Source organism: Pan paniscus, chromosome X, assembly GCF_029289425.2.
Source record: "Pan paniscus chromosome X, NHGRI_mPanPan1-v2.0_pri, whole genome shotgun sequence".
In the NCBI taxonomy this organism is placed as follows: Eukaryota; Metazoa; Chordata; class Mammalia; order Primates; family Hominidae; genus Pan; species Pan paniscus.
Window position 1 is genome coordinate 30,109,219 of NC_073272.2, and position 144,179 is coordinate 30,253,397.

Genomic DNA, 144,179 nt, shown 5'->3' on the forward strand with positions numbered 1-144,179 from the left:
CTAAAGGAGACATCCAGAAATCATGAGGCCCCTTGAGGAATACAAAAAAAGGTACCACTAACTCCCTTTTTACTGGGGGTCATCTGCCTTCCTCACAGAATCCTGAAAGTGGTAGCCAGGTTCTCCTCAGGCCTAAAGCTTTGCTCTCTTTTGCATTGAATTCCTTGAACTCTTTGGCTTTTAGATGCATACATGTATACACATATGTGTTGCATGTTGTGTGTACATGTATGTATATGTCTATGTGTTTGTATGTTTTCTACATGGCACCATATTGACTTAAAAATAAGCAGTCATAAATAACTAGCCCAAATACTTTTCTAGTTCATGTGACTTTAATAAATCTTTGGTAAGTAAAGCTAGTTTTAAAATTGTTAGTAAAATAAAAAATGCCTTCAAAATTTAATTTAGACATTTTTGCTTGGGTCTACTGTTCAGAGAGATTTATGATTTCTCTGCTAGATGTTTTCAGGTCATAAAACTATTGCTTCTGTGATATTTTTGATACTGCTTGATTTGTCTTTGAGCAAAAGCTGTGACAGCTGGCTGTTGGGCTCCCCCAAAGCCTTGCAGACATCTTGTTGCTAGTTTGTCTTTGATTTTGAGCTTCTGAATTCTGTCTGGATAGGTGGCCATAGTGAGGTCTGGGAGCATATGTGTGTCTGTGGCTCCTGGGACACCAGCTGTAAGGCAGAGCCAGGTCCAGTGTGGCCCTGATGTCCCTGGTCTAGCTCTGCCTCCTGGCCGTTCTGGAAGGGGTTGCATCCTTGAGGCATTGTCTTCACAGCTCTGCCATCTGTCCTGGAATTCGTATCTGAGATGTAAATTTAGGACCCAGACAGGCCCTTCCCTTCATAGCTGCTCTTAGTGACATGTGAGTACTTGAGACCCAGGATGACAGTGGAGAAGGGGGTGCATTAGAGAAAGTACCTATTTCTGGTATCTCAAAGGCCTTGGTTAAGATGGGATTGACTAATGCAGAGTTAACATAATTTTGCTTTTCTCAAAAGGGGAAAAAACCAACGTAAGTGGCTAGCTTAATTTTCCATGAGCAATCCAAATATAATTGTTAAGAATGATTACATTTGCTAAATCTAAATGGGATAAACATTTATAAATAAACTTGTCATAGTTTCAAAAGTCTTTCTAGTAATTTAAAGACTTAAAGTCAAATTTTGTTAAGTAATAATCATGAAATGTCTGAGTCATTTCTAGGAAAAATAAAATACAAATATATTAATTGCTAAACATATGTTCAAGTTTATTTACTTTTAGTTTCTTAAAATTTATGAAAAAAGGGAAGGGCTTCAAGATGGCTGACTAGAGGCAGCTGGCACTTGCCTCCTCCACAATGAAGAACCAAAATAGCAAGTAGATAATCAAACTTCAAATAGATCATATAAGAGATAAAACTGGAATTCTACAAAGTAGTGTCAGAAAACACTTAAACCAAGGAAGGAGAGGGAAGCAGGACCACCTGCTCAGCTGGAATTAGCTGGGAGCCTGAAGAGGTTCCCCCGGTAAGAGGAAAGGGTAAGTGAGTGACCCACAGCAGTCCACATTTCCACCATGATGCTTGCATCCTAGCCACGGAAAAGTCCCTAGACCCTCATAGCCCCATGACTAACATCGGGAGCTGCCTGGAGACTGTGCGGAAGCATTGCTCCAAAGAGAGGGTTCATGGAGGATGTCACAAACTCCCTGAGTTCTAACAAGCTACAGCAAAGGGCGATATTGAGAACTCAGTCCCTACCAGATTGCATCCAGACCAGGGGCCCAACAGCTCCTACATCTCCACATCTCTAAGCCCCATTGACATTCCCTGCCCACAGCAACTACTGCAGCTGTCTACTGCCTCCAGGGCTGAAGCACAAGTCACTGGCAAAGACCACACTATCTCCAGCAGCAAAGCCTCCACAAATTTTCACACATCCTGAAGACAAACTTTCTCATCCATAGCAGCCACTGCTACAGGATGCCAGAGCTGTGGCCAAAGCACAGCTAAAGTGCATGCTTCCCAGCTGCCTGCATGTGGCAGCTGCCACTGAAAGCAGCCTCGCCCTCCCCAGTAGCAAGGCTACAGTACAGCCACTGTTGCCCTCATTCAAGCATTCTACCTTGGGCCTGGGAATTATCCCGCTCCTGCATACCACAACCAGTGCCTGCATGCATCACTGGAGGCCTGAGGACATGTCTGCCTGGCCCAGCTCCACCCACCCAACCCCAGGTCCCAAGCCCACTCACCAGGGTCCTGGGGACCAGCCCACTACAGCCAACTCCAGCACAGACCACTAGGGACTCAGAGGATAATCCCACTATTGGAACTGACCTCACCCATGCCATGCCCATTGCCCAGGGACCCAAGAGCCCAGCCACCTGTCCACCTCACTGCTGCCACTACCAGCACCCAAGCAAGTCACCTGGAGACCCAGGAATTAGTTCACCTATACCTACTAACAGTGGTGCCAGCATATGCCACCCTGGAGCTGAAGATCAGGCATGCTCAGTCCAATGCTGCCACCACTGGGACTTGAGGACAGGCCCACCAGATGTCCCAGTCCCCAGCTAATCATCATCACAGTTTCCACTAACAACTGCACCATAAGTCATTGAGGAAATCATAGATACCACTGATGCTGTTCACAGCTGAAGAAATCATATGGAGACTACATTACTGCACACACTCAGAATCAAAACCAAAGTGCCCTACCCAACCAACAAAATAGATGTATCTTCAAGAAAATGACCTCCCCTACAGAAGCAAATTCAGAAAATTGAAAGAAGCAACTGTTACAGGAGATATACAGATATCAATATAAGGACACAAGAAACGTGAAAAAGCAAGAAAATACGGCAAATCTAAAGAAACACAATAATTCTCCAGCAACAGATGCCAATCAAAAAGAAATTTATGAAATCTTGGATAAAGAATTCCAAATAAAATAATAAACATCTCAGTGAAATACAGAGGAATACTTAAAATTAATACAATAAAATCAGAAAAAATTCGGAATACGAGGCTGAGCGCAGTGGCTCACGCCTATAATCCCAGCACTTTGGGAGGCCAAGGCGGGTGGGTCACTTGAGGTCAGGAGTTCGAGACCAGCCTGGCCAACATGGTGAAACCCTGTCTCTACTAAAAATACAAAAATTAGCTGGGCGTGGTGGCATGTGTCTGTAATCCCAGCTATTTAGGAGGCTGAGGCAGGAGTATCGCTTGAACCTGGGAGGCAGAGGTTGCAGTGAGCCAATATCTGACCACTGCACTCCAGCTTGGGCGACACAGTGTGACTGCATCTCAAAAAATAATAAAAAAAAATTCAGAACATGAATGAGAAATCACCAAAAAGAAAGATATCAAAAACCAAACAAAAATTCTGAAACTGAAGAATTTTAAATCTCAGAACATGCACAATGGTCTTTTGAAATAACCTAGTCGGTCAAAAATAAAGAAAAAATTAAAAAAGATTTAGAAAAGCCCTCATGACACATGAGACACCATAAATCAGTTCAGTATATGCAAATCAATATATACAAATCAGCATATGCAAATCAACAAATGCGACACAACACATGAATCTCTGGGATGAATAAAAATACAAAAACATCAACAGAATGAAGGACAAAAACCATATGACTATCTCAGTAGGTGCAGAAAAAACATTTAATAAAATTCAACATCCTTTCATGACAAAAACTCTCAACAAACTAGGCATAGAAGGAGCATACCTTAACATAATGAAGGCCATGTATGATAAACCCATGGCTGTCATCATATGAATGGGGAAAAGCTAAAAGCCTTTCCTCTAAGAATGGAACAAGTGTGCCTACTTTCACCCCTCTTATTTGATATAGTACTTGAGTTTCTAGCCAGAGCAATTAGGCAATAGAAAAAAATTTTATCAAAATTGAAAAATAACTCAAATGTACCTTTTTGCCAATGACATGATCTTATATCTAGAAATACCTAAAGACACCACCAAAAACCTCTCAGATCTGATAAATAAATTCAGTAAAGTTTCAGAATACAAAATCAATATACAAAAATTAGTAGTGTTTCTATACACCGTTAATGAACTGCTTGAGAAAGAAATCAAGAAGGCAATTCCATTAACAATAGCTATAAAAAGTTAGAAATAAATTTAACCAAGTAGGTAAAAGATCTGTACAAGGAAAACTAAAAAATGCTGATGAAAAGAATCGAAGAGGACACAAACGAATGGAAAGACATTCCATGCCCATGGATCAGAATAATTAATGTCATTAAAATGCCCATACTTCACAAAACGATCTACAGTTTCAATGCAATCCCTATCAAAATACCAATGCCATTTTTTACAAAATTAGAAAAAACCATCTTAACACTTGTATAGAATAAAAAATGAGCCCAAATAGTCAATGCAATCCTGAGCAACACTAACAAGGCTGGAGGCGTCATGCTACCTGACTTCAAAGTATATTATAAGGCTATAGTAACCAAAACAGCATGGTTTTGTTGTAAAAACAAACATAAGCAAATGAAAGAAAATAAAGAACCCAGAAATAAATTCACATATTTACAGCCAACTGATTTCAACAAAGGTGCCAAAAACATTCAGTGGGAAAAGGACACACTCTTCAGTAAATGGTGCTGGGAAAAATGGATATCCATATACATTAGAAGAAAACTGGACCTCTGTCTCTCATCATATACAAAAATCAACTCAAGATGGATTAAAGGCTTAAATGTAAGACCTGAAACCATAAAACTATTAGAAGAAAATATACAGAAGACATTTCAGGATATTGAGCTAGGCAAAGATTCTATTGCTACGACCTCAAAAGCACAGACAACAAAATCAAAAATAGATAAATGGTACGATATTAAACTAAAAAGCTTCTGCACAGCAAAAGAAACAACAGAGTGAAGAGACAAACTATTGAATGGGAGAAAATATTTACGAACCATTCATCCAACAAGGGACTAATATCCAGAATATATAAGGAGCTCAAATAAGAGGAAAAAAAATAATGCTATTAAAAGGCAGGTAAAAGACATGAATAGACATTTCTCAGAAGAAAACATACAAATGGCCAACAAGTATATGAGAAAATGCTCAACATCACTAATCATCAGGGAAATGCAAATCAAAACCACAATGAGATATCACCTCAACCCAGTTTGAATGGCTATTACTAAAAAGACAAAAAACAACAGATGCTGGTGAAGATGCAGAGAAAAGGGAACTCTTATAAACTAAGTTGGAATGTAAAGTAGTACAGTCATTATGGATAACAGTATGGAGATTTCTCAAAAAATTAAAAATAGAACTACAATATGATCCAGCAATCCCACTACTGGGCATTTCTCCAAAGAAAAAGAAATCAGTATATCAAAGGGATACCTGCACACCCATGTTTATTGAAGCACTATTCACAATGGCAAAGATATGGAATCAACCCAAGTGTCCATCCGTGGATGAATGGATAAGTAAAATGTGATATATAGATATATAGACATATAGATATATAGATATACACACACACGATGGAATACTCTTTGGCCATAAAAAAGAATGAAATCATGTCATTTGCAGCAACGTGGATGGAACTGGAGGTCATCGTGTTAAGTGAAATAAGCCAGGCATAAAAAGACAAATATCTCATGTTCATGCTCATATGTGGTAGCTAGAGAAATTCATTTCATGGTGGTAGAGAATAGAATGATATAAACCAGAGGCTGGGAAGGGTTTGGAGGAGAAGGATAAACAGAGGTTGGTTGGTGGGTACAAACATACAGTTAGATGGAAGGAATAAGTTCTAATGTTTGAGAGCAGAGTAGATTGACTATAGATAACAACAATGCATTTTATATTTCAAAATAGCTAAAAGAGAGGACTTGAAATATTCGCAACACATAGAAATGATAAATACTCGAGGTGATGGACATCCCACTACCTCAATTTTATTATACAGTCTATGCATGTAACAAAGTATCACATGTGCCCCATAAATATGTACAATTTGTACCAATAAAAATTCATGAAAAGACCAAATATATTCAGGTTTGCTAGTAAATATATCCTTTTCCATAAAAACTGATAAATCATATTTTCCTAAAAATTATAAAATACGTATTTATAAAATGTTTTGGTACATAAAAATGAAAGTTGCTTGCTTCATATGTCTCTGACTGAAAATTAGGGTTCCTAGAAGTTACAATTTTAATTAATATATCTAATTGGAACTACTAGACATAAAAGAAACAGTTCTGTATACAGCATACACACAAAAATAGAGCTGATTTTTGGTGATGAAAGTTATAAGAAAGACATGAGGATGTGTTTTTTGTCCTTTTGTAACAGGACACAATTGGATATACTGGTTATTTTACCAAGGTTTTGACTGGAATGTTACATTTTCAGATGTGACCAGACTACTTTGTGATATTGAGGTCGACTCCTTGGGAAGCAAAAAAATAAAAAAATTTAAAAAATTAAATCCCCTGGAAAAACTGGCCTGATACCTTAAATATGCAGTTCACCTGGTTGCCTTTATAGGAGGGCAAAGAATGTCATTTTCTAGAAGGCCCAAGAACTTGAGAATATTTTGGGGACCTCAAAAAGAGAAGTATTCACCCAATTTGTACAAGTATTACAGAATCATTCTGATGGCAATCCTTAGCTTGACTCTTTACCCTCAAGAGACTTTTTAAAAAAGTTTAATCCAAGATTTCTTATGAATAGTTTCAGCTAAGCCAATCTACAAAAAGCCTGTATGAACAATAACTGTCTTTGCTGTACTTTATTCAAATAATCAGGTGAAGTATAATATGACTAGAGCTTATTTTGCAAATAAATTGGTCTTTCTTTGATTTGTCTTTGGTAGAAATGAGGTACTGGAGAAAAAAAATTATGTTTTAGAAGAAAAGTACACCTATTATTAGATTTAAGCTCATTGCTTTTTTTTTTTTTTGGTTTTTTTTTTTTGAGACGGAGTATCGCTCTGTTGCCCAGGCTGGAGTGCAGTGGCACAATCTGGGCTCACTGCAAGCTCCACCTCCCGGGTTCACGCCATTCTCCCGCCTCAGCCTCCCGAGTAGCTGGGACTACAGGTATATGCCACCATGCCCGGCTAATTTTTTTTGGTTTTTTTTGTATTTTTTGTAGAGATGGGATTTTACCATGTTGGTCAGGCTGATCTCGAACTCCTGACCTCGTGATCTGCCCACCTTGGCCTCCCAAAGTGCTGGGATTACAGGTGTGAGCCGCCGCTCCCGGCAGCTCATTGTTTTTGAGATTTTGTTACCTGCAACTTGAACTGGATCTGAATTTCTTATACTTTCCTCCAATACCTGGCTGAGTCTTTAATGTTTTCCATTTTTTTCTCCCACACTTCTGACTGGGAATTGCTAAAAATTAAAACTGCCTTTTTCCTGAGGCTGAAACTAGTCAACTTGGCTTTGAAGAAAAATCCCCACAACAGCTTATATGAGAACAAACTTTGTACACACAAACTGCAAACCAGAAAAATCTGTCAGATTGCCACTAATCTTCTCAACTGAATGCCCTCCAGACTCTAAAGAAACTAGCTTACAGACTACTCCAGACATTAACCTTTGTTTTTCTTCTGTTTCCATAGAAATGTCTCTTATTAACGATCTGTTTGCTGGCATCATATATAAAGGCCTAGCTTTGAGAGCCCATCTACAGCACCATCTCCTGAAATGAGATGTAGCATTTTAATTGGACTGGCCTATTCCCAAAAATGAAAGACTGGTTTAATGGGATCTTTTGCCACTCAGCTCCTGACACATTTTTTTTCTCCACAGCCGTGAACTCAACTTTTAATGTATGAGTCTTCTAGGGAAGTTTCAGCCTGTGTAATGTTAGAGTGTGTGAGCCTTGAATATCTGAGATGGGTCTCAGTTAATTTAGAAAGTTTATATTGCCAAGGTTGAGGACATGCACCCATGACACAGCCTCAGGAAGTTCTGATGACATGTGCCCAAGGTGGTCAGAGCACAGCTTGGTTTTATACATTTTAGGGAGACATGAGGCATCAATCAACATACGTAAGATGAACATTGGTTCGATCCAGAAAGATGGAACAACTTGAAGCAAAGGCGGGACAACTCAAAGCAGGGGAGGGGGCTTTCCAGGTCAAGGTAGATAAAAGACAAATGGTTGCATTCTTTTGAGTTTCTGATTAGCCTCTCCAAAGGAGGTAATCAGATATGCATTTATCTCAGGGAGCAGAGGGGTGACTTTGAATAGAATGGGAGACAGGTTGGCCCTAAGCAGTTCCCAGTGAGAGACAGGACTAGCTGGATTTCCTAGGCTGACTAAGAATTCCTAAACCTAGCTGTGGAAGGTGACCGCACCCACCTTTAAACATGGGCTTGTAACTCAGCTCACACCTGACCAATCAGGTAGTAAAGAGGCTTCACCAAAATACAAATTAGGCTAAAGCAGGAGGTAAAGAAATAGTCAAATCATTTATCGCCTGAGAGCATAGGGGGAGGGACAGTGATCGGGATATAAACCCAGGCATTCGAGCAGGGAGTGGACAACCCCCTTTGGGTCCCCTCCCATTGTATGGGAGCTCTGTTTTCACTCTATTAGATCTTGCAACTGCACACTCTTCTGGTGCGTGTTTGTTACGGCTTGAGCTGAGCTTTCGCTTGCCGTCCACCACTGCTGTTCGCCGCCGTCCCAGACCCGCCGTTGACTTCCACCCCTCCTCCGAATCCGGCAGGATGTCCACTGCACTCCTGATCCAGCGAGGCGTCCATTGCCTCTCCCGATAGGGCTAAAGACTCACCATTGTTCCTGCACGGCTAAGTGCTCAGGTTCGTCCTAATTGAGCTGAACACTAGTCACTGGGTTCCATGGTTCTCTTCCGTGACCCGCGGCTTCTAATAGAGCTATAACACTCACCGTATGGCCCAAGGTTAAATTCCTTGGAATCTGTGAGGCCAAGAACCCGAGGTCAGAGAACAAAAGGCTTGCCGCCATCTTGGGAGCGACCCACCGCATCTTGGGAGCTCTAAGAACAAAGACCATCCCGTAACACCAGCTTGACTTTTCCCTTTAACTTAGTGATTTGGGGGTCCCAATATTTATTTTTCCCTTCACAGGTGCAAAAACATATCCCCAAATATGGCCCTTTGATAAGCTGAACTAAAGAAGCAGTCTCAGAGTCTCTCTGACATCATCCCGGGGTCCCAACTCTCAACATTCTGTCGCTCCCAATGCACAGGAGGAGGTTATTTTCTGAAGTTCCCTTCTCTACCTTGAATCTAGACCCACCAAGGAGGAACACAATTACCTTCAACTCCTTCCCTGAAATTTTATTAACTAGAGAAGAATAAAATACATATCACAGAGGAAAGGACTGAAAATTAACCACCACACTTAGAGCCCAGAAGAACTTTGTTTCAAACCATTGTTTTTCTCTGGTCCCATTCAGTTTCCAAAGAGAATCATCTACAAGACAATGTCTGCCTCCTGGGTCCATTCATTCCCGTCTAAAATACATTTACTCCCCACCCCCATCTCCCCTTCCTCTATGAAGAAAAGTATATAAACCTCTGGATTTATTTGGGTTATTGGAGACTCATTCTGTGATTACCACACACTATGCACGTTTAGTCAATCTGTATGCCATTTCTTCTATTAATCTATTTTCAGTGAACCTTCAGAGGGTAAGGAAAGCTTTCCCTTGGCCTCTATATCTGCAATCTCCATTATCATCTTATATTATCTCATCTTTGAGCTCTAGTTGTATTGAATGCATACATTGTTTCATAATGCAAAGCACAGGTTGGGAATTACCTTCTCCTTGGGCTATATTTTATTCTAAACTGGTATAATTTGTGTTTTACATCACCCTCCCTTCTCCTGCTTTTCGCCCTTCCTTTTTTATAGTTATCCTGTTTCTTTTCATCTTGCTGAAGCTTAGGCTCCACTCTCTAGCTATGTTTTTTTCTGATGTTTTGTAGATAACATTTTAACTCCTTTCCCACCATTCCAGAGAAATGTTTGTTTCATTCTGAGCTGCAGTTTGAAGACAACTTATAGACCTACTTCACCTCATCCCTCACCCCGCTTACATCCGCCTGCCTGCTTCCATAACTTGAGATCATATAATGGGAGAGAAAGTTCAGTTCAGGCAATGATTTATGTTTGTTAAAAATTTCTTAGGCTCAGCACATTCTTCTAAGAGTTTGTTAAATGTCTCATTAGCGTTTACCCCTCCTACTTGAAAAGTAGTGTATACCATTGCCGCAGAGGTATAAATCTGCCAAAGATAAACAAAGCTGGACATTATAGTGGTAAAAACATATTTTATTCAGTGACTGCTGACAGTCAGTGAAAGAGCTGAGTTGCATTTCTATATACACAGAGGTAACTAGGTGTTTTAAAAGGAAAATGAAGGAATATAGGGAAGGAAAAGGAGGGGAGGTGCTCAAGTGGATTCAAGGAAGTCAAAAATTACAAAGAGTTGGTCAGTGTCAATGCGACTGGGCTAGCTGTGTCTGCTAGCTGGCAATTACGGAAGTTAGGATTCTATCCACCTATAGAGACCGGGAGACAGAGGCCCTATCTATCTAAATGATTGCATTTCAAAGGAATGACTCTCATCCTTCAGAAAAACACTTCCGAGTTGTAGGAGATGCATATACATCTCAAAGTGACAGAGGAATGATTCACCATTGTAAGCCCTGTCTAGTAAATGCTCTAAGAAAGGGAGGTCCGGGGCCTATTTTCAGGTGTTGGCTAGAAGAGTCAGTTCTTCTGAAAAACCTGAGCTTTTCCAGAGAGGAACTTAAAAGGGGGCTGTGTCCCAGGGACATGACCTTAGGCTGCTAGAAGCCCTGCAAATGTTGGGCAGGTCTCTTAGCACAGGTGTTTGGATGGTGTGTTCTTACTGACAGGTTTCGCAGTTCTTAAACCTCGGAATTCTAATTGCTTTCAATTGGGTGAGGCCTATAATCATCATTTCCATTAGAAAGGGTCAGCTCTCCCATTCTTCTCCCCAGTGGCTCTTTAACCTAAATCCACAGACAGAAGAGGGAAAAGATAAATATTCAGTTTTCTTATTTCCAAATTTGGGAGTTTGGTGACAACTCCCAGAATATTTTTTAACTTACCAGGAGTTCCTTGGGTCTGGGATTGGGGAATGGAGTAGCAGTTGTGCTCCTCAGAGATGACCCAGAATATTCTTTTTTCCTTCTTTGGCCTCCACTTTTGGATTATTTGCCTGACAATGTTGAACTTTACCTGATCTATGTGCTCCTGGAAAATAATGACTAAGGAGGCTCCCAAACCCTTTGTGTTCCCAGAAGTGGCTACCCGCAAAGGACCAAACTGCTCTTGCATTTGCCAGCATAAGACCCACCTCCACCTTTCTTCAATAACTCCCTTGTTTTATAAAACACCAAGCTTTCTTCTACTTTTTTGAAAAAAAATCCTACCTAATAAATGTTCTCCCTATTGAAATTGCCTGAATAAATAATTTCCTTAGTGCATTTTGTGTCTCATATCCCTTTCATATTCTTTACCTTAGTATGTGATCCTACTCATTACTTGTTTTTAATTTTTTGTTTCTTTGTTTTATTTCCTTGGATATTGGCAGTGAGATTATGTGATAAGGTACTCGTCTACCAACCTAAACTAGAAATCCAGCTGTAGCTTTTAAATATTTATATTCTACTTTGGGAAAACAGCATTTAAAGATGACACGCAAACAAGATAGGGAACACAAACTGTTTTCCTAGACCATCTGTGTGCTACTGACTTTCACTTGAGCCTTGTAAATGATGAGCCACTCAGACATTGAATTGTTCAAGATAAAAATACAATGATTTAATGCAGTAAATCTCAAAAATGGAAGGTGTCTTAGTCCGTTTTCTATTGCTTATAACAGAATACCTGAAACTGGGTAATTTATTTTTAAAATGTATTTATTTCTTACAATTATGAAGGCTCAAAAGTTCCAGATCACAGGGCTACATCTGGTGAGAGCCTTCTTGCTGGTGGAGACTCTGTAGTTTCATGGCAGTACAGGGTGTCACATGGTGAAGGGGTTGAGCATGCTCACGTCTCTCTTATAAAGCCCCCAGTTCCAATCTCATAGTAATTCATTAATCCATTAAATCATGAATGGACTTTGCCTTCATGACCCAATCACCTCGTAAAACCCGACCTTTCAATACTGCCACATTGAGGATTAAATGTGTTTTGGAAGGGACAAATATTAAACCATAGTGTTGAAGAAAAGAGTCAAACTCTGTAAAATATTTGAAGAGATCTATTCTGAGCCAAATATGAGTGACCATGGCCTGTGACCCAGACCTCAGGAGGTCCTGAGAACATGTACCCAAGGTGTTCGGGGTACAGCTTGGTTTTATATATTTTAGGGAGGCATGACACATCAAATATGTTTAAGAAATACGTTGGTTTGGCTCAGAAAGATGAGACCTGGGGGGTTGGGGGGGCGGGGCTTCCAGGCTATAGGTATCTGGTTGACAATTGGTTGAGTTTGTCTAAAGACCTGGGATCCATAGAAAAGAAATGTTCAGGTTAAAATAAAAGATTGTGGAGACCAAGGTTCTTTGGAAGTCTTATGGTGGCTGCCCTTAGAGACAGTATTTGACCAATGTTTCCTATTCAGATCTTTAAAAGGTGCTAGACTTTTAGTTAATCTCTTCAGGATTGCAAGGGGCTGGAAGAAAAAGATCTAGCTATGTTAATAGAGATTCTTTACATATGCAGATTTTCTCCCACAAAGGACAGCTTTGCAGGGCCATTTCAAGATATGGCAGAGAAACATGTTTTGGGCTAAAATATTATTTTCTTCCTTGTCTTGTAATGTTATGCCAGAATCATATTGGAAAGTAAGTCATGATGTATAGGGTTAAATAAAACTCATCTGATAAGAATTCATGGTTTGTAGGGCATGACTCCCCAGACCCCTTAGACAGGAATTTGGGCAAGATAAAAAAAATCAGAGTTTAGTCCTCAATAGCAAAGGGGCAGGAAGACTTGGTGAGAAAGTAATGAATATCACAAAAAATTTTTTTTCATCTATTAGGGAAAACGTGATTCATATTCATCTGCTGCTTTTTCTCCCAGGCTATCTTGCCCCTCCTACAATGGCCCGCTTGTAGTTTCTAAAATATCACAAATACATTCCCACCTCAGAGAGTTTGCACTTGTTGTTCCCTCTCTCAGAATTTTCTTCTTCTATATATTGTCAAATAAAAGACAAATCTAGACTTAGAATCACTTCTCGGCCTTCTGGCTAAGATCAAATGTAGACTTAGTTAAGGGAAGACTTTACTCAGAAGGGTTACTACATGAAGAAGAGGGATGCTAATACAATAGTGAAGGTGCTTCTATCATGAGATCCGCAAGTATCTTCAGGTTTAGAAAAGGGCTTCTTTTTTAACAGGGAGGAGTAAACCAAACTAGAAAGAAACAGGTGGGGGTAAAGGAGTAAGGAAATATGTTTTCTTCCTCCATCACTAGGTTGATAGCTTAGGCCTCTACGACAAAAGATAGATTAACAAGAGAAAATTATACGAATGTATGTAATGTAAATTTTACATGACACAGGAGCCTTACCCCCAAAATAGGTAAACTTGTGTATTTTTATGCTTAGGCTTGGTGAAAAGTGGACAGTCATGGTGAAATATTATTGGAGGACAAAAGGGTATGATCTAATGGTAATAAACTGAGGGGAACTTAGCAAGACATGTTTGTTTACTCTTTGTGCATCTGTGTCTACAGAGATAAGGATGTTCCTTTCCTCCAGATACAGGGAAGGCACCTCGCAAATCAGGCTCTTATGACCTTCATCTGGGGGAGAAGGGCAGGGGAAAAGTGAGAGGACCTTTCTGCTTCTGCTGTTTTCTCAAATGGAAGGTGCCATATTTTGTGGTATCGTATCTGGAGTCCTACTGGGGAAAGGGAGGCAAGCGAGGGTGGTGTGATCATATCAGATAATGTTTTACCCTGAAGTAAGCTTACTCTTAAAAGGGGTTGTTAAGGAGAGGTTGTATTCCGGCTCAGACTGAGGGTGGGTCAAATTTTAGGGGTCTGGGAGGACAGAAACAACCAAATTTTGGTTAACAAGTATTTTGTTCCAATTGATCAGCTCAGCCAAAACATTTCACCTGGTCATTTATGAGATGAAGCCGTAAACTGGGTAGGGAAGGTCTGTATCTGACCCTGTCACAGGTAAACAGTAGGGGGTGGGTATCTGTGAATTTTATCTAAGTTTTATGTTTCTTTTTCATGATCCACTTCCCAGGATACAATGCATGGGGGCGGGGATTCTTAATCACTGCTATTTTCCAGTAGCAAGGGCTCAGGTAAAAGAAATGAATATAACAAAAGAATTTGTTGTTGCTGTTGTTTTACATATGAGGGAAAACACGTGATTCATATTCCTCCTCTCCTTCCAGCTCATCTTTCCCTTACTACGTGAACTGCTCGTGATAAACATCACAAGTTCATGCCCATTTCAGAGACTTTATGTTTACTATTCCCATTCCTTGAATGCTTTTTCCTAAGAGATCTACACAGCTTGCTCTATCTTTTAATTTCTATGCCCAAATGTTATCACTTTAAAAAGACATTTCCTTCCACCATATATAAAATAGTGACATCTCCCCACCATTAAAATCTCTTTCTCACATACCTTGCCTTATGAATTAATACATAATAGGTACACAACATAAATGTTTGTTGAGTGGATAAATACATCTTTTGCACTTACTACCTGTCTTTTCAACTTTAATAAATCTTCTGTGAGGCAAAGAGAGGTTATTTGGATGATTATGCATTTGAATGGGAGTAGTAATCCAATTAAATGACAATATTTCCTTGTGATTCATTAACACAAGCAACCTATCTTTTATGGAGATGTAACCACCCAATGGGTTCACCTTGCCGCTGCCTAGACAGAGCCAATTTATCAAGACAGGGGAATTGCAATGGTGAAAGAGAATTCACGCAGAGCTGGCTGTGTGGGAGACCAGAGTTTTATTATTACTCAAATCAGTCTTCTGGAGCATTTGGGGTTCAGAGTTTTTAAGGATAATTTGGAGGGTATGGGCTTGGAAAGTGGGGAGTGCTGATTGGTCGGTTTGGAGATGAAATCATAGTGGGTCGAAGTGAGCTTTTCTTGCTGACTTCTGTTCCTGGGTGGGATTGCAGAAGTGGCTGAGCCAGATTAACGGTCTGGATGTTGTCATCTGCTGCATCGGAATACAGGGTCTGCAAAATATCTCAAGCACTGATCTTAGGTTTTGCAACAGTGATGTTAGTCCCAGGAGCAATTTGGGGAGGTTCAGACTCTTGCACCCAGAGGCTGCATGGCCCCTCCACCATAATTTCTAATCTTGTAGCTAATTTGTTAGTCCTACAAAGGCAGACTGGTCCCTAGGCAAGAAGGGGTTTTTCAGGAAAGGACTATTATCAATTTTGTTTTAGAGTTTAAACTATAAACTAAATTCCTTCCCCCGTAGTTTGGCTTATGTCCAGGAATGAGCAAAGACAGCTTAGAAGTTAGAAGCAAGATGGGGTCGGTTAAGTCTGATCTCTTTCACTGTCATAGTTTCCTCAGTTATGATTTTTGCAAAGGCTTTTTCAGAGATGGACTACATGGATGTATATCGTACTTCTAAAAGTAAAACTGTAGAATCTAAAAATAATTCATAGTGAAGATCTATCTTAATGATTATTTAAAGCTTATAACGAAACACTATTTTTAACCTTAAACAACTTTTATAAACAACAAAAAAATCTGTGTTTTTAGGAGAGTATCCAGATAGCCAAAAAAGTGATAGAGAATTCCATGCAGTCTGGCTTTCTCTATTCAACATACGCATTTTTTTCTTCTGAAATTATTGATATTTTAAGACATTTTTCTAAAGCTGAAAAAATCATGATTAAAAAACTTCTTTTTTACAGAGAAGAGAAAGTAGGTGACATATTTTTCTTTCTTCACTTTCTTTCAAAGGTGAAAGACATGGCCACTTTTATTAAGCTTAATGCATTTCTAATTACAGCTTTCCTTGAAGTAGAATACTCTTCATCTGCATATTTGAAGTCAATTTTTCACTTCATATTTAATTTTACATATTTCATTGGTAGTATAAATGCATCATTTAAAAATTTTTACAAATACAACTTATTCTTGTAATGTCTATGTTGAAATGAACATAACCTCAATTCCTGAAATCTAAGAAGCAACCAAGATTTTGAAATAACTGTGTGTCTGTTCTTAAGGACATACTTTTATTTTCTCTGAACAAGCCTGTTGTAGGAATTAATGAGGGCATTTGTAATGCAATTTGTTCTTTCTCAGAGAAGGCATTATCTCTGAAAAGAGCAAGAATAAGATGTAACTCTATTCATTAGTTCCAATTCACACAAAAGTTGTGAGAACTCTCCAGACAAGGGTTTACAGAAAAAACATTAAATGGATAAAATATTTTATATCCCAGAGTAATTGAGGATATAATACAGGGCTATGATTATCATCCCTTAATAGGACTTGCCACTCAGGAATATAAATTCTGTACAAATATGAACTAACTAAAACCTTCAAACTAACTTGATGAAATCCTCAACTGCTCTGGCCTTTGTTTAAAGCTGTGCAAACTAATGGGCTTAAGGTAACAGAAAAATATCCATGGCCACTTAATCTACAACTGCCGATAATTGTCTTCATTGTTTCAAATATCTTTATTGAGGTATAATTATATACTATAAAATTCACTCATGTAATGTGTACAATGCAATGGTATTAGTAAATTAACAATGTTATGCAACCATCTACACATTCCAATAGAACATTGCCGCAGTTCCAAAAATTTCCACCATTCCCATCTACAGTCAATCCCCATTCCCAGCTGCAGCCTTACATAGTCACAGATCTGCTTTCTGCCTCTATACATTTGCCTCTTCCAAACATTTCATATAAATGGAATCATACAGTATATAGTCTTTTGCATCTGCCTTTTTTAACTCAGTAGGTTGTGTTTGAAGTTCATTCATATTGTACATGTATCAGTAGTTTATTCCTTTTGATTGCTGAATAGTATTCCATTATATGAACATACTGCATTTTGTTTATCCATTTGCCAATCAAGGGACATTTGGATTATTTCCAGTTTTTTGCTATTATGAATAATGCTGTTAGGGGCATCCACTTACATGTCTTTCTGTGGACATATGTTTTCACTTCATTTTGGTAGAGTCTTAGGAGTGCAATTGCTGGTATGTATGGTAAATTTATGTTTAACTTTTTTATTTTTATTTTTATTTCAGTCGTTTTTGGGGTACATGTGGTTTTTGGTTACATGGATAAGTTCTTTAGTGGCGATTTCTGAGATTTTGCTGCACCTATTAGCCTAGCAGTAAATTATCTTTTGTATTTCTGTGGTATCAGTTGTAATATCTCCAGTTTCATTTCTAATCGAGCTTACTTGTATCTTCTTGGTTAATCTCACTAATGGTCTATCACTTTTGTTTATCTTTTCAAAGAACTGGATTTTTGTTTCATTTATCTTTTGCATTTTTTTTTTTGGTTTCATTTAGTTCTGCTCTGTTCTTTGTTATTTCTTCTCTTCTCCTGGGTTTGGGTTTAGTTTGTTCTTGTTTCTCTAGTTCCTTGAGGTGTGACATTAGGTTGTCTGTTTGTGCTCTTTCAGACTTTTGATGTTAACTTTTTAAGAAACTGCTGAACTGCTTTCCAAAGAATAAAAACCAGAAATATGTGAAGGTTCCACTTCCCCTATGCTTTTGCAAACACTTAGTACTTTTTTTGTTTTCAATGCAGTCATTCTAGTAGGCATGCAGTGGTATCTTTTTGTGGTTTTAATCTTTATTTCCCTAATAAGTGGTGATGATAAGCATATTTATCTTCACCACTATTAACTATTCATGTATCTTCTTTGGTGAAATGTCTATATGAATTTTTTGCCCATTTTTAATTGAGTTGTTTTTCTTATTATTAAATTGTAAGAATAGATATCTGAATACAATGCCTTTATTAGGTGTATGATTTGCAAATATGTTGTCCCCAGCCTATAACTTGTCTTTTCATTTTCTCATTGATGTCTTTTGCAGCACAAAAGTTTTTAGTTTTATAAAGCCCAATTTATCAAATTTTTCTTTTATGGCTCATGCTTTTGTGTTGTATCAAAGAACTCTGCCGAATTCAGGGTGATGATTATTTTCTTCTATGTTTTCTTGTAGAAGTTTAATAGTTTTAGCTCTTAAAGTCTATGTTTCATGTTTCATGAATTAAATTATAGGCATGGTATGAGGTAAGGGTCTAAGTTCATTTTTTTTTGCACATGAATGTTCAATTGTATCAACATCATTTGTTGAAAAGATTTCCTTTCTTCCATGAATTGTTTGTCAAAAATCAGTTGGTCATATATTTAAGGGTTTTTGCTTCTGGACTCTCAACTCTATTCCCATGGTCTATATGTTTATCCTTATACCAGTACAGCATAGTCTTGATTATTGTGTTTTGAAATCAGGAAGTGTGAGTCCTCCAACTTTCTTCCTTTTCAATATTGCTTTGGCTATTCAGAGTTCTCTGCATTTGCATATAAATCCTAGGATCAGCTTGCCAATTTATACAAGAATTCCTGCTGGATTATTGATAAGGATTGCATTGAATTTATAGATCAATTTATGGGGAATTTCCATCTTTACAATAATGAATATTCCCATCCCTAAACATGACTGTCTCTCAGTTAATTTATTTAGTTATTCTTTAATAATTTAGCAATGTTTTGTAGTTTTCAGTATACAAATCTTATTTGTTCAAATTTAGAACCTCCAGTATAATGTTGAATGGAAACAGTGAGACCAGATTTTCTTACATCCTTGTCTTGTATCTGATCTTCAGGTGAGGTAATTCAGTCTTTCACAATTAGTATGATGTTAACTGTGGGTTTTTCATAGATGTCCTTTATCTCTATTATTATTTGAAGCTGCCATAACACATAAACTATATGTTCTTATTTGGGCTTACTTTTCTCTCCTATTCTTAAAATCATTTGCCAGTATCAACTTAGGTAGTCATCATGGAATTTTTTAAAAAATGGGTAGGAATTTGATGATGGGGAAAAAGAATACTGCAAGGCTAATGGAACAATATTACTAAAACACAACAGCATCCAATATATTTGGGTATATATAACTGTCTTAATTTGGTCCATGGGAAAATTTGAGTGATTTTGTAAAGATCCTGAGAGTTTTTAGAGCACTGTTGATAACTCTGGATATAGTTATATACCCCAACTCTTTACCGAACGTTCATAAGTTAGATTTATTTAGTCTTTTCAATATTTATAGTTATGCATATTATTAAAATATACAATACACATATTTGTTATTTTCTAAAGTTGGAAAATGAGGCATATGTACAAAGATGACTTTATTTACTTTTATTAAACTAGGACCTTGATACACACACACACACACACACACACACACACACAGAATAACTACAGTAATATTTCATGTTGCTATTTGTATCTATGCTTAAAATATAATTGGCTTTAAATGACATCACACTTAAAAAATCAAACAGTATATAAATGTATGCTATGAAAAATAACTAGACAAACAATGCTAGTTTCTTATATAACACCTGCCCTCACAATTTTATGAAGATAAACTTTTTTGTTCAGCATACCTATGTGCCCCTTTAAGAATGCATACTTCTACAGGTTCCTTTGCAGTTAAAAGGTGGCTTTGTGCCTTACCTTGGGCCATCAAGACAGAAGCAGAAGTTCCTAGGCGGGGGTTCCATATAATTATTTTCCTGATAAAAAAGAAGAGTCTCAGGTAGCATGCAAATTTACCTTTCACCTTTCCTCATGTTCTTGCTGCCTGGAATGTAGACTAAATTCTTAGAGGTTGAGCCACCATCATTGCAATACTAACCACTAAAAACTGCACATCTGATTACCAGGAGCTGGGGCTGGAGAATGGGAAGATGTTGGCCTAGGATACAAAATTTCAGTCAGATAGCAGAAATAAGTTCTGGAGATCTGTTGATAGCATGGCGACTATAGTTAATAATAATGTATTGTATATTTCAAAATAGCCAAGAGTAGATCCTAAATGTTCTCATCACAGAAAAATGATAAGTATGTAAGGTGATAGATATGTTAATTTGCTTGATTTATTCGTTTCACAACATGTGTGTATAAACATCACATTTTATACTATAAATATATATAATTTTATTTATCAATTAAACCTTAATAAAGCCAAAAACAGGAATGTAAGGCAGGGAGGAAAACACCATCTCAATTTCTTGAACAGTTGCATTGACTCTTGCTTGCCCATTCATTGATCTCCTGTTTTGTGAAAATCAATAAACTCAAAATTTGGTTACGACACCATGGTCAACTTCTGCTACATGCTGTTGAATACTATCCTAAAATAAAACACCTTCCCACAACCAAACTTCATTGCTCCAGTCTCCCTTCCCAGAGGTACCTGTAACCACCCATTACTGTTGTACTCTTCCAAATAAATTTTATGCATTTTATTTCACTTTAAATACATGATTTCTAGGTAAGAATTTCATCAATTTCTTAAAATTTATGATGCATTTTGAAGACACTAGAATACCTCCTGGAAATGTTTAATGTAATATAAATCTTATTTACATTCTATATATAAATTTAAAATAAAAGCATTTCTAGCAATTAAATCTTGATTTTGAATATGATGAATTCATTTTTTGGTATTTTTTCATCTAAAAGGAAAGCTTAGAGAACAATTGAGAAAACAGTTGACAATCTTGGAAACTTTTTTCAAGACCACAATCTTTGAGGGGGCAGGAGCGGAATCTGGTACTAAGGATTTGAGAAATTATAATAGTTGTGTAATAATATGACTTTAAAACACCCCAGTGGCAGGGATTTCTGTTACTGACTATGAAAAAAGTCGCCTGTATCAGACTAAGCCTCCTACAGAGACAAACTATACAGTCTAAATAAAATATACAAAATAATTTTATGAAGGCGTCAAAGAGCAACCATAACAGACAGAACAAGAGGGACCAAGATCTAGAAAGAGGGGGCATGAAATGAGCCTGGAGATGCATGTGGTGACATGTTTCCTCTAAACGCATTTGCTTATCTTCATTAGATCTAGAGGCCCAACCAAAAGTAGTAGTCTAGAATATGCAACAGTCTCATGAGGATGGAGAGGCAAACATTGGAGCTCAGAGCTACAAAGATAGCCTATACTTCAGGTGCCAAAACCTTAGAATTTGAGAAAATTAAAGAACCCAACACCTGCACTCAATTTTCCCTTGAAAAATGAATGAAGTGAAAGGCCAAGAAACCCAGAAAAAAATCAGCTGCTAAGAGGCTATAATGCCAAGTAGATATTTAGGCAGTCTCATCGTGCTAGAGAGAGAAACACTGGAATCCAGTTCCTGCCAAGGTGGAAGCCCCTGAATTAGTATGCTCTAGCAATAAGGAAAACAAATATAAATCAAATTTTCCAAAGCCTAAACTACAGCCTTGAATCTTGTTAATATAGGATGAAATTGAGGTGAAATAGACAAGCTTGTAATAACAGTAGAATATTTTAACACATCTCTCTCTGTAATCAATAGAATAGGCAAAAAAATAATCAGTAGGGAATATTACAAATTTCTTAATTGACATATATAGAACACAACACTCTAAAACTATAAAACGTTCTTTTATATCTTAACTTTTTTACCCTTATAAACTAATAATCAGACTGAAAGACATTAAGCAATTCCAAAATCACACAAGATTATCCTCTGAAAGACTTCAGTTTCAAACCTGAATTTCACTCCAAAATCCATGCCCTTTTCTCTAAGCCGTAATACTGTGGTAGATTTGAAGTGATATTGCAGTGTTTTTCATGACACCAGACTTTCCTGATATGTTATACTTTTGAGCAATTTGTACATGAAGAGATGCTTTGGGGGGAAAAGCACACACATAAAAAGCATATTTAAAAAAAGAGTTTCATGGCCCATTAAAATGGGTCCCAATGAAATGTGACTGTGTCCTTACAAAAAGGGATAAGTTTGGAGAAAGACATGCATACAAGGACTATGCCATGTGAGGTTAAAGGCAGAGTTGGGGTGATGCGTCTACAAGCCAAAGAACAGTAAATATTTCCAGCAAACCACCAGAAGCTAGAAGAGAGACATGGAAAAGATTCTTGATAGTCTCCAGAAGAAGCCAATCCTGGTGACATCTTGATCTTATACTTCTAGCCTCCAGACTGTGAAACAATAAATTTCTGTTGCTTAAAAAAAAAAGAAAAAGAAAAAGAGTGGTTTACCCCTCTACTGGCACTTCTCAATGTAATTTAGCACTTAAAAATTCAATTGTCATGAAGTCTCCTCAATTTTTTTAATCTAGTGTTTCCTAAACTTGTTTTATCTCATATTCAGCCTCACTCAAACATACTTTTTTGCATAAAGTCTATTAAGTAAATACCATATCATGAAAATTATAGGGTTTTTAAAAAGTATATCTGGAGACCTTTCTCAATAATAACCTCTCTCCAGTGTAAATTTGTTGCTTTGCTTCAGAGAATCTCCGAACTTTTCCAGTGAAGAAACATTTTATTTTCCCAGATATTATAATCTCTTGGGGTAGAGTAGAATGAATGGGGAGGAAGAAATAAGATAATATTAACTGTAAAAGCTGCTGGAGCAGGGTCCAGTGCCTTTAGGACTCTCTCCACTGAGTCTTGATGGCTAGTAAGGAAAAACAGTGGAGATTAAAAGGGTCCAGTGTCAGACGAGACAAGTGGATTGTAGTTAACTTGATGGTCATGCCTTTGTCAGTCTTCAGAGTGCCTGTTACAACTCTCTTGTCTATATTTCTATCTCACTCCAATCTTCTCTTGTGATTTTGCACAGTTTTTACCTCTTCTGGAAGAACACACTTGAATAATAGACATGATCAGGAGATGGTTTTTGTATTTGTACTACCTCGCTACACAAACATACACCCAGCCTTGGGACCCCCTTTTAACTGATTTGTTTCACAGAAGACTTTATTATAAAATTCTGATCATATGTAAGAATTTTTAAAGTTTTGGTAGTTAATGTTATTGCTTAAAGGAAAGCTTACAGTTTCCAAATTCAAGTAACACAAGACAATCAAAAACTTCAAATGAGTCATAAAAGAGAAAATACAGTATTGCCAAAATAAATCTACAATAGATATAAATGCAGCTTTGAAAGATCTAAATAAAAACTTTTCTACAAAAGTGAAAAAAGTTCATATCCAAAGTTAGGAAAGGCAGTCTTCCTTCAAATGCATTTTCTAAATGTATCAGCCTGAAAATAATTAATTCCAGAAAATGGCTTCAAATGCATTGTCATTCACAGGAAAATCATCATTAGAATCATTCAGATTCACTCCTACCTTTCAACTCATAAGACAAAATTAGACACAATGGCCTACTTAAGGAATACACACACACACTAGCGGTATTATAGCTTTGAATTTTTGATTCACCATTGATAGCACAGTGAGGAGCATAATATAGGGCGAATGTTTTGAGAATTCAACAAACCATGTCAAGTATTTTGTAATGAAATTCTTCTGAAATTCATTTTTAATTACAAAATGTGTACGTTCTCAATAAATGATAGTTTATATAAGTCTAGGAAACAAGTGTTTCTCAACAAAATTATGGGGATTCTTTACTGGACTTTTTTATGCCTGTATTAAATCAAACCCATTCCATAAATATTTATCAACAGCTATGTGCCAAGACTCATGCTACCTGTTGGGGGATATAGAGTCACAATCTATTGAAATCTGGTGAGTTCATCTTAATTAGAATTGAGGTCACACTGCAGAGAAAATGTTTCAAGAGTGTTTTAAAGTATAAAAGGAAACCTTCATGTTTGGTAATCTTCCGGGTTTCATGAACATTGTGTCATGATTTTTTTCAAAGTTATTCATGGGCTTTCAAACTATGAGTTGGTACAGGTATTTAGTATCTTTTTATATTTGGTTCTTACTCTCCCCCACTCCAATCTATCATGTTAAAAGGCATTTGAAGGTGAATGACTTGCATCATGAATAAACTCAATTGTTCAGCAGACAGCTCTTTAATTATAAATCTTTAAATGTTTGGGAGGACAGCATTTTACTTAAATTCCCTTCATACAATGACAAATTATGAAAATACTACTTTTGTATTCTATAATTAAGAGAAGATACTGCTAAAAAAGGCCGAAAGACATATTCTTTTTTAAAGTGTATATAATGGTACATGTTTACCTGCCGTCTTTTCCGTAACATTTAAAGTCATTTATGCAGTGAATATGGCAAAGTGTCTTGCTATTAAAAAATATATTCTTTCTGCAGTACAGAACACTTTAACAAAGTAATGCTGGATATGTTTCAAGTCAGTAACTCTAATGGCATTCTTCAATTTCTCATATTACTAACCCCTCAGAACAAAAGTGCCACTATTAATAGGGTTCAGATATTCTCACTAACTCATTTTGATTTCCTTGAAACCTTTTCTTCATATTACGTGGACTTTCTAAAAAGTCTTCAAGCTTTTTAAATATTGAATGTGAAGACTAAAGCCAGAAGCTATTTATTTGGGAAATGAATTATCCTAATCTCTTGCAGCCATTTCTATACTATAAAAACGAAGGAAAGAAATGAAGAATAACAACAGGAGGGACAAATGAGCAATGACAAAACTGAAGCCTGGTTTGAACGAGATAGTTTTTGATTTCCAAATGAGAATTTAATGGTAAAATTCAGGAGTATTCAAAACTAGGTGTCTAGTTTATAGTTGCTAAAATGTAATGAACTTGCCTTGTTAAATTGGCTTAGGAATTTATAGTATCAGTTTTCACAATTCAAACCTATATAGAGAAGACACATTTTAAATCAACTAATCAAATGCATTCTTTAAATCCCTCAGTATATCCTAATGTACCCAGCAACGTGTTAGGCCAGTGGTTCTCAAACTTTTCCTTACTTGAGTCTGCGGGTAGGCTTGTTACCACACAGATGAGCTTTAATGCCACAGCTTCTGATTCAGTAGGTCTGGGGTGGGACCCAACACTTTGCATTCTAACATATTTTCAGGTGTTATTAGGCTGGCATTACAAAACACCACAGTCTTGGGTGGCTTAAACAACAGAAATTTATTTCTGACAATTCTGGAGACTGGTAAGTCTAAGATCAAGATGCTGGCAGGGTGGATTTTATTCTAAGACCTCCTCTCTTGGCTTATAGCAGGCTGCCACCTCCATGTGTGCTCAAGTGACCTATTCTTTGTGCATGGAGAGAGAGAGTGAGAGAGAGAGAGACAGAGAGAGAGAGAGAGAGATCTATGGTGTCTATTCTTCATCTTATAAGGACACCAGCCCTGTCCCTATCAGATTAGGGCCTCACTCTTTTGACCTCATTTAACCTTAAATACCTCCTTAAAGGTCCAATCTCCAAATACAGTCACATTGGGGGTTAGGGCTTCAATATATGGATTTCTGGAGAACACAATTCAATCCATAACACCTGGTGATGCTGCTGCCATGGTTCCAGAAACCACACTTTTGAGAACTAGTATATTAGATACTGTGATTAATACAAAAGTATATTTGCAAAGGCTACTGTCTTCAATAAGCTTCTGTTATTTTCAAGAGAAAGATCTAAGAAATATAAAATATGTAGAGGGCAAACTAAAGATACAAATGCTTAATTTTATGCATATGTCAAAATATAAAGTATATACATGAATTAAAAATTTGGACATGAGGTTCTTATGAACACCTTGTTGGTAAGATATCAGATAGCACTACTAAAATTGGTAAGATTTTGAAAGTTTACATGAAAAAAATATGGATACGAGGAAACAACAAGGCAATGATGTGGAGTTTGGAATGAGTGGAGTATATTTGAATGGAAAAAGTAAGACGATCTTGTCTGAAGAAAAACTTATGTGGATTATAATGGGAGATAAGGCTGATAAATTGGATTAAACTATGAAGAGTAAGAATTATAGGGTCTGTAAGTTCCCAAGAAAAAGAAAACATGATGAAATTGGAACAATGAACACTGAACAAGAATGAGATCTAGGTGGTTCAGGGAAGTATCTACATTTTACATGCTCTCTACTTTCTCTTTGTTTGCTGTGTTTCTGGAATTTGTAAATTGCAAAATATTGATGACTGTTGAGAGAGCTTATTTCTTTGAACCATAATGCATGAAAATCATCTATAACTCTTGGCTTGCAAAAAGGAATCCACAATCTTTCTCCATATTACAAATTATATAATGTCAAGTAAGAAAGTGCAAAATAATTATGAACAGAATTTTGTCTCTTTACATTCATTCAACATCACCACCAAGAAATTACTTGTCTAGAATTTGGCTGACACTTTGGAAATGTACATAACTTATTTATATTAAAGAGTTTAACTGTATTTCTAGTGTATATAAATATGCTCTTATGATGCATTATTTTGTTTGGTTTCCATTCTCAGTAGAAAGAATAGATATTATTTTCCCTATGGTTTTATTCTCAATGGAATGAATTATACTTATGATTTTATAGTTATGCCATATATATTTGAAATCAATGTTTTTAAGGTAAACCTGGAGAATAAAAATTAACAAATATACTAATGTACCTCAAGGACTGTATTATTAAAATTTATTTTGCAACCTTTGTTTATTTGGATTAATTAAAAGTAGAGATGTCTTAGTTATACCACTTTATAATTAAAAAAAATCTAGCCCCAAAATGAAACTCAAGCCTTTCATGGTGCAAAAGAGAGGACAATCTCATTGTCAATCTGTGTGCTCAGAAAAACTCATTTTAATGGAGACAAAATTATAATGCGTGAAGAAAGCCTGTGCTTCTTGGAATTCCTCTTGTAATGTATTTCCAAGAGAAGTTACTTTCTACAAACAGAAGTTTCTAGTGAATATAATGTCATAAATATAGTGTTGGTGAAGCGCACCACAATTGTGTTGAAAATGGATAGATGTTTATTCAACACAAGAATACAATTTATAAAATTATTGCTGGGAAAAAGCATAGGGACTAACATGTTTGCCACCAGTGCTGACTCAATTTGTTCACTGGGAAGGCATATCACGATATAGTATTAAGTGTATGAAACAAATTAGGAAGCATCTCTCTTTTCTGCTATAAGACTGTTAGAATGCCACTGGAATTATGTATTTCTTAAAGGTTGGGAAGAAATCACCCATAGATTCCACTCACGCACTTTTCTATGGGGGTCATTCATTGACATCTCATTGAATTTCTTCTATAATTATTGTTCTATTCTGGATTTAGGACTCTTCTTTAGTTGGTTTTGTTCATTTATATTTTCCTAGAAAAACTTCCTTTTTGGGAAGAGAAATTAATATTTATGGCTATATAATTGCTTTTTATGTTTTCTTATAATTTTTAAACTCCTCTGTATATATGGTGCTATGGTTTGAATGTATGTATCCCTCTAAAATTCATGTTGGAATTTAACCCCCAAGGTAATGGTATTAAGGGTTCTGCCCTCTTGAATGTGATTGGTGTCCTTATAAAAGGGATTGAGAAAGCAAATTTGTCCCTTTTGCCCTTCCACCTTCCCTCATGTGAGAACAAGGCAACAAGGTACCACCTTGGAAGAAGAGAGCAAGCCTTCACCAGACACCGAATCTGCTGATGCCTTGATCTTGGACTTTTCAGCCTCCAGAACTGCGAGCAATAAATCTTTGTTATTTATAAATTACCCAGTCTAAGGTATTTTGCCATAGCAGCCTGAATGATCTAAGACATGTGGTTATATACATATTTTTTACTCATAATTTCACATACTTCATCTTTAATTCTTTATTCTAGATCAGTATTAGCAGTTTTACATAATTTATTGTTCTTTAAATACTCTGTTATACTAATTTCCTCTTTCCAAAGTATTTATTTTAACTATATCATGTCTTCTGCTTTAAAAAAAATCTGTATTAGGCTTCTCAGTAATTTATATTTTAACCTATTTTTCATATTTTTGTAATGAGTAACTTTTTGCATGGACCAAAGCCTAAAATTTATACATAAGCCTAAAATTTATATAAAAATATATGTCATACAGTGAAAAAAGCTTCTTATTTCACATCTTGTTCACAACCTTCCTTCTTCCTAACCACTTTTCATAATTCTCATGTATCCTTTCAAAGATTTATAAGCAAATACTTGCAAATATGAAGATATATGATTCTCCCTCTTCTAACAAAACAACTTCAATATAATGTTTTTCAGTTTGCTTTTACTTATTATTTCTTGTAGATGTTTCTTTTTTTTTTTTTTTTTTTTTTGAGACGGAGTCTTGCTCTGTCACCCAGGCTGGAGTGCAGTGGTGCGATCTCAGCTCGTTGCAACCTCCGCCTCCTAGGTTCAAGTGATTCTCCTGCCTCAGCCTCCCAAGTAGCTGGGATTACAGGTGTATGCCATCACGACTGACTAATTGTTTTGTATTTTTAGTAGAGACGGGGTTTCACCATGTTGGCCTGGCTGGTTTCAAACTCCTGACTTCAAGTGATCTGCCCACCTTGGCCTCCCAAAGTGCTGGGATTATAGGCGTGAGCCACCACGCCTGGCCTTGATGTTTCTTTTTTAATTTAATTTTTGTGGGTACATAGTAGGTGTATATATTTATGTAGTACATGAGATGTTTTGATACAGACATGCAATGTGAAATAATCACAGCATGGAGAATAGGGTATCCATCACCTCAAGCACTTATCCTTTGTGTTACAAACAATCCAATTATACTTTTAGTTATTTAAAAATGTACAATTAAGTTATTACTAACCATAGTTACCCTGTTGTGCTATCCAATGGTAGGTTTTATGCATTCTTTTAAAATTTTTTTTGTATCCATTAACCATACCCACCTACCTCCAACCCCACACTACCATTCCTAGGCTCTGGTAACCATCCTTCTACTGTCTATGTCCATGAGTTCAATTGTTTCGATTTTTAGATCCAACAAAATATGGGAGAACATGAGACATTAGTCTTTCTGTGCCTGGCTTATTCACTTAACATAATGATCTCCAGTTCCATCCATGTTGTTGTAATGACAGGATCTCATTCTTTATGACTAGTACTCCGTTGTGTATATGTACATTTTCTTTATCCATTTATCCTTGTCTATTGTGAACAGTGCTGCAACAAACACGGGAGTGCAGTTATCTCTTCAATATGCTGATTTCCTTTCTTTCGAGCGTATACCCAGCAGTGGGATTACTGGATCATATGGTAGCTCTATTTTTAGTTTTTTGAGGAACCTTCAAACTGTTCTCCATAGTGGTTGTACTAATTTACATTCCCCTCTAACAGTATATGAGGGTTCTCTTTTTTTCGACTTCCTTACCAGCATTTGTTATTGCCTGTCTTTTGGATATAAGCCATTTTAACTGGGGTGAGATGATATCTCATGGTACAGCTGCACCCCATCTCTTTTTAGCATTTATTATAAACAATGAATAAAGACTTTATGTATCATTTTTTTACATAGTGAGCACACCTGTAGGATAAATTCCAGGAAGTGTAATCGCTGGATGAAAAGGTATACATTAAGTTTAATAGATATTGCCAAATTGTCTTCTAACAAAGGAAACATTGTTAGATGCTTTTCCTGTAGAGTTGGGATATAGCTACTTATATCTTCTGGTTATTAATCCCTTGTCAGGTGGGTAGTTTGCAAATATTTTCTCCCATTCTCTGTGTTGTCTCTTTACTCTGTTGATTGTTTCCTTTGCTGTACAGCAGCTTTTTAACTTGATGTGATCCCCTTTGTCCATTTTTGCTTTGGTTGCCTGTGCTTTTGGGGTATCTTGTAGATGTTTCTTTTTCTTTTTTCTTTTCTGAGATGGAAGCTTGCTCTGTCCCCCAGGCTGGAGGGCAGTAACATGATCTCAGCTCACTGCAACCTCTGCCTCCCGGGTTCAAGCAATCCTTCCACCTCAGCCTCCCAAGTAGCTGGGATTACAAGTGTGTACCACCACACCCAGCTAGTTTTTTTTTTTTTAATTTTTAGTAGAGACAGCGTTTCAACATGTTGGCCAGGCTGGTCTCAAACTCCTGACCTCAGGTGATCTGCCCAGCTCGGCCTCCCAAAGTGCTGAGATTACAAGTGTGAGCCACCGCACCTGGCCAGATGTTTCTATATCAATACTTAAGGTTTCTCCAGGTTTATTTTACTTATATACTTTTCTCCAGGTTTATTTTACTTATATACTTACTGTAATTAGTTTCACCAGTGTTCTTTTGGCAGCTATTCAGGGGTTTTTTTCTTTCCTTTTAGCATTAAGAAATATTTCTTGAGACAGGGTCTCACTCTGTTACCCAGGCTGGAGTACAGTAATGTGATGATAGCTTACTGCAGCCTTGAATTCCTGGGCTCAAGCGATCCTCCCACCTTAGCCTCACTAGTAGCTGGGATTACAGGTATGCAACACCACACTCTAATTTTTAAATTATTTGTAGAGGTGGGGTCTTGAAATGTTCCCCAAGCTGGTCTTAAACCCCTGGCCTCAAGTGATCCTCCCACCTCAGCCTCCCAAAGTGTTGGGATTACAGGCATGATCCACTGCACCCCAGCTCTTTTTAGCATGTATTATAAACAATGAATAAAGACTTTATGTGTCACTTTTTACATAGTGAATATATCTGTAGGATAAATTCCAGGAAGTGTAATCGCTGGATCAAAAGGTATACAGTAAGTTTGATAGATATTGCCAAATTGTCTTCCAAGAGGTTGTATAAATTATAATTCTTACTAAAAAGAATGGGACTGCGTATTTCCCTATAGCCTTGCCAACACTGTGTATTGTCAAACTTTTTTAAAAGCTTCCGAACCAGTGGGTAAAAAATATCATCTCAGTACATTTTAATTTGCATCTCCTTTTAGCAGTAAAATAGAGTATGCTTCTTTATATTTAAGAGTCATTTGTATTTTATTTTCCATGAGCCATCTCTTTATGTCCATTAATCATTTGGGTGGGGGAGTGGTTAGTATTCAGATATTATGGAACATATTTTTATTTGTAATGTGAGTTACAAATCTTTTTTTCACAACCTATTATTTATCTTTTGACTTTGCTTATGTTTTTTTATGCAGATTTTTTAATGTTACATAATTGAATTATCAGTGCTTTACATGTGGTTTCTGAAGTTTGACCAAAGTAGAAAGATCTCTTCCTATTTATTCCTAGTTGTGAAAGAATTTTCCCGTGTTTGTCAAGTTAGTTTTGGTTTTGGGTTGCACTTTGTATGTTTAAATCTGTTGTCCTTTGGAAATTGTTGTGCACCATGAGGTAGAGAGTAATTTTTTTATTCACAAAAGTACCCAGTTATTAAAACATTATTTTTGCCACTTTTATTGTATACCAACATCCCTGCTAGAATTTTCATTATCCTACCCGATTTCCAGACTGTGTCTGGCTCCTCTGGTAATAAGAGGGATGGGAGCAGAAGTAGTAAAGGGTCCAGAAAGGCCTCATTTGATTGGCACCCATGTGCCATTGATTTCCTCTGGTTGTGGCAAACACTTAAGTCTGACTCTTTATCAGGAAGGTACTTCTTGTCGTTTGCCACTAAGAAAGTTACTTACCAACAACTTCTTCAAAGTTGGTGAATGGCTGTCCACATTTGTCAATTTAGTCTCCTTCCCATCCTCACGTACCATATTTTGCTGAGGTTTTCTTGCCTGCTCAGAAAGTTTCTTAAAGTACATTCAGAAAATCTTTCCCTCTTGTGTTGTCCACATTTGTTCCTCTGATAAAGTACATGGGGGCAAAGGTAGAACATCAACAACTTGCTTTTAAAAAAATTCCTCTCGAGTGTTCAAAATTTCCTTTTACTAACTACATGTGGGTGAGAGGCTACAAGGAGTAAAATTCATTATTTATTTGTTTTCTTTATCTTTGTTCCTTCTAAATCCTGTATGGTCATTTTGTAACTCACCTTGGGCATAACTGGAACTGAGATTTAATAGTGTTCATTTAACATCCTGTTGTATAAGCTATTTACCATGTTATCTATTTCCTTATTACTTGATCTTTGAAAACTTATTGATATGTTTTACATAGTCTACCATAATTATGGTTTTCTCAATTTTGTCTTCTATTTCTGTACTAGTTTTCTATTGTGAATGTGACAAATCACCACAAACTTATTGGCTCAAAACAAAAAAATATTATCTTAAGTAAGGGCTCAATAAACTGTAGCTATTAATATTTATTTTTTCCTGTTCTCGGAAAGCCTATTCCATTTGATGTTCAGATCTTATGCTCATGGAACTTTTTTACTTTTTGTTTTTCTTTAGTTTGCTCTCTCTTTATAGAGTTCTTATTATACATATTGAATTTCCTGGATTTGTCCTCTAGGTCCCTTATCCTTTCACTTATCAACTTCATTTCATTAACCATTTCCTCTGACTTCTGAGAAAATGTCTCAGATCAATCTTTTAAATTAATTACATGGATTTCTGCAGCATTAAGTTTGTTGTTTACTGTCTCTTGAATTTTTTAATTTGATCAGTATGTCTACTGATTTGTAAAGGCTGAAAGAGGTATGCAAAATCTCTCACTATGATTGTGGTTTTGTTCATTGCTTGAAAATAACTATTTTGAACTTCTGATTGATTTCATTTCATAGAATAATAATGTAGTTCATTTTAAGGTTTAAAACTAGATATTTAATAACTGTTTTCTTCTGCTCTTTCATAGGAGAATATTAACTTGGACTCACCAATATGGTGGAATGTTTACCCTTTTCATTTATCTTTTTCTCCCTGCTCATTCTTCAAATCAAGAGACAAACTTTACAAGAAAACACGTCTATACTCATCTGTTGTAGTAATAGACAAAGGAAAAAGATGAATGTTCTTTTGTTTTTGATAAAGTGTGACTTTGTCTCATGTAATGAATTGTATTACTTTGCTGTGCAGTTAATTTTCAGCACTTCATATGTAGGCACCATTGGATGAGGAGGAAAGGAAGGAAGAGGAGGAGAAACAGAAGAAGGAAAAAGGGAGAGGAGGAGAAAAGGAAAGAAAAAGAGGGAGGGAGGAAGGAAGGAATCACTTATGCCCCTTCTTTTACTTAAAAATCATATTTTGCTATTTCAATGATTGAGTATATTTACAGTGTGTTTTGATATTGCTGATAAATTCTGTTTTTCAGCCCTATTGAGGTATAATTGACAAACAAAAATTATATATTTAAGATGTACAACATGATGATTTGATATACATATATATTGCAAAATGATCACCAAAATCAAACTAATTAAGACACCCATCACATCACATAATTACCAATTTTTTGTGGTGAGAACACTTAGGACCTACTCTCTTAACAAATTTCAAGTACATTCATGCACCCCATAATGTTTCAATCAATGGTGGATTGTATATATGATGGTGGTCTCGTAAGATTATAGTATAGTACTATATTTTTACAGTATCTTTTCTTTTCTATGATTAGGGACACGAATACTTACCATTGTGTTACTATTTCCTTATGCTATCTAGTCCACTCAGCCCAGGAGCAATAGGCCATACCATATGGCCTAGGTGTGTAATAGGCTATGCCATCTAGGTTTGTGTAAGTACGCTCTAAGATGTTTACACAATGACAAAATTGCCTGATGATGCATCTCTCAGAACGTATCCCCATCATTAAGCAACACATGACTATATACAATACAGTTGTGTTAACTATAGTCACCATGAGGTACATTACATCCCCAGAACTTATGCATCTTGCAGCTGAAAATATGTGCCCTTTGACCAGTATCTGCCTATTTCCCCTCCCTCCTTCCGCATCTGGTGACCACGATTCTTCTTTTAAATTTAATGTAATAGTAGATTCAGGAAGTACATGTGCAGGTTTGTTATGTGGGTATATTGCATAATGCTGAGGTTTGGGCTTCTAGCGAACCCATATAAATAGAGAACATTGTACCCAATAAATAATTTTTTCCTTCACCACCCTCCAACCCTCCCCGTTTTGAATTCACCAGTGTCTATTATTTCCATCATTATACCCATGTGTACGCATTATTTAGCTCCCACTTATAAGTGAGAAAATGTGGTATTTGATTTTCTGTTTCTGAGATATTTCACTTAGGATAATGGCCTCCATCTCCATCCATGTTGCTGTGAAGAACATGACTGCATTCTTTTTTATGACTGCATAATCTGATCTCTGACAAAGCTAACAAAAATAAACAATACAGAAAGGACAGTGTATTCAATAAACAGTGCTGGAAAAACTGGCTAGCCATATGCAGAAGAATGACACTGGACCCCTATCTCTCACCATATAGAAAAATTAACACAGTTCTAATCTCTGCTTCTATGAGTTCAACTTTTAAAGATTATATATATAGATGAGATTATGTCGTATTTATCTTTCTATGTCTGGTTTATTTCACTTAGTATAATGTCCTCCAGCTTCATCCATGTTGTCATAAATGGCAGGATTTCTCTATTTTTTATGGCAGAGTAATATTTTATATATATACCACATGGTTTTTATCCATTCATCCATTGATAAACACTTAGGTTGATTCCATATCTTGGCTATTAATGCTACAGTGAGTAAGAGAGTGCAGACATATTTTCAAGATACTAATTTTATTTCCTAGGGAAATATACCTAGAAGTAGAATTTCTGGATCATATGCTAGTTATATTTTTAATTTTTGAGGAATCTCCATACTGTTCTCCATAATGACCATATCAATTTATATGCCTAGCAACAGTGAGCAATGGTTTACTTTTCTCCATACCATCACCAACACTTGTTATCTCTTATATTTTTGTTAGTAGCCATTCTATCAGGTATGAGATGATATCTCATTGTAATTTTGATTTGCATTTCCTTTATTATTAGCAGTGGGAACACTTTTTCATATGCCTGTTAGTCATTTGTATGTCTTATTTGGAAAAATGTCTGTTCCATTCCTTTGCCCATTTTTAGTTGGGTTACTTGTTTGTTTTTGTTTTTGAGTTGTAAGAGTTTCTTGTATATTTTGGATATTATCCCCTTATCAGATACAGTCATGTGTGGGTTGCCTGGTTCAGCTTTGAATGACTTCCCTCTTGTCTGAAAACTGCCTAGTTGTATAAAAACTTACCCCTATTTTGTGACTCCAGCCTTTTAATTATACCTACATGATCTTGGGGTGGAATCAGGACTAAAACTGGGCCAATCAGATACTTTTGCCCTGGAAATGTCAAGAGGGAAACAAGTTAGGGATTGGTTAGTTGAGTTAGGCTAATAGAAATGCTCATATCGATTAGGTATCTTAATTCTTTCTGCAGAGATCCACTTGGCTTCTTGTTTTAATTATAAACTCTTCCTCTATCCTTCTAATGAATTATCTTTTATTATGCTTCTAGCCAAAGTTACCTTCTGTTACTTTCAACCAAAACTTCAGAATTTGACCCATTTTATATCTTTTTTATTTTTAATTTTTATGGATACATAGTAGGTATATATATTTATGGAGTCATTTTATATCATTGATGCTAAGAACATTTTGCAGCAAAATTGTTGAATGTGTATAATTTCAAGCCACAAAATAATAAAGGTACCAAATGGTAAGATTTGATTGAAAGGAATGTATAAACTCCAGCACATATTACTAAATCTTTAGCATTTCTGAAAATCAAATATGTTTTGCTTTGGTTCTCAGGGGAAGTTCAGCATCTACATGTAAAAGAACTCAGTGATTGCTGGGAAGCCAATGAACATTTATTTCAAATATACTATAATCAGGTTTTTTAAAGAGAAAATTCATCCGTTTTTTACTATTAGGACATCACAATACACTTTTATGTTACTTTATATTTTCAAAACCCTTAATCATAACTTATGAGTTAATCCTGACCATGTTAGTTAATGTAGTCTCAAATAAGTAATTTCATACAAGGAAACTCAAGCACAGAGAAGCATCTTTAACCCAGGTTTTTAATCAAGATTGTTGCTGAGCCAAGAGAACTCCCCAGCATGTAACTTCTATGCCTGTGAAATTGAATCTAAATTATAACAGCTTCTTTAGAACTTGTCAAATACCCTCAGTAAAAATTCAAGGGCATGTAATACCATGGGAGTTACTTGTCCAAATGTATTTTAACATGACCCAGCATGCAAGTTACTCTCTAAAGATCCATGGGGGTTGTGAGTCAAGAGCAGATGTGGTGTGTAAGAATTGTAGGCACTGCTGTGTCTCCAGCACTGATGTGTTCTCACATTGAGAAAGACACTCACAGACTGTCTACCAACAGCCACCATCATACTGGGAAAATTATCATAGAGATCTTTAAAAGAGTTTATTCCTTCATTATTTGATTTTATGAGCTTTAAAAACATAAAGATGATAGATAAATAGATATACAGAGGTATGTCGATATATAGATATTTTATTAATCACTTGGATATAGCCACACAAATAGCAATGTCAGTGTCCCATCTTTTACCATATATAACTACTTTCTTTCACTTTTCTCGGCCTCTGAAGAAAATATCACTTATGGGAAAAGTCCAAGCTCTGACTATAACCATCTTATGTAATTGTTTGACTGTGGGAATTCCAGGGTCATCCATAAACTGGCACCTCTCAATTTCCTTGTATGCCACAGAAGCTTTTGCTATAATAATTCTACTGTAATACTTTTACCATAGTAATAAACAATCCCGAAATGTCAATGGTTCATGAAAAATATTTATTTCCTCATCATGGAACTCTGGGTTAGCTGCAATATCTCTCTTCCAGGTAGTATTCAGGTTCAAGTGACTTCTCCGCCCTAAAGAACACCTCTTATCCATAATGGAGTATTCTCATGTAGATGTGAGAGCAGAAGAGGGATGACAGAAACTTACAGCGTCTCTTAAAGCTTCCCTTCAGAACTGCCTCTACTTAGAACTGGCACATTGTCACTTTTCCCCACATTCCATTAATCTATTGGCCAAAGTAAGTAACATGGTGAACCCAACATTGATGGGATGAAGAAATATTGTACTCTTATGATCGGGACAGGTAGAGAAGTAAAGATGTTCTAAACAATAAAGCAATCTATTACATATTTTCTGTCCAAGACACTCCTGAAAACTTAATATCCTGCTAAATTTTCAGGTGAGGGCTGGGAACCACAGACAATTGGCAGATTTGAAGTGATAACTTTTCAACAAAGAAAAATAATAAAAGGACGTTGAAAGCCGTGTGTTAGTGAGATTATGAAATGTTGAAAGTTTAAGTAATCAGCATACCATAAATGACTAAAATCTAGTTTCAGTCCAGTATCTTGATCTATTATCTCTACTCAATTTAATGTTTTCTTCAGCTTATATCAGTCGTGTATATCTAACATACCCTAACAAATACCCCAAATATAATAGTTTTGAAGTTGAAGTTTAAATAAAAATAAGTGATACGTGTTCAGTACTTTATCATGCTTCTTCTCTGAATGACAAAATTAACACTGGAATTTATTTTCTCATACAGAAATGTTCGTGTCCCAGGCATCTTTCTCAGAAGTGTGTGAGTTGATAAAACATGCATACAAAGCTGAAGCTTAGGATGCAGTTTATTGCCTTTTTATTTTTCCCTGCTTTAATTAAATCTTTCACTGATGTTGAAATTATTAGTCCTGGAATGATCCTTGACAATGTCTGGAAAAGAACACTTAAACTCATTGTTATGTAGTGCTTTTGAACTAACTATCAAGAAAAGAATAGCTATTACATGCATTGCATATGACAACTAAATTTTTATTTGGTAACTGCCTCACGGAGGTTAACTCAGAAGATACTAAAATGTCTAGAGTTCTTGTCTGCTGACAATTTAGCTTTTTTTTTTTAAAAAAGAAATGAGTACTACTACATCCATCACTTCATAATATTTTTACATATATGGAAAAGAAACAATACCACACATTATCTCTATTTGTGTGTTAAATAACTAAAATATTAACATTTACTTTTTGTCATCATGCAGTGTGTTCGTTTTCAATAACAGATGTTTTTTGTTTATTAGTTTTGCTGGTTGGTGTTTTTGGATGTTGCTATGGCCACTCCAAGTAAGCGTGCTAATTTCTCCTTTGGTAAGCTTAAAAGATATTTCTTGGCTCAGATTTAAATTCAAGACTGCATCCATCCACCAATTCCAAGTATATCATTATTAAATAGTTCAGTAATTTTTTTCTAAATTTTACATATTGTCTCTTGAGAATGGAACATTCAAAGCTAACTTAGAGTTTGCTATTAGATTTATAGTAAAGCAAGGCAGAATGACTGTGGTTTTAAAAGATACATGGAATACCACCAAATTAAAAGTGTGAAGCTGCCAACCTCCTGCTCTCCTCTTCAAAAGCATGTGCAGCAGGATTAGATAATCTACCGTCACCTGAGCTGAGCGGTTTTCGCTAATTAAGGAGGAAGCCCCGCAGTCCACAAATGCCCATATTTGTTAGGAAAACAGGATCAGACAAGCTCCATTATATCCTCAGAATACTGTCTTCTTTGTGTTCCACTAAATTTATTTGGAACCCCAGTTTTGGAGCTCGGCATGGCCAGTTAACTTGCCTGACAAACCCACCACCAGCTCAGAATGCCTTGGCTGGTTTCCCTAACATATCTTTAGTCAAAAAGAAACTCAAGAATGTAAAGTATAAAGTAAGGGGTTTGGGCTCAGATCCTGACATTTCTGCTTTACATATCCCTTTTTAGCAAACAAGTTGGGGCATGGCTCACAGCTGTAGATTCCAAATGTCTGCCTCGAACGGCTGTTTAATATATGGGGTATAGAAAACAGATTCTAACTTTGACTCTTCACTCTGCCAATGTGTGATCTCAATCATATTACTTATCTGTGCCTCAGAGTCCATGTTAATAGAAGCAGTGTATTAATAGTATTCACTTTTTGGAAGTGTGATGAGGATTCAATGAAATAATATATAGAGAAAACACTTTGCACAGTGTTTGAGCCATAGTAGGCGGTCAATAAATGATAACTTCGATTTTTAAGTGAAATTATAACCTACCCAGGAAGAAAAAACAAAACACTATAAAAAAACAAAAATGTTTGTCTCGAAGCCATATATTTCTCTTAATGAGAATCAAGTTGGTCTGGGTAAATGGAGACAAACTTAATAAACAATATTCTTTGTTGTCCATCTTTTCTCCTTTTAGTGTTCTGTGCATGACAACATGAGTGAGATATTTGGAAGTAGTTGCAGCTTTTAGGTACTTCTGAGAAACAGTGGAAGGACTAGTGCAATACTAATAGTGAATAGGTAACTTTAAATATTTAAAAAATATTTTTTAAATAGCCACATTAAAAAAATAAAAAGAAATGGGTGAAGTTAATTTCAATAATATATTTTATTCAAGATAATATATCCAAAATATTATGCTTTCAACATGTCACATGTAAAAATGGTTAGTAAAATATTTTTACATTTTTGCCTTCTTTGAAATAGAATATGTATTTTCCACTTGTAGCACATGTAAATTCTGACCAGCCACATTGTAAGTGCTCAATAGCCACATATGGCTAATTGTTCCCATATTGGACAGTGCAGGAATGGAAGATGAGATGAGATAAGATGAGTGAGATAAGATGAGAAAGAAGAGTTGGGGTAGGAAATGGGATTAGAGGCTATGCAGTGGTATTCATGTAAATTTTGTGACTAAATATTTTCAGGCTGAATGGTATCAGAGAATCATTTTCAAGGCTGTTATAAGCCACGTTAACCTGTAGTATATCTTCTAAGAAAATTTGACCCTCTTACTAAGACATTGATATTAGGCAGTGTAGGGGATGTCTTTTGTTGCCTACTTATTAAAATTGTAAGGGGTATAACAGCTCTACACTGCTCATTTTTACCATGAAGGGTCTAATAAAAAGAGAAGACAGTACCTTTTACATGGTTTATTAAAACTTCATTGTAACCTCTTCTAGCCTTATCTTAGCATTTTATTCGAAACGTACCACTAAGGATGGCTCTGTAACTGAGTCTCTGTGCACTGTGCTGCATATAGGAATATTGAACAGTTTTATCTTTGTCTCTTAAGAATTTCACATTTTATTGTACTAATGCTTCTTACAGTAACTATTGTATTAAGTCAGAACTTTAACATTATGATTCATAAATAGCATAAAACTTGGTTCCCATAAATCATGGCACTAAATTGGAAATTTAAAGTTAAGATTTATAAACTAATACACTAAATCACAACTTTAAAATTTAGGATTCATTAATAAGAACTTTTATATGCGTGATGTATAAATCAAAGTACTGTACCTGATTCTTGGAAGTTAATGCATGTAAATCAGAATTCTGAAAGTTAATATTAATAAATCAAGGAAATGCATTTTACATGGTAAATTTCTTTTTTAATGGAATAGTTCCTATATTAAATAATGGACACTATCTTATGAAAAATATGAACCTCAAAACTTCCTGTGATAGCCATTTCCAGAACATCTTTTTAGTTTTATTTAAGCCAATTTCTCTTATGTGAGCATGGAAATATCAGATATACATCTTCTTCATATAATCTCTCTTATTCTTGAAACAGCAATTAAGTTACACTACAGGTTTTCCATTTCTAGGCTAAAAATACCCACAAAACTTAGCTTTCTTCCATAGGATTTATTTTCTGCACTTTTGAACATTTTTAACAAGTGTCTCTGGTCCTTTTGAAGGTGATGCAAGCAAACCTGGACAAAGTGCTCTTACTTGGGTCCTATTAACTCAGAGTGTGGTGGATGAATTACTTCTGAACCCTCATATGTCATACCTGTTTGTAATAGTCCGTTTATATCTCCGACAAAACAACAGGAGCAGTTTGAGTTTCCCATTGTAATGCGTTACTACTTAGGCAGGAGAATTGCTTCATTCTCTTCATGCTTAGATTTTCTGGGCTCCTAAGTGACCTACAGCAAACTGGATTCTGCCTTTTCTGCTCCATTTAAACTGCTCTTGGCCGGGCATGTGGCTCACTCCTGTAATCCCAGCACTTTGGGAGGCCAAGGCGGGTGGATCACTTGAGGTCAGGAGTTCAAGATCAGCCTGGCCAACACGATAAAACCTCGTCCCTACTAAAAATACAAAAATTAGCCAGGCATTGTGGCAGGCACCTGTAATCCCAGCTACTCGGGAGGCTGAGGTAGGAGAATCACTTGAACCCAGGAAGTGGAGGTTGCAGTGAGACCGTGCCACTGCACTCCAGCCTGGGTGACAGAGTGAGACTCTGAAAAAAACAAAACAAAACAAAAACCACAAAAAACTGCTCTTAATTCAGTTACCAAAGACCTTCATGACACCAATGGCCAAAAACTCCATTGAATCCTTATCTTATGTGAATATTCATCAACAGTTGGTACAGTTGTTCCCTCTTTCATCAGTATCTGTGACACCTCTTGATTTTTCTCCTACCTCTCCAGCAGCTCCTTCTAGTTTCTTTTGTGGAACTTCCTATTCTAACGTCTCTTAACTTAAATGTTAGTGTTTCACATGGTTCTCTACTTAAGCATCTTATTTTCTCACCATGTCTTCTCATTTTTGCCTACAGAGTCTACATGTAAGTGTTGATCATTTACAGAGCTCTTTTCTGAGATCTAGAAATATTTAGTAGGTATTTCTTCCTTGAGGTACTACTGGCACCTCTGAATCAACATACTCAAATGGTAAACCTTCTTTCTTTTGCTAAAGCGACTTTTCTTTTTCAAACTCACTCCAAACCCCATATCTAATCAGCCAAGACTTTTCCTCACATTTCTTCCATCCATTGCATTCCTGCAGCCATAGTTTTAGTTCAAATCCCTATTAATTCATCCTTGAGCTGTTCTCATCATTTCCTAACTGCTCCTCAGCCTTGCAGAATGGAAATTTGATTATATAACTTCCTTATTTGGACTTTTCATTTCCATTCCCCACTCCTTAAATAGATGGTCCTTAAAGACTCATCTGCTTCTATCTTCTCAAACTTTATCTCTGCCTCCCAGCATACTCTATACTTTAAATGAATGGTTCTGAACCTGGGAATTTGGCCCCACAGGGAATATTGGCAATGTCTGAGGACATTTTGTGTTGTCCCAACTGGTGATGGTAGTGCTAATGGTATCTAGTGGGTAGAGGCCAGGGATGTTGCTAAACAATCAACAATGAATACAACAGCCTCCCACAACAAAGAACTATCCAGTCTCAAATATCAGTAGTGCAGAGGTCCAGAAACCCTGCTACAGACAAATGAAGTATGCATATTTTACCAAGAGAACGGAACTGCTGTGTGGATCTGAAACTTTGAATACATTTATAAGTACCATGTCCTTTGCCTGAAATATCCTTTCCTCATGTACACTCACCTTCATCCTGCAAGCCTCAGTTCAATGTATCCTCCTCTGTAAAGGGGTTTACTCATCCTCCCAAACATTGGTGACCTATCTTCATGGTTTTATGGAAACAATAGGCATGTGATTCAGAGTCAGAATGACATTGGTTTGAAATATGACTCCACCTTACAACTGGTGTGTACTTGAGCAAAGTAAACTTTTTGAACCCCAATTTCTTCTTCTGAGATTTGTGAGTACAAAATACCAAGCCAACAAGTTTATCATTAGGATCTAATCAGATATTGATGCAAGGGAAATCCAGCTTCACATTTATTACTCCACTGACCGCTAATATTAACTTGGCTGTTTTTGCAGGTTATCACTTACATAGTATGTGAAAAGGATGGATCTTCTCACATAAAGAATGCATATTCTTCAGTAAAAGGAATACAAATGATTAGGCTCCCCAACTAGAGCTTCCTAAGATGCTTTCAAGGTTGATTTGCAGGTGAATTTAAAACAAGAAAACTAACTGTAAAATGTGTCTAATATCTGTCATGAGCTACACTTGGATAATTGGGTTGTTCCAGCTAGGAAACTGTATTACACCTGATGCATCTATTAATACTTTTGGAAATATGTTAGCTTATGCAGATTATATAATGAAACTAGAATTTGCAGTTTAGTTGGGAACATAGGACTAGAATTCTAAAATAAGCAGAAACAGAACACTATAGCTTATAATCAACTAGTACAATTTTGGTACAGAAAAGTGCTATATACTTTTCTATACACAATTTTTAAGTAGTGAAAAGGTAGTACTTATGACTAATATATGAAATGGAAGCTAGCTTATCCATCATTGTGTTTGTGCATGCATGTGTATTTCCACTTTCTCTCTTCTTTCCACTCCAACAAAACTTTTTTTCGATCAGGTGATTTTGTAGCATGGAAATGCAATATGAGCACTCTAGACCACTTATTTAACAGGGTCACAAATATCAAATAATCAGAGTGATGTAAAACTATAAGGAAAACATGTACAAATGTATTTGAAATAACTTTCAATTTAATCATGATTATTCCACTGAAGCTTCTACAACAAATGTTTACTTGAGAATTTTTTGAAGCTGCTTTTTTTTTAAAACTTGTGATGAATTCAGCATTACAGTAAGCAGAGCCATTCTGTCTGCAGTAATGTTCTTGCATCATCTAAGCTATTCCCAGAGGAAATAATGGATAAAGGAAAACCAAGTAAAAAATAACTTTTATCAGATCTACTGTAAAAGCCTTTTCTGACATCAAGGGCATATGCAGATTTTCTTGATAGCCTGACTCCATGTGATTTAGTTTACTAATTATCTTACTTCCCATCACCTATTTACTCTAAGTAACTTGACATCTGAATATATACTTGCATGCATAAAACTATATATATTATGAGAAAATATAGCATTGATACCACTTTGAGCATATCCTAAAGCATGCCTTAAGTTTAATAACATATATTTGTGATTCTAAGAGAATCATGTGTTATACAATTTGAAACAGGATTAGTTCTCCTATTTAGCTACTTTTTATTATCGATTAATTTAAGTGATAAAACTTTGAAACATTTATAACATTACTAGGTGAAACTGTCTACAATTATCTGATTTCTGACATTAAATGTCATTTCTTATTACCAAATGAGAAAAAATTAAAATACTCTTTCGCCTTGAGATTTATGTCACTTATAGTCCAGAAAGAATCTCAAAATATAAAGTGACAAAATATATAACTTATGGCATGTAGTCCAGAAAGAATCTCAAAATATAAAGCAATGTCCTTCAATATAAGTTTATAAAAAACCTGTATGCCAGCCAGGCACTGTGTTTCACACCTGTAATCCCAACACTTTGGGAGGCTGAGGTGGGCGGATCACAAGGTCAGGAGTTTGAGACCAGCCTGGCCAATATGGTGAAACCCCATCTCTACTACTACTCTAATACAAAAATTAGCCAGGTGTGGTGATGCACACCTGTAGTCCTAGCTACTCAGGAGGCTGAGGCAGAAGAATTGCTTGAACGCGGGAGGCAGAGGTTGCAGTGAGCCAAGATTGCACCACTGCACTCTAGCCTGGGAGACAGAGCAATACTCCGTCTCAAAAAAACAAAAAACAAAAACAAAAACAAAAAACCTGTATGCCATAAACAGTATTTTAAAATGGGAGGTGAATTAAAACCTATGAGAAAAAAAAATACAACAGACAAATAACTATTATTACTAGTTTAATACATAAAAGTTCTCACAAATGAAAATGGAAAAATTACACTAATAGAAATATTATAAGGAAATGTGTATAGGTTATTTTAAAATAAGCAAAATACAGATGGCCTAGAATATAGAAATGGACAAGGTTACCTGTTATCAAATACATTGAAATTGAAGAAGCAAGATTATTAATTTACCTGCCATATGGTTCATTTTCTAATGCAATGTTGCTACTCAGTATTTTTTGGCATATGAATAAAAGGAAATGATTTTATATATTTCTGGTAATCATATAAATTAGTATAACTTTCTAGGGAGAAATTTGTCTTCCAAATAGCAGTATCTTTTGACATAGAACGTTCCTGGAGATTTATCCAGAGGAAATAACATAGCCATAATATATATTCATTGCAGCATGGTTTACGATCTACAAACAATCAGAAATAACCAAAATATACAAGAAAAGGGCATGATTTGAATAAATTATATTATACTCATGAGAAGGACTATGCAGCCATGAAAAAGATATTCTAGAAACATATTTACTGCCATAAGATTTCATAACTTATGATTATCTGAAAAAACATAGCTTCCAAAAATGCATATCATGATTCTATGATAGAATCTTTCAGTCATAATAATTGCTTAAATTTACATAGGTAATAAAATTCTATTATAATGTGTGCCCAGCAAAGGGAGGAGCCACTGTGAACCCTTGTGAACAGCTTTCCATTCAGGACTCATGGAAAACCATGACAATAGCCCTTCACGACTCAGAACAGGAAAGTAGCTTTAAGGAATCAGTTATCACATCATCCCCCAAGAAATAGGCTCCTATTGTCCTCTTGTGATTCTGCCTTTCTCACCTTCTGTCTTTTTTCCTCATTATATAATTTATTTATTATTTGTTTCTTCTTCTATGCCCTCTACCTCTACTATTATTACTGCTTCTCTTTCTGTGTGTTTGACTGTGTTTACTTGTGATTCTCAAAAAATAATCCCTGAGAGAGAATCCCATTGAGTCTGGTAGTTAGATCCAATATGGCATGCCCAAACTGGACAGAGTTCTTAATGGTAGGTTACCTCTTTAACTCCTGATCTAGCCTCTATCTGGTTATCTTTGGTTTCAGCATTAATTCATGATCAAATCTGTGTTATCTGGGACAGTAGAGTCACACGACACAAAGCAAGAAGCAGCCACCCTTTCTTGCTTTTCTCAAAAGGGAGTTCTAGAAATGTAGAGGACACTAAGAGTTGCCTTTCTGTGGTGAAATTATAGAAGTTATAATATAGAATCTATATCACAGATCTTTTTTTCTTATTAATGGTTCATTTCAATGACCATTATCATTATCTGCCTATAAAGAAAAAATTAGTAAGAATAAGTTTTGCTTTTCATTTCAAATCACTTGGTCTAGTCTCCTACCTACAAGGTATTCTATCCCTGCCTGTGACTACTTGTAAACATACGTGTCTTCAAAAGCATTCATTCTATCTCATCCATCATTCTGTTGACTATTCTTGCTTCACTTTCCATTTTGATTCCTGTAAGAACCTTTTAATTGATGTTTAGTAATGTCAGAGGCTTCTAAACCCTAAAACACCCTCTTCATCCATTTACATCATGTTTTATTTCACCTTTCTCTAAAAAAGTATTGGGATATGGCAGCTAAGTAATTACTTAGATTGTATGCAGATTCTTGTAGTACTCAGTTTTGAGGTCATCGGACCCAGGAATACTTTGCCTTTTCAAAATTTAGTGGTTCTTTTCTATCTTAAACTGTTTCTTCATTTTCAGAACCTTGGTTTTTTCCCACTTGCTTATTTCCTGACTTCAGAAATAATCCTCTAAAAATTTGCTTATCTATAGGGATATTATTCAATGTCCTACTTGGTGTCACCCCAGTCTATGTATTTCCACTTCGTAAGCCTGCTGTTATGATCCATTTTCTTCCTGCTCTAGCACACAATGAGTAGTGGTGGGTTTTCCTCCCCCTTATTTGACCTTTTTATTCTATCATGAATTTGATCCTGCTCTTTATAGACTTTCCATAATTCAAGTCATGTTTTTTAGTATCTACTCTGTGGAAGATGCTGTACTGCTCACTATGAGGCCAGCCCTTGCCCTTTAGTGAAGAAAAGGAATGAATGTATGTAATTTTAACAGGGGGAGGAAGAAAAAGAAGAGGACAGATAGCTAAAGACTGTACAAGAAATGTCAGGAGAAAGTGGGAGAATTAGTGAAGGGAAGAGGAATCTGAAGAGTACCGAAAACACTGATAAGGGCTATTATAATTTTTGTTCGTATCTCATATGCATAACATGGAAGGTATTAAAGAAATTATTTTGAATTGAAATTTGTTGAACCTATTATATTGAAAAATATAATAGGATATCAGTGTGGGGAAGGGGTGCAGAAAATCATTCAAGATGGAATGAGTCACAGTCAAATGCAGCAGAATGAAGACTAAGTAAGGAAAACTTTTAAGAGAAACCATTAAGAACCTTCAGGAATGCATAGAAGGCAGAAATACAAATGCCATATGTTGCAAGTAGAATGTGGCAAAGATTATTACCCAAGCATCTGAGCATTTTGGTAGTGAAAGAAGACAGGAAATTATAGAAGAGAAGGTAGATAAATGGCATAAGAATCAGTCAGAGTAAAACTAGAAATAGAAGGATGATCAGCACTTCTCAGAACAGTGTTGGGCAGCTCAAAGTATAAGGTGATATTTTTGACAAAACGTTAAAAAAAATTTGTGTAGGCAATATTCAAAATATGAAGACACACAATAAATAGAAAATAGCAAAAAGAGGAGACTATTGCAAGAACATTCAATTTATATCAAAAATAAAAATTAAAAATCTCTTCATGGGAAATAGCAATCTTTTAAACATATGGTGTTGATAACACTGGATATCCACATGCAAAAAAATGAAATTGGATCTTATACAAGATACAAAAATTAACTCAAAATGTATCAAATACCTAAATGTAAGAGTTAAAATGATAAAATTTTGAGAAGAAAGCATGGGGGAAATCTTCATAACATTGTCATTGGCAGTGATTTCTTTGGTGTGACATCAAAAGCATAGGCAACAAAAGAAAAAATAAATTGGACTACATCAAAAGTAAAAACTTCTATCCATCAAAGGACATAATCAACAGAGTGAAAAGGCAACCCAGGGAATGAGAGAACATATTTGCAGAAAATATATCTGACAAAGAATATCCAGAATATATGAAGAAATTCTATAACTCAACAACACCAAAACAAATAACCCAATTAAAAATAGGCAAAAGACTTAGACATTTATCCAAAGAAGGTATACAAACAGCCAAAAAGCATATGAAAATATGCTCAACAACACTAATCTTTAGGGAAATACAACTAAAAACAACAATGAAATATCCCCGGCCACTCATGAAAATGGCTACTTCTTAAAAAAAGCAATGTCAATGAGGAGGTAGAAAAATTAGAACCCTTCTGCAGTAATGGTGGGAAAGTTATGGAAAATAGTATGACAGTTCCTCCAAATATTAAAAATAAAATTACCATACAATCCAGAAATTCCATTTCTTTTTTTTCTTTTTTTTTTATTATACTTTAAGTTTTAGGGTACATGTGCACAACGTGCAGGTTTGTTACATATGTATACATGTGCCATGTTGGTGTGCTGCACCCCTTTACTCGTCATTTAACATTAGGTATATCTCCTAATGCTATCCCTTCCCCCTCCCCCCACCCCACAACAGGCCCCAGTGTGTGATGTTCCCCTTCCTATGTCCATGTGTTCTCATTGTTCAGTTCCCACCTATGAGTGAGAACATTCGGTGTTTGGTTTTTTGTCCTTGCAATAGTTTGCTGAGAATGATGGTTTCCAGCTTCATCCATGTCCCCACAAAGGACATGAACTCATCCTTTTTTAGGGCTGCATAGTATTCCATGGTGTATATGTGCCACATTTTCATAATTCAGTCTGTCATTGTTGGACATTTGGCTTGGTTCCAAGTCTTTGCTATTGTGAATAGTGCTGCAATAAACATACATGTGCATGTGTCTTTATAGCAGCATGATTTATAATCCTTTGGGTATATACCCAGTAATGGGATGGCTGGGTCAAATGGTATTTCTAGTTCTAGATCCTTGAGGAATTGCCACACTGTCTTCCACAACGGTTGAACTACTTTTCAGTCCCACCAACAGTGTAAAAGTGTTCCCATTTGTCCACATCCTCTCCAGCACCTGTTGTTTCCTGACTTTTGAATGATCACCATTCTAACTGGTGTGAGATGGTATCTCATTGTGGTTTTTATTTGCATTTCTCTGATGGCCAGTGATGACGAGCATTTTTTCATGTGTCTGTTGGCTGCATACATGTCTTCTTTTGAGAGGTGTCTGTTCATATCCTTCGCCCACTTTTTGATGGGATTGTTTGTTTTTTTCTCGTAAATTTGTTTGAGTTCTTTGTAGATTCTGGATATTAGCCCTTTGTCAGATGAGTAGATTGCAAAAATTTTTCTCCCATTCTGTAGGTTACCTGTTCACTCTGATGGTAATTTCTTTTGCTGTGCAGAACCTCTTTAGTTTAATTAGATCCCATTTGTCAATTTTGGCTTTTGTTGCCATTGCTTTTGCTGTTTTAGACATGAAGTCCTTGCCCATGCCTATGTCCTGAATGGTATTGCCTAGGTTTTCTTCTAGGGATTTTATGGTTTTTGGTCTAACATTTAAGTCTTTAATCCATCTCGAATAAGGTGTAAGGAAGGGATCCAGTTTGAGCTTTCTACATATGGCTAGCCAGTTTTCCCAGCACCATTTATTAAATAGGGAATCCTTTCCCCATTGCTTGTTTTTCTCAGATTTGTCAAAGATCAGATAGTTGTAGATATGCGGCGTTATTTCTGAGGGCTCTGTTCTGTTCCATTGGTCTATATCTCTGTTTTGGTACCAGTACCATGCTGTTTTGGTTACTGTAGCCTTGTAGTATAGTTTGAAGTCAGGTAGGGTGATGCCTCCAGCTTTGTTCTTTTGGCTCAGGATTGACTTGGCAATGTGGGCTCTTTTTTCGTTCCATATGAACTTTAAAGTAGTTTTTTCCAATTCTGTGAAGAAAGTCATTGGTAGCTTGAATGGGGATGGCATTGAATCTATAAATTACCTTGGGCAGTATGGCCATTTTTACGATATTGATTCTTCCTACCGATGAGCATGGAATGTTCTTCCATTTGTTTGTATCCTCTTTTATTTCATTGAGCAGTGGTTTGTAGTTCTCCTTGAAGAGGTCCTTCACATCCCTTGTAAGTTGGATTCCTAGGTATTTTATTCTTTTTGAAGCAATTGTGAATGGGAGTTCACTCATAATTTGGCTCTCTGTTTGTCTGTTATTGGTGTATAGGAATGCTTGTGACTTTTGCACATTGATTTTGTATTTTGAGACTTTGCTGAAGTTGCTTATCAGCTTAAGGAGATTTTGGGCTGAGACGATGGGGTTTTCTAGATATACAATCATGTCATCTGCAAACAGGGACAATTTGACTTCCTCTTTTCCTAATTGAATATCCTTTATTTCCTTCTCCTGCCTGATTGCCCTGGCCAGAACTTCCAACACTATGTTGAATAGGAGTGGTGAGAGAGGGCATCCCTGTCTTGTGCCAGTTTTCAAAGGGAATGCTTCCAGTTTTTGGCCATTCAGTATGATATTGGCTGTGGGTTTGTCATAGATAGCTCTTATTATTTTGAGATACGTCCCATCAATACCTAATTTATTGAGAGTTTTTAGCATGAAGAGTTGTTGAATTTCGTCAAAGGCCTTTTCTGCATCTATTGATATATCATGTGGTTTTTGTCTTTGGTTCTGTTTATATGCTGGATTACATTTATTGATTTGCGTGTATTGAACCAGCCTTGCATCCCAGGGATGAAGCCCACTTGATCATGGTCGATAAGCTTTTTGATGTGTTGCTGGATTTGGTTTGCCAGTATTTTATTGAGGATTTTTGCATCGATGTTCATCAGGGATATTGGTCTAAAATTCTCTTTTTTTGTTGTGTCTCTGCCAGGCTTTGGTATCAGGATGATGCTGGCCTCATAAAATGAGTTAGGGAGGATTCCTTCTTTTTCTATTGATTGGAATAGTTTCAGAAGGTATGGTACCAGCTCCTCCTTGTACCTCTGGTAGAATTTGGCTGTGAATCCATCTGGTCCTGGACTTTTTTTGGTTGGTAAGCTATTAATTATTGCCTCAATTTCAGAGCCTGTTGTTGGTCTATCCAGAGATTCAACTTCTTCCTGGTTTAGTCTTGGGAGGGTGTATGTGTCGAGGAATTTATCCATTTCTTCTAGATTTTCTAGTTTATTTGTGTAGAGGTGTTTATAGTATTCTCTGATGGTAGTTTGTATTTCTGTGGGATCAGTGGTGATATCCCCTTTATCATTTTTTATTGCGTCTATTTGATTCTTCTCTCTTTTCTTCTTTATTAGTCTTGCTATCAGTCTATCCATTTTCTTGATCTTTTCAAAAAACCAGCTCCTGGATTCATTGATTTTTTGAAGGGTTTTTTTGTGTCTCTATTTCCTTCAGTTCTGCTCTGATCTTAGTTATTTCTTGCCTTCTGCTAGCTTCTGAATGTGTTTGCTCCTGCTTCTCTAGTTCTTTTAATTGTGATGTTAGGGTGTCAATTTTAGATCTTTCCTGCTTTTTCTTGTGGGTATTTAGTGCTAGAAATTTCCCTCTACACACTGCTTTGAATGTGTCCCAGAGATTCTGGTATGCTGTGTTGTTGTTCTCTTTGGTTTCAAAGAACATCTTTATTTCTGCCTTCATTTTGTTAGGTACCCAGTAGTCATTCAGGAGCAGGTTGTTCAGTTTCCATGTAGCTGAGCGGTTTTGAGTGAGTTTCTTAATCCTGAGTTCTAGTTTGATTGCACTGTGGTCTGAGAGACAGTTTGTTATAATTTCTGTTCTTTTACATTTGCTGAGGAGTGCTTTACTTCCAACTATGTGGTCAATTTTGGAATAGGTGTGGTGTGGTGCTGAATGTATATTCTGTTGATTTGGGGTGGAGAGTTCTGTAGATGTCTATTAGTTCCACTTGGTGCAGAGCTGAGTTCAATTCCTGGATATCCTTGTTAACTTTCTGTCTCGTTGATCTGTCTAATGTTGACAGTGGGGTGTTAAAGTCTCCCATTATTATTGTATGGGAGTCTAAGTCTCTTTGTAGGTCTCTAAGGACTTGCTTTATGAATCTGGGTGCTCCTGTATTGGGTGCATATATATTTAGGATAGTTAGCTCTTCTTGTTGCATTGATCCCTTTACCATTATGTAATGCCCTTCTTTGTCTTTTTTTTAATCTTTGTTGGTTTAAAGTCTGTTTTATCAGAGACTAGGATTGCAACCCCTGCTTTTTTTTGCTTTCCATTTGCTTGGTAGATCTTCCTCCATCCCTTTATTTTGAGCCTATGTGTGTCTCTGTACGTGAGATGGGTTTCCTGAATACAGCACACTGATGAGTCTTGACTCTTTATCCAATTTGCCAGTCTGTGTCTTTTAATTGGAGCATTTAGCCCATTTACATTTAAGGTTAATATTGTCATGTGTGAATTTGATCCTGTCATTATGATGTTAGCTGGTTATTTTGCTCATTAGTTGCTGCCGTTTCTTCCTGGCCTCAATGGTGTTTACAATTTGGCATGTTTTTGCAGTGGCTGGTACTGGTTGTTCCTTTCCATGTTTAGTGCTTCCTTCAGGAGCTCTTTTAGGGCAGGCCTGGTGGTGACAAAATCTCTCAGCATTTGCTTGTCTGTAAAGGATTTTATTTCTCCTTCACTTATGAAGCTTAGTTTGGCTGGATATGATATTCTGGGTTGAAAATTCTTTTCTTTAAGAATGTTGAATATTGGCCCCCAGTCTCTTCTGGCTTGTAGAGTTTCTGCTGAGAGATCAGCTGTTAGTCGATGGGCTTCCCTTTATGGGTAACCCGACCTTTCTCTCTGGCTGCCCTTAGCATTTTTTCCTTCATTTCAACTTTGGTGAATCTGACAATTATGTGTCTTGGAGTTGCTCTTCTCGAGGAGTATCTTTGTGCCGTTCTCTCTATTTCCTTAATTTGAATATTGGCCTGCCTTGCTGGATTGGGGAAGTTCTCCTGGATAATATCCTGCAGAGTGTTTTCCAACTTGGTTCCATTCTCCCCATCACTTTCAGGTACACCAATCAGACGTAGATTTGGTCTTTTCACATAGTCCCATATTTTTTGGAGGCTTTGTTCATTTCTTTTTACTCTTTTTTCTCTAAACTTCTCTTCTTGCTTCATTTCATTCATTTGATCTTCAATCACTGATACCCTTTCTTCCAGTTGATCAAATCTGCTACTGAAGCTTGTGCATGTATCACGTGGTTCTCGTGCCATGGTTATCAGATCCATCAGGTCATTTAAGGTCTTGTCTACACTGTTTATTCTAGTTAGCCATTCGTCTAATCTTTTTTCAAGGTTTTTAACTTCTTTGCTATGGGTTCGAACTTCCTCCTTTAGCTCAGAGTAGTTTGATCGTCTGAAGGCTTCTTCTCTCAACTTGTCAAAGTCATTCTCTGTCCAGCTTTGTTCCATTGCTGGTGAGGAGCTGCGTTCCTTTGGAGGAGGAGAGGCGCTCTGATTTTTAAAGTTTCCAGTTTTTCTCTTCTGTTTTTTCCCCATCTTTATGGTTTTATCTACCTTTGGTCTTTGATGATGGTGACATACAGATGGGGTTTTGGTGTGGATGTGCCTTCTGTTTGTTAGTTTTCCTTCTAACAGTCAGGACCCTCAGCTGCAGGTCTGTTGGAGTTTGCTAGAGGTCCACTCCAGACCCTCTTTTCCTGTGTATCAGCAGCGGAGGCCTGCAGAACAACGGATATTGGTGAACAGCAGATGTTGCTGCCTGATCATTCCTCTGGAAGTTTTGTCTCAGAGGAATACCCGGCCATGTGAGGTGTCAGTCTGCCCCTACTGGGGGGTGCCTCCCAGTTAGGCTACTCGGGGGTTAGGGACCCACTTGAAGAGGCAGTCTGTCCGTTCTCAGATCTCCAGCTGCGAGCTAGGAGAACCACTACTCTCTTCAAAGCTGTCAGACAGGGACATTTAAGTCTGCAGAAGTTTCTGCTGCCTTTTGTTTGGCTATGCCCTGCCCCCAGAGGTGGAGTCTACAGAGGCTGGCAGGCCTCCTTGAGCTGTGGTGGGCTCCACCCAGTTCGAGCTTCCTGGACACTTTGTTTACCTAAGCAAGCCTTGGCAATGGCAGGCGCCCCTCCCCCAGCCTCGCTGCAGCTTTGCAGTTTGATCTCAGACTGCTGTGCTAGCAATGAGCGAGGCTGCATGGGCGTAGGACCCTCCTAGGTATGTGCGGGATATAATCTCCTGGAGCGCCGTTTGCTAAGACCATTAGAAAAGCGCAGTATTAGGGTGGGAGTGACCCAATTTTCCAGGTGCCGTCTGTCACCCCTTTCATTGACTAGGAAAGGGAATTCCCTGACCCCTTGCACTTCCCAGGTGAGACGATGCCTCGGCTCATGCTCAGTGCACTGCACCCACTGTCCTGCACCCACTGTCCAACACTCCCCAGTGAGGTGAACCCAGTACCTCAGTTGGAAATGCAGAAATCACCTGTCTTCTGCATCGCTCACACTGGGAGCTGTAGACTGGAGCTGTTCCTATTTGGCCATCTTGGCTCCACCCCCAGAAATTCCATTTCTGAGTGCATACCCAAAATAATTGAAAGTCAAGTCTCAAAGAGATTATTTGTATAATCATATTTATAGTAGTAGTATTCACAATAGCTAAAAAGTAGAAGCAACCCACATGTTTATCAAAAGATAAATGGATAAATAAAATAGAGTATATACATACAATAGAATATTATTCAGCCTTAAAATGAAATTCTGACACATGCTACAACATGGATGAAACTTGATGACATTATGCTAAGTGAAATAAGCCAGTCACAAAAGGGCAAATTCTATGATTCCGCTCATATGAGGTGTCTAGAGTATCAAATTCACAGAGGCAGAAAGTAGAAAGGTGGCTGTCAGAGGCTGGGGAGCGGGAAGAATGGGGAGTTACTGGGTGTACGGTTTCAGTTTTGCAAGATGAAAAGAGTTCTGGAGAATAGTTGCACAAGAACGTGAATGTGCTTAAACGGTGTGCCGTGATTGCCGCTGTAAATAGCTTCTGCACTCCAGCCTGAGCAATATAGTGAGACCCCACCTTTAACTTTTTTTGTAATTAAAAAAGTGTTTTTGTTTTTATAGATTTAGAGGGTACAAGTGTAGTTTTGTTACATGGATATATTGTTTAGTGTTACTGCCACCCAAATAGTGTACATTGTATCCATTAGGTAATTCCTTATCCCTTACCCACCCAACCCCACCTGTACTCCCACCCTTCTGAGTCTCCAGTGGCTATTATTCCGCTCTCTATGTTCATGTGCATGCATTATGTAGCTCCCACTTATAAGTGAGAATATGTGGTATTTGTCTGTCTTTTTGTGAATTGTTTCACTTAAGATAATGGCTTGCAGTTTCATCTATGTGGCTGTAAAAGACATGATTTCATTTGTTTTTATGACTGAGTAGCATTCCATGGTGTATATAGACCATATTTTCTTTATCCATTCCTCCCCTGATGAACACTTAGGTTTGTTAAACATATGAGTTCAGGTATCTTTGTGATATAATGATTTCTCTTCCTTTAAGTAGATACCCAGTAGGGGGATTGCTGAATTGAATGGTAGTCCTAGTTTTAGTTCTTCAAGAAATCTCCATACTGTTTTCCATAGAGACTCTATTAACTTGCATTCCAACAGTTTATTTTTTTAACTTTTATTTTAGGTTGAGATGTACATATATAGGTTTGTTTTATAGCTAAACTCTGTGTCACAGGGGTTTGCTGTACAGATTATTTTGTCACCCAGGTACTAAGTCTAGTACCCAAATAGTTATTTTTTCTGATCCTCTCCCTCCTCCCACAGTCCACCGTCAAGTAGGCCCCAGTTTCTGTTGTTGTCCTCTCTGTGTTCATGTGTTCTCATCATTTAGCTCCCACTTATAAGTGAGAATATGCAGTATTTGGTTTTCTTTCTTCTTTTGAAAACAGAGTCTCACTGTGTCTCCCAAGCTGGAGTACAGTGGCACAAACACAGCTAACTGAAGCCTTGACCTCCCGGGCTCAGGTGATCCTCCCACCTCAGTCTCTTGAGTAGGTGGGACTACAGGTTCATGCCACTATGCCTCGCTAATTTTTGTATTTTTTCTAGAGGCAGGGTTTCGCCATGTTGTCCAGGCTGGACTCAAACTCCTGGGCTCCAGTGATCCACCCACCTTAGCCTCCCAAAGTGCTGAGATTACATGCAGGAGCCACTGCACCCAGCTGGTATTTGGTTTCCTGTTCCTGTGTTACTTTGCTAAGGATGATGGCCTCCAGCTCCATCCATGTTCCTGCAAAAGACATAATCTCATTCTTTTTCATGGCTGCATAGTATTCCATGGTGTGTATGTACCACATTTTCTTTATACATTCTGCTATTGATGGACATTTACATTGATTCCATGTCTTTGTTATTGTGAATAGTGCTGCAATGAACATTTCTGTGTATGTGCCTTTATGGTAGAATGATTTATATTCCTTTGGATATTTACCCAGTAATGGGATTGCTGGGTCAAATGGTAGTTCTGTTTTTAGCTCTTTGAGGAATTGCCACACTGCTTTCCACATGGTTGAACTAATTTCCCCTCCCAATTTTGTTATCTTTGCAGGTTTAAAGTCTGTTTTGTCTGAAATTAGGATTGCAATCCCTGCTTTTATCTGATTTCCATTTGCTTGGTAGATTTTCCTCCATCCTTTTATTTTGAGCCTACAGGAGTCATTACATGTGAAATGGGTCTCTTGAAGACAGTATACTATTGGGCCTTACTTCTTTATTCAGCCTGCCACTCTGTGCCTTTTAAATGGGGCATTTAGCCCATTTATCAATGTTAGTATTGATATATATGTGGGTTCAATTCTGTCATTGTGTTGTTAGCTGGTTATTATGCTGGCTTGTTTGTGTAGCTGCTTTGTAATGTAACTGGTCTTTGTGTACTTAAGTGTGTTTTTGTATTGGCTGGTAATGGTCTTTCTTTTCCATATTTAGTGCTTCTTTCAAGATCTCTGGTAAGGCAATTCTAGTGGTAACAAACTCCCTCAGCATGTGCTTATCTGAAAAATATCTTATTTCTCTTGTACTGAGGAATCTTAGTTTGGCTGGACATGAAAATCTTGGTTGAAGAACTTTCTTTATGAATGTTTAATATAGGCTCCCAATCTCTTCTGGCTTTCTGCCAAGAGGGCCACCATTATCCTGATGGGGTTTCCCTTGTAGGTGACCTGCCCTTTCTCTCTAGCTGCCTTTAATATTCTTTCATTTTGACCTTGGAAAATCTGATGATTAATGTGTCTTGGGGATGATCTTGTGTAGAATCTTTCAGGGGTTCTCTGTATTTCCTGAATTTGACTGTTGGCCTCTCTAGCGAGGTTGGGGGAGTTTTCATGATGATATCCAGAAATGTTTTCCATGTTGTTTGCTTTTTCCCCATCACTGTCAGAGATGCCAGTGATTGGTAGATTTGGCCTCTTTATGTAATCCCATATTTCTCAGAGGTTTTGTTCATTCCTTTTCATTCTTTTTTCTTTATTTTTGTCTGACTGTCTTACTTCAGAGAGAAATAAGAGCCAATCTTCAAGTTCCAAGATTGTTTCCCCAGCTTGGTACATTCTACTGCTAACACTTGTGATTACTCTGAAATTATTATAGTGTGTTTTTTAGCTCTATCAAATCAGTTAGGTTCTTTTTTATACTGGCTATATAATTTGTCAGCTCCTGTATCATGTTACTGTGATTCTTAGTTTCCTTGCATTGGGTTTTGCTGTTCTGAATCTTGATGATCTTCATTCATGTCCATATTCTGAATTCTATTTCTGTTATTTCAGCCAGCTCAGCCTGGTTAAGAACCCTTGTTGGATAACTACTGTGATTGTTTGGAGGACATAAGACACTGTGGTCATTGGAGTTGCTGGAGTACTTGCATTGGTTGTTTCTCATCTTTGCATGTGGGTGTTTCTTTAACTGCCGTGTAGATTGAGAACAGTCAGTAGACTTGTTTAGTAGATGTTTTCACAGGGCTAAGGCTATGTGCAGGGTAATTATTTGTAGCTGACTTGTTTTTTGACTTCACAGAAGGGTTTGATAGCAAGGTATTTTTGGTGTTGAAGGTTTGGGACATGATCCAGTAGGGGGTGCTTAGGCGTAGTGGTCAGTTGGTAGGCTCTTCCTCAGTCATGTGGCTCCCCTATGTATCCTCGCAGTTGCAGCCATGCTGTCTCTCAATGTTTTGAAAGTGTGGGCTCCTCTCCCTCTTGAATGCTGGCTGTAGATTGCAGGTTGCCACTCCCAGCTGCCCGCCACAATTCTGGGGTGATCTCAGGGTTTATGTTTCCTCCTCAACAAAGACAGCAGAAGAAGGGACCTTAGCAGTGATTGTGGCCCAAGGGCCTTTTACTTGTCTCCTGGGGCTCCACCCCAGACAGACGCAGGTCAGCAATCATTCAGTGTGATCAGCCTGGGATTGGCGGGGGGTGGGGGGGGCGGGTGCTGTGACCCACAGTTTATAATCATTCTCTTTTCTCCACATTCTTACCAACATCTGCTTTTTTTTGTTGTTACTTTTTAATAACCATTCTGACTGGTATGAGATAGTATCTCATTGTGGCTTTGATTTGCATTTCTCTAATGATTAGTGATATAGAATATTTTTCATATGTTTGTTGGTCACATATATATTTTCTTTTCAGAAGTGTCCGTTCATGTCCTTGCCTACTTTTTAATAGGGTTGTTTTCTCTTGTTGAGTTGAGTTCCTTGTAGATTCTGGATATTAGCCCTTTGTCAGATGCATAATTTGGAAATATTTTCTCCCATTCTGTAGGTTGTCTGTTCACACTATTGATTTTTTTTTTCTGTACAGCTTTTTAGTTTAATTAAGTACCATTTGTATATTTTTATTTCTGTTGCATTTGCTTTTGAGGTCTTAGTCATGAATTCTTTGTCTACGCCAATGTCCAGAAGAGTTTTTCCTACATTTTCCTCTAGAATTGTTATAGTTTCAGGTCTCACATTTAAGTCTTTAATCCATTTTGATATTTTTGTATATGATGAGAGATATTGATCCAGTTTCATTCTTCTGCATATGGCTATCCAATTTTCCCAGCACCATTTATTGAATAGGGTGTTCTTTCCCCAGTAATTTCTTTGTTGACTTTGTTGAAGATCAGGTGTAGGTATGTGGCTTTATTTCCTGGTTCTCTATTCTGTTCGCAAAGGCAGAGGAGCTCTCCAACAGTTCAGATACCAGTGGTCTGCCACAGGGGTAAGAGGAGCCAAAACACTCCCACCTACCCTTTCAATGAAACACCTAGTTACTCAGCATTCCTAGCTGATCTTTGCCAGCGCTTGGTTCCTTTTCTGTGCCCCAGCTTCTTCCCATGAGTTCTCTGCTATGCTCCAGCACTCTCTGCTTGCTATGCTATTCAAATTATAATTATTCATTTGTAACTTTGGTTCTTTCTGAGGAGACCTGAACATCCAGCATCTCTGTTTAGCAACCTTGAACTCCTTTTTCATCTCTAAAAAAGGGAATATTTTTTAAATGGTTAATATGATAAATTTTGGGCTATGTGTGCTTTGTTACAAGTAAACAAGCAAACAAAAAAATAAACTCCTCATGTTCTGGGAAGACTTTCCACCTTCCCTTAGTCACTGGCCTTTTAATAATTCCATGGAGGTTCCAGGATCCTTCTTATCTCCAGCCTTTGCTGTTTTTCTCTTCACCTGTAAGACTCTTCCGCAGTTCATCCCCTGGCTATGTTCAAAGCTTTCAAAACTTTCTGCGAAAACAAACAAACTTTTCTTGACCATCCAAATCAAAATTACACTCTTGTGTTTTGATGTCTTATCTCCTACTTTTTCCTACAATAATTTCAAGTATACATTTTGGAGGTGATCATTTCTTTTAGCCTATCTTCTCCTCTAAACTATAAGTTGCTTGAGGGCAGAGAACATAGTCCACTCGGTACACAGCGGTATCCTCAACAGCTGGGTGCTTGCGTGGTGCTGAGTTAGTGTTCAGTAAACACATATTTAATGAGTAAATGAATCTAGTTGATAATAAAATAGATTGTTTTTAGATTAAATGTAGTTAGATAATTCGTTGTCAAAGCTGATGGAATTCTGGATAAGTGTTAGCAACCTTTGAGGAATACAAGTGAGATTAATACAGTTAATTGGTAGTTGTCATTTATTCCCATTCTTTTCTACATACTTTCATATAACACAATGTAGAAAGCTAAAAACTACATTATCTGACTCTCTTCAAGCTAGGCCTCTAAATGGCAGTTAGGTTCTACCAGGGAGCCCCACTCTGAAGATCAAATTACTTGGAGGCCATTTTCCTGCTACAGCTGCTGTAACTGCTAGCAAAGCATTCATAAAGATATATCTGTTTGTAGCCTGACTCAGGGTTCCCACGATAAGTCATTAACTCCCGGCCATGAGATACAGATGTGACACAGAAGGTATGACACCAACAGCATCTTCCTCATCTTTGGATCTCAGCTATGATGAGTCTAGTGTCAGATGCTGACTTTCAGTCCCTCATATTTAAAACCTTAAGTCCTTATATTAAACCTTTTTCTGCTTAAAATACTTCACATTGTCAGTTCACTGCATTGAAGCTGGAAAGATACATGTAAAGTATCAATAAGACTAGAACTAGAAAATGGTCAGTTTTCATATTATTGATCAATAGCCTTAAACTCAAGCCATGGCAAAATTCTGGGAACAATTACTAAATGAACTATTTATGATAATTTAAAATGTAACAAAAGTAATCACACAAAGCTAGCATAGAATCATTAAAAGAATGTCATGGAAAAATAACATTAATTGTTTTCTGATAAACTTATAGTAAAAAAATCAGCAGAGTCCCATATTCATTGTGTGCTTGGATTTCTTGAAGCATTTATCAAAAATCCCTCATGTAACCATCTCTGAGAATCCTGTCCTGGATCACTTGAGTATACTTGATAATGGTCCTCTATGCTCATATATCACTTTTCTTCATTTTTCTACAATAATCAGTATCCTGTTAGTTTGTAGTTATATTTTCACATCTGTCCCTCCCTCATCTCTATATATTTGGAGCTTATGACTGGGAAGAAACATATATTATTTAACCATATAAACCTCTGACATAGTACAGTGCTTGTCACACTTTAGGTATGCTCAATAAAATTGAATACTTGATGTTGAACTATGATATAACTAGGTAAACTCATAAATGATTTAAAATATTAACCTCAAATGCACTCATTAATGGATCTGTATGAAGTGGAAAGAAGTCTTAATTAGAATCACCACAGGCTTTTTCATTCTAATGGCATAATTGTTTAATCCTAGAAAGAAGTGTTGCCTTATCTTGAGCCTCTTATCTTGTGGCATACTGTATTAAATTGATCCAGCATAATTTTTTATTCTGCTTTGCAGTTGAGCTCATCATTTTGTTTGGATGGTGTTCAGCCTCATCAACTTGATTTATAAATTTCTTAAAGGTTCAGGCTTTATCTACCTCTTTTCCTCTGCTCACATCAGTGCTGTGCCAACAGTGGCTGTGCAGAGGGCCCTTTTTTACATGACCATTTTCTTGCAACTGGTTCCCTTCCTCTAATTCCTCTGTTGGCCTCCAAGACTCTGTGGAAGGTCTTTTTTCAATTTGAGAATTAGTAGGGGATCAACAGAAGATATTGTGTGTTGCCTTTCATTTCATCATTCAGAATAAACTGACTTTTTTTTTGGACAACACCCATATACTTAAGACGCCCACATATTTGGAGTAAATCACTGTAAATAGGCGATCAGCAGAAAACAACAGCCTGTAGAACACATTACCAAGGAGCAGCAGGCAGCCAAGTTTTTTATAACTGGGCTACTAGCCACCAATTTAAAGCTTTAATCGGAACACGCTTACACCACACAGAAGTCTGTTTTTCTGCACAACATAAATGGAAGGGGACAAAACACTGCTGCCTTAATTTACATTGATATTTTTAAACATGATTTTGGCTTTGAGTTGGTAAACATGCTTTGGAAAATGCATATCCAAAAAATGAAGGATGCTAAAAATAAGAGAATGTATGTAAATATACATGAAAATAGGTCTTTTTAAAAGTTACGTCCACTACCACCCTTACCCCCTACCTTTTAGGTTAACTTGCAACTAATTGGCTCTGGCAGTATTAGACTCGGTCCTTACATAATGCCACCAAATGTTTCTCTGTCTTTCAGTTACTAATAACACTGTCTGCCATAGGGAAGGCAAATAACTTCATTCTATTTCATTTGAATTCTGGAGAGCCTTTTTAAATTTTGATATTTTCAGTTCCATGCTGAAAGCAAGCACTTTCCAAGAAAAAAACTATTTTAGAGGTGACTTATTGAGGGCGTTCTATTCTACTAATGATATTCTACCACAGAACATTGAATGTGAGCTTATGATCATAAAAATACTTGATGATGCCTTTTTATCCAAATATCCAAGAGCATTAAAGGAAATAAAAACTCCATCTATTTGCATACTACTTCTGATAGAGAATACAATAAACAGGCAGAAAACTTGAGTTGCTGTGTAACACATAGTATCAAACCGTTGAAAGGAATATTTCTGATTCCCTGACACCAAGTCTAAACAAACATGCCACTTTCCATTGACAGCTCACGTTTTACCTTAAACTTATGTTCTGACTTGAATCTCCAGTCTATGTCCTTGCTACTTTAAAAAATCCTTTTCACATATTCCTTCCTTCTTACCCATTTTTCCATCCCTCTGATTCTAGGACTTCAAAATCTTCTGAAATGTACCTTCACAAACCCTTTGGGAGATTTCAAAGAAACAGGTAAGCCCATCTCATGTTTTCCCTATGCACACACACACACAATCCTGTTTTAAGTTAATGTAAAGACCTACTTTGTTGGAGAGAAGAAAGAGAGATGTCATAAATGGCAACCTACTAGTGCAAAGAAAGGTCAACACTGTGGTCTGGGACCCAGGCAGCCCTGGCCCTGGTCCCACAAGACTTGCTTTATGTTTTGTTTTGTTTTCAGCCCTTCAGTCCACATGTCTTTGCTCTGACAAGGCTGTATTTCTGTAGTCCTGTTTACATGTGATGCTTGCAGTTGGGAGACTTGCAAAACACCAAGGCCTGAAAAAGCACTAAGAGTTGCTTCACCTTAAGAACAGCTGTGAAAATTCAAGAGCTAATCGTGAAGCTCCTTCTCTATATTGCAGCCAGTTGTTCTACTTCTCTAGGTGCTACCTTGCTACTCAAAGTGTGGTCCAGCAGCATTACCATCACCTGGGAGCTTGTTAAAAATGGCCCAACCTCTGACCTCTAAATCAGAATCTTCATTTTAACAAGATCCCCAGGTGGTCCAATTGCACGTTAAATTTGTAGCAGCACTGATCCCAAAATGTGTTCAGCTCCTGTCTACATGATTTGACAAAATGGTTCTTAAACCAGAAGATGATATTTGCAAAACTTTTTAGCTCTGAGAGATTTGGCTCTGTATATTCAAGCCTTAAATTGTGGCAAATCTCCACAGTGCTGAAAATGTTTTTGGCTTCTCAATTCTACACATAGAGATTTTTATCTTTTACCTTTATCTTTTATTTTGACAAAATATCACCTTTATTTCTGAAAAAGTCTTTGGTCAATGAAGCTAAGATCTGATGGCCAAATGAACCTAAGATCTCTGGTCCTGCTTCTAATTCCCACATCTCCAATTCAGACTTCGGGACAATACTTTTCAAGCAAAATATCAGAGCAGACACAGTGAGGAACACAGCCTCACATGAGGAAAGGAAAGGAGATAGAATGCCAGTGCTTACTGGAGGCTAATCAATTACATCAGTCAATTTAAAACCACGGAGTAATAGCACCATCCTCCACCAGTTGGGAGAAATAGGTCTGGGGCATGAGGCTGCACATCTCACTCTGGGGAAACTGTTCAAAGTGAGCTTCCTGATGTCTTTTAGGATAGCTTCCTCCTTCTGTTTTTTAAAAAGTTATTTGTTCATTTATGCATTGGAATGTACACAAACCTTATTTCTGCCAGAAAGTATTAAGGACTGTATAATCATTTTTACTTAGAAATGTGTTAGGAACATACACACACACATACAGAAACACATAAATTACCCAGTCTTGATTATTTCTTCATAGCAGCATGAGAATGTACTAATACACTAGCTTTGTTGCTTACTGGCTGTCGGACCTTACCGTGTTTGCTGTTTTCCCTTCTGTGTCTGAAAAAGGTGGACTAGTTTAGCACACCTTTCAGATCCCAATCTGCTTTACAATCCTATGCTGCCAATGGCTTAGAAGCTTTAAATGTTATTAGATATATTATACCTAAAAGAGTGATCATTTTGATTAGTTATTTCCTTTTTGGTTGCTTTGTTTGTTCGTTTATTTTTAATTTTGGAGAACTTCTAGCAACTGCCACTAAGCATTATGGAAGAGGCATTTAGATGATGTCTTCATCTTATTAAAAATTCCATTAACGTTTTAACACCACATTCCCCAAGAAGTGTTCCTTAACATGGTAATGTGTTACATGGTAAAAAATTGATTCCATTGTCAAATAAGTTTGGAAACACTGGATTAAAGTGAAAAAGAGCCAGCTTTATGCCATGCTAATTAGGGCTTTAGCGTGTTCATGAGAATTGAGAATCTACAAGAACCAAGGTATGACATGGTTGCAAAATGTCCTAAATTTATTTGACCACAGAATATTTTGGGGGTGAAATATTCCAAGGGACTGTTGTTCTAAGAGAAGTGCTGAACCCGAAATAGAAATTAGACCTTTATATTTACACACTGTTTTTCAAGTGGGGCACCTAACAAAACGGGGAGGTAAAAACTGTCATAATTTAAATCCCCTTATGTCTGGAGAAGATTTCTTGCCTGTGACAGAAAATCTGACTTTTCCCAACATAAAGAACAGGAAAACCATGGGGGAATTTCTTACCTGCATAAAGGGACACACTGCAGAGGATTTATCCTTGATGGAAGATTTGGGACTTTAACAGTGGAGATATTTTTAGATATAATTCAATACTTGAATTAAACGCAAAACATAGCTGACTATATAGAAGTGTTGAAAGCTCAGCATTTATACTCAAGTAAGCAAATCGCAGCATTCTGCACCAGCATCAAATTCTGAGTGTTTTTCACCTAGATATCCTTCTGCAATTCAGCTTAAATGGTAGAAAATTAAATGTTACATCCTCCCAAATAAAGGTGGACACATAGAAGGCAAGAATGCCGAAGGGATTATTAGAATTTCATGACGACCAACAGGCCAAATTATACCAGAATTTTTATTTCTCAATAAAACATTTTAGGTAAACAAATATTTATGTCACGCGAACTATTTATACACTCTTTGAAAGTGAAGAGTTTGCTTACAAGAACATCTTCTGAAATGGAATCATGTGTTTTGATCTTTGCAGGATAAAAAAATAAATAAATAAATAAATGAAAATGTTGCCTTAAGGCCCTAAAGACAGCCATATGCTTTTGCATACATTTTCACAACTCAGCAGCTGCTCACTGAACCTCTTCCATTTCAAGTTTTCCTGTTGACCACTCTCTTCTGCACGGCTTCTGTGACTGCCGGATGGAAATATTTCTGAAAACACTGGGGCAGCCAGGATTGTCCAAGTGTTTTCAAAATGTTTGCTTGGCAAAGAGTTGCTGGCAGGCAAAATGTGCTCCTACAAGGGTTTTAGTAAGTGTTTATGCCTCCTCAGTGTATTCCATTTGTAAATGTGGGCAGAGACCTAAACTATGCTCTCTGGAAGCTTTAAATGAAGAAACTGAAATTCACTTTGCCTTAGAAAGGCTTTGCACCTGCCAATGCTACCTCTTCCAGATCATTTTAATAGATTCATAGGCAGATGCCTTTTTAAACCACCTCTATAATCACAGACACAGACTGGGAAACTTTACGCTTCCCATTATCTCCCTGAAAAAAATCAGTGAAAGTTTTTCCAAATAATTGTATTTTAAAAAGGGCTAAGAGACACAATGAGGTAAGTGGCGAGATGTGTTGGGGGAGTTTTCAGACAAGGGGGAAAACCACAGAAGAAGTGGAGAACATGATGCATTCAAGAAACTGTAACATGGTGATCAAATTATTAGAACATTGGTTATCCCATGGGCGAGGCAGGGGGTTAGGCTGGAGACATAGGCAAGACCCACATCATGAAGAACTTTCTAAATCACATGCAGGAGTTCACAGAATCATTAAAATGATTTAAGCAGATCTCTGGTGTGATCTTATTTTTAATTTTAAAAAGGCCATTTGTTGAGGGTCTGAAACTGTAGTGGAAACTGGGGCAATACTGGACATGAAGCAAACAGTATGGAATTGAAAAGTTCAGGCAAAAAGTGATAATGTTATATAAATGGAATTATACAATATGCAACCTTTTGAGACTAGCTTGGTTTATTCAGCATAATGTTTGTGATATTTATCCATGTTGTTGCTTGTGTCAGTAGTTTCATCCTTTTTAATGCAGAGTAGTATTTCATTGTATTGATGTACCACAATTTATTTATATATTTACCAGTTAAAGGGAGTTTGGTTTGCTTCCCGTTTTGTGAGATTATGAATAAAGCTGCTTAAACATTCACATACAGATGGAACTGTTGTATCCTGACTATGACAGTGGATACACAAATCTATAAAATGTTAACATTACTGTATTTAATTTTAATTTTAAAATAAAATTTGTAAAAAGCCAAATTAAGAAAGGGACAGTGAGACTGGAGAAGAAAAAGTTCAGATAATTCAAAGATGAATTCAACACATTATTTCATTTTTACTAGGAGACTAGAAAGTTTAAAGAGTAGATTTCAGCAATTGCAAGGACAATAGTGAGCTTCATTCATTCGTCATTCATTTTCTGGCTTTGATGTGTTTGTAAAAAGAAGAACAATAACAATAAATAAATAAATAAAAACTATGCCATATGGCTCTTGGGGAGTTACTTGCTTCTAATGGTGTTGCTGTTGTCAAGGCATTCTGGGAGAAACACCTTCACAGTTGATTGAAACACAGCTGCCACACCAGCCCATCTGGACTCTGCAACTTGCATGACATGGACCCGATAACTTCTTTCATTTGAATAGGCATTCATAAGTGCCTATACTGTCATTTCTTTTTTTTTTTTCTTTTTTTAAAAAGTAACACCTGGGTAAAGAAATAAAAAGGAAAGATCTTGCGTAGAAAAAGCAGCATGCAACATATGGTCTTTTTTTGTCCTTAGCGAAGCTGCATTAGAAACAGTTCAGAAAAGCCTTGAGATAACACTCCATTAGTAACTCCATATGGGTGAGGCTTGTTGAACCTGGAATCATATATTGAAAAAGGAATTTGGCAAAAATTCTTTTCCACTTTGCTTTTAAAGGTTAAATATAAATGGGATTGGGAGGCATATTGACTAGGTAAATAGCTATTAATGCTGTCAAGTGAATTAGTTAATCAGATCTTTTATAAACTAACAGTAAGCCCACAGTAGTTTATCAGAAGCTTGTCAGCATATGGGTATTCTACAGAAAGGGAAAATTATGAAATGGTTGAGGGGATGGCCAAATGCAGGGGCCAGAAAACCAGGTAAAAGCCAAGATACGTGTTTTTCCAAGAGTGACTGTGTGGTACATTCATTTCAAAAGTATTTCAAATTTGTTATCTCTCTCCTTATCCACACTCTTTACATGACTTTGCAGCTCCTTTCACTGAGAACTGAAATTTATTTTACCAACCACTAAAACCTGGGCAGGCTTTGTGACATGCCTTGTTCAAAAGCTGGGTAAATGATGCTCTGTCAATTTTGAGCCCAAGCTTCAAGAAGTCAAATGTTCTTCCTTGTTCTCTCTTGTGGAAATCTGCCCATTCACCACGTGAGCAAGCATGGGCTAGCTTTTCTGGGGAGCATGTGAAACAGATAACTGCCACTACGCACCCCCTCTCCCGCTCATCAAGCTAAGGCCTCCCTAGACCAGCCAGCACACAGATCTGGCAAAGTGACCTGAGACACATGAGCAAGTTCAGCTGAGATTTGCCAAACCCAGACCAGATTTGCAGAACCCAAAGCAGCCCCAAAGACTTGTGAGCTAAATAAATGCTTGGTATTTTAAGTCACTGTGTTTTAGGATGGTTTGTTACATAACACTAACAGATACCGACCTCAAATGACTTCTTCATCTCTCCTTGTATTAGTTTCTTATTACCACTGTAACAAAGTACCACAAAGTCAGTGGTTCAAAACAACACAAATTTATTCTCTTACAGTTCTGTAGGTCAGACGTCTGCAAAGTCAGTTTCACTGGGCTAAAGTTACCGTGTCAGTAGGGCTGGTTCTTTCTGGAGGATTTAAGGGAGAATCCATTTCCTTGCATTTTCAGCTTCTAGTGGCTGTCTGTATTGTTTGGGTTGAGGCCCCTTCCTCCATCTTCCAAGCACACGACTCCAATCTCTGCTTCTTTCATCACATCTCCTTTTCCTCTGAATCTGACTCCTCCTGAGTCCCTCTTACAAGAACTTATGTGAGTATATCAGGCCTACATAAATAATCCAGGATGACCTTTCCATCTCAAAGCCCTTAATCACACCTGCAAAGTCCATTTTGCCATATTTGGTAACACATTCAGATTCTGGGGATTTGGACATGAATATATATTTGGGGTACCATTATTCAGCCTCCACACAGCCTTTTCCTTGAAGTGACTGTAGTCATATTCCTTTCCACTTTTACATTAGCAGTAGAAAGTGTACATATTGGAAGAAAAATGAAATCCAAATAAAGTTGTGACAGGATCGGGGGAAGGAAAGGATTGTGACATCAGATTTAGTTGAAAGAAAAGTAAGCTGAATAATAACTACTACTTATTGACCTCTTATTTGGGTCTGGAAACTGTTCTAGGCACGTTACGTTTAATTTTTATAACTATTAAAGTCTTTTAAGGTAGTTCCTTGCCTTACTGAGGCTGAGGCTGAGAAATGTATATAACTTGTCTGCAGCTTGTAAGTGGCTGATTTGGAAAGTGACCCCAGATCTTTCTGCCCACCAAGCACTTTACCCATTTTGCTTTATTCAAATCTCTTACTTTCTGAAACAAATTGCAAATCTAATAGTCTACAAGACAAGATTTATACTACAGAAATCTCTCAAGGCAAGGATGACAAACATCCTCTACCTTTAGGGTATTGAGAATTCTACTATAGCGTAATGTAACTAGAAGTCAAATGCTTAAGTCAATTTAAATTCTTCTGGATTTTAGACTAATAATCTATCAGAAACAAACAAAAAAAACTTTTGATACTTTTGAACAAACTTTCAGTATTTTGACCCATGGCAAAACTTGTTTTAATTGCCCTATGAATCATATTTATTATTATTATAAAATTGCACTCAGCTTAATTTATTTTCAGTTTGGCCTAATTTTCTTTTAGGCAACAAATGTCTAAGTTCTGGTGGGTTTACAATTTCCTTGAAATTTTTACTTTGAGAAGTAAATTTGAAAAGGGTTTTTGTTAATGAAGAAAAACTGCTGATTCCCTGAAAACATTTCATTTCTAACTGAAAAGTTAAAAGCTTTTCTGTCTGAGTATGTGTCAGTGGCAAGAAACACAGTTCAAATGCATGGTTAAAGGAAAACAATTTATGTGCATACTAAGTACCCTTATTTGAGATATTTGCTAATAAAATATTCATGCACAATTGTTACCAAATACCCGACTTCAGTGTATTCTTAAAACATTAAACTATCTTGGAATTGTATAAGATTAGTAGAAAAGAAGAGGGTACCTTCTACCCTGCAGACTAAAGCCCACTGATCTGTTTTGTGGTAGGGTCAAGGGTTTTTTTTTATATATATATCTCATGGTGTAGTAATTTCCTAGGGCTGCCATAACAAAGTACCATAAACTGGGTGGCTTAAACACCAGAAATTTATCATTTTATAGTTCTTGAGGCTAAAAGTCTGAGATCAAGGTGTTAGCAGGGTTGGTTCCTTCTGAGGGCTCTGAAGGAGAATCTGTTCCATGCTTCTTCCCTAGCTTCTAGTGTTTTGCCTGCAGTCTTTGAGGTTTCTTGGCTTGTAGACACAACACTCCAATCTCTGTATTCATGTTCACATGACATTTTCCCTGTGTGCTTGTCTGTGTACAAATTTTCCCTTTTTATATGTATAGTAATCATATTGGATTAGTGGCCCAGCTACTTCAGTATATGTGACCTCATCTCAACTAATTACATCTACAACTTCCCTATTTCCAAATAAGATCACATTCTGGGATATTGGGACTTCAACATATGGCTATCTAGGAGACAAAATTCAACCTATAATTCTTGGAGACAAATACATTTCAAAGCTGAAGCTTGAATATAGCTTTAAAACAACAACCAGAAATAACTATGCATCTATCATAATGGTGAGGAAAAAAACATGCTACCATTGAAAAGAGAAGGGACAGTTCAGAAACACAAGGCTTTAATTTAGGTATAGAAGAAACCAACAGATGTTTGAAGTGGAAGTTCAAAATATTTTTGTTATATAACAAGAATGTAAATTAATAAACTTTGTTGTTCTCAGTTTTGTGCAGGCTAGGTATTATATCTATCTAAACAAAGATGAGAATAAGTAATAAGGAACAACACAGTGGCAGAGATAAAGTAATATTAGGATAACTGGCTCATCTATTTATACTCTCTAGCTTCACTTGTATTTCTTCAAAAATCTGTAGCTACCTGTCTATTTTAATCATAAACAAATCTCCCACCAATTCACAGTACTAAGCACAATAATAGAAGTTCAAAATGTGGAAGCTTCATAGAAGAAAAAAATTTTTGATTTAAAAGAAACATGAAAAGCTATCCAGTTCAATCTTCCTTCTCTTGCCAAAATCCCTATAAAATATCCAGGACATAGTCAGCCACCCTCTGCTAACATTCTTCCAAAGCTGATGCCTGCCAAAGACAAGCCATTTTATTTGTGATAGTTATTTTTCTTAGCAAAATTTTAATCTTTATAAACTGACCCATTGAAACATATAATGCACTCTAGAACAAGATAGACCATATTAATTCACGTTCCATTTAGCAACTCATAAAGCATTTGAAAACCATGGGCATGTGCCTGTAAGGTTTTTCTTCTGGAGTTAAGCACCTCACTCCCATCTGAAGGTGTAAGTTTAGTAATGTTCTGCTTGATAATGTTCCAGGAGTGTCTTCCCAATGCAGCATACAGTGAGACTGTCACTACCATTGTTTGTGTTCTCTTCAGTGCACACCAAGATTGAAATCACTATTGTATACTTCAGATCACGTTCTTGATTTAGACAAATATATATTAGAGAAAATGTTAAGTTAAAGAATAGTTACAATCTAAATTGGGAGCTCTGAAAGTGGGAGACTAGCACTTAGGTTTTCTGCTCTATTCTTTCTAAAATTACCTTGATAAGGCTTTTGGAGAAGATTCATTTAGAGGATAAAAAATATAAAAAAGGGACAACTAAATTGCTGTGCATAACCAAGTAGCAGGAATTTTGCAATAGTCCTTTGGCAGTTCAAGAGAGAGATTTTTTAAATTTTTGATACATTATATTTGTACATATTTATGGTATACACGTGATACTTTATTGTACGTATACAGTGTTTAATGATCAATCCAGGGTATTTAGGATATCCATCACCTGAGTATTTATCATTTCTATATGTTAGGTACATTTCAAGTCAAGAGGGAGATTTTTAATCCCATTGTAAGAAGATAACAAATGAAGCATATGCAAAAGGAAAAACAAAATTCTGAAATCAGCCTGGAGTGCCGGCTATGACAGCAACAACAACAAAAAAAGGTTAACGCATAGCTGAACTCATGAAAAAGAAAGAGCAATTTCCCATCCCAGTTGCCATAAATTATGAAAAATGAAATACAGTTCTAATTGCTTCAGCTATTACTGCTTCACATCTTTTACCATCTGAGAAAGCGTTACTGGATACAAAAACCGAGGTCTTTGGTTATTGTGTCACATAGGAATAGGAGATGAAGCCCAGGACCTGTATGAGAAAAGAAGTTGAAAATGAGGCCACAGGAAATATCCTGGACACACAAAAATATGCATCCACCATGAAAGTGAGTACTACAAAAAAAAATCACTAACAAGAAAACTTCGTTTCTCTACTAGGTTTTACAAAAACAAACAACAACAACAACAACAAAAACTCCTCTAAAAAGTCAAAACATGTACTCCGGCCAATACAGATTTGGAAAAATAAATTTTAAATTTAAAGCTTCCTAATATCAAAAATATAGCCAACTAAAAGCACAGGTTTGTGTTCAAAAGCAGATTAGATGCAGTTGAAGAGATAACTAGTGATCTAGAACCTACCTGTGAGAATTAATTGCTCAAAATGGCATATACAGAAGTAAAGAGATGGAAAACATATATGTTCCTGAAAGATAAACAAATAGAATGAGTATGCGTGTATGACCTCAATGTGACCTAGGCAATATTAGAGGAAACTGCCTGAGAGATTTCCAGTATAGACTAAAGATTTTGATTCTTTAAAAAGAAAATCACAAGTCCTGGGAGGAATAAATAAAAATCACTCCACATTTATATGAGTGATATGATATTTAGGACCACAAATAAAAATATATATATTAATAATTTGAAGATAAAGCTTAAAATACTTGAAGGATATTTTAAAAAGTAAATAAATAGAGTAGAAAAGAAGAAATAGCAAATAAATGGAGCAACCTGGTAAAGAATTAAAAACAAAAACAACAAAAAGAAAGAAGGAAATAAAAGAAGCATTAATAAAAGAAAAAACAATGGAAAAAATCAAAAAACTCATAATTTGGTTGTATAAATAGACTAATAAAAAAGCTCTAAAAATGTTCATGCTAATCAGGTAATTAGTTTGGGGGAGGAGAGGGAGAAAGAGAGAGAGGAGATGGTACATACCCAATATTAAACATGAAAAAGAATACATGACTGCAGTTGTGGCAGAAATTTTAAGCAAATGACACAATCAACAGAGTGAAAAGGCAGCCTATGGAATGGGAAAATACATTTGCAAATCATATATTTGATAAGCACTTACTATCCAGATTATACAAAGAGCCCCTATAACTCAACAACAGCAAACCCAAAGAACAAAAACAAAATGTAAAAATGAGCAAAATACTTGAATAGCTATTTCTCCAAAGATTACATACAAATGGCTAACAAGCATATGAAAATATGCTCAAAACCTAATCATTAGAGAAATGCAAATGAAATCCACAGTAAGATACCACCTCACACCCATTAGGATGGCTACCATCTAAGAAAATAACGAGTGTTGGCAAACATATGGAAAAATTGTAACCTTTGTACACTATTGGTGGAAATGTAAAATGATGCAGCTGCTATGGAAAACAATAAGGTGGTTCCTTAAAAAATGCAATTCCACCTCTGGGTATATACCCAAAAGAATTTAAAGCAGGATATTGAGGAGGTATTTGCACACTCATGTTCTAAGCAGCATTATTCACAATAGCCATGAGGTCGAAGGAATTCAAATGTCCATTAATGGATGAAAAGATAAACAAAATATGGTATATGCATACAATGAACTATCATTCAACCTTAAAAAGGAAGGAAATTCTGGCACATGCTACACAATGGATGAACCTTGAGGACATTATGCTAAGTGAAATAAGCCAGTCATAAAAAAAGACGATTACTGTATGATTTCACTTATATGATGTACCTAGAGTTGTCAAATTTATAGAAACAGAAAGTAGAATGGTGGTTGCCAAGGGCTAGGAAAGAGGAGAGAATGGAGAAATGTTGTTTAATAAGTACAGACTTTCAATTTTAAAAGATAAGTTCCAGAGATTGGTTGCAAAACAGTGTGAATATACTTAATACCACTAAACTGGACACTTAGGAATAGTTAAGATGTAAATTTTATGTTATACTTTTTTACCACAATAAGAATAATAATTAAAAAGTATATTATATACATATTTATATCAATAAAGTAGAAAATCTGATAAAATGGATAATTTCCTGGAAAAAATATAGTTTATTAGTCTCAATTTAATAAAAATTTTTTTAAAAATCTAAACATACCTATACTTTTAAAGAAATTGAATTACCTAGTAATTAGGCTGCAGAGAAGGGAGAATCAGCCCCAAATTTTTCACATGGCAGTCTAACGAGTCTTTAGAGACTATGTAATTTTTTTCTTAGAAAAACAGTTCCATAGATAGCTCTTATTATGTTGAGATACGTCCCATCAATACCTAATTTACTGAGAGTTTTTAGCATGAAGGGTTGCTGAATTTTGTCAAAGGCCTTTTCTGCATCTATTGAGATAATCATGTGGTTTTTGTCTTTGGTTCTGTTTATATGCTGGATTACATTTATTGATTTGCGTATATGGAAACAGCCTTGTATCCCAGGGATGAAGCCCACTTGATCATGGTGGATAAGCTTTTTGATGTGCTGCTGGATTCGGTTTGCCAGTATGTTATTGAGGATTTTTGCATCGATGTTCATCAATGATATTAGTCTAAAATTCTCTTTTTTGGTTGTGTCTCTACCCAGCTTTGGTATCAGGATGATGCTGACCTCATAAAATGAGTTAGGGAGGATTCCCTCTTTTTCTATTGATTGGAATAGTTTCAGAAGGAATGGTACCAGTTCCTCCTTGTACCTCTGGTAGAATTCGGCTGTGAATCCATCTGGTCCTGGACTCTTTTTGGTTGGTAAGCTATTGATTATTGCCACAATTTCAGAGCCTGTTATTGGTCTATTCAGAGATTCAACTTCTTCCTGGTTTAGTCTTGGGAGGGTGTACGTGTCAAGGAATTCATCCATTTCTTCTAGATTTTCTAGTTTATTTGCATAGAGGTGTTTGTAGTATTCTCTGATGGTAGTTTGTATTTCTGTGGGATCGGTGGTGATATCCTCTTTATCATTTTGTATTGTATCTATTTGATTCTTCTCTCTTTTCTTCTTTATTAGTCTTGCTAGCGGTCTATCAATTTTGTTGATCCTTTCAAAAAACCAGCTCCTGGATTCATTAATTTTTTGAAGGGTTTTTTGTGTCTCTATTTCCTTCAGTTCTGCTCTGATTTTAGTTATTTCTTGCCTTCTGCTAGCTTTTGAATGTGTTTGCTCTTGCTTTTCTAGTTCTTTTAATTGTGATGTTAGGGTGTCAATTTTGGATCTTTCCTGCTTTCTCTTGTGGGCATTTAGTGCTATAAATTTCCCTCTACACACTGCTTTGAATGTGTCCCAGAGATTCTGGTATGTTGTGTCTTTGTTCTCGTTGGTTTCAAAGAACATCTTTATTTCTACCTTCATTTCATTATGTACCCAGTAGTCATTCAGGAGCAGGTTGTTCAGTTTCCACCTAGTTGAGCAGTTTTGAGTGAGTTTCTTAATCCTGAGTTCTAGTTTGATTGCACTGTGGTCTGAGAGACAGTTTGTTATAATTTCTGATCTTTTACGTTTGCTGAGGAGAGCTTTACTTCCAACTATGTGGTCAATTTTGGAATAGTGTGGTGTGGTGCTGAAAAGAATGTATATTTTGTTGATTTGGGGTGGAGAGTTCTGTAGATGTCTATTAGTTCCGCTTGGTGCAGAGCTGAGTTCAATTCCTGGATATCCTTGTTAACTTTCTGTCTCGTTGATCTGTCTAATGTTGACAGTGGAGTGTTAAAGTCTCCCATTATTATTGTGTGGGAGTCTAAGTTTGCAGATGACATGACTGTGTGTCTAGAAAACCCCATTGTCTCAGCCCAAAATCTCCTTAAGCTGATAAGCAACTTCAGCAAAGTCTCAGGATACAAAATCAATATACAAAAATCACAAGCATTCTTATACACCAATAACAGACAGAGAGCCAAATCATGAGTGAACTCCCATTCACAATTGCTTCAAAGAGAATAAAATACCTAGGAATCCAACTTACAGGGACGTGAAGGACCTCTTCAAGGAGAACTACAAACCACTGCTCAATGAAATAAAAGAGGATACAAAGAAATGGAAGAACATTCCATGCTCATGGGTAGGCAGAATCAATATCGTGAAAATGGCCATACTGCCCAAGGTAATTTATAGATTCAATGCCATCCCCATCAAGCTACCAATGACTTTCTTCACAGAATTGGAAAAAACTACTTTAAAGTTCACATGGAACCAAAAAAGAGCCCACATCACCAAGTCAATCCTAAGCCAAAAGAACAAAGCTGGAGGCATCACGCTACCTGACTTCAAACTATACTACAAGGCTACAGTAACCAAAACAGCATGGTACTGGTACCAAAACAGAGATATAGATCAATGGAACAGAACAGAGCCCTCAGGAATAACGCCGCATATCTACAACTATCTGATCTTTGACAAACCTGAGAAAAACAAGCAACGGGGAAAGGATTCCCTATTTAATAAATGGTGCTGGGAAAACTGGCTAGCCATATTTAGAAAGCTGAAACTGGATCCCTTCCCTACACCTTATACAAAAATTAATTCAAGATGGATTAAAGACTTAAACGTTAGACCTAAAACCATAAAAACCCTAGAAGAAAACCTAGGCATTACCATTCAGGACATAGGCATGGGCAAGGATTTCATGTCTAAAACACCAAAAGCAATGGCAACAGAAGCCGAAATTGACAAATCAGATCTAATTAAACTAAAGAGCTTCTGCACAGCAAAAGAAACTACCATCAGAGTGAACAGGCAACCTACAGAATGGGAGAAAATTTTCACAACCTACTCATCTGACAAAGGGCTAATATCCAGAATCTACAATGAACTCAAACAAATTTACAAGAAAAAAACAAACAACCCCATCCAAAAGTGGGCAAAGGACATGAACAGACACTTCTCAAAAGAAGACATTTATGAAGCCAAAAGACACATGAAAAAATGCTCATCATCACTTGCCATCAGAGAAATGCAAACCAAAACCACAATGAGATACCATCTCACACCAGTTAGAATGGCAGTCATTAAAAAGTCAGGAAACAACAGGTGCTGGAGAGGATGTGGAGAAGTAGGAACACTTTTACACTATTGGTGGGACTGTAAACTAGTTCAACCATTGTGGAAGTCAGTGTGGCGATTCCTCAAGGATCTAGAACTAGAAATACCATTTGACCCAGCCATCCCATTACTGGATATATACCCAAAGGACTATAAATCATGCTGCTATAAAGACACATGCACACGTATGTTTATTGCGGCACTATTCACAATAGCAAAGACTTGGAACCAACCCAAATGTCCAACAATGATAGACTGGATTAAGAAAATATGGCACATATACATCATGGAATACTATGCAGCCATAAAAAGTGATGAGTTCATGTCCTTTGTAGGGACATGGATGAAATTGGAAATCATCATTCTCAGTAAACTATCGCAAGAACAAAAAACCAAACACCGCATATTCTCACTCATAGGTGGGAATTGAACAATGAGAACACATGGATACAGGAAGGGGAACATCACACTCTGGGGACTGTTGTGGGGTGGGGGGAGGGGGGAGGGATAGGTTTAGGAGATATACCTAATGCTAGATGACGAGTTAATGGGTGCAGCACACCAGCATGGCACATGTATACATATGTAACTAACCTGCACGTTGTGCACGTGTACCCTAAAACTTAAAGTATAACAATAAAAAAAAAATAAAAAATAAAAATAAAAATAAAAAAAAGAAAAACAATTCCAGAGGATGTAAAAGAAAGAAATCACCCAAATCATTTCATCAAGTGAGTATAGCCTTCATATAAAAACCTGTGATGGCAATAGGGGTAGGAAAAATTACAGACAAATCACGCTTAGACAGAAACATTAAAATATTAGCAAATCAAATTCAGCTATGCTTACCTCAGAAATATCATGGGTTTGGTTGTGGTCCAGTGCAATAAAGCAAATAGCGCAATAAAGTGAGTCACATAATTTTCGTGGTTTTACAGTGCATATAAAACATATTTACCCTATACTGCAGTCCATGAAGTGTGCAACGGCATTGTGTCTAAAAAACAATGCACATACTTTAAATTATCTAAGGCCCAGTGTCGTGACTCATGCCTCTAATTCCAACACTTTGGGAGGTGGAAGCCAGAGAATCACTTGAGCTCAAGAATTGGAGACTAGCCTGGACAACACAGTGAGACTTTGTCTCTACACAAAATTTAAAAAATTAGCTGGGCGTGGTGGTGCACACCTTTAGTCCCAGCTTCTCAGGAGGCTGAGGCAAGAGGATTTCTTGAGCCCAGGAGGTCAGGGCTAAGGCTACAACGAGCCATGATCACACCACTGTATTCTAGCCTGGGCAACAGAGCAAGACCTTGTCTAAAACAAACAACAAACAAACAAATAAACAAAAAAAAACTTCATAGCTTTAAAAAACTAATAATTGTCTGAGAGCTCACCAAGTTTTTTGGTGTTGGAGGGTCTTGCCTCAGTGTCAACTGATCAGGACGGTGGAGTAGTTGAAGGTTAGGGTGATTGTGGCAATTTCTTAAAATAAGACAACAATGGAGTTTGCCACATTAATTGACTCTTCCTTTCATGAAAGATTCTGCTGTAGCATTGATGCTCTTCATAGCATTTTACCCACAGTAGAACTTTCAAAATTTGAGTCAGTCCTCTCAAACCTTGCCACTGCTTTATCAACTTTGAGACCAGCCTGGCCAACATGGTGAAAACCCATCTGTACTAAAAATACAAAAATTAGCTGGGCATGGTGGCACATACCTGTAGTCTCAGCTACTCGTGAGGATGAGGCACCAAGAATCACTTGAACCCAAGAGGAGGAAGTTGCAGTGAGCCAAGATTGTGCCACTGCACTCCAGCCTGGACAACAAAGCGAGATTCCATCTCAAAATAAAAAATAAAAAAAGAAAGAAAAAGAAAGTCCTAGGTAGTGTCTTCTTCCAATAGAAGGCTGTTTCATCTACACTGAAAATCTATTGTTTAGTGTAGCTACTTTCATCAGTTATCTCAGCTAGGTCTTCCAAATAACTTGCAGCTTCTTTATGAGCACTTGCTGCTTCACCTTACACTTTTATGTTATGGGGTTGGCTTCTTTCCATAAACCTCATGAACCCAACCTCTGCTAGCTTCCAACTTTTCTCATTTATTTATTTATTTTATTTTTTTGAGTCAGAGTTTCGCTCTTGTTGCCCAGGCTGGAGTGCAATGGCACGATCTCAGCTCACTGCAACCTCCACCTCCCAGGTTCAAGCAATTCTCCTGCCTCAGCCTCCCGAGTAGCTGGGATTACAGGCATGAGCCACCACGCCTGGCTTATTTTGTATTTTTAGTAGATACGGGGTTTCTCCATGTTGAGGCTGGTCTCGAACTCCTGACCTCAGATGATCCACCCGCCTCAGCCTCCCAAAGTGCTGGGATTACCAGCATGAGCCACCGTGCCTGGCCTGCTTCCAACTTTTCTTCTGCAGCTTCCTCACCTCTCTCAGTCTTCATAGAACTGAAGAGAGTTATGTCCTTGCTCTGGATTAGGCTTGGCTTAACAGAATGTTGTAGGTGGTTTGATCTTATATCCAGACCACTAAAATTTTCTCCATGTCAGCAATAAGGCTGCTTCAATTTCCTATCATTCATGTGTTCACTGAAGTAGCACTTTAATTTCCTTTATGAACTTTTCCTTTGCATACATAACTTGGTTGGTTGGCACAAGAGGCGTAGGTGTCAGCCTGTCTTGGCTTTTGACATGCTGTCTTCACTTCACTAAGCTTAATCATTTTTAGCTTTTGATTTAAAGTGAGAGACGTGTGACGCTTCCTTTCACTTGAACAGAGGTCATTTTAGGGTTATTAATTTGCCTCATTTTAACATTGTTGTGTCTGAAAGAAGAGGAAGCCTGAGGAGAAGGAGAGAGATGGGAAACTGCTGGTTGGTGGAGCAGTCAGAACACTCAAACAACATCTATTAATTAAGATTGCCATCTTGTATGTGCATGGTTTGTGGTGCCCCAAAACAATTACAATAGTAGCATCAAAGATCACTGATCACAGATCACCATAACAGATATGATAATCATGAAAAACTTTGAAATATTGCAAGAATTACCTAAATGTGACACAGAGACATGAAGTGAGCATGTGATATTGGAAAAATGGTGCCAATAGATTTGCTTGACACAGAGTTGCCACAAACTTTCAATTTGTAAAAAAACACAGTATCTTCAAAGTGGAATAAAGTGAAACACAATAAAATGAGGTGTGCCTGTATATATTTTTAAATAAACCAATGATTTTAATCAAGTGCTTTATATCAAAAATACAAGGATGGCTTAACATTAGAAAATTGAGTTGTCATTTACATTCCTATCTTGAAAATATTGATTCAAAAAATTGCATAGGGATTATAAATATGATATAATTTTCTAAATCATTAAATGCAGAATTAAAGGTGTAATTCTGTGGGCATTTACATTTAGAGTAAAAGTACAAAAATGTGTTTGGATGGAATGTATAATGAATTCAGGGCAGTGGTAACTTTTGGGCAGGAAGAGGACTGGAGTAGAGGGGTTTGAGTTTTTAGTTATATCTATTATATTTCATTATGAAAAGGAGATCTAAAACAATAAAGTAAAATATTCTCTCTTTTTATGGGTTGCATGCATGTTTATCATAGAAAAAAATGTATTTCAATGAAAAAATATACACCTATAGTACACTCTCCTGAGCTATTAGAGTCTAACTCTGTTCATTGCCTTTGAGCTATTCTACATTTCTTTATAAACTGTAGATAACTGATAGATACTGGGCTCAAATAAAATTCACCATTGCCACATGAAATCTCTGCAAACTATTAAAGTGTCCTTCTGATAGAAATTTAATGCCTTCCTTTTCCATAACCCAAAATAAAAACCACAATTTTGTCTTCATTTCCAATTCACCTAAACATTGCTTTACTCCATATAAATTTGTGCTAATTTGACTTTTCCTTTGAACCGGTTATAACATCTGCCTGGTTCCCTCATAGCATATGTATAAAATAAATTCTTTAACATGTGTTCACTTTTATATCTGTATGAGAGTCATGATTTAACCTTTTCTGAAAATTATCTCAACACTATTTTTATGTGTTTGTAATATTTCACAATTTTAAAAAATTAAGCGACAGAGCTTTGAGAAGATCCAAGATCTGGAACCACAAGAGGAAGGGACTAGAGTTATTCTGATGGAAGGCCCCCAGTATTATGGCAGATAATACTGGGAAGAAGGAGAAGCAAAGTCAGTGAGGGTTCTTCTAGGGTGGGGATCATGGAAAAACTTTGGAGCCATGATTTTTAATGTTTATTTTGAATTTCTTTCCTATATTCTGTTTACTCTCTGTCTCCATTTCCCCCAAACCTTTAGCAAAATAGTTTACTCAAAAAAGCCCTGTAGTAGTTCTTTTAGAAATAAACACAGGGGCAAAACAAGTTAAAGAACACTACAAACACAACACAACCACACCTGATGTCTTATTGCTTATTTCACATTGTGAGTTTCAAAGTTTCGCTATTTGTAACAATCACCTCTTCCTTTTTGTCTGTGGAGAAGACTAATGGAAAGATAAGGGATTTTAAGCCAAAATTTAAAGACAATGTACTTATTTTCAGTAAATTATTTTATAACATTTATAGTATAAAATTTGGGGGGTTATTATGGAGATGTATTGATTTTTTCTGACAAGTGCCATGGCTCGTGTTAATAAAGGTGTTATTTTCCACCTAGCAGCCCTCGCTCTCACCTGAGGAATAGAATAAGTGACACTTTGTTGGATCTTGACATTTGTGAATGACAGAGTGTCCAGGACAATTAAGAAGATGATTTTATTCAGGCTATTGCAAAAGAGAGCATGCTCATTAATGAGGAACATCTCATAGAAAAGAAAGAGGGCCTGGGATTTTATAAAGGCAGGTAAATAAGAGAGTCATCAACAAGTCTTATGAGAGTCATAAGGAGGGTAGAGAGAAATTTTGTGAGTCATTGAGGAAGGGTGGAAGTGGATTTATCTCAGAATATGGGAGATCATGCAGGTCCTTTATGAGGATGGAGGCCCATTCTCAAAGAAAGTGTGGGGTATTTTTCAACACTCACTGCTTTCCAGGAGCAGAGAGCTGAAATACTTTTTACATTGTCAGTCCTCTCTTTTGGTCATGAAGAATGAATACCATTGTAACTCAGAGGTAATCATAAACCTCCTAAATGCGGCAAAGCAATGTCTAAGAAACTTGTTCAAGGATTCTTTCTGGTGTTTCTCTTGACAAACCAGTTGAAGTATCTCTTGAAACTATGTTCTAGAGTTCTGTAGATCAGGCAGAAGTTTGTCTAAAATGAAAAAAAAAAAAAGAGAAATGTATAAATGGTTGCATTAAAGAGCCAGAAATCGAACCCTGAGATTAACTGGTCTGGCAGATTTCAAGAGATAGGTGGAGGAAAATATTTCAGTTATGCAGCACCACTCATTGAGTATCCTGAAACTCTCAAATAGGATGTCTATGCTCTTAGTGACATTATCACCTGTCATGGTTACCTCTCACACAAGCATTTTCCTGGATTTCCTTAGTGGTCCAAACATCATCTCATTCAAGGAAAATTTCAGCCCATGCATAGACTGTTGTGGTGATGAGTCTTTCAAAGTTTATAGCAAGTTATTGGACTTCAGCTGACAGAGCTTCTTCAGATTTTGGGGGAAAGGGTCAGCTGCAAGGCAACCTAGATCTCGTGAAGGATCCGGGTAGACAGGTTTTAGTTGTCAGTGAGTCCAAGTCATGTGGGAAAGAAAAAATTTGGAATGTTAGTTTGAAGAATTGTAATCAGATATTGAAAGAAACATGAAGAACCAAAAATTTGGTAACATTTGACAATTTGAAGAAGGTAACAGAATCCAGTCCAGTTTGCAGATAGATACCAAAACTAGATTTTCCACAGTGTGAAAAGTCACAATCTCCTCCATGCAAAACACTTTGAGTATCCACTAGTCACCTGCAATTTACAAAGAGGTGCAAAATAGCTCAAAGACCATAAATAGGACTAGAATGATGATTCAAAATGATATGCTATAGGTAATGCACAGTTTTCCAGAGAAACACAAAATTTATCTTTATAATCTTCACCATTCTGTTCAAAAATAATCTCAAAGAACAATTATTCTTGATCACAAAAGTGTTCTCATTAGATTTGCCATAATGATTTACATAGATGCAGCAACAATGGTAATTTACCATATAAACCACCTTAAGTGTTTTTTTTTTTTTTTCTCTCCCAGTAGTCTGCCTAAAGACTCTCAGATTAGGCTTTTTAAAGAAAACTTTACGAGGCAAAGAAGCCAAGCCAAGAACTCACTATAAGATTTCACTTGCAGTAACTTGGATGAATCTCATCCAAGTATACTTAGATGAATCTCTGTCTCCTTGAGTTCCCCAAAATATCCTAAGTTTCCAGGAAGTGACCCTCCTTACTCACCTATGAGTCTGAGAACCCTGTGAGAGAAGCACCAGACAAGTTTTCCCAATAAGGTTTTGTAAGTATGGACTCTATAAAGTCAACCTTAGTTCATCAAAAGTATTCAGTCATGTTTGATTATATGAGTTTCATTCTTGAATATGACACACTAAAGGATATAATTTCTGTTGGAATAAAGTTTTTCAAAACAGTGATTCAACTTGTTTAAACGTAAACTTTTTTTTTAATAATCTTAAGCATTTAGTAAAAGCAATGCCAGTATATTCCATCAGTAAGCCTGTATAATTTTAGGAAAATAATTTCCTAGTAGAATAAAAGTTTATAAATATAGTATACTTAACACTGATAAATCAGAGAAGATAAAACCAAAAGTGTTAAGCTAGTAGAATGTGCTAAAATTTACCTAAATTATGTTAATTTGAATTCTTAACACATTTCCAAGTTGGTTTCTGTAAAAATACATTTTAAATTAAGCATATCGAAAGTTTTGGTAGATAAATCTCCTATTTTCTGGAAATTTTAGGAATTTTCTATTTATATAAGTTAGTTTTTAAAATCTCTATAAGCCATTCAGAATAGAGCTCCTTTATTAGATTTTTATAGTTTTATTTATTTATTAACATTAATACCATCTAGAGATAGAAACCTATTGCACACTTACACAATGATAGGTAAATTATATAAACTACAAACATAAACATATAAACAGACACAGAGGGAAAACTTATAGCTTCAATTCTAAAATTTCAGCCCTGGGTCAAGCATAAACACAAAAATACAAACCACTAGGTATCCATCCCAGTGGACGTAAAATTCTTCATTGATTTGGACTCAAAATAGACAAATAGACAAACAGGAAAGACTAAAGAACAGATTTTCTTTCATCTTTTACCTAACAGAGACAAGATCTCTATAAACCATTTATCCTCTTACAGAAATCATCAAATGATCAGACCATGAAACTAAAAGAATTTAGTGCCAGAAACCAAGCCAGTACTCAAAAAGAATAAAAATCAAATCCCTACTGTGGACAAGGGTTTCAGGCATAGGAATAGGAGTCAAACATATTGCTGAGTTTCAGATCACCTGTCAGGAAAAGAATACAAAGGCTCTGAGAGGCCTTTTTACTTGGATGGAGTATATGGGGATCTGAAGACAAAGTTTAATCTCATCCAAGTCACGATACTACACTATGAAAGACAAAGTGAACCAGACAATAAAGGAAATTAGTTTATTTAGGCTATTGCATTAGGGAGCACATTTGTTAATGAGACACATGTCCAATAAAAAAGGAAACCTTGGGTTTGTGGAAACAAATAACAGAGTTATCAGTGAGTCATGGGTCTCATGAGGAAGGATAGTGATCTGTCTTATCTGAGTCACTGAGTAAGGGTGGGGTGGAACTTTATCAGATATTCAAGAGCAGGATGGTTCTTTGGAATTAGCAATTTCTCAGAAAGTGTTGGGGGATTTTACAATTATTGCTTTGGGGGAGCACAGCATTAAGTTCAACATTATCACATTAAACCTCTGTAACCTATTAAAATGAAGTGATACAAATATAGATTACTTTTGACTTGTAATTTCACTTGTCATTATCACTGAAGGTTACTCTGTCTTACTGTGGGACAGAGTACCTGTCAGACTGAGAAGGTACTATCTAGTGTTAAACCATAAATCCCTTAATACCATAACATGCACGTGGTATAAGTTTTAAAAATACTATTAGCTTACACATGTGTTAAACTCTTTTCTTTCCATTTCATTATTCACAGATTCTGATCTACTTTGACAAATATCCGGATTATAATTTCATAATGTGGATGGTTGATTTGGTTGTTGTTGTTGCTAGAAACAATATGTAGATATAATGCTAGAAAACTTTTGTTTTTATGGCAAAGAAAAAGCAAGGTTATTGTTTCATAGTAGGGAGTCATTCAATAAAATCTTAAGACCGAAGCTGGCACATGAGAAATCCATATATGGTATCTCTTTCTCCCACCACCCCGAGGGCAGTTCTAATATCGTACTAAACAACTAGCAAATATCTTGTTTAGCCTAATTACTTTATAATTTATCTGCTCCCCAAGAAGAGCATTTTTGCCCATTGCATGGATCTTATAGAATCACCTAATATAAAATGCTTCTCTGCCCTAAGAGCCCAACACTCAGTTGTTGTTTTTTTTTTTTAAATTTCCAACTTTTACTTGTTCCAAATTACAGGACACCATTTGGCCTAGGGAAAAAATTACTGGAGGACCCACATGTTTTATACTTATACATACATAATTAAGATTAATTGAGTTAATTTATTTCAAAATGATTGATTTGATAACTTTTCTTTATATGGGAGAATAAGAGAGACTGATAAAAAGTAAGAAAGTAGAGGGTCTAGGAAATTTAAAATGTAAATTGTCAGTCCTTGAAGAAATAGAATATATATAACTGAAACTCTTAAATTGTTTTTCAACTCTCCAACTATTAATAGTTCAATAGTTCCTAAGAAAAATCAGGCTTGGCCTGGCAGAGACACAACAAAAAAAGAGAATTTTAGACCAATATCCCTGATGAAGATTGATGCAAAAATCCACAATAAAATACTGGCAAACCAAATCCAGCAGCATATCAAAAAGCTTATCCACCATGATCAAGTGGACTTCATCCCTGGGATGCAAGGCTAGTTCAACATACACAAATCAATAAACGTAATCTAGCATATAAACAGAACCAAAGACAAAAACCACATGATTATCTCAGTAGATGCAGAAAAGGCCCTTGACAAAATTCAACAGCCCTTCATGCTAAAAACTCTCATTAAACTAGGTCTTGATAGGACATATCTCAAAATAATAGGAGCTATCTATGACAAACCCACAGCCAATATCATACTGAATGGGAAAAAACTGGAAGCATTCCCTTTGAAAACAGGCATAAGACAGGGATGCCCTCTCTCACCACTCCTATTCAACATAGTGTTGGAAGTTCTGGCCAGGGCAATCAGGCAGGAGAAAGAAATAAAGGGTATTCAATTAGGAAAAGAGGAAGTCAAACTGTCCCTGTTTGCAGATGACATGATTGTATATCTAGAAAACCCCATTGTCTCAGCCCAAAATCTCCTTAAGCTGATAAGCAACTTCAGCAAAGTCTCAGGATACAAAATCAATGTGCAAAAATCACAAGCATTCCTATACACCAATAACAAACAAACAGAGAGCCAAATCATGAGTGAACTCCCATTCTCAATTGCTTCAAAGAGAATAAAATACCTAGGAATTCAACCTACAAGGGATGTGAAGGACCTCATCAAGGAGAATTACAAACCACTGCTCAACAAAATAAAAGAGGATACAAACAAATGGAAGAACATCCCATGCTCATGGATAGGAAGAATCAGTATTGTGAAAATGGCCATACTGCCCAAGATAATTTATAGATCCAATGCCATCCCCATCAAGCTACCAATGACTTTCTTCACAGAACTGGAAAAAACTACTTTAAAGTTCATATGGAACCAAAAAAGAGCCCACATTGCCGAGACAATCCTAAGCCAAAAGAACAAAGCTGGAAGCATCATGCTACCTGACTTCAAACTTTACTACAAGGCTACAGTAACCAAAACAGCATGGTACTGGTACCAAAACAGAGATATAGACCAATGGAACAGAACAGAGCCCTCAGAAATAATACCACACATCTACAACCATCTGATCTTTGACAAACCTGACAAAAACAATAAATAGGGAAAGGATTCCCTATTTAATAAATGGTACTGGGAAAACTGGCTAGCCATATGTAGAAAGCTGAAACTGGATCCCTTCCTTACACCTTATACAAAAATTAATTCAAGATGGATTAAAGACTTAAATGTTAAACCTAAAACCATAAAAGCCCTGGAAGAAAACCTAGGCAATACCATTGAGGACATAGGCATGGGCAAGGACTTCATGACTAAAACACCAAAAGCAATGGCAACAAAAGCCAAAATTGACAAATGGGATCTAATTAAACTAAAGAGGTTCTGCACAGCAAAAGAAACTACCATCAGAGTGAACAGGCAACCTACAGAATGGGAGAAAATTTCTACAATCTACCCATCTGACAAAGGGCTAATATCCACAAAGAACAAATCTACAAAGAACCTAAATTTACAAGAAAAAATCAAATAACCCCATCAAAAAGTGGGCGAAGGATATGAACAGACACTTCTCAAAAGAAGACATTTATGCAGCCAAAAGACACATGAAAAAATGCTCATCATCACTGGCCATCAGAGAAATGCAAATAAAAACCACAATGAGATACCATCTCACACCAGTTAGAATGGCGATCATTCAAAAGTCAGGAAACAACAGGTGCTGGAGAGGATGTGGAGAAATAGGAACACTTTTACACTGTTGGTGGGACCATAAAGTAGTTCAACCATTGTGGAAGACACTGGCAATTCCTCAAGGATCTAGAACTAGAAATACCCTTTGACCCAGCCATCCCATTACTGCGTATATACCCAAAGGATTATAAATCATGCTGCTATAAAGACACATGCACACCTATGTTTACTGTGGCACTATTCACAATAGCAAAGACTTGGAACCAACCCAAATGTCCATCAATGATAGACTGGATTAAGAAAATGTGGCACATATACACCATGGAATACTATGCAGCCATAAAAAAGGATGAGTTCATGTCCTTTGTAGGGACATGGATGAAGCTGGAAACCATCATTCTCAGCAAACTATTGCAAGGACAGAAAACCAAACACCGCATGTTCTCACTCATAGGTAGGAATTGAACAATGAGAACACTTGGACACAGGGTGGGGAACATCACACACTGGGGCCTGTCGTGGGGTGGGGAGAGGCGGGAGGGATAGCATTAGGAGATATACCTAATGTAAATGACGAGTTAATGGGTACAGCAAACCAACATGGCACATGTATACATATGTAACAAACCTGCATGGTGTGCACATGTACCCTAGAACTTAAAGTATAATAATGAAAAAAGGGTATTAAGAGAAACCACCATCTCTGTTTATATTATATTTGTTATGTAGAAGAAGCTTATCCCATTGAATATGGAGAAAAATTAATAAATGTAGTTTGTCAAAAAAAGAAAAATCAGGCTTGGTTTCAGCCACAATTTATCTAATGGATTCTACATTAAATAATTCCATTTGTAATTCATTGATTGCACAAAATTCCATTTAATAATTATTTATTCATTTATTAGGTTTACCAAGATATGCTCTGGATAGGGAAATTAGGAATTTATAATGTTTTATTATCTCTAATATAAATATATGTGTTTTAAATTATTATAAAAATTAATAGTAAGCTCCATAGTTTTTTGTAGTGGTTGTTAAAAACCTTTCAATGGCCGGACTCAGTGGCTCACGCTTGTAATCCCAGCACTTTCGGAGGCCCAGGTGGGTGGATCACCTGAGGTCAGGGGTTTGAGACTGGCCTGGCTAACATCGTCAAATCCTGTTTCTACTAAAAATACAAAAAATTAGCCAAGTGTGGTGGCGTGCACCTGTAATCCCAGCTACTTGGGAGGCTGAGGCAGGAGAATCACTTGAACCCGGGAGGCGGAGGTTGCAGTGAGCCGAGATCGTGCCATTGCACTCCAGCTTGGGCAACAAGAATGAAACTCCGTCTCAAAAAGAAAAAAACAACAAAAAAAAAACCCTTTCAACATTTTTAACAATTAATGAAATGTAAGATTCATGTGAATTTTCTTTTAATTTTTAAAATACAATTAAATTACAATTTAAAATACAATTAAAAATGTACATTTAAAATACAATTAAAATAAAATTTAAAAAAATTTTTAAGTACAGTACTTATTTTGTAACCAAATTAAAACTTGCTGTTTTGGAGGAGAATATGCAATAAGGTGATACTTTATCTTTGTGCTTCTGTGAGACCTTTTTCCCTAAAAATGTTCTTAGAGATTCCACCTAGCCTAAATGTGTGGTTTCAAGGCACAAGAGACATCTTGGGGTAAGACACAAAATTCCCAGAACTTTTCTTTTTCATTACTTCTGTTCATGCCTTTACATTAAGAAATCCTCAACTTTGAAATTTCTGAGTGAATGGTGAGTTTTACCTCTCTCAACCAGCCTATGAGTTAATTTAAAATTTTCTCACCTCTTTGGCACAGTGGCCAGGATCCATAAGTTTTGTGGTGATGAGATTTAATCCAATTAAAAGGCTGCTTCTTTCCTGCTGTGAGGTAAGCTGTACCTCTTTTTTGTTCCAATTTTCTGGTATTCTTCCCAAAGGGTGCCAGCTCTAGATAAATTAACAACTTTGTAAAGCCTTCTTTCACTGAAGTGACTTCAAGATAACATGCTGAGTCTTTCTAAATTCAGCAGACTATCAATCTCTTTTTTGTCATATTGAAATGTTGGAATTGTGTGTGTGTGTGTGTGTGTGTGTATGTATATTTTCCTTGTCTTTGGCTATCACAGGTCTACATGAAGATTATAAAAATGTGCCATGGAACACCGTTCCTAATAGACCATTAAAACGATTAAATAATATTGTGTGCCAATTCTTGTTTGTGATGATGAAAGAGAATCTTGCCAGCATGTAATAGGGCAATATTTTATCTACACTAATTGGTTAAATTGTAGCTTTGATAATAAAACTCTATATCTAGCATGCAATAATTGAAGAATATTAACAGTGCTCCATTCATTTCATCTGAATGGAAGATACAACTCTGCGAAGTGTGAGATTTGAACATTTCCTAAGTCTCTGCTCCTTCGAAATCAATTATATTCCTTAAAGTGGTAGTCCTTAAACAAAGACAAAAGTTTCTTAAATCTTGTGAAAAGTGAGAGTACATTATAAAATTATCTCCTCCTCATAATGTTAAAGTTATGCCTTTTGTTTGGTAATGTCAAAAGATAATGTTCAGAAAAAGGTATAATCATGACTGTCATACAGATATAAAAATAAACATGTGGTAAAGATGTTCTCACTCAGATAAGGAAATCAGACACTTATAACTAGCTCAAAAGAAAAGTCAAAAAGCACAAATTTTTATGGAGTGGAGGAATTGAATTGCAAGTAGAAGCAAAACTGGCTTTTTTAGGAGTAGGAATGTAAGGACGTGTGTGTGTGTGTGTGTGTGTGTGTGTGTGTAGGGGATGTTAATTAAATCTCTATTAGAGTGCAGAATTTATTTGTGTATCAGTTATCTACAGTTTACAAGGTTGTACAATAGCTCAAAGGTAAGGACAAAGGTTAGAATCAGATAATCCAGAAATATGTTCTATAGACAATGCATAGTTTTCCATTGACACATTACAGTTTTCCTACGTAACTTCCTGATTCTGTTTGTTTTTCATAATTTTCTTACTGGACTTATATATCGTTCCCCACTTATTGGAGTTAGAATGAAATGCCAAAATGATATATTCAGTAGTGGACTCTAATCCTCTGTGTTACTTATTAAACTATTATAAAAGGGGAAATACTTTCAAAAGTTGTGAAAATTCCTTAGCAAGTCTAACACAAATATTACTCTTATGAATACAATATTGAGCAGAAACATGACATAAAATAATCCATTGAAAGTGATTTCATTTATATAGTTTCCAAAACAGGTAAAAATATTTTGTTTATAAATGTATGCATATAAAATAAAATTGTAAGGAAAACTAAGGACATAAGTATTATAAAATCCATAAGAGAAGTTCTTATTTGACCAAATGATTCTGCTGACAAATTTAAAAATTGTTTAAATACTATATCAAAATAGAGTGGCATATGAACAGCACAAGTCCTACCACTCCCCATTCTCACAGCCAGTCACAATGGTTTCCCTTAATGATTTTACACTATTTGAGATCTTGTGCATGTGTGATGCTTTGGTGCTTATGTATAGGTATAGAACAAAATCTTTTCACCCAGTCAAGGAATGTTCTAATGGCTTCCTCTCTTCTCATACATTATGGGCTGCCATTATAATAGAAATCATTGGAGAAGAGGAAATAAATCATTTTCCCTCTATTTTCCTAGGTTCCCTCCCTGGGGTCCTACAAATTAGACTAGCAAAAGGCAGATTAACAAAAGAAATATAAACAGACACTTTTTTTTTTTGAGACAAAGTCTTGCTCTTGCCCCCAGGCTGGAGTGCGATGGTGCAATCTAGGCTCACTGCAACCTCTGCCGCCCAGGTTCAAGTGATTCTCCTGCCTCAGCCTCCTGAGTAGCTGGGATTGCAGATGCCTGCCACCGTGGCCGGCTAATTTTTGTATTTTTAGTGAAGATGGGGTTTCACCATGTTGGCCAAGCTGGTCTCGAATTCCTGACCTCAGGTGATCTGCCCACCTCGGCCTCCCAAAGTGCTGGGATTACAGGCGTGAGCCACCACGCCCGGCCTAAACAGACACTTATTAATGCTTGCATCATCCGTACACAAAGGAGCATTCAGTGATGAGTAACTCAAACAAGTGGTTAAAACTTGGGGTTATGTAAAATCTTAACAAAAGAACAATAATGTGGAGAAGTGACAGACAAAGAAAAAGGATTTAAGCTTCTGTATTAGTCCATTCTCACATTGCTGTGAAAACTACCCGAAACTGGGTAATTCATGAAGAAAAGAGGTTTAATTGGCTCACAGTTTTACAGGCTGTACAGGAAGCATGGCTGGGGAGGCCTTAGGAAACTTACAATCATGGCAGAAGGTGAATGGGGAAGCAGGTACATCTTCACATGGTGGAGCAGGAGACAGAGAACAAAAGAGGAGATGCTACACATTTTAAACAACCAGATCTCATGAGAACTCACTCACCATCGCAAGAACAGCAAGGGGGAAGTCTGCCCCCACAATCCAATCACCTCCCACCAGACCCTTCTTCCATCATTGAGGGTTACAATTCCACATGTGATTTGGGTGAGGACATACAGCCAAACCATATCAGCTTCCAAGAGCATCAAACTGTAGGAAGTTTAGGATTCTGGGGGAAATTAGTGGAGTAAGGTTTGTTTGTGCAGGTCCATCTTGGTGTCAACTTTCCATCTTTCTCATGTTCAAAGAACTTCCCCGTGAGAGGGTATTTATGGCAGTCCTCATTCTCAAGTTTCTGCTTTTAGTCAGAGAAAAGAATCCCCTTGAAGGCTTCTTTCTGCCTTTGGTGAATCTCAACCACCTTTTCTCAAAATCACCCTTATGCTAAAATGGCATATTTTGGAGTGGCATACTCTGGAACCTTTCATCATATAGACCCAAGATTGGCCCTGAAGCATTCTGTTGTAGTTTCCCTCCCTCAGAAGGAATAGAGGCTTAGATTGAGGTATTTAGGTAAGGACCCTAGCGTACACATTAAACGAAGGCTACCTGCATATTAACTTTAAAATTTATTGAATTCTAGAGAAAATTGAACCCAATATATTGACAACAACTTGGTTATCTAGAAATTCTCAACAGGGATGCTAGTGGCATTTTCAGCAGGACAATTCTTTAATATTAATTGTCTGTGCCCTAAATACTGCATGATATTTAGCATTGTTGGTAGTTGGGCACTAAATTTCAGTAGCAGCCAAGTTTTTGTGACATCTAAAAACCTCCTACCCATTCATTTCCAATTACAGTTGAGGGATATACCATCTGTATTAGTTTATTTTCACGCTGCTATGATGAAATACCCAAGACATGATGAAATACCTGAGACTGGGCAATTTATAAAGGAGAAATTTAATTGACTCACAGTTCTGCATTGCTGGGGAGGCCTCAGGAAACTTACAATCACTGTGGAAGGGGAAGCAAACACGTCCTTCTTCACGTGGTGGCAGAAAGGAGTGCTGAGCAAAGGGGGAAAGGCCCCTATAAAACCATCAGATCTCAGTGAGAACTCACTCACTATCACGAGAACAGCATGGAAGAACCACCCCCATGATTCATTTACCTCCCACTGGGGTCCTCCCATGACACGTGGGGATTATGGGAACTACAATTCAAGATGAGATTTGGGTGGGGACAGAGCCAAACCATATCACCATCCCTGGTTTAAAATACTACCACCTTCAGAGGATCATTATTCACAACACTCAAGAGGTGAAAGCAACCCAACTGTCCATTGACAGATAAATGGATAAACAAAAGGTGGTATACACATACAATGGAATATTATTCAGGCTTAAAAATGAAAAAAATTTGGTATACGCTACAACATGGATGAACCTTGTGGCCATTACATGACATGAAGTAAGCCAGTCACAGAAAGATAAATACTGTGTGATTCCACTTATATGAGTAGCCAAACTCATAAAAACAGAAAGTAAAATGGTCATTTTCAATGGGGAAGGGAGAGGGGAAAAGGGGAGATGTTGTTTAATGGGTATAGAGTTTCAGTTTTGCAAGATAAGAGAATTATGGAAATGGCTTGCACAACCATATAAATATACTTAACACGTCTGTATACTTAAAAATTATTGTGTACACTTAAAATGATTAAAATGAACTTTATACTTAGAATGATTTGTGGTAAATTTTATGTAATATAGATTTTATCACAATTTAAAAAATACTGCCACCAATCTGAAATATTAAGAAAAACATTATTTTAGAGTATAAGGTATTATATTGCTTACATATTGGGACACCCAAATAATGACTTTTTATGAACAAATTATGACTTTAAAATTTGCAAGGGGATAAAACTAGTCATACATTTCAACATCTCAAGAAATATTTCTTTTAAATATATTATTTACAATGACACCAGTTCTCTACTTGGTGGAGTGGCCTGGAAGAATATTTTATAAAAGTCCTAGAGGTTTTCTATACAAGTTATTTCACAAATTTATTGCCAAATAAATGCATTGAGGGGTAGTTCTGGGTAGGAATGTGAAGTCATGTTAAAAATAAAATCTATTAGCACAATTGTCAGAACTTAAATGAATAAATAACAGGATTTTAAGCTCTGGAGAGTCTTGGAAATTTTTTTTCATGCCTCAGCTCTTACCACAGTTGTCCTTTGTGCTAACAAGCCCATTCTGCAGGCTTTTCATTGCTTGTGTAGAAACATGCTAAGCAGCAATATTTCTTTAAGATAGAATTTATTTCTAATAAATTGTCAGGTCCTCCCAACCAGTATTTTATTTAAGCAAACAATGTCAAATCTTGACTTTTCTAGATGTTACATTAAGGGAGAAACAGAGAAACACTTTTGAAAACACTAAACTTGGGTCAAGAGATTTGATCAGGTAAGGTTAAAATTTAAGCTTAGATTTGATCAGATTAGGTTAAAGTTTAAGCTAAAAGTAAACTAAAGGCTAACCTAAGATATTAATGTCACATCAAAGTGAGATAGAGCCAAGGTAATTCCATAGTGTTTGGTGTTAACACATGAACTTGGCCCTAATATAGTACTAAAAGATGTGGTAGGTTTTCCAAGGAAATTTTTAAATGAGATATATTTGAGTCCTGTCCTCCATTAATGCACAGAATATCCTTCTTTATGTCTACCCAGATTTATGTCCTTTTAAATCATCTTTTCAAGGAGTGGTGCAAAAATGTGGATGTAGGGAAAGGAGAGGTGTGACAATAAATGTTATTTATAAAAAGTCATTGAGTTAAGGAAAGAGAGTTTGTGTGGTATGAAATAAAAAACAAATCTGGACTTAGATAAGGAGAGACTATTGCAATAGAGAAAGGAGAGCTACTGTAATACAGAGAACACTCAGATCCTAAGATTTCTAAGCATCTTAAAGGGCAGGCAGATACGGTCTTTCTTTTTCTTTCTTTCTTTCTTTCTTTCTTTCTTTCTTTCTTTCTTTCTTTCTTTCTTTGGTTCTTTCTTTGATTCTGTTTCTTTCTCTCTTTTTTTCTTTCTTTTTAATTTGCAATGCTTATTTTTTAGTGTAGTATATTTAATTGTCAAATGAAGATTTAATATATACCAGCTGTATAACATGATGATTTGACATAGGTATACATTATGTAATGATTACCGCAATCAAATTAATTAAAACGTCTGTCGCCACCCATGCTGTACATTAGAGTCCCTGAACTTGTTCATCTTGTAGCTGAAAGTTTATACCATTTGACCAGCATCTCCCCATTTTCCCCACCTTTCTTTAGTCCCTGGCAACCACTGTTCTATGCTCTTGATTCTATGAGATCTACACCCCATGCTCATTGCAGCTTTATTCAGAATAGCCAAGCTATGGAAGCAACCTAAGTGTCCATCAATGGATGAATGGACAAAGAAAATGTGATATAGAAGGAAATTCTGTCATTTGCAACAACATGGATGAACCTGGAGGGTATTATGGTAAGTGAAATAAGCCAGGCACAGAAAGGAAAATACTACATGATCACACTTACATGTAAAATCTAAAGAAGTTGAACTCATGACTTTTCTTTATAGGGAAGAGTAAACAAGTCTAGGAAGAATTGGGTGTGGGGATATGGAATGAGCAGATGTGGTAATCAGACAGTTAAGTAGGACATGTTTTACTTTGAGGTCAGCTGATTCTCTGGGAGATGCTTTTAGAGGAGGTGAGGTTGCCCCACATTCCAATGTTTGCTGGAACTCAAGGGTGGGCTGAAATTTAGGGGCCTGGGGAAAAAAGAAATGCTGACTAAAATTTGGTGATGTCAAGTTAGTAGGCACTTACCCAATTTGGCCAGTGGGGGCAAGTCATTCAGCCAATTATTTATGAGACAAAGAATGGAAATTTGGAGGGTCTGTGTCTGGCCTTTTCATAGGTGAGCAAGGGGGCATCTGGGAGTCTTATCTGATTCATATGGAAAATGATGGTTCTGTAGAGTGACACAGGGGTCCCTAACCCCCAGGCCACTGATTGGTACGAGTCTGTGGCCTGTTAGGAATCAGGCAGCACAGCAAGAGGTGAGCAAGCATTACCGCCTGAGCTCCGCCTCCTGTCAGATCAGCCATGGCATTAGATTCTCATAGGAGTGCAAAGCCTATTGTAAACTGCACATGAGAGGGATCTAGGTTGCATGCTCCTTATGAGAATCTAATGCCTGATGATCTGAGATGGAATAGTTTTATCCCAAAACCATACCCAACCCCGCAACCTGGGTCTGTGGAAGCATTGTCTTCCACTGGTGCCAAAAAGATTGGGGAGGCCGGGCGTGGTGGCTTACGGCTGTAATCCCAGCACTTTGGGAGGCCAAGGTGGGTGGATCACGAGGTCAGGAGTTTGAGACCAGCCTGGCCAATATGGTGAAACCCCATCTCTACTAAAAATATAAAAATTAGCTGGGCATGGTGGCACGTGACTGTAGTCCCAGCTACTTGGGAGACTGCGGCAGGAGAATCGCTTGAACCTGGGAGGCGGAGGTTGCAGTGAGCCGAGATGGCACTACTGCACTCCAACCTGGGTGACAGAACGAGACTCGGTCTCAAAAAAAAAAAAAAAAAAGTTTGAGGACTGCTGCAGCAACCCATTTCCCAGAACACAAGTGTGAAGATTTTCTTCACTGTCACTGTTTGCTGTTTTCCAGGAGCACAAGGCTTAGTGTAAGTTCAAAATTGTCAGTAGCTTAGTGGAAAGCATCCAGGTTGTTAAATCCTTAAGTTAAAGTCTTGGTTCTTAAACCTATTGGTTTGACTGTGCGCAATCTACTTGGCATGTTTGGGCCTCAGATTCATTAGAGATCATGATACAAGTTCAACTTAATTACACAATTGTTGTGAGAATCAAAGGAGAAGAAAAGGAAATGCATTTTAATGGGCCAAATAAAGTTGCCACTATTAAGTCATCTATGGGTCAGATCTTTCTAGGACAACTGCTTCACATTTATCGTTTGTCCACAGAAACATCACTTCTTATTTGTTCAAGTTCTAGTATATTGCCCTGAAACCCAATCCAGACAGGCCTATTATAGACTACCAGAGTTTTGCTCACAATTCTCAGTTGTTGACTATGCAAGGAAACTCTTATAAAACCACAAACTCTGATAGGAACAGTTTTCATATTTGCATTCATTTATTCGATTATCACATGTTCACTCCTTTTTGGGATAAAAGCTCCTAGACATACGGGAGAGAATTCAGCTCAATGTCTCATTGATTGGGAAAGATACAGCAGTATTACAGGTTTCACAGGGGGACGTCTCCATATATTCATGGATGTGATAAAGTTATATGAAATTTTGTGTAATATTTATAGCAAAACACATAAAAGGAAGCACTGTAATGATTTTAGAGATTCAAATCTCTAATACAATAATATAATTTGACATAAAATTGATAATTACAAAATTTAAAAATAAAACATAAGTTTCCTTTGTAGAACTTTGCAAAATTTTAAATCAATATACTCAAACTCACTCCAGTGCTATCAATGCTTATGTCTCAGTATATCTAGGGTCATTTGTGGCCTTTTATTTTTCTTTCCCATCAGTAAACACCAATATGTCTTTTGAACTCATTATTGGCAGGTACTGCATTTTATGAAAATTGACAGCTCAGAAAGTGATGGGGGAAAAAATGTAGATCATGGAATCATGGCATGCTGGGGCATTTCTGGCATTTACTACTGGATGTGATATTCCCAGGTACATTCTCCCTTAGGCATCTTTAGTTCTCGAGCCTTCAACTTTTCTCAGAAAGGATAATATATTTCTTATTCCTATTAATCACGGACCCAACCTAGTGCTGGCTTCTCCCTCTTCAATCCCATTCTCAGAAATGAGAAAGTATTTTTTTATACCTTTGTATGACCTTCTGTGTATTCTGATAATAAGAAAATATGATTACTGTTCCAAAAAGAATAAAAGGAAGGGCAGGTCCTATCCAAACATTTCTCCTTACCCATCATGGTTTCTATGCTCATTATTACAATCACTTTCTTTTAAAATGCTCTGAACTCCTTTGCACTCTCTTCCTCCCTTAATTACTCCCAGTTGGTAAATCTCAACCCTTCAACTATTTTCACCCAAGGAGCAGAAAATTTCTGGGAAAAATAAAATCCACACAACTTTGCTGACCATTCCCACTTTAAATTCATAGCAACTATCAGAGAAAGAGCACTAAAGTCTAATACATTTTCCTAGGATATTTATTTTCCCACTTTTCAAAACAGTCAGTTTATAGATCCATCTCTCTATTTAAGCTCCTACTCTCATACCCCAATCCAATCTCAGCTGCTAAGGTTGCCTCCTACTTCATGAATAGAAGCAAAGAGCATCTCTGCCAGCTTCCTTGTCGACCAACTTTCCAGAACCTTCACCCTTTTTATGAGGTAACAGTACCTCTACTCCTATCAAAAGCTATCACCCCCAATTTATCATGGAGTGGCATCCCTTCTGCCTTCTCAAGGGCAATTCCCCCTTTTCTATTTTTTCATCTTACCCACAGAAAACACACTTTGGCAACTCCCTTCTCGTAAAAGAAAGAATTCCCACCTTAATATCGTCCTCCAACCAACACTCTTTTTAACTGCTCTTCCTCACATAAAAACTTTTCAAATTCATTGTGGTTTTGGACACCTTTGCTTTGTCAGCACCCATCCAAACAGCCTATTAAATCGATTTGTCAAAGCTTCTAACAAACTTCCATAGTGCCTTATCCAAACATTCTCATCTTACTCAACTTCTTTGTATCCCTTAAGTCTATTGACCTTCTTGAAATATGTCTAGTCTTCATGAAACATTTCCTTCTCTCGATTCCACATTCCCAGATTTATCTCATCATTGACTCCTCGGCCTCCTTTGCTGGTTTCACCTCTTCTCCACTTCCACATGATGGAATGATCCAGGGCACAGTCCTTCCTATGCTCTCTTCCTAGACCAGTGGTTCTCAAGCCCAGACGCTGTCTCAAATCACTTAGAGGGTTCTTTAAATATGTAAATACAGAGAATATCCTCTCAACATTTTAAATTTAATTGACCTGGAACAGGGCATGACATCTATACGTTTAAGAAGCTTTTTAGACGATTCCAAAGTGCAGTCAGGATTGAGGAACACTGCCCCAGAAAATATGCAGGCCCATAGTTCTAAGTACCAATTATATGCTGTTGATTCCAAATAGATATCCCCAGCCAGGATCTTTCCCTATTTGCCTATTTGATATTGCCATTTAGATGTCAAAGCATCTTAAAAGGAACATATTCAAAATGGAATTTGATGTCTTACCTTTCCTCAATTCTGCACAGCTAATCTATCAAGTATTACTGACATCCTATCAAAAATATATCTTGAATGTATCCCTTTTTCTTCATTTCCACTATCTCTTTCCTAATTCAAGTTGCTTTGATTGTATTCCTTGTCTGCTGCAATAGCCTTTCCACTGGTCTCCTTGCTTTTATATCCCATTCTTCTCCATTCTGCATACCATAAGCAGACTTTTGTTAATGTAAACCATACCAAGTTTCTCCTTTGTTTTAATGTCCTCTAATTGCTTTGCATTGCTTTTAAAATACAAACTCCTTACTATGATTTTTAAAGGCCCTATGCGATCTATCCCAGGGTGCTTCCTAAAGCAATTTTCATATGACATTTTCAATTACTCACTATCCTCCAACCTTACTATTTTCTGTTTTGCAAACACATCATGATTTCTCTTGCCTTAAGGCCTTTGCACTCACTGGTCCCTCTGTACCTAGTTGGCCCTTTTCCATACCTTGTGCTTCACCTTTCCGCTATGGGGCCAAGTATAATTTCCTCAAAAATATCACAGTTGTTAAGAACACTGCCTGTGTGTCAAACTATATAGGTTAAAATCTCATCTCCATCATTTCCTAATAGTGTGATCTTAAAAGAGCTAGGTAAACAATCTGGACTGAGTATCTGCATATGTAAAATTAAGATGACAATAATGCCAACATCCTAAGTTGTTGAAATAGCCTAATCAATGCATATGGGAAACAGAGAAGTATTTGATGCATAAGTGTCCAATAAATGTTAACTGTTACTATAATTCTCTGATTATCTTATATAAAGCAAGGTAGCTAGTCTATCACCTTGATTTTTGTCTTCAAAAACACTTAATCTCCCCAATCTCCCTTTTCTTGATTATTTTTTAATTAATTTCTATTTTAATTAATTTTTATTTTCTGCCTTCTCAAACTACACCCACCACTACAACCCAAGCCCTACTAGAATTTAAGTTCTATGAAAGCAGGGATTTTATTTGTCTTGTTCAGTGCAGATTACACAGATATAGAACAGAACCAGGCACAGAGTAGGTGCTCAGTAAATATTTGTTAAATCAATGGCGATGAGTATAAATTGAGCATAGGTTTTATTCATGTTTTTAAAGAGAGGAATATGTGAGAATGAAATCAGTAGATATCAGTGAGTATAGACATTCTAAAAATAAAGAACTATTTTATTGGGTTTAAACCTGACTCTGTGCCTCTTTCGAAGACAAGACTTTGGATAACTCAAAATGGAAGATGACATATTACTTCCATAGAAAAAACATCAGGTTTTTAAAAACTTGCCATACAATTACCACAATCACGATAAAAATCAATTGTACATTTTTTTCTAAAAGATATTATACTGAAATAAATTCAAATTCTATTATTCAAAATGAAGTATTATAAGGTAGTATTTTCATCTAAAAGTTTAAGATCAATTCATTTTTGGATGCAAATTAACTACATGTTCAACCGGCGGAGCATGATGGCTCACGCCTGTAATCCCAGCATTTTGGGAGGCCAAGGCGGGCAGATCATGAGGTCAGGAGATCAAGACCATCCTGGCTAACACAGTGAAACCCCGTCTCTACTAAAAATACAAAAAATTAGCCAGGTGTGGTGGTGGGCACCTGTAGTCCAAGCTACTCGGGAGGCTGAGGCAGGAGAATGGCCAGAACCCGGGAGGCAGAACTTGCAGTGAGCCGAGATCGCGCCACTGCACTCCAGCCCAGGCGACAGAGCGAGACTCGGTCTCAAAAAACAAAAACGAAACAAAAAAAAAAAACTGTATGTTCAACCAATGGACGATGATTTAATTGGAAGAGAAGACCCTACAGCTTATGTTTACAATTTAAAGACAAATACAATCTTCAGATTTCTTTAGAATGCATTTTTTAAAATAATATAAATTTATCTTGATTACTACAACTTCGTCCTCAAAAACCAAATTTTGTCTGCCCAAGAAAGGATATGAGCAGTGTAAAGCAAGTTCAAAAGCTCTCAAATGAATAGAGAATCAGTCATGCTGAAGGGGCTTCACATTTTATTAAATGAGTTTTCAAGAGACATCAGATTCTTCATCATATTCTACCACTTAGGTTGAGTGGATTCTAAAAAATCATGGGAATTTCAAGGACAAATGCCCCGTTATTGTCTTCTAAAAACCCCATGTAGTACATTCCAAAACATCATTCTATATTTTTATTGAATTTGAAAAAGTGAAATGAAACAGAATAAAAATTTCTTTGTTGTAATGCTAATACTTCAAAAACTGGGCTTATAAATTGTCACCACACCTCAGCTTTGGGGCTAAGGAATCTCTGCTCTCCTCAGTTCTCTCTTTGTGTGAAAATGTTGAATGGAGGAGTAGTCTCAGATGCTTATTTATTTGAGTCACAATAGCTGCCTGAGAAAACCCTAAGCAAAAGTAAATGAATGCATGGATTTTCTGTTCCTGTATTGTTTTCTTGGTTTCCCAGTGCTCCAGTGATTTCATCCAAGAGGAAAGCACAAAAAGAGTTTGAATCGCATGGCAGATTTAATTTCACTTCAAGAACTTGTCAACTCACTAAAAAGAATGCTGACCTACCTCACCATTAGTTTTGTATTACTAATGAGCCTTAAAAGATGAATAACCCATCTTTGAACAAATTTTAAGTGGTTGTCTTATATCAAAGCTGTCTTTTAACTTTTAGTAGTACCTGCAATCACCAGACTGAGTTGTACTATATAGGTGCCAACTAGGAAGAGACTGGTTCACAGAGATTTGGGTATTAACTGTCTAACAGTCACAACTATATGTCATTTTGGAACAACTTACATATTAGAGTAACTTTAAGTTGGTTACTTTTTAAAACATAGTTTTGGCCGTGCGCAGTGGCTCACGCCTGTAATCCCAGCACTTTGGGAGGCCAAGGTGGGCGGTTCATGAGGTCAGGAGATCGAGACCATCCTGGCTAACACGGTGAAACCCCGTCTCTACTAGAAAAAAAAATACAAAAAACATTAGCCGGGCGTCGCGGCAGGCTACTCGCGAGTAGTCCCAGCTACTCGGGAGGCTGAGGCAGGAGTATGGTGTGAACCTGGGAGGCAGAGTTGGCAGTGAGCTGAGATCACGCCACTGCACTCTAGCCTGGGCAACAGAGTGAGTTGAGACTCCGTCTCAAAAAAAAAAAAAAAAAGAAAAAGAAAAAAAACCCCACAGTTTTGAGAAGAAAAAAATGTTCTTTTAAAAAATAATGGCCGGGTGTGGTGGCTCACGCCTGTAATCCCTGCACTTTGGGAGGCCGAGGTGGGTGATCACCTGAGGTCAGGAGTTCGAGACCAGCCAGGCCAACATGATGAAACCCCGTCTCTACTAAAAATACAAAAAAAAAAATAATTAGCTGGGCATGATGGTACGTGCCTGTAATCCCAGCTACTCAGGAGGCTGAGGCAGGAGAATCACTTGAAGCCGGGAGGCGGAGGTTGCAGTGAGCTGAGGTTGCAGTGAGCCGAGATTGCGCCACTGCACTCCAGCCTGGGCAACAAGAGCAAAACTCCATCTCAATAAGTAATAATAATAATTAAACTTTAAAATCAGATATATAAATATTTGCTGAGAAATATATTATTCACCGGATTCTAAATATAAGTTAAGTATCAAGTTTCTTACCCACCACTTCTCTCACCTACTATTCAGTAATGTCAATTACAACTTGAACGTCAATATGTAAATATCACAATTTTGGTCCAAGCAGGCCTTACATGTGAGTAGATAAGATGGAAAGATGCCAAAAGACACATTGTGCCTCCGAAAATATCTCTCATTTTGCCTCATCTGAAGCACCAATTGCTAGTCATTTAATTGAGCACCATCTCCAGAAGAACTTGGTGACATCCACATATTACCCCTTGGAATCACAGACGTGACTTACTACTTTCACAAAGGTACATTGCTCAGATTAGCTAATTTCAAAATCCCGGAAACCAATAAAAAAGTTGTGATATCAGAATGGAGAAATGTCCATGCTGCATCAGTCCATTCAGGATGCTATGACCCATAAACTGGGTGGCTCATAAACAACAGAAATTTATTTCTCAGGGTTCTGTGGCTGCAAAGTCCAAGAGCAAGGTACTAGCAGATTCAGTGTCTGGTGAGGGCCCACTTTCTGGCTTATAGACAACAATCTTCTCACTGCATCCTCACATGGCAGAAGGGGCGAGGCAGCTCTTTAGGGCCTCTTTTGTAAGGGCAGTAATCCCCTTCATGAGGGCTCCACCATCATTACCTAATCACCTACCAAAGGCCCCTCACCTCTAAACACCATCACTTTGGGGATTAGAATTTCACCGTATGAGCTATGACGGGACAAATTCAGTTCCTAACACATGCACTGTATGGAGAGCATGAGGGAAGATTCACTTGTGCCTGGCTCCATGACTGGGTTTGGATCCAGAAAAGAAAGCAGAATGGAACATTCTAGGCCATGCTATTATCTATTGGAGAGGCTTACAAGCACCACTTCTGTGACCTGATTGGAGAAGTCAGTTACCAGATATGTAGTAGGAATAAATGTAGGCCCGGGAAGGAGGAAGCAAAAATATAGGGGAAAAATATTGGGGGAAGGGAAGGGAATAAATATAACAATCTGCAAGTGTCTAGAGAAGAGTTATTTCAGTAGGAATCTTGGTGACATTGAATTTTAGCCACTTGAATACACATCTCCTGCTGAGGAGACCAATTTTTAGGGGGATAAAGCTATTTGGAGCATTTTGAAGGTTATGCTAGTTGTTTCCAACATTTAGACTGTGTAATCCTGGATGGCCTTGAATGATTTCTTCAACAATTGAATCCTAACACCACCCCTATATAAAGTAGGGAGCAATGAACAACTTTGATAATAAGAACAAAATCTGCACAATCAAAAAGGTCAGAAACAACTGCTACAGTGGATGATGAAGCACTAGATGGGATGCCGAGCTCAACAGATGTTACTTTTTTTTTTTTTTTTTTTTTTTTTTTTGAGACGGAGTTTTGTTCTTGTCGCCCAGGCTGGAGTGCAATGGCGCCATCTCGGCTCACCGCAACCTTCACCTCCCGGTTCAAGCGATTCTCCTGCCTCAGCCTCCCGAGTAGCTGGGATTACAGGCATGAACCACCATGCCCGGCTAATTTTGTATTTTTAGTAGAGATGGGGTTTCTCCATGTTGGTCAGGCTGGTCTCAAACTCCCGACCTCAGGTGATCCGCCCGCCTCAGCCTCCCAAAGTGCTGGGATTACAGGCATGAGCCACCACGTACAGCCTTACTTTTTGTTTTATTTTTAACTCTGAATTATCAAAATCCAAGCATGAGAGTGGTATATACCTAACAAATAAGAGCAGAACTAATTTTTCTCATGAGCCAAGGATAGGACTTCTAAAGAAATATGACAAAAATAAAGGCTGGGTTGATGGACTTGTAGATGCACAGTGGGCTAGATGTCGTTACAGATTTCTGTCAAAATTGAGTTAATTGCCCAATAATGTTTAGAAGATCAGTGTATTTCTTTGCAAAGGCTAAAAATAGAATCGTGCCTTTGTTCGGGGCTGAATTGTGTCCCCCTACAGAAAGAGATGTTGAATTATTTAATACCTGGTACTTCAGAACTAATCTTATTTGGAAATAGGGTTATTGCAGATGTAATCAGTGAAGATAAGGTTATACTGGAGTAGGGTGGCTCCTAATCCAATATAATTGGTGTTCTTAAAAACAAACAGCCATGTGAAGACATAGACATATACGGAGAATTGTATGTGACAACAAAGGCAGAGATTGGAGTTACTCACCTGCAAAGGAAGGAATGCCAAGGATTGCCAGCAAACCACTGGAAGCTAGGGAGAGGCAAGGAGGTATCATCCCCTACTGGTTTCAGGGGCAGAATGGCCCTTTTGGCACCTTGATTTCAGACTTCTAGCCTCCAGAACAATGAGATGATAAATTGCTGCTGTTCCAAGCCACACCATTTGTGGTACTTTATTATGGCAACCCTAGGAAAGTAATACAGCTTCCTATGCTAAAAAGGAGGACTTGAGTACCTCTACTCCAAGTACCTTAGTATGCCTTCTAGGATCCGAAAACAAAGCGTGTGAAGCTCTAAGACATGGGAATTGGAAGAGAGATCGTTTCAAAAAGTAATTGTTTTCTAGGTAGCCTCATCTTGCCTAACTTTTCCTCTTTCTCACTTTATGCTCCAAAAATTCCTCTCTACTTCCAGGTCCTGAACATGAGGTATTCTTTCACACTTTTCACTTTGTTGCATGCAGTCATGTGCCTCATTAATAATATTTTGGTCAATGATGGGCCACATATGCAACAGTGGTAATATACAATTATAAAATCATGTTTTCCTTTACCTTTTCTATGTTTTCTAAACATATGTTTAGATACACACTTACAATTGTGTTACAATTGCCTACAGTATTCAGTAAAGTCACATCCTATACAGGTTTGTAGCCCAAGAGTAATAGGTTATACCATATGGCCTCAGCGTGTGGTAGGCTGTACTGTCTAGGTTTGTGCAAGTACATTCTATGATGTTTGTACAATGACAGAATAACCTAATGATGCATTTCTCAGAACATATTCTCATTGTTAAGAGATGCATGACTGTACTAATCCATCTAAGTGAAATCCCCTCTGCATCCAACTAGGTCTCCCCTCCCTATTTCTACCCCAACTGAGTCTTATTATAAGGCTCATTGCTTCATATTATTTGTTGAATGAATTAATGAATAAGTAAACATTATTCAAAATCTATAAGACTTCCACAGAAAGCCTTATAGTATAAATACTCACAGTTTATGATCCAATAAAGTTAAAATAAATCAAAAGATGACCAGAATATATACTTGGAATATTTTAAAAAGGAAAGAAAAAACGGAAATTAAAAATCTACCTACCTAAAAAGCAGACAGCAGGAAAATATTCCATGCAAAAATAAATGGGAGTCATCAAAAGTTACACTCAGAAAAAAATACGTATCTTATATGTTTTCATTATTATTGAAAAAGGAAGAAAAGTAAATAATATAACCGTCATGGAAAGAAATTAAAAACGCAAAGGAAACAACCCTAGAAAAAGAAAGTTTGTATAGATAAAATATAGTTAAGTACCTAAATGCATTAGATTAAAACACCAACACAAACTAAAGTAAACAGAATCTTTAAAAAGATTTTTTAAGGCTTACAAGTTGGAACAAGAAAAAAATAGAAAATCATTGTATGTAAAATTAAGAATAAGAATAGTGACACAACTTAATGTAGGTAAAGGATTAAAATACTTCTAATTTTATAACACATGTAATTCTATGGCACCACATTTGAAAATCTAGAGGAATTACATGATTCCTAACTAAACATGTCAAAAACTAAAATAGGCCTATTACTAGTAACATAATTAGAAATATTAGTTAAAATCTGCCATTAAAAAGAACCTCAGAACAAGTTTATTTTACAAATGAGTTCTAAAGTTCTGAAGACTAGATCATTTCAATGTTTTTAAAGAAGTTTCAATTCTTAGAAAAATTCTCAAATTCCATTTATTAAGGCTGCGTAACTGTGCTAACAGAATCTTTTAAAAATGTACAACAAGTATAGAAAGTAAATGCTAAAATTGTGATGGAAATAGTAATCTGTAGAACAAATCAATGTGTAAAAAAAACCCCTGTATATTGTGACCAAGTAGAGTTTCTTCCAGTAATCCAGTAATCCTATGTTAGTTTTTATTAATATAGTTTATGACTCAATAGCTTAATATGACTTTGTGTTGCTATAAAGGAGTACCTGGGGCTAGGTAATTTATTTAAAAAGAGATTTATTTGGCTCATAGTTCTGTAGGTTGTGCAACAAGCATGACGCCAGCAACTGCTTCTGGGGAGGGCCTCAGAATGCTTCCACTCATGGTGGAAGGTGAAGGGTAGCAGTGTGCAGAGAACACATGGTGAGACAGGAAGCAAGAGAGAGGGTGGAGGCGGTGCTAGGCTCTTTCTAACAATCAGTTCTCTCAGGGAACTAATAGAGTAAGAACTCACTCGCTCCCATGAGAATGGCACCAAACCATTTATGAGGGATCTGTGCCCCACCCATCCAACATCTCCCACCAAGCCCCACTTCCAACACTGGTGATCAAATATCGTCAGATTTGATGGGGCCAACCAAACTACATCCAAATCGTAGCATGACTTAATTTCTGAATAGGCAATTCTCATCTTTTTACTATTCTTTTTTCAAAATTATTTTGATTTATCATGAACCTTCATGCTTTCATAAAAACTTAGAATTAGTTTGTCACATTCCCCCAAAATTTCAACTTGAGTTTTCAGTGGCATTTCATGAAATGTAAGTAGTAATCCAGCTTTTATTATTTTGTTTTGTCATTCATTAATATAGCATATCTTTCCATTTATTCATAGCTGCTTTTATGCCCTATTTAGGAGACATCTACAGTTTTTTCTATACGTGTATTGTGAATCCTTGGTTAGATTAATCGTTAGCTACATTTTGGGTCATGTTGCTAATATATCCTAGGTTTTATTAAATTTTTAATTGGATGTTTCTGCTTTACAGGAATTGTTTTATTCACATCATTTGAGAAAGGTAAGAACATTATTTTTTTCCTTCAAATATTTTTTGACATATTTAGTTGGCCAGAAGCTCTAGATTATAATGAACTTTAACCACCATAGGGAGGATGCATCTTACCTTGGTTCTTTGAGTGTGATATTAGCTGTTGATTTGGTGGGTAATTGTCCATTAACTACTATCTAGTTAAGAACTACCCTTTGAATTATCGTTTCTTTTTTTAGTAAATATATCTTGGATCTCTCAAATTCTTTGCCTGCATATACTTAAAATTGTATGACCTTTTTCACCTTTAGTTCACAAGGTGTTTAATTTTTTTGAGAGTTTTTCTGATGTTAAATGATCTTTTAGTGTAGGTACAATCCCGACTTAATTATGAGATATGTTCTTTTTTTAACCACTGTTAGATTCAGTTGCCAACATTTTGTTCAGGAATTTAAAAAATGTGCCCATAATTGAAATTAATCAATAATTTTCTTATACTATGCTTTTTCGCTATATTGGGGGGCATTCTTTCTTTGTATTTTGTGTTAAGATTATTTATTCCTTGAAAGTTTGCAGAAACTCACATATAAAGTCATCTGGATCTGAGGCTTTTGGGAAGAGTGGTTATATGTGAACGTGAAGGGAAATGTAGATAAATATTTGATTTCTTTCAGGACTCATATGTTCCACATTTCTTCAAATTATTAAATGTATTTGCATATGGTTGTTTATAACTTTTTATTATTTTAATGCCTATTATAGCTGTAGTTATTTTTCATTTTTTCTTCTGTATTTGGTTATTTATATATTTATTTTTATCAATCTGACTTGAGACTTGTTTTTCTCATTAGTCTTTTCAGAGGGCCAGCTTTTTCGGTTTTTTTAAATCAGTTTCACTGGTTGTTGCTTCTGAAATTCATTCATTTATGTCTTTATTTTTATGATTTTTGTTTAATGTTCCTGTTTAATTCCTTTTCTAGCTTCTTGAGTTGAATGCTTAGCGCATCCATTAAAATCCTTTCGTTTTCTAATAAGTATCTTTAAATATACAAAACTTCCTCTACAGACTGAATTCCACATACTTTCACATGTGCTTTTATTGTCATCATTGTCATTCAGCTACAAGTATTTTATAATTTATCGTATGGTTTTTCTTTACTAACTGAGTTATGTAGTGGTTTTTCTGTAATATTATAAATGTGTAGGCTGCTTTAAGTTATAATAATATCGTATTTTTTGTTACTGCATTACAGTCAGAAAATATTGTCTCTGACTATATTGATTCTTAGAGATTAAACAAAGCTTTCTTTGACACCTAGCACATGGTGAATTTTGAATTTTGTAAACGATTCATGTGTGCTTGAAAAGAATATATATTCTGTTTGTTGAAATTAATGAGATACCATCTCACACCAGTCAGAATGGCTATTACCAAAAACTCAAAATATAACAGATGTTGGCAAGGATGTGGAGAAAAGAGAACATTTATGTATTGTTGGTGGGCATGTTACTTAGTACAGCTTCTATGGAAAAGAGTATGGAGATTTCTTGAAGAACTAAAAGTAGAACTACTATTTGATCCAGTAATCCCGCTACTGAGTATTTACCCAAAGGAAAAGAAATCATTATATCAAAAAGACACCAGCACTTGTGTGTTTACTGCAGCACTATTCACAATAGCAAAAATATGGAATCAACCTGTGTCCATCAATGGATAATTGGATAGTGAAAATATGGTATATATACACGATGGAATACTATGGAACTGTAAAAATAATGAAATCATGTCTCTTACAGCAACATGGATGGTGCTGGAGGCCATTATCCTAAGTGAAATAACTCAAAAATGGAAAATCAATACCACATGGTCTCACTTATAAATGGGAACTATATAATAGGTACACATGAACATATAGATGGAGATAATAGACACTGGGGACTCTCGAAGAGGGGAGAGTGGAAGGAGGGAGAGGGTTGAAAAATCACCTATTGAGTACAATGTTCAATAGATAATTTTGGTTGGTGCAAACATAATTGTGGTTTTTGCATTGTTGGAATTTCCTGTTTGATATTGGAATACATTCTTAAATGTGGTTATGTTATACATCATTTTAATGGGCATTTCTCACTCTTTTTTTTTTGCTAATGACTTCTTACTTACTGTTTATTTTATGTTTATTGTTGACTATGGAAGTGATGTTAGGCAAAAAGTAAATTCGAGTGATTTTCTTATTCGAGTTCAAAATGGGTTTTAAAGCAGCACAGACAACTTGCAACATCAACATATTTGGCCCAGGAACTGCTAAGGAACATAAAGTGCAGTGGTGGTTCAAGAAGTTTTGCAAAGGAGACGAGAGCCTTGAAAATGAGGAGCCTAGTAGCTGGCCATCAGAAGTTGACAACGACCAATTGAGAGGAATCATCAAAGCTGATCCTCTTACAACTACAGGAGAAGTTGCCAATGAACTCAACGTCTGCCCCAGTCATTCAACATTTGAAGCAAATTGGAAAAGTGGAAAAGCTCGATAAGTGGGTGCCTCATGAGCTGAGCACAAATTTTAAAAATCATCATTTTGAAGTGTTGTCTTCTCTTATGCTACGCAACAACGATGAACCGTTTCTCGATCAGATTGTGTGACGAAAAAGTGGATTTTATATGACAACTGGTGACGACCAGCTCAGTGATTGGACCGAGAAAAAGCTCCAAAGTACTTCCCAAAGCCAAACATGCACCAAAAAAAGGTCATGGTCACTGTTGGATGGTCTCTTGCCGGTCTGATCCACTACAGCTTTCTGAATCCCAGAGAAACTATTTCATCTGAGAAGTATGCTCAGCAAATCGATGAGGTGCACTGAAAACTGCAATGGCTGCAGCTGGCATTGGTTGAGAGATAAGGCCCAATTCTTCTCCACAACAGCACCTGACCGTATGTTGCATAACCAATACTTCAAAAGTTGAACGAATTGTGCTATGAAGTTTTGTCTCATCTATCATATTCACCCGACCTCTCACCAACCGACTACCACTTCTTTAAGCATCTCAGCAACTTTTTGCAGGGAAAATGCTTCCACAACCAGCAGGATGCAGAAAATGCTTTCCAAGAGTTTGTGGAATCCCAAAGCATGGATTTTTATGCTACAGGAGTAAACATTTCTCATTGACAAAAATATGTTGATTGTAATGGTTCCTATTTTGATTAATAAAGATGTGTCTGAACCTAGTTATAATGACTTAAAATTCACAGTGTTCACCATCATGTAATATATACATGTGACCAACCTGCACATGTACTCCCTGAATCTATATAAATAAAACATTTTCTGTATTTATAATATTAAAGTTCAAACTTAATAATACTATTATTCAGTTAGCCTTTTATTGCTTGCTTAATCTATCAGTATCTAATAAAAAGAGTATAATAAAATCTGTAATTACAATTGTTGATTTCTGCATTTCTTTGCTTGGTTCTGTCTATTGTAGCTCTATAAATTTTGAAGCTGTTGTTAATGTAAAGATGTTCAAGACTGTTACATCTTTTTCAATTATTTTTCTGCTTACCAACATACAATGTGCGCCAATTTAAAATCTATTTTGTCTGAGATTAAAATTACCCCCCACTCAGCTTGAATCTCTTCATCTTTATCTGATACAGCTTTTCCCTTCCATTTTATTTGAATAAATAGCTGGATCTTTATCTTATGTGCTTATTTGCTTGTTTTTTAATCCAATCTGACAGTTTATCTCTATACATAAATTTAAAATATTTTTATTTCTATTTTTTGTACTGTTATATTAGGCCTCGTGTCTGCACTTTATTTCATGTTTTAATTCGAAAATTATTTTGTAATATATAGCATTCTCCTTTTTTACTTTTCAATGGACACATCAAATTTTATATTCTCTGGATCAAAGGTTATCTATTATATTTTTGTTCATCAGATGATTACATTAAATTGCCAATATTGATATTGATGTTTATTTTTTTCCAGTCCATTTGGAAAGTTTCCCAATATGTAGGGCTCTCTCCTCCACTCTCTGTACTCTTTTACTACCTAAGCACCTTTTCTCAAATCGTTAACATCATTCAGAGCAGCAGTTTTCAAACTGTGGTCTGCAGCCCTTTGGGGGTGCCCAAGACACTTTCAAAGTATATGCCAGGTCCAAATTGTTTTCACAATGATACTAAGTATTTATCTGCCTTTTTCATTCTGCTTCATTCGTGAGTATATAGTGTATTTTTTCTGGAGGCTGCATGACATATATCACAACAGGCTGGTATTAGAATCTAGCTGTTTCCTACAATTAAAATATTTGCAAAACCCTGAAACAGTGCCAATCCTTAAATTTTTCTGCTTTGGATATTTATTCATAAGACACATCTTTATGTAACCTAAAATGGGTTTAATATTATAATTTTTAATAAATACATATTTTAAAATTTATGTTTGAATTTATAATTCACAATATGGTAAATATTGATGGACATAATCCACTTAAAAGTTCTTTGGCATTCTCAACAATTTTTAAGAATAAATTGATCTTGTGACCAAAATGTTTGAGAACTGCTGTGTTAAAGTTTTGGTTCCAGATTGATTGGGATATAGTTTTTCAAATCATTATTTTGTAGACAACAATAATTCGTACTAATTTGGTCATTTATAATCATATTGATCATTTCTTTTCTTATTGAAATATTTCCTCCATGAGTGCTTTGAAATAGTGTGCCTGAAAAGTGTTATGAGGCATTTTAATCCTGATAATATTTTTACACTTTCTTGTTTATGCAATATTTTAATGAATGTGAAATCTTTGGCCCATATTCTTTCTTGTAGTTTTTATTGTCTCCTTCCACCTAGCATTTCTGTTGTGAAGTTTGATATTAATATAATGCTTTATCCTTTAAATTTTTACATGATATGTATTAGAGCTGAAAAAAATATTAATATTGCAAAATATGAAAATACTTATACATGCATAAAAGTTTGAAAAGGCACCCAAAGTTTTTATCAAGTTTATTTTCAAGTTTTTATCACCAGTTGGTATGAGTACATGAATTTCAGTAGTTTCTTAAACTCCTGTAGATTTCTCAAAGTTTATACAGTAAGCATAAATTACTTTTTTAAAAAAGTTAAAGTTTTAATTTTGATTTTTGTGGGTACCTAATAGATGCATATATTTATGGGGTACATGAGATATTTTGATACAGGAATGCAATGTGTAATAGTCACATCAGAGTAAATGGGGTATTCATCACCTCAAGCATTTATCCTTTGTGCTACAAGCAATCCAATTATATATTACTTTTATAATCAGAAAAAGTGAATTTCTTTACAGCATTTCTGAAGAAGTGCAAAAAATGGAAAAGGGGAAAACTACAATTATTTATTTTGAGGCTACATGTACATGTATCAGAGTACATGTACTCTGTACAATGTACTCTGTGGATTGGATCATTTTGAACTTGACATAATTTGATCATCACATGAAAATTGTGAAATAGCAATTATGGAGCTACAGCTTTGTCATTCCCCATACTTGAGATTTTGTAGGTTTTTGGTCTAAAGTATGTATTTTGCCTTTCATCAACAAAATAAAAATTGCCTGGATAATTTTTTTAAAACACATTTTTAGAAACGCAGTTATTCTGGTTGTGATAATTTTAGAAATTGTGTTTTCTATTTGCACTTCTCTTAATGTAACACTATTGTTTCTGATGAGTCACGATAATGTATATTTAAGCCCTTCAAAATGTAGGTTTTGAAATATTTTATAAATGACTGGATGTAATTATTTAACAACCATTTTGTGTCCCCCAAACCTATAATTGTTGTTGTGTAAGTGAATGGGAAAGAAAATGGAAAAGAATATCAGTAACACCACAAATATGCCTAGAACTTACATAAAATTATTTTTAAAAATAGCAATAAATGACAAAATGAAGGGGGATGTAAAGCTCTCATTTATGCATTTATGGCTTATATTTATGTTCGTTTATATATAGGATCATAAAGCTGACAAAAATGATTATTGCAACAAAAATGTGGCAAAAGCTTCTTATATGTCAAAGCAAACTTAAGAAATTAGCAGCTTATAGACAGAAGTGAAGGTTAGTAGAATCTTGAGCAGCAATCTTTACATGATAATTAGGCAGTGAAATGCATACACAAGATGAACAAAATCAAAAAATAAATTCTCTCACTCAAGTGTCAATGTATATTGCACATTACTAAAGAAAGTACAGGGAGAAGAATAATTTCTTGGAGTAAAATTGAGCAGCCTTAAATCCAGAGCTCATGTTCTATTCCTGCTAGGAACCTGAGTCATTGTTTTATCTCAGGCAAGTAAGTCATTTTGCTTCTTTCTGCCTCAAATTACTCATCTATAAAAAGCTATACTTTCAGCTTTCTTACAGACCATCCCATCACGCCTCTTCTTTATCTACTGAGTGCCGGATATCAACCCAGGAAGCAAATTTAGGAATTAATTCAGAAATAAAAGCTCCAACTTCAAAAAATAAAAATAAAGATGGAACATTATGAACAAGCTAACTCTGGAAGTAGTGAGTTGTATATTTCATTTTAGCTCATGATGATTGGCACAATCTTTAAAAATTATCATTGCTGTTGTTCAGATTTAATATCACCTATGTCGAGGTTACATTATAGATACAGATAAGGTTCACATTATCATCATCCTGCCCCTGAGGCAAATTATCGTATCTTTAGTTCTAATTAATTTCATAATTTTATTTTATGATTTGTTAAATTTTTTTTAATTTTACAAACAATAATGAGCACCATTCTATTACATGTCTACTTGAGCTTTTTCTTCCTCAATGTGAGCTTCTAATAAATGAAAAAAAAAAAGATTTTGTATGCAATGGCAATAACCATTCATTAATAACCATATATTAAACCTAGCTTCTAGTCAGCCTAGAGCAGCGGTTCACGTCTGTAATTCCAGCACTTTGGGAGGCCGAGGCAGGTGGATAGCTTGAGCAATATCATACTCATTGATAATTATGATTTCTAAGGGTTAGGAGTTTGAGACTAGCCTGGGCAACATCGTGAAACCCTGTCTCCACAAAAAAATACAAAAATTAGCCTGGCATGGTCGTGTGTGCCTGTAGTCACAGTGACTCAGGAGGCTGCGGTGGGAGGAACGCTTGGGCTCAAGGAGGTCAAGGCTGCAGTGAGCCATGATTGCACCACTGCACTCCAGCCTGGACAACAGAGTGAGAGCCTGTCTCAAAAATAAATAAAAACAAATTTAAAGAAATTAAATAGCACATCTATTTGGTGTCCCTGCTTGGCAAAAATTTTACATATGTGATCAAAGTTAATCCATATAGCGGTATGTGGTTACTATAGCAAGTAACTGAGGAACATGATAATCAAAAAGATTAAATAACTTAAGTTACAGAACAAGTCCATGACACTACCAACAATTATGTCCAGATCTCATTGAATTCAATACTTCCCTATGGATTTTCTACTGTAACCTATATTACCTCTTACTCCATTCAACTCCAGTCAGCAAATATTTATTGAACAGCTACTATGTACCGGGTACTATTCTAGGCATTGGTAAAACATTACTTTCATTCACAAACAGACAAAATCTCTTGCTTCTGCGGGTTTGAATCTCAGTACATATTATTAAGTGCATGTTCTTGGGTAGATTAGATAACTTCCATGGACATTCGATGTCTTTATTGATAAATATAAAAATATTTACTCATTTATATGATAACATTGACATTAGGATCAAAGATGGTGCCTCGTGTGAAAACATTTTTAAAACTCTAAAGCACCCTTTGTAATAAAAATATATTTCATCTTTCCCAAAGAGCTATATTTCAGCCAAATGGACAAAAGTGAGATGTGAAACCAACAGAATAGGTAGTAAAGAGAGAAAAAAAAGAGATACAGATTTTTTTAAACCTGCAAAGGTGTCATCAAAGGGACATTGATAATTATGATTTCTAAGGGTGCAAAAATCTATTATAAGATCTCTTGGCAGAAAATTGATATAGAAGTGCCCTAGGTATTTCCTGGCATCATATTTAAAATGTATATGTGTTTGGAGTTTTGTTTTGTTTCTTAAACATTACTTTTGGCATATGGATGCATTGACTTTTCTAAGTAAAAATTTGAAATTATAACAAAGAGTGAATCTGAAAGGGAACAATGAACAAGGAATTAACATAAAGTCTAGAGATCAGGATAAATATGTACTAATAGAATTGCAGTGATATGTAATCCACTGGAGGAAAGCATAGGATCAAAGTTAAGTAGTTTTTATTTTTACTTTTTTGGTATTATTCCACTCACTGTTATTGTTATGACTATTGTTCTTTTTTGTTTTAACTTTTAGTTTAGGTTCAGGGGTACCTGTGCAAGTTTGTTATATCACAGGGGTTTGTTGTACAGATTATTTCGTCACCCAGGTACTATATCTGGTACTCAATAGTTATTTTTTTCTGCTCCTCTCCCTCCTGCTCTTCACTCTAAAGTGGACCCCAATGTCTGTTGTTCCCCTTTTTGTGTTCATGAGTTCTCACCATTTAGCTCCCACTTACAAACGAGAACATGTGGTATTTAGTTTTCTGTTCCTGCGTTAGTTTGCGAAGGATAATGGCCTCTAGCTTCATCCATGTTCCCGCAAAAGATATGATCTCATTCCTTTTTATGGTTGCATAGTATTCCATTGTGTGTATATACCACATTTTCTTTATCCATTCTACTACTGATGGACATTTAGGTTGATTCCATGTCTTTGCTATTGTGAATAGTGCTGCAATGAACATAGGCAGGCATTTGTCTTAATGGTAGAATGATTTTATATTCTTCTGGGTATATATGCAGTAATGGGGTTGCTGGGTCGAATGGTAGTTCTGTTTTTAGCTCTCTGAAGAATTGCCATTTTGCTTTCCACAAAAGTTTAACTAATTTACACTCCCACCAACAGTGTAAAGTGTTCCTTTTTCTCCACAACCTCACCAGCATCTGTTATTTTTTGATTTTTTAATAATAGCCATTCTGACTGGTATGAGATGGTATCTCATTGTGGTTTTGATTTGCATTTCTCTAATGATCACTGTATGCTTGTTGACCACATGTATGTCTTCTTGTGAAAAGTGTCTGTTCGTGTACTTTATCTTACCCACTTTTTTTTTTTTGAGACGGAGTTTCGCTCTTGTTGCCCAGACTGGAGTGCAATGACGCGATCTTGGCTCACTGCAACCTCCGCCTCCCGGGTTCAATTGATTCTCCTGTCTCAGCCTCCCAGGTAGCTGGGATTACAGGCATGCCCCACCACGCCCAGCTAATTTTGTATTTTTAGTAGAGATGGGGTTTCTCCATGTTGCTCAGGCTGGTCTCAAACTTCTGACCTCAGGTGATCCACCCGCCTCGGCCTCCCAAGTGCTGGGATTACAGGCATGTAGGGAGAGGTTGGTTAAGGGATACAAAATTACAGCTAGATAAGAGGGATAAGTTCTATATAGCACTGTAGGGTAACTATAGTTAATAATTTATGGTATATTTTCAAATAACTAGAAAAGAAGATTTTAAATGTTCCCAACATAAAGAAATGATAAATGTTTGAGGTAATAGATATGCTAATATCCTGATTTGATCATTATACATCGTATACATGTATCAAAATATCACACTGTACCCCATAAACATGTATAATTATTATGTCAATTTAAAATAATACCAAAAGTACAATCTCTCTAATTATGATGAGTCACAAATTTGAAAATAAAAAGAATAGGTCCAGCAATCCTACTACTGGATGGGTATCCAAAAGAATGAATTCAGTATGCCAAATGACATCTTCACTCTCACATTCATTGCAGTGTTATACACAATAGCCAAGTTATGGAATCAACCTAAGTGTTCACAACAGATGAACAGATAAAGAAAATATGGTATACATACACAAAGGGATACCATTCAACCTTAATAAAGAAGGAAATTCTGTCATTTTCAACAACACAGGTGAACCTGGAGAACATTATGTTAAGTAAAATAAGACAAGTACGGAAAGATAAATACCACCTACTCTCACTTCAACATGAAATCTAAAAAAGTCCAACTCATAGAAGTAGGGAGCAGCATGGTAGCTACCAGGGGCTAGGGGAGAGGAGGTTGGAAAAATACTGGTCAAGGGATACAAAATTTCAGTTAAATAGAAGGAATATGTTTAAAAGATCTATTAAAAAAAAAAAAGCAAGTTAAGAATAATAGGTCCCTGGCTGGGGACGGTGGCCCATACCTGTAATCCCAGCACTTTGGGAGGCCAAAGCGGGCAGATCACCTGAGGTCAGGAGTTCGAGACCAGCCTAGCCAACATGGGGAAATGCTGCCTCTACTAAAAATACAAAAAGTAGCTGGGCATGGTGTCGGGCCTGTAATCTCAGCTACTTGGGAGGCTGAGGCAGGAGAAATCGCTTGAACTCAGGAGGCAGAGGTTGCAGTGAGCTGAGATTGCACCACTGCACTCCAGCCTGGGTGACAAGAGCAAGACTCCATCTCAAAAATAATAATTTAAAAAAAGAATAATAGATCCAATATACAACTGTTTTCCAACAAAAGGAAACAATGTGGATATGAGTCATCCTTGAACACTCTATTCACATGCATATCTTTTCGTCAGTTAGGATGATTTCACCTGTAGGTACTAATATATAATTTGCTTACTCGATTAGCTGGAAGTTCAGAGTTGGCGAGGTGGAAGGTAAGGCCTTCAGCAGTGTTGCCATCGGAGATGGATTCACTGAGAAGTTTAAAGCTTAAGCTTTAGAGGCAGTCACTTGCATTTTTTAAAAAATAATTTCGCCTAATTTTTTATGTAGATTTTTGTATTCATCCTTTTGATAAGACCCACACTAAATTGTTTAATATTTAGGTCCCAGAAAAGAGGGATCAGTGCTTGGCTCTGACATAACTTAAAAATGAATTTCTCAGCAGTGCATTCCTGATGGAGTCAGCTCTGCCCGCTGGCTAGCTTGCTTTTGGGTCACGAAATGGCTTGCTACTGCCAACCAGGTGATATGTTTCTCATTCACTTCTAGGTGTTCACTGCCAGGGTTTGTTCACTTCCTGCATAGTGCTGAACATAAGTTCTTTCTTTTGCAATAATATGCCATGTCCCCAGTCTCTAGGATGATTGCCTTAAGCCTGGATTTCAGAATCAACTTACTGGCAGAGGAATGGATGTTGCCCCACTGGGTTAGACAAATATGAACCCACCTCTGGAGATGGAGTTAGAGTTAGCTTACCTAGTGGGACATGAGTTACATAGGAGGGGCTGACGCCTAAACAAAATTCAGATGTAGGATGGGCTAAGATAGTATGGACCAATTACATATGAGAAAAACCTTGCTTGAGCATTCCTGGAAAGAAACTTCATCGTTATTAGGAGAGAACCATGGAAAGTCAAGCTGTCTCTCCCTTTCTTCTGGTGAACATGAACATGGAACCACATTACCCCAGTGGGTACTGGCAGCCATCCTGTCATCATAAAGGAAGCTGAACCAAACATAAGCCCATATATAGCGAAGGGCATACATTTAAAAAAAACATGTAGAGAAACATATCTAGAACTCTTGTTTTTTGTACTAAGTCCAAATCCACCCAATTTCTGCATTTACATTTATGTAAGCTAATAAAAGTTCTTATTTTTAAGCAATTGTAAATTTATATTTTGCCATTTGCAGACAAACACAATCTAATTAATACATTTTTTTAACTCCCATCACTCCACCTACACCAGAAAATTATCATTGAATTGCAGTGTTATTTTCTACATCTGTTAAGTTTTCATATAAGATTATGGTCTTTATATTCATATCATTTCCGTTATGTCATGAATTTTATTTTGGTGCCTTTTAGATGTTCAAATGTAGATGCTAGGAGGGCTATTGAACATATAAGACTGAAGTTCAGAGAGTGCTCTGGGAATATATATAAATTTGTGAATCATCTGCATATAAATGGTATTTAAATCCAGGAATCTGGATAAGATCACTTAAGATGTGAGTGCAGATAGAAGTGAAAAGAAGTCCATTGACTGCTTCTTCTTGGGTGTAATGAAGCAATCTAAAAACACCTACACAAAAACGTGACATCATCATGAGCTAAGCTGAGTTCACCATTAGGTCCCCCCATAACAAATACATTTTTCAGTTTTATTCTTAATATAGGATCCTCTCTTTCTGACTGCCAATCATAGTGGTGAATTACTTAACAAATATTCGTTTAGTCCTTACTATTTGCAAGGTCTCTGTAAAGATCACAGGACATATGATAGCTAGCACTGGTGATAGTAACAGATAATTGAAAAAGAACTCAATACTAAAGGAGCAAGGTGACAGGTGAGGGGGATAAATGGAATCATGGATAAATGCACTGGGGAGCAACCATCAGTGGTCCCTCCTTTTGTGGGTACCCAGGGCCCAGTAATGAATGAGAAGATAATTAATGATGTTAAAAAATCATCAGAACAACAATTTTTCTTCCTATATAATAACATATCCAAAAATAGAACTTTTAAAAGTCTGCTGTATCATGTAAAAAATTCAAAATAGGATATAAAAAATAAGATTCTCTTAGGTGGTATTAAAATCTCCTGTTGCTGCCTACCTTTTTAAAGAAGCAGAATGGCATTTCAGAAAGGAAACCAAATCTAGAAAGCAAAGGATCACAAAACAGGTTAACAATAGCTAGAGTTCATGATTATTCTTCTAAAAATAGCTACTTGTATTTTAGAAATACACAAAGGGTAATTTAAGAAGCTTTTTAAAAATAATAAAATATATGTCCAGCCCACATTGCAGACCAGATTTAAACTCAGCGAAGTGATCTTTCATACATTATACAGTGGCAATTACCATGTAAATAGATTTTAAAGAAAGTAATATATTATTTAAAACCTCAGTGTTATATAAAGCAAGCATGGAGAAATGCTTGATATCTGTTTTATTTTCAAATCAGCAACCCCTTTACACACAGAAAAGGACAATGACTGCACTAGATAATGTTAATTATATTTCTCATAATAAAGTACAGTGGCCTCTATGATTATATATTTTTCCAACAGTTGTGGGAAACATATAATATTCCATATATAATCATAAGTCTGACACTTTTCCCATTTGAAAGCATTCTCCTTTCAGAAAATTTTTAATGAGAACTCCTAGAGAATACATTTAATTCAGACTGTTATAAATGACCTAAAATAATAAAAATCAGGATGAATGAGAGCCAGAATTTCCTCCCAGATTAGGGAAGTTTTTCAAAGTGTCCTTGTGGGAGCAGATTGGAAGGAAAGAAAGGAAGAGAAGAGGAAGGATTTCAAGAGGGTTTCATGGGCCCCACAAAGGAGACTCAATCTGAAAAACCACGACCAGAGCCACAGTCTGCTGACTACTGGGCCTCCTGTCAAATGAGTACCATTTGTACTAGCATCTGGGAGCCCCGTGGAGATTAGTAGTGATCACTAATTAAGCCAGTCACCTTTAGGCTCACCGGATTTCTACTTGAGCAGGCACGCCTCTTTCTTGATGCTAAGGAGCCACGGCACTTTCCTGCCCTTCATCTATGCTCCTGAGTCTGGGCCCATTGCCCCTCTGCCTTAACCCATTTAAGCAGTTTCTATAAGCAGAGTGTAAGGGAGAGTAGGGGATGAATGGGGTTCCTGAACACCAAGTGGGTTGATGGTGCTGTGAAGGGAGAATTCCCCCGACTTTACCCAAAGATAACCAGCTTGAATGTAACAAAATACTACATGTACCCCATAAAAATGTATAAATATTTTATATTAATTTTAAAAGTTTGCCCATATTCTTTGGCTGCCCGGGGGAGGGGTGTGTGGGGGTGGGAAACAGCTTAAGATTCACCTCTACTCATTTCCTTTCACTACAGAATCAGAAGCAAAGAAAAACACATTCTGGAGCATACATTTCTCAAATCAATTATCTAATTCTCTCAAAGTAAAAAGAAGATACTCTATGCATTAGTCTGTTTTTGCACTGCTATAAAGAACTGCCCGAGACTGGGTAATTTATAAAGGAAATAGGTTTAATTGACTCACAGTTCCGCATGGCTGGGGAGGACTCAGTAAACCTAAAATCATGGCAGAAGGCAGAGGGGAAGCAGGAACCTTCTTCACAAGGTGGCAGGAGGGAGTCAGTGCAAACAGGGAAAATGCCAGATGCTTGTAAAACCATCAGGTCTCCTGAGAACTCACTCACTATTACGAGAACAGCATGGGGGAAAGCGCCCCATGACCCAACCACTTCCCTCCCTCAATACGTGGGGAATACAGGTACCTCCCTCAACACATGGGGATTACAATTCAAGATGAGATTTGAGTGGAGACACAGAGCCAAACCATATCACTTTATTACTTGGAAATTGGAAACACAACTATCTGTAAGATGTATTCAGTTGTTATTCATCATCTAATAACTGCTGCGTCCTCTTTGTCTTCTTCTCATTTTATTTGTCATATAAAATTTCAGTTGAATTCTGTTTGTCTTTGTTTCTAATGAATGGTACCCTCCTATCAGCTTCACATCAAATCATATTAATACCCACCATCAGTTTCCCTTGCATCAAATGCCCTTTTACTTGACAGACGTTTCTGAGCTCCTACTCTGGAGATCCTCCAGTAAAGCTCATGAAGTAGGACCCTCTTCTCATGGTTTCTCATAGTGTTTATTCTTGTATACATGACGAAGGTTTTCATCTATCTTCCTTATGTTGCCTTTCCACTTACCAATTCCATTTAACCCTACATTACTTTTTAAAGCAAATGTAAATACTTCATCCTTGGCAATCAAAATCATAATGTGCATACAGACCTTTATCTCCAAACACCAACCTCCACACTGTTCATTGAGCAAACTTTTTCAGCTGAATAAGTTCTGGACATGGATATGAATTCACAGTTTTGATGTGCATATGGGATTTGGCTTCCCTGAGATTAAGTTTTACAATTTCTAAACTGGACATAATAGTTCTTCCTTTATAATTTTTTAAATGACCACAATGCCATTCTCTCAATAAAATTATTTTGCAAACTATAAAGTATTATATCAAGATAAGTTATTATGTTAAATCATCCTTCACATTTGGTGTTTCCTATGAACACTGGCTTGATCTACTTTGGAACCATGGTTGCCTGCCTTTTTCTTTCCATCAAATCTAATGTAAACCTAGTGTACATCTAATGACAACTTCAAAACAAATTTCAACTCCTATTGAAAGCTTACTATATGCCATAAATAAAGCATTTCTAATGTATTATCTTATTTCATCTTGCTAACATTATGAGATAATTACTGTTAGAATCTCCATTGTATATGAGGAGAGTAAGCATTCTCTAACTTGAGGAACTTGATCACAGAGGCACAACAAATATACGATAGACTTAATGGTCAAGTATCGGTGGGTCTCTCTGGTTGAAGAGCTTATAATTATAATCAATACATTATATTTCACTTCCGAAGCCTCCTATCGACCCCCTTTCCACTTTCTAGTTCACATTATGCCTTCCTACCTCGACTTCCACAGCATTAAATCTGTTCATCATGTTACACAGTGATGGAAGCCTTCCCCTAATGGTTATCAGCTTCTAAAGGGAATGAGCTATAATTTCTCCTTCAGTTTTGGTTTGTTCCGCTGCTCCAGTACTTCCCTGCATGGAAAGCAAAACAATTGATGGATAGACCTCGCCTTTGGTTGATGTTATAAGGATACCAGATATAAGACAGAAATAATGTACACAGTAAAGGATACTGAAAAAGCAACACCTAACACTGAAATAATTCGAGAATTTAATTAGAACCCAAAGAATTTTTGTTTTATTCTCCTTTATTCTCATTTATGGTTTGGGATTTCTTTAGATTTGAAAAACACAACCCTGCATAAGTAAGGCAGTTCTTCACCAGAATATGTTTCTTGCCTGTTCTGGCATATATAAGCAATATATCTCTTGAGTTTGTTGGTAGTGCCCCACTGAATGCTAAAATCCTTTTTAGTGCCCTGCTAAAGAGACTTGGCAAGAAATTGTGCTTACCACGTTAGTAAAGTTAGAACTTGTAATGTTTCTAGTTCTATTTGCCGTAAAACTTATTTAAAAGCCTGATTTTGAAGTGTGTGTGTGTGTGTGTGTCTGTGTCTGCGTCTGTGTATATGTGTGTTCTAATGATCTGTGTGGTGCTGTTAAAAGTTGAGTTAGTTATCACTGAAGAAGGGATTACTAGTGCCCTCATGGAAAAGCAGGTAAATAGCTTTCTATGTTTTTCTTCACTAGGTTTGAGAGATTTAGGAAGGGACACATATTTGTTTGAATTGAACATTAAAACTTATAAAAGGGAAACTCTGTATAACACATTTATTTCTAAGACTTCATGTACACACATTTATTTAAACATAAACATACTCATAACAATTATCTTCTTAATTAAAATATGTAGTGCAATCTAACCAAGCATAGTAAATGAAAGAAAACACCTAATTACATGTAGTTTAACCTCCCTAAGTATCAGATTTCAACTATAAAATGTAGTTGTTAAATCCCACCTCACAAAACTTTCACAAGAATTCAGCGAGATAAGAAAATTTCTACCAATGACTGGTACATATCAGGCATTCAATAAATGTTGGTTCTGTGGTTTCTTATGACCAACCCTTGCTCCCAATAATATTTTTTTAAAAAGAATCTCCCATATTGAAACAAAGGATAATGGTATAAATTGAAAAGAAATGACTACTTTTCCCTTAAAAAAGTAAAGAATGAAGAAATGAATATAACTGTGCATGACCTTTACCAGTGTTCTTTAATGAAAATATAAACATCCTTAACAATCTGTAAGTTATTGATTATGCCTCTTAAGGAACAGATACAAAGACAATATTTAATCATGCAATAAAAATCTATTTCAAAAGCCTGTAGTGCAAGATCTTAGAGTCAGCAAACATGTTCTCAGGATATTTGACTTGATTCTTTCTCCTTTGTCCCATCATAGACTGTGAGGAGTAAAGACCATGAACTGAGACTCAGAATTTACATAGATACATAAAGATATACCTACATAATTAGTATTAACATTACTTTGTGATACCTTTTAACCTTCAAATTTTCTCAGTCCTTAGGCTATGACTAAGAAAGTTGGGCCTTAACTACTGATTAGCCAAAAGACCTTTTAGTGAGTATCTGCCCTGCATTCACCCTAAGCACTATGGGGCATAAAGTATAAGCCAGAGTTAAATGCAGTGAATTAAACCCAATAAATTTCCATTCATTGCAACACAAATGCAAGGAGATATGGTAAAATATCCATGAGAGATCCAAAGACAAACCAAGATATTGGCCCTGGCTTCAAGAAGTATTTGGTCCAATTGTGAGAATGCTATTTGGCATAGGTTATAAGTGTCATAGACTTGAAAAGAGAAAACTGTCACTGAGCCCAAAGAGGATTCTGCAATATTTCATTAAGTAAATGAGAGTTTACTTTTATCTTTAAAGATGATAGCATTTGAATGGATGGAGTAGATAGATCATGGTAATAGGTTATCATAGAAAAGCGAACAAGAATAATGAATCTGGTGATACCTACCTAATTGTTGACAACTCTATCTAGAAAGATTGTAAATACTTAGTGATTCCATAGAAAGTGTGAACTACAGGTTGGTTTGTTTGTCTTTTGTTTTCTGGCGACCGGATCTCACTAGCCAAAGAAGAGGATTCATCCGTAATTGCCATGACCACCAGTGCTTAGACAAATCAAAGTCTCTCTGAAAGAAAATAACTGCACAAAGCAATATCTGAGCCCAGAAATGATTTTATATCGGAGTTTTATTGCTTAATTGGCCAACCGTCTTTCCAAATGCACTAACTTAGTCAAAGTGCATTATATGAGTTTAGGAAATGACTAGGTTTCAAGGTTAGAAAAGGGTAAAAATATTGCTTTATGTTTCATTGATTATATTCACATATTTGGACCCTGACCCCTTTACAACCATTTCAGGAGAAATATATTGTTTTCATAGAAAAGCATAGCACAGATTTTAAATGACCAGAAGATGTGAATTGTCTTTTATATTTACTCTTAATTATATTTTTAAACAGGGCAGATGCTTGGCAAACCTTTCATTAGTGAATACAATAAAAAAGACTGGATATAAAGAACTTGACAATATAATGGTAAATTCAAATTTCTTGTAGACATTTTTAATGTAGGTCATGTAGGAAGTCACCAAGATATCTGTCAAATAAAAGAGAGATAGTAATGTAGAAATAAATGAAGGCCACCCAAATGAGAAGCAGGAAAAGCTATTTGTTCAGAGCTTGCTAGAGCAAAAGAGTCAGCCACCATCACTTGCATTTGGCATAACCTCAAAGGCAAGCAGGGGAGTGGGCAAGCTTTATAGCAACATAAAAGGAGGGTGCTATAGTTTGGATGTTTGTCCTCTCCAAATCTCATGTTGAAATTTGATCCTCAATGTTGGAGGTAGGGCCTAATGGGAGGCTTTGGGGTCATGGAGGTGGAACCCTCATAAATATATTAATGCCCTTGGGTGAGAGAGTGAGTGAGTGAGTTCTTACTCTACTCGTTCCGTAAGAGCTGGTTGCTAAAAAGAGCCTGGCACCTCCCTCCTCTCTGTTGCTTCCTCTCTCACCATGTGATCTCTGCACAGCCAGCTCCCCTTCACCTTCCACCATGTGTGGAAGCAGCCTGAGGTCCTCACCTGGTGTAGATGCCAGTGCTATGCTTCTTGCACAACCTGCAGAACCTGAACCAACTAAACCTCTTTTCTTTATAAATACCCAGCCTCAGATATTCCTTTATAGCATCACAAATAGACTAAGGCAGAAAACTTCAGTTATGCCCTGATTAGAGGGTGTTGGCATGGAGAAGCTGGAGGCAGGCTAACTAGAAGTGGGGCATCATATATTATTGGTTAGGGGGGCAAATTTGTCATCCTTTAGTTGGTCCCACATTGTAAGTGGAGACAAAAATTAGGGAAACTGGCAGCTATCAACCAAGCTCTGACCATTTGGGGCCAGTTCCTGCAGAGGTTGTGTTCCGGAATCCTGGACTGATTGATGTAGAGGTTGTGAGTCAGAGTCCTACTTTTATATATGGTCTGGCCCTTGTTCCTTTGTATATTCAATCTCAGCCATAAGTCTCAAATTATTTAAACTTAATGTTATAAATTGGCTCTTACTTTGGTGAAAATAATATTGTAATACCTTTGTCATATGATTTCTTCTTTCATTCAATAAAGTCAACGGTTATAATCCCCTATTATGTGAAAAGTAGCATCTGAACGATCACTAAACCTTCCTCTTATCTAAAGCAATGAAATGTCAGCTTTATGACAAATTACTTTATAAGCCTATTAAAGCAAATAAACACTTGACAATGATCATTTTTCCATTTAATTTTATAAATATATTTATGAAGAAAATAACAATGCCTCTATTTTGCATCAAGTTTGCTTCAGTACCTACAAATATATTAGTACTTAATCTGTCATCACATTATAATATATTGACATAATAATATTTTAATTTATTTTCCAGTACAAAATACATGTCTTAAGGGGCAAAAAAAATAAATACAAGGCAAAGAGATAGAATTTCATGGATTAAAAATAATTTTGTATGAACAGTACATATCTGAGATCATTGGGAAAAGAAAGCCATTCTCATTTTAAAGATGAGAAAGCTGAGGATTAAAGAACTACACTGGCTTGCCAAAGGTCTACATATAGTCCATGTTATAAATTAGATTTTTGAATTCTAGTTCCATGTTCTTTTCTCTATATTATCCATCCTCTATATAATTACTAAAGTGAATAAAATTTTTTCAGCCCTGCAATAACTTCAAATATGAAAAAAGAAAACTAGAACACACCTGCCATGGCAAGCAAATAAAATGTTACTTAAATTATACACAATACTTTTGCTCTCTCTTCTCCCAGGACCAACCCCTCACTCTCACAATCATGTAGTGGAACCAAGTAGAGTTAAAGAACAACTGTCAATCTATGCATGAAGGTGGACAAAATATCAATCCTGACTACAGAGAAGGGGAATAAAATATTAACAAGAACAGACAGTGGCTACAGGAAAGAGAAGCATTAGAAGAAATAAGTCTAAATAGGTGAAATATAATCAACACATTTTACACAGGGATCCTTGAAGAAACACCTTATTCTGAGGCTGAAGCACACACACACAAAAAACCCCACACATCTAGAAACCTAGAACACCTTTTTGTGTCACAAAGTAAGAAAATTCTCAAAGAATGAGGAAAGGTAAAAAAAGAAGCTAACTTGAGTAAATTTCCAATGGTCAAATCTGAGACACTTTGTTATTAATAATAATAAGGATGACAACAACATTAATGGGTCATAACTTATTAAATAAAATAATAATTTATGGGTCTATAATAATAGACGAGAGAGAGAGGGAGAGAAAAAGATACAATGCCTTCTTAATATAGAATATCAACTAATAAATGTCAGAAGAAAGAGTAAAGTTCAACATTTTTCAGGAATTTTAATTAAAATTTATACAAGTAACAATCATTAATGGATGCTAGAATCAGTGAATGAAAAGTTGAAAGGGAAGAGGATATTAAAATAACTTCAAAGGGCTGCCCCTTCAAATTACTTATTAACTACAAAAGGGAAAATTGTAACCATACCATGGAGAAACCTGGCAGAAACCACTGTATCTAAGTGATCAGTCAACATCAACAATAACGAGACAAACCAACACCTTGTACCTCCTGACACTTTGCACTAATAAAAACGCGACGTCATATATGTAGTATTCCTGCCAAAAATGCATAACCTAAATCTAATAAGAAGGGAATTTCAGACAATTCAAAATTGAGGGACATTCTACAAAAATAGCTTATCTTAACTCTTCAAAATGTTAATGTCATGAAAGATAAGGCAATCCTCATGAACTTTTCAAATTAAAGGAGCTGAAGAAATATGACAACTGAATGCAAAATCTTATTCTAGATTGGATTCGATATAAAAAATAGTTGCTTAAAGGATATTATTGGAATAATTGAAGTTATTTGAATTAAAATGCCATTTAGATGATCCTACAGTATCAGTGTTAAATATCCTGATTTTGAATAATTATACTGATTATATAAGAGAATATTTTTGTTCATAAAAAACACACAATGAGATGTGAAACATTTAGGATAAATGAAGAATGATTCCTATAACTTACAAACAGTTTAGAGAGAAAAAAACTATAAGGGGGTGAGGGGGAGAGAGAGAGAGAGAGATCATGAAAGCATAAGTGGAAAACTTCACAGTTGGCGAACCTGAGTGAAGGTGATGGATAGATAATAATTATTTGTACTGTTGTGACAGCTTTTGGATAGCTTGAAATTATTTCAAAGTAAAAAAAAATTGAAGGCAGAGTAATAATAAAAAATAAAAACTTTTTCACAGCAAAATTAACTTTCTGTTAGTAGAACTCCTAAGCCTTATTGAGGTAATTAATAAATGTATTTCTCCTTTTCCAACCTTAAGATCCTCTGAGAATAGAGTCCTTCTTTCAAATCAGTGCTATCCTGTAGATTATATATAGATAGAATAGATTGCTTGAACCTGGAGAAAAATATTGAATGAAACGTTCTCCAAAGTCTCTGTGAGCAGGTAACAAGAAAGCTGTACTACTCCTTTCTTCCACCAGAGAAATACAGTGCTGGTGTTATTGTAATATGCCTATTATGGTAATTTACTTGAATTATAATTAACCTGTCTTTCCTACAATTCTGAAAGCTAGTCCTCTAAACTCATGACCCTCACTTTCATATGCATTTTTTTCCTGCATATAGAGTCTTAATGATTGGAGAGTTGCTCATCATTTTCACCTCTTTCTCAGATATATCCCATTTTAAAAGACCAAAATCAATTTGATCATTCAGGAAACATCAGGGTGCTCTACTAAACTTCAGTAGCTATGTGTTCCCTCCCCTACTACTTCTATACCATGAGATATAATAGTGAAAGTAGTTTCAGAACAAATGTTACTGTCTGTATATAAATGTATGTATATAGAACTTGTTCTATATCTAAGAGTAGGCTCACTCCAACCAAAACCTCAAATTGATATTAGAATTTTGAGCTTACTATATTCTCTTTTCATAAAGAGGCATTGGCCTGTGTAACATTTCTAACCAGCAATCACCTATCTTAAATACTTTCTCTCTCTTCCTCTCTTCCTGCCCTCTCTCTCTGACACACACACACACACACACACACACACACACACACACACACACACGAGAAGAAAGTGGTTCTTAGAAAAATGTTTAAAATTTAGGTTAAAACATTTATCCATTCAATAATGATGCAGATTGCTTCCTATATGTTCAGCCCATCACATACAGATATTTTTATCTTACAGCAGGGCTCAACAAACTTTTCTGTAAAGGGTCCAGATGTAAATATTTTTAGACTTTATGGATCATACAGCTTCTGTTGTAACTACTCTACTCTGCCCTTGCAGCACAAAAGCAGTCATAGACTGTATAGAAACAAATGAGTGGGGCTGTGTTCCAAAAAAACCATATGTATAAAATAAGGGAGAGACCACAGTTTGCTGACCGCTCCATTGTAGTACTAAAATAGTTTCATATACTGCAAAGATTTACCTGATGGGTTTTAATAGGCTGGGCTTTCCTCAAAGTTTTCTCCCGGGGCTCCGCATTTTTTCCTAACTCATCCCATTGTGCTTTTGCCTCTTCTTGGTCCCCTATTCCTGAAGATGCCATGCATTCTCTACAAAACTGAACCACAGAGGAATACTTTGAAATGCATAGGGATTAATGGCAAAGTAGGTGGTCTACATAAAATGAATCTGCTCTCCTTGCTCTACTCTGGTCAAGAAGTCTCTTCTATATACTGCATGCTGACTAAACTCTCTCCTTCATTATCAGTGTTAAATAGATTCTTCTTAAAGATTAGAAAATACCTTTATGTGGAAGTTATTTTTATCAGTGCCCACAACTTTATTAGTAATTAAAATACTGTAAAGATATAGTGTTCACAGCTTGCAGAGTTTTTTCATGCATATACTGACTTTGTGTGGTAGACCAGGATGGTAGTATTATTCTTGAAAGATTTTGAAATTGAGGCCTTAAGACATTCAGAAACCTACCTAAATCTCTACAATTAGAAACTCATCCTGTCTTCAGCTCTTTTCACAATTTAAATTGCTGCAGAACGTGCTCTAAGTACTAAAGTTAAGCTCAACAGAATTTCAAAAGTTTAGAAGCTCTCATCCTCCAGAACCTTGATGTAATCAGAAGAAAAATAAAGACCAAGCCCTGAGAAGAGTAGAAGACAAAAAGTCTAATTGTTTCCCCTTATTCGCAAAAACACAACTTGCTTTCAGTTATTCATGGCAATATCTTTTGAGTTTTGCTCATGATAATCTTTCCCCTTAAAAAGGACATGATGCTGTGCAAATTAGAAGTCTCCATCCTTGGGCTGGGTGCAGTGGCTTACGCCTGTAATCCCAGAACTTCGGGAGGCCAAGGCGGGTGGATCAACTGAGGTCAGAAGTTCAAGACCAGCCTGGTCAACATGGTGAAACCCCGTCTCTACTAAAAATACAAAAAATTAGCTGAGCGTGATGGTGGGCATCTGTAATCCCAGCTACTCGGGAGGTTGAGGCAGGAGAATAGCTTGAGCCCGGGGGGTGGAGGTTGCAGGGAGCCGAGATTGTGCCATTACACTCCAGCCTGGGCAACAAGAGCAAAACTCCGTCTCAAAAAAAAAAAAAAAGTCTCCATCCTTATTCTCCAAAGGAAAGAATACAAAACACAAGTTGAGTTAAAACCAAAAAAGAAGCAAAGAATTATTGCTATTGTAATGATAATAGTCAAAATATTGCTGAAAAATTAAAAGACAAAAACAAAACTATGCTTTTTTCTACTAGGAAAAGGTAGCTTGGGAGGAAAATATTTTCCAATTTGGTTCAAAAATGTAATTATACTCTTCAAAGACTGTAGGGGTTCAACTGTTTTCTACAGAAAAATTGCCCGTAAAGTAAGTGAATCAGATAGGTATTCAAGAGTATAGTCTCTATATGTCTCTTATGGTCTCTAAAGAATCAAGCCAGGCCGGGCGTGGTGGCTCATGCCTGTAATCCCAGCACTTTGGGAGGCAGAGGCGGGCGGATCACGAGGTCAGGAGATCGAGACTATCCTGGCTAACACAGTGAAACTCCGTCTCTACTAAAAATATGAAAAAATTAGCCGGGTTTGGTGGCGGGCACCTGTAGTCCCAGCTACTCGGGAGGCTGAGGCAGGAAAGTCTCAAATTGTGTTCAGAGTAATATTCATTATGGAAAGTTGATCTTTATTAAAAACATTTTCCTCTTAAATTGAATGTAAAATGTTATATAAAAGGTTATCCTTCCTTCATCTGGAAAAATGTATTATCATTGTTAAGGATCTCATTTAATAATTATATCAAATATCTTTAGCCAACTGTTTACTTTGACATTATTCATATCTATCAAAGATTAGAAACTATTGATTAGGGAATATTGTCACAATCAGAAGTATGAATATTCACTAATCCTCTCATATCAGATATTTCCTTTAATTGACTTTTCAGCTTTCTTGTGAAAATTTCATTTTCACATTTTGTGTGCACTTGTATTTCCATTCTGATAACATAGATTACAGTCTAGAATAAACATTGCTATTTGGCTTATTGGTAGGATGCTATTGCTTGACTTTAATTTTCTCAGGACTCAGATGCATGGTTTCTAGCTGGAGAGTTTGGTACAATAATTTTTTTTTCCAAATACTTTGGCATTAGATTAAGACTCCTAGAGGAAGAAATACCATAAGAGCTATAAGTCAGTGTGCATACACGAACCCTACCATACCACCGCCTGCCGGTGAGTACATGTAATAAGTGATGCTGGAGTAACTGGCTAGCTATATGCAGAAGATTGAAACTGGGTGTCTTCCTTATACCATGATAAAAATCCACTCGAGACAGATTAAAGAATTAAATGTAAAAAAACCTAAAACAATAAAAACCCTGGAAGTTAACCTAGGATACCATTCCAGACATAGGCCCTGGCAAAGATTTCTCCAAAAGCAATTGCAACAAAAACAAAAATTGGCAAGTGGGACCTAATTAAACTAAGGAGTTATTGCACAGCAAAAGAAATTATCAACAGAATAAACAGATAGCCTACAGAATGGGTGAAAATGTTTGCAAACTGTTCGCTCAACAAAGGTCTAATATCCAGAATTTATAAAGAAATTAAGCAAATTAAGAAGCAAATAACAAACTGTCCCATTGAAAAATGCACAAAGGACATGAACAGCCACTTTTCAAAAGAAGACATACATGCGGCCAACAAGCATGTGAAAAAATGCTCAACATTATTAATCGTTAGAGAAATGCAAATCAAAACCACAATGAGATACCATCTTACAACAGTCAGAATGGTTATAACTAAAAAGTCAAAAAATAACAGATACTGGTGAGATTGGGAGAAAAGGGAACGTTTATACACTGCTGGTAGGAATATAAATTAGTTCAGTCATTGTGGAAAGCAGTGTGGCAATTTCTCAAAGAACTTAAAATAGAATTACCATTCAACCCAGCAATCCCATTACTGGGTGTACACCCAAAGGAATATAAATCATTCTACCATAAAGACACACGCATGTGTATGCTCATCGTAGCACTATTCACAATAGCAAAGCCATGGAATCAACCTAAATGCCCATCAATGGTAGACTGGATAAAGAAAATGTACATATACACCATGGCATACTAACTATGCAGTCATAAAAAGAATGAGAACATGTCCTTTGCAGCAACATGGATGCAGCTGGAGGCCATCATCCTTAGCAAACTAACTCAGAAACAGAAAACCAAAAACTGCATGTTCTTACTTGTAAATGGGAACTAAACGTGAAGTACACATGACACAAAGAAGGGAATCATAGACACTGGGGCCTACTGGAGGGTGGAAGATGGGAGGAGGGTGAGGATAAAAAAACTACCTATCTGGTACTATGCTTATTACCTAGGTAACGAAATAATCTGTACACCTAACCTCCGTGACATGCAATATACCCATGTAACAAAACTGCACGTGTACCCCCGAACCTAAAATAAAAGTTGGAAAGAAAAAGGAGTATCTTAAAAAAAGAAGCTATAAGTAAGCAGTCAAAAATGCTGTCCATGCAATTTTAGCTAGGTCCCTTACATTTTAGCTACAACAAAATGCCTTTTAAACAAACCAAAAAGACGAAAAAGTAGTTTTTCATGAAAAGTGTTGTGCGTTTTATCTGGTCAAAAAACTGGTTTCCAAACTTTATGCAACACATTCACCTATTAAGTACAATTGTTGTTTTATTCAAATACTCTAGTGTCTTATGGTTTACAAATGCTTTCATCTATGTTTTCTCATTTGACTTTTGCAGCAACCCTGCATTGTTATTATATTCCTTTACCGGATGAGAAATTGAGGCTCAGAATGTTAAAAAACAAAAAAATCTCTGACAGAGGTAAACAGTATTAGCAAGGTACTGAACCAGAAATGGAAGGCAGAGGACCCATTTAGCTTGAGTTTTGTGGTTAAATTGAACATGAGAAAGGTCAAGTGTATTAATGCTGCATCAAAACCAAGAGTAGCAAGCAGGTTAATTCTTATGTGCTAACGCTGATTGAATCATGACGGCTCTCTAGACCAGGGGTGATCAAACTATGGCCCACAGGCCAGCTGCCTGTTTTTGTAAATATCTTATTGAAACACTGCCACACCCATTTGTTTATATAGCTTCTGCTTTTTGCTGCAAATTGCACTCCAACAGCAGAGTTAGCAGTTGCAACAGAGACTATGTTATCCACATGCATAAAATATTTACGGACAATTTAATAAAAATTTTGCTGACCCGTGTTCCTGATGACTGAGTTAAGAACGTTTCTGAAGTTAGAGTGGGTCTTCATGATTGATTATCATTGTGTACCATGGACAAGGAAAGAAGGAAATTGTCTATTACCCTTACATTGCCATCGATAAAATGTTATCTTGATTAGACTGACTGTCATTTTCTGAATATTCTCTCTCTGCTCCAGTGTGAGATCCTCTGGTTTGCGTTTTGAGAAATTCAGTTTATTAGAATCACTCGGCAATGATAAAACCGCATGATTGGATTCATGCTAACTCATCAAATCCCATTTAAGGGTTTTCTGGTGAAACTTGATACAGATCCCAAGTATATGTTTTTCATGTGTGCATATCTATAATACAGTTGATCACAGTTTTTATTTGGTGTTATACTTTTCTCTTTTCTTTCTTCAGTTAGCGGAAAGGAATCCTCCAAAAAGTCCATGAGCTCGCTACACTTAGGAACCGGTTTTCATACATCTTTAAATATCTAAGCATAGTCCTCTGCACAGTACTCTTAGGCATTTAATAAAAATACATTGATAGAAGTGTAGCTTCCTAAACAAAAAGGCAAAACATCACTGAGTAAAAGAGATCCCAAAACATGCCTTAACAATAGCCTTTCAGTTAAGCAACCAGAAGCAAAGCATCCCTGAGTGGCAGTTTTAAGAAGCTATTTTTAAAAATCAAGGTTTTGCTCACTCTGCTATTCATAAAAGTACAGACTCTCTTGTGTGTTGAATCTACAGCAGGTGGTAAGAATTGACCAATTTTTTCTCCATTATCTAATAACATAATAACACTACCTTAAATGTTAATAACTTCCTTCTATTAATGTGCTTAAAGCCTTTTGAGAGATAATTATTTTTTTCAATAAAACACTCCTCAGAGAGGAGGAATAAGAAAAGGTATTGCTATTCTATTGTTACAGATTGAGAGACTGAGGCATGCAATTATTTCATAGCTCATTTTGTTTCAGAGATTATTATTCAAGTAAACCAGATAAATGACTTAATATAAATTTCACAGTATCTGTGTTCTTGGCAAAATCTATGTATTCTCTCTCCAGTTGCTTGGATAGAGACGAGCTCATAATACATTTCTTGAACTACAAATAGAAAAATAGCAAGTATATATAATTTATAAATATAATATATTTTATGTTATATATTAAATTCATATATATAATTATATATACACATATTCTCAAATGCCTGCTGTCTTTTGGTTTTTTAAGTTAAAAATGCTATAGCAAATATTCCTTCACACTTTTTTTTATTAGTGCTGGTTGGTATTTTCTCAACTACATAAAATTGGTATGACAAAATTAATCAGCTTTACCAAAAAGTAAGATTTTTTTTCACTTTCAAAAGTTGCTAAAATGTCTTTTTAAACTCTGCAAATGTGTATTTCCAGATTTGACAACTCAAAATTTCCCTCTAATGTATGCTTTCCTCTAGAAGAAGAGGTACTAACTATAGCAAGCAACTTACATATGTATAGTTTTTTGTTTTAAATGCGCATCAAAGTTCCCTTTACCAGGACATGTAAAGCATGTATAGCACACACAGACAAGTGAGCATAGAGTATTGCAGCTGATGGAAACTGAAAAACACCAGAGTCCCACTCCTTAAAGATGAGTGGCCTGAGGCCCAAAGAAGTGAACAATGTATGAGTGAAATAGGCTGGGTCAAATAATCATGTAAAAGGCAACAAAAACAACCTTGATGCAGCTAGGGCATGGAGGGAAGGAAAACAGTATCAGCAGTACCATGAGGAAGTAGAACCTTGGGAAAATAATCTGAGATAAGAGACAAGAAAATGGAATCTAGTCTCAATTGATTAAAAAGTAATTGATTATCTCCCTAGCACTCATGTTATTTTTTCTATAAAATACAAATTATTCTACCAACATATTCAGTATCATTGGAGTTCAGATGTCAGCATGTGAATAAGAAAGTGAGTGAGTTCTTGCTTCTCAAGAATCTGGTACCATTCTTCTTGAGATCCATATTCATATCTACCTTGGTCTTTCTCATGTCAGGTTTCTGCCATTTGCAGAACTGGTTTAAGGATTTTATATTCGCCTTAACATCTGAAACTCTAAGACTTCAAGGACACAGAGTTATGGACTCTAAAGTCAAATGACCTAGATATAAAAATGAATCAGTCATTAACAAACGTATCAGATGCCTCTGTTTCCCATGCCACATTTCTATACCCACAAGTGATTTCAGCCACAGCTGCTGTGAACATCTTCTCACAAACTCAATTTCTCCTTTACTGTACATAATTTCCAGCTGCAGGAGTTCACTTGGTCTGCCAGCGAGTGCAGCCCACAAGTGTAGGGTTAAGGCCCTCTGTGCCAACACTCAACCAATGTGGATGAGAGCTGGTGGATAAATGCTCTAGTCTCTGACTCTTCTGGTGGACAACTTGGGGTAGCATTCTATTTGTTTTGTGGATCTTGGTAGAATTGAGCCCGGTTACCCAAAGCGGTTACCTTGATAAGACACACTTACATTGGCTTTTCATCCTTATCATCCTTTCCTGTTTGGCTCCTCCATTTCCTTCCACCTAAGCCCTAGGATCATCTAACATGCATGCAAAAACCTTGCCTCAGCCTCTGCTTTGCTAATTCTGTGTTTAATTTTTTGAGGAACTGCCATACCATTTTTTGTAGTGGCTGCACCATTTTAAATTCTCACTAGCAATGCACAAATATTCCAATTTCTGCACATCCTCACAAACACTTGTTATTTTCTTTCTTCTTTTTTTGATAATAGCCATCCTAATGGGTGTGAAATGATATCTCACCATGGTTATGATTGGCACCTCCATGATAATTCGAGATGTTGAGCATCTTTTCATATGCTTATTGGCTATTCTTCTGTCTTCTTTGGAGGAGTATGGATGATAATACCAAAAGAAATAATCCCAAACACTACAAAACCAAGTGTTGAAATCCCAGTAGACCAAAATCTCTAAAGTCTAAATCCTGAAAGTCTAAAATCCCCAATGTCTAAAATCCTGAAAATCAGAATCACAAAAGATTCAAATCCCAAATGTTGAAATTGTGAAAGCTGAATTCTGGGGAAGGAATTAATGCATTTTTGTTTGCGCACAGGATAGTGACATTGTGTTAGTTGCATCATGTAAGGTAGAACTATTACCTTCTTATTGTCTTCATTTGCATTGGGCGGAAAATTCAGAGGAGCGGATTGGCCATGCAATAAGGCAATGATGAAAAATTCAGTTTACAAATGTGTCATTTGTCTGAATTGGCATGTCTTCCAGCTGATGAAATTCCTAGAGCTTTTAATGAGTTAAAGCTGCATTTGCTGAAGAAGCCAGCAAATTACTGACTGGTTTTAAAATAATTATGTGCATGATAGGATAAGAAGATATTTAGGCAATGGTGTTGCTGTTCAATCACCAGTATTGTTTCCACCATATTTGTGATTTGTATATGAGTGCATGCAGGATGGCTTTTCCTGTATCCAAAACAACATAGAAGCATGGCAGCATAGAAGATGGGAAGATTTAATGTATATTGAATCACAGATAAATTTCAAAAATAGCAGTGCCATGTAGAAAATGGATGTGAACATATTCTCTGAGGTCAGCCATGCCCTAAATGAAAAAAAGCAGCTATTCATTGTGATGAAAGATTTCACAATATAGTTAATGATCATGAAAGCTGGCCAGCTCTTATGGACTACCTTCATACAATGGTCCAGAATCTATCCCTGTAATTTATTTTTTCATATGTTGAATTTTCTTTTTAGTTTTTTAAAAATGTTTTTAGTTTTTTCACTATTTCAAATAGGTTTTACATTATTTTTTACAATTCGCTATGCTGTGTATTTCATCTTCACATCATTTCCAGTACTGAAGGTATAAATCATGTGGAGATTTTTAGAGAGTTCTAATAAGTATTATGCATTTTTACAAATTCGACTCCACAAAAGTGCATTATCACAACATTGACTTTGTGTGCAAGCATTGCACATGTATGTAAAAACGCCAAAACTTCCTCAATAAATGAAGAGATGTCCTTTTTGTATATCTGCATTTGCAAAGTTAAAATTTCTCAAGATCTTGGCTCTTTGGGTGACTGCATATGTGGTGGTAACCGATGGTGGTTTTTCATTTGTCTAGTCAAAAGACCGGTTGTTTCTCATGGTATTGCATAACCACAATTATAAAGCTGAGTGTACACGGTTACCAACCATAGTGATATGCATTTATACATTTTTTCTTTTGTCCTGTCTATTTCTTTATAAATATGGTTCATCTGACCATAGCTGTTATACCCATGTGACTGTTGTTAGTATATATGTTTATATTTGCAAAAACGTGTATGTTATTATTGCCTAATTAATTGTGTAAAGTAGCCTATGAAGTGTTGTGTTTTTATATGTTTCTCAAATAAATCCTCTTTTTAAAATGTGAATAAACATTTAAGTTATTTCTTAAATTATTTTTTCAGAACTCTATTTTCAGGATTTTTATCTTTCAGGATTGTGATTTTGGGGATTTTAGACTTTAAAGATTTTAACCCTTCAATATTTCAACATTTGAGATTATGGCCTCAGGCTTGCAAGAATGTAGCCCTGAGTTCTCCTAAAAGTAACAAATCAGTAATCACTAATTCAGTGTTTGGAACTAGCGAATTCTCCCTCTTTGGAGAAGTGTCCATTCCCTTTCAGGAATTATGGTTGGCTCCCTCTTTGGAGGAGTGTCTATTCAAAATTCCTTTGCCCATTTTTTCAGTAAATTGCTTGATTATTTTTTCTTGATATGTAGGAGTTCTTCATATATATACTAGATACTAATCATATATATATATGTGTGTATATATATATATATATATATATACACACACACACACTGAATACTAATCCTTTATCTTCTGCCATCTGTGGATTGCCTTTTCACTCTGTTGGTAGTGTCCTTTAAAACTCAAAGTTTTTAAACGTTGATGTAGTCCAATCTAGATATTTGTTCTTCAGTTTTTTGTGTTTTGAGTGTCTGCTCAACATTTCCTGTGTCTCAGGAAGGGGAACATCACACTCCGGGGACTGTTGTGGGGTGGGGGAGGGGGGAGGGATAGCATTAGGAGATATACCTAATGCTAAATGACGAGTTAATGGGTGCAGCACACCAACATGGCACATGTATACATATGTAACAAACCTGCACGTTGTGCACATGTACCCTAAAACTTAAAGTATAATAATAATAAAATTTTTAAAAAAACCATTTCCTGTGTCTAATTCATAGGAGGCTCTTGAAAAATATTTATTGAATCAAAGACAGAGAACTATTGAAAGACACATAGATAGTGCCATAGATGTAGATACAATTGATTCTTGTTACTCATAGCAGTTATGCTCTATAAATTCTCTGTGAACATTGAATTAGTGAATACTGAATGATTACTTTTAGGAGAACACAGGCTCCTTGCAAGCCTCTGGTCAAAACATTTTCATCAACTTAATCAATAATCTTGTTTTCTGTGTATTTCTATAGAAAGACAACTTATTTAATATGTATTGTTGATTCATTAACATTGAACTTCTGACTAACAGCGCTATAACTCATACCTGAATGAAGATTACCTAACACACATTCATACCTGAATGAAGATTACCTAACACACGTATTTTCTCCATAATATTTGTCACAACATTTTTGCACTTAGGAATACTAAGCAAAGCTTCAGAACTGTGCTTGAGGGCCATTTTAAACAGCAAAATTACCAACAAAAAGCACAAAAATACAAAAACAAAAACATTGCATCTAATAGACCTTGAAAAGGACACTTGTTTAGTGTGAGACACGAGAGCTGAAACAAGAAAGCACAGCATCGCTTTCTTCAACGTCAGCTGGGAACATTAATGTTGGGTGACTCAAATTTTTTGCCACTCTGAATATGCCCACAAATGAAAACAGCAGTGCCAAAAGTATTGATTTGGGGAATACAAATAAATTTTAGTAAGTGGGCAAATTTGCAAATACAGAATCCATGAATAATAAAAACAAATTGTATTAATATAGTTATGTAGACACAGATATAGTCATAGACATATAGATATATTCATACACATAACCATAGATATATAGTTATAACCATAGATATTGTCATAGACACAAACACATATAGTAGACGCAGACAACAATACACATACACATCTATGTACTCACCAGATTGACAAACATTGACAATATATAATATTTGGGAAATGGTGAGTAAACAAGCTCTTTCATAGAATCTTAATGTGAACACAAATTACTACAAATATTAGAAAGGACATGTGGAAATATCTACCAAAAATTTAAAAGTGCATATATTTCATCAAGTAATCTACTTTTAGAAATCAATCATATTAAAATAATAATAAAAGTCAGCGTTTATACAAGTACAAGCATCTTCAAATCTGACATTATTTCCAATCATAAAAACTAAAAAATGACCAAAACAACCCTCAAGAGAAACTGGCTAAATACATTAAAGTGCATCCATACAATGAAATATTGTGCAGTTGTTAAAAAGAAATGGCTCTCTGGGTAGGACGTCTCTGAAAGAAAGGCAGCAGCTCCAGTCAGTGGCTTATAGATAAATCTCCCATCTCCCTGGGACAGAGCACCTGGGGGAAGGGGTGGCTGTGGGCACAGCTTCAGCAGACTTAAACGTTTCTGCCTGCTGGCTCTGAAGAGAGCAGCAGATCTCTCAGCACAGTGCTCAAGCTCTGCTAAGGGACAGACTGCCTCCTCAAGTGGGTCCCTGACCCCCGTGCCTACTGATGGGGAGACACCTCCCAGCAGGGGTCAACAGACACCTCATACAGGAGATCTCTGGCTGGCATCTGGCAGGTGCCCCTCTGGGATGAAGTTTCCAGAGAAAGGAACAGGCAGCAATCTTTGCTGTTCTGCAGCCTCTGCTGGTGATACCCAGGCAAACAGGGTCTGGAGTGGACCTCCAGCAAACTCCAGCAGACCTGCAGCAGAGGGGCCTGACTGTTAGGAGGAAAACTAACAAACAGAAAGGAATAGCAACAACATCAACAAAAAGGATGTCCACACAGAAACCCCATCTGAAAGGTCACCAACATTAAAGACCAAAGGTAGATAAGTCCATGAAGATGAGGAAAAAACAGCACAAAAAGGCTGAAAATTCCCAAAACCAGAATGCCTCTTCTCCTCCAAAGGATCATAATTCCTCACCAGCAAGGGAGCAAAACTAGATGGAGAATGAGTTTGACGAATTGACAGAAGTAGGCTTCAGAAGGTGGGTAATAACAAACTCCTCCGAGGTAAAAGGGCATGTTCTAACCCAATGCAAGGAAGCTAAGAACCTTGAAAAAAGGTTAGAGGAACTGCTAACTAGAATAATCAGTTTAGAGAAGAACATAAATGACATGATGGAGCTGAAAAACACAGGATGAGAACTTCGTGAAGCATACACAAGTATCAATAGCTGAATCAATCAAGTGGAAGAAAGGATATCAGAGGTTGAAGATCAACTTAATGAAATAAAGCGTGAAGAAAAGATTAGAGAAAAAAGAATGAAAAGGAACAAAAAAAGCCTCCAAGAAATATGGGACTATGTGAAAAGACCCAACCTACCTTTGATTTGTGTACCTGAAAGTGATGGGGAGAATGGAACCAAGTTGGAAAACACTATTCAGGATATTACCCAGGAGAACTTCCCCAACCTAGCAAGAGAGGTCAACATTCAAATTTAGGAAACACAGAGAATACCACAAAGATACTCCTCAAAAAGAGCAACCCCAAGACACATAACCATCAGATTCACGAAGGTTGAAATGAACGAAAAATTGTTAAGGGCAGCCAGAGAGAAAGGTCAGGTTACCCACAAAGGGAAGCCCATCAGACTAACAGCAGATCTCTCTGCAGAAACCCTACAAGCCAGAAGAGAGTGGGGGCCAATATTCAACATTCTTAAAGAAAAGAATTTTCAACCCAGAATTTCATATCCAGCCAAACTAAGCTTCATAAGCAAAGGAGAAATAAAATCTTTTACAGACAAGCAAATGCTGAGATATTTTGTCACCACCAGGTCTGCCTTACAAGAGCTCCTGAAGGAAACACTACATATGAAAAAAAATGGTACCAGCCACTGCAAAAACATAGCAAATTGTAAAGACCATTGACACTATGAAAAAACTGCATCAACTAATGGGCAAAATAACCAGCTAGCATCATAATGACAGGATCAAATTCACACATAACAATAGTAACCTCAAATGCAAACGGGCTAAATGCCCCAGTTAAAAGACACAGACTGGTAAATTGGATAGCGAGTCAAGACCCAGCGGTGTGCTGTATTCTGGAGACACATCTCATGTGCAAAGACACACACAGGCTCAAAATAAAGGGATGGAGGAAGATCTACCAAGCAAATGGAAAGCAAAAACAAGCAGGGGTTGCAATCCTAGTCTCTGATAAAACAGACTTTAAACCAACAAAGATTAAAAAAAAGACAAAGAAGGGCATTACATAATGGTAAAGGGATCAATGCAACAAGAAGAGCTAACTATCTTAAATATATGTGCACCCAATACAGGAGCACCCGGATTCATAAAGCAAGTTCTTAGAGACCTACAAAGAGACTTAGACACCCACACAATAATAGTGGGAGACTTTAACACCCCACTGTCAGTATTAGACAGACTGAGACAGAAAATTAACAAGGATATTCAGGACTTGAACTCAGCTCTGGACCAAGTAGACCAAAAAGACATCTACAGAACTCTCCACCCCAAATCAAGAGATATACATTCTTCTCAGCACCACATCGCAGTTATTCTAAAATTGACCACATAATTGGAAGTAAAACACTCCTCAGCAAATGCAAAAGAACAGAAATCATAACAGTCTCTCAGACCACAGTGCAGTCAAATTAGAACTCAGGATTAAGAAACTCACTCAAAACCTCACAACTACATGGAAACTGAACAACCTGCTCCTGAATGACTACTGGGTGCATACGAAATTAAGGCAGAAATTAATAAGTTCTTTGAAACCAATGAGAACAAAGATGCAACGTACCAGAATCTCTGGGAAACAGCTAAAG